This window comes from Nomascus leucogenys, chromosome 16 (genome assembly GCF_006542625.1).
Source record: "Nomascus leucogenys isolate Asia chromosome 16, Asia_NLE_v1, whole genome shotgun sequence".
NCBI lineage: Eukaryota > Metazoa > Chordata > Mammalia > Primates > Hylobatidae > Nomascus > Nomascus leucogenys.
Window position 1 is genome coordinate 20,231,857 of NC_044396.1, and position 144,179 is coordinate 20,376,035.

Consider the following 144,179-nt stretch of genomic DNA (forward strand, 5'->3'; position numbering starts at 1 on the left):
AAACTGCCTTTCCTTTTGTTACTAAACAGTCAGCTGCAAGATAGATGGGCACCTATCTTTCAGGGGCCTCCCTTACCCTAACAATGAAAATTAACAGTTTATCTTCACAAGTACAGGACAAAAACAAGACTGGAAATTATCATTTTGCCCCCCACCCCAGACAAATGCAGATTGACTGAGTAAGAGATGAATGAGTAATTGACTGTTCTCCTACCACCGCCTTTCACACGTAACATATGGATTCAATGATTGCTAATGAAAGCATGACAGGAATGTGATCACTTATCTCACTACCTTCCCTCCTTTTTTTCCCCTTTCCCCTCCTGGCCTGCGTTTTTCCCCATTTAAATACTGAAGCCCTCAAAATCCTTTCTGGAAAAAGTATGGGACACAGATCTTGTACCTGAACTCAGGTCCAGCTGCTCACTGATCAAAAAGCTGAATACACAGGAGATGAGGTATGGTAGAAGGAAAGCAGCTTTATTCAAATACCAGCAGTTGAGGAGATGGTTAGGCTCATGCATCCAAAAACCATCTCAAATGACTGAGGGGGTTTAAAAAGGGAAACTTGGTATGGGAAACATGTGGGCGTGGTGCAGGGTGCAGGTCTGCATGTTTTGTTTTGAGGGCTATCTTGAGTTATTGTCCACCTGGAGTGCAGGCTGGTGCCATCTTGGTTGTGGCCAGGTTGTAGATTAATGATCTTGAGGTAATCTCCAGGTTGGGGAGAGTTCTGCAGCTTGGTATCCATGGCTGATTTATCTCAAGATTAGCCTCTGACATTGTTTTTTTTTTTTTCTTTTTTTTTTTTTTTTTTTTGAGACAGAGTCTTGCTCTGTCACCCAGGCTGGAGTGCAATGGCACAATCTCAGCTCACTGCGACCTCCACCTCCCGGGTTCAGGCGATTCTCCTGCCTCAGCCTTCCAAGTAGCTGGGACTACAGGCACATGCCACCATGCCCAGCTAATTTTTTGTATTTTTAATAGAGACAGCGTTTTACCGTGTTGGCCAGGATGGTCCCAATCTCCTGACCTCGTGATTTGCCCACCTTGGCCTCCCAAAGTGCTAGGATTACAGGCATGAGCCACCGCACCTGGCCCTTAGTCTCTGAAAATTTTAAGTAAGCGTAGAATTAGATAAGCATGCATGGTGTAAGGGAGTGTCTGGTAAGAAAGTGAAGGAAACAGAGTATTTCAAAGTATATTTCAAGATTATATTCTAAGACTAGAAAAAAAGGGTTAAAATGCATTTTCAAACTAAAATACTTGATTACAACCCTACTATGACTTGCGTCTCCTTTTCCAGGTATATTCTCAACCTTGACAAAAAGCAAAACAAAACAACAAAACAAAAGCAAAAACAAAAACCTCTAAGTTGATTGAGAACTCTTTCAGATACTCTTTTTAGTTTACAATAGAGATAGGGTGTTGCTGAAAGGAAGGGTGGAAGAGGCTGTTTTGTATAGGTTGGCCCAGAAAGATTTCTGAGGAGATGATGAATTCTAAAGATATTTTAAAAATTGAATGGGCACAGGAAATTTCACCACAAAATGTGGCTCTCTGATATAATGAGAATTTTGAATTAAAAATCCTTAGAGATCAACATGAGCTGGAAGAGACTCTTCATCTGTCTACATAAAGGTAGGACTCTGACCCACCAAGGAGAACAATTGTCCTTGTTCCCCTCCCTGTTATCTTACTACCCTTTACTGGAAAGAAGACCAAGAATGTAACCACACCAGAATGGGCCTGATACGGTTTGGCTGTGTTCCCACCCAAATCTCATCTTGAATTGTAGCTTCTACAATTTCCGCATGTCATGGGAGGGACCCAGTGGGAGGTAATTGAATCATAGGCATGGATCTTTCCCATGCTGTTCTCATGATAGTGAATAAGTCTCACAAGATCTGATGGTTTTATAAAGAGGAGTTCCTCTGCACAAGCTTGCTCTTCCCTGCTGCCATGTAAGATGCGACTTCCTCCTCCTTGCCTTCCGCCATGATTGTGAGGCCTCCCCAGCCACATGGAACTGTGAGTCCATTAAACCTCTTTTTCCTTAGAAATTACCTAATCTCCAGTATGTCTTTATTAGCAGTATGAAAACAGACTACTGCAGGCCTATTTTTACAAAATGTGGACTGTCTCCAAGGATCATTTAAATTCCAAAGAGAACTATTAATAAGTTAATTTCTGTTCCCCAATCCAATCATTCTCCCTAGTAATCATTTATTGCCCCCCAATAGAATTCCTCTTCTCCTGGTCCTATAACCTGTTTTGCCAGAATCCAAGCCCTCAGTCTTTCTGTGACCTCAATATGGTCTATAAGCTTTTGGACGCTATTGGGATATGGAGCAATCACTGTGATTCTCCTTGTGCACACAGTTAAATAAATTTGTATTTCTTTTCTTATTAATCTGCCTCATTGTGAGCTGATATTTCAGCAAAACTTCAGATGGCCAAGGGCCTTGCCCCCCACAAAAAGACTTCAGAATTAAAAAAGAAATATTTGATGACTAGATTTTAGGGGTGAAGAAGAATTAGAGTGACATGTAGGTTTCTGGCTTAAGTAATTGGGTAGAGGGTTGAGTAATATATTAGGAAACGTATGAAGCAAAGTAGATTTAAAAGAAAAAGATATTAAGTTGGGTTACGGACACAGAATTTGAAAAGTCCTATACCTAACATTTGCTGAGCGTGTGGCAAGAGTATAAATGGAAACTCACATGCTACATTTCTAAATATCTAAAAGTCAGATGTTAAGCTAAAAAAAAAAAAAAAAACCTGTTTAAAAAGTCCCATAATGCTATCTTAAAAATTATGTCTTATTCAGAGAAAATTTCTATTTCTCGGCTTTTTAATCTTTTTCCTTTCCTGGGCTATACTTTTGTACTTGTTGGTTACTGTCGCAATGTTGAACGGTACTCGCTGAATTATGTAAATGATTGAAAATAAAATATAATTATCTTCAAAGTGTGTGCAATTTGAATGTACCTTCATAAAAAATGTAAATTAACATGAATTAATGGAAAAAATATTAAAAATATACATTTTTAAAGTTAATTTTCCAAAATAATTAAAATTACATATAAAGTACATTAAATAAATATACAGTGTTGAAATAAAATTACAAAATAAAATTTTAAGAAATGTAATTAGATATTATTATTTTTACAAAAACCAAACTTTTGCATTTATATGACACTTCATCTAATTGTCAGTAAAAGTTTGTATGTTTCATGCAAATTGTTTTTATCTACATATTGATAATTCCTTAAGTGTTGTAAATACTATGCTAATTCCTCAGAACCTTCAGAAAGATATTTAAAAAAAGAAAAAAGATACTTGGTAATACTGGGATATGCTACTCTTTTAGATATTCTGAGGTGGGATTTTACAAGAAAATTACATCTTTTTTTTTTTTTCTTATCTAACTGCTTTTACAGCTCAAATCCTTTTGTCTGAAGCAGTGTCTGTCTCTCACTCTAATGGAAGAATGTTCCTACACAGTTGCTTTTTGTTTTGAAGATACAGGGCAGGATAAGGGGAGATTAAATTACCTGGGAACTTTACAGTGTTAGGAGTACAGATGTTTAAGGTTATAGGTTGTGCTATACAGCACTAAGCAGCCAATCTCAAATGACAGAGGCACTCTTGTGTTTTTTGGTACTCTGTGTGTGTGAGAGAGAGAGAGAGAGAGAGAAAGAGAGAAAGACGAGGGAGTAGGAGAGATGTGGGATGTTTTAAAGTGCAAGGCCCAGGAAAAAGGCTTTTCTGGTCTGGATGTAAATACTGTATTAAATTTTAAATATCTGTGGAATATCTGGCTAGAAGTTTCTAGAAGGAATTAGCCCTTAGAGATCTAGATTAAGAACACATATTTAGGAGCCACCAATGTATAGGCAGCAATTGAGGGGTTATGTAAAAATGAAATCACTGAGAACTTATAGACTAAGAATAGAAGGACAGAAGGGTATGAAGAAACATAAGGGAACACCAAAATTTCAGTGGGCCAGAGAAGTAAGGAAAGACAAAAGAGGCTGGGCGCGGTGGCTCACGCTTGTAATCCCAGCACTTTGGGAGGCTGAGGCGGGTGGATCACGAGGTCAGGAGATCGAGACCACAGTGAAACCCTGTCTCTACTAAAAATACAAAAAATTAGCCGGTGTGGTGGTGGGTGCCTGTAGTCCCAGCTACTTGGAGAGGCTGAGGCAGGAGAATGGCGTGAACCTGGGAGGCAGAGCTTGCAGTGAGCCGAGATTGCGCCACTGCACTCCAGCTTGGGTGACAGAGCGAGACTCTGCCTCAAAAAAAAAAAAAAAAAAAAAAAAAAATAGAAAAGACAAAAGAGTAATGAAAGACTCAATAGAGAGATATCAGCAAAATCTACAGAAACGCTGATGAGGATGAGAGCTGCAAGAAGACAACAATTAGAATGCATCTGTTATTTAAATCTTATATCTATGAGTTAACCCTTTGATACTAGGGTACAAACTTTTAAATAACTTTAGGCCTGGGGAAGTCTGTTGTAAGAGTCAGGCAAGAAAGAATAAATTATTAATCAAAAAGATTTCTGCACCCATTAACTCGTCATTTAGCATTAGGTATATCTCCTAATGCTATCCCTCCCCCCTCCCCCCACCCCACAACAGGCCCCGGTCTGTGATGTTTCCTTCCTGTGTCCATGTGTTCTCATTGTTCAATTCCCACCTATGAGTGAGAATATGTGGTGTTTGGTTTTTTGTCCTTGCGATAGTTTGCTGAGAATGATGGTTTCCAGCTTCATTCATGTCCCTACAAAGGACATGAACTCATCGTTTTTTATGGCTGCATAGTATTCCATGGTGTATATGTGCCACATTTTCTTAATCCAGTCTTTCATTTTTGGACATTTGGGTTGGTTCCAAGTCTTTGCTATTGTGAATAGTGCTGCAATAAACATACATGTGCATGTGTCTTTATAGCAGCATGATTTATAGTCCTTTGGGTATATACCCAGTAATGGGATGGCTGGGTCAAATGGTATTTCTAGTTCTAGATCCCTGATGTATACATATGTAACAAACCTGCACGTTGTACACATGTACCCTAAAACTTAGAGTATAATAATAATAATAATAATAAAACTTGAAATGTAGTGTAATTCTATATCATTCAGAAGAGCAATTTAATATAGCAGAAATCTATACTTGTAAAAAAAAGATTTCTGATGAATGTGTCAAGATAAGTGGAAGAAGATAAAAACGTCCTTATTTTTTCCTTATTTCAATCAAAAAATCTAGTAACATAAAGAAACAATTAGACCTGATGACATAAAGGATATACAACCACGTTATAGCAATCTAGTGCATCCCAAGAAGAGAAACACTTATTCCCATTAAGTGAAAACAAGATGACAGTGTTAACTTGCAGCCAGTTAGGCACCTCATGCTATCAAAATATTGTTAACTGGAGAATGACAAGGTTTATACATTTGGAAAGGAGAGCTTTAGTTCTTATAAAGTGTTGCAGCCTGCTGTGTGGCCATTCAGACCAGGCTGGGAATAGCATAGCCTCCAGCCAGAAGATGAAAACAGATACTTTGAGGGAACAGCAAAGGGAACAGGAATTTATGCTGAGTGGGGTAGCCAAATATGCATATTTAATAAGCCACAAGAGTGTTGTGGGAAGCCAGGGACCCCGAACGAACGGAGGGACCGGCTGCAGCCAAGGCAGAAGAACATAAATTGTGAAGATTTCATGGACATTTATCAGTTCCCTATATATACAAAATTGGTAAAAAAAATCCACACTCCTTTGGCAGGAGACTTTCCCACAAAATGACATTTTCTGTTCGTGTTTTAGCTAAAAATAGAGAAAGAAGAATTATCTTAGTAGTTTTATAAAAGAGTTTTTTTCTAATACTATCACAGAAATCAAGTGTGAATTAAAAAAACAAAAATGACAAAATCCATGTTCCTATCTTGCTGCATTTGAAGTTTTCAACATTTATCTCTTAACCATCATTTCCACTTTCATTTCTTAAACACGCCTATAACTTTTCATCATTAAGTTTATTTCTAATAGCCGCAAGTGCTGATTGCTTACCTTGTCAACTTCCAGTTTTAATAATATGTTTAAAATATGTAAGATTCCACTTGAAATATATTAGTCTTTCAATAAATAATAGTTTTAATTATCAATAGTCCCATTTGTTAGGAATCCCTCTCTCCTTATTCCCACCCCCCCTCCCCCCGGCAACTTTTGTTTATGTAAACATTTCTTTATGTATTCAGAGTATGTTAATTAAATAGAACATATGTTTAATACACAAATTGGAGAAAAATTAACTCATGAGTATAAAAATGATCCCCAAAGGATTGAAAGTACCTTTGCAATATCAGAATCTTTATGGAGAGGTCAATGACAGAAGTCTAAATCTTTAATCCACATTTGTTTGCTCAGTTATTCATTCAATAAACAGAAAACCTACATCTATGATCTCAAGCAGGTATACAATACTAAAGGTGAAATTGTTTGAAGGATGAGGAATACTTGCCAAAGGCATCTTTGTGTCAAATTCGGATAATGCAAACATAGTTGGCTGTGGAGGTGTCCAAGAATCAGATACATATAATCTTTTTTTTTTTTTTTAATGAAAATACAGGAGTCAAAGTAGAATTTCAGGCTTGTCTATGTCAAAAAAGGAATGTGCTTTTATCAGTGAAATTTTAACATTTTAAAACACTTGATCTCTCCAAATAATTAGACTTGTAATAACAAAGAAACCGTATGTCTCTTTATTGTAAGACAAAACAAAATTACAGAAAGACTGGCTTATTCTAATTTAATTAAATTTACATGTTAATATTGGCCTAAATCCTTATTTTTCTAGGACAATTCATGAGTTCTCTATTTCAACTTATTTAATTTCACCAAGAAGGTAGTGTCACAAGCCCTTAAAATTATTTTGACTGAAATGTTTCTTATTTGACTATATTTTAGATGAAATATTTGTTAGAAAATTGAGAATTTATTTTTTATTTTACATTAAGTAAAAGACTGAATAATGGAAATGTAACACTCTATACAAAATAAAATGGATGTATAAAGAATTTGAACCTATAAAAGTGATAGTATAGTTATTAAAACATATCATAATTTCAAAAAAGATAATGAGAATAGGCCTGGAGGTGGCAGTTGTTGAGAGGTGTCTACAAATTCTGTAAGCCAAAATGTTTATAAAGCAATTCCATCATTGGGTATACCCAAAGACAATGAAATCACTATGCTGAAGAAATATCTTCACTCCCATGTTTATACATTACATCATGCTATACAGGGTAAATATATACAATTTGTATTTGTCAATTAAAATTAATGAGTTATTTGTTTTTGTAAAAAAACTTATTGCCAAATGGCATCTGAATTAGCATATGAAGTGAGAGGAAACCTAAATGCAAAACACTAAGGGGCATGTAAGTTCACCTCTGTAGATTCACTCTAAACTTCAGAAATTGAAGTTCAGAAGAAACTCTGAAGATCTGAATTGAGAGTGAAGATCAGAATTTGGGAGTAAATTAGTGATAGCTACATAGTAAATTTAGTAAGCAAAGAAAAATAGTTAGACAATAAACTCCATCCAGTAAAAAAGTAAAAGAAATAAAATATAGTCATTTGGTTTATTTTAAAAATTATAACTGGTTAATATCCATGTGGATGCTGATTACAGATTCAACTCAAAATTGTAATATAGTTCTTTTGGGAGGAGAGAAGGAAGGGAGTATGTTTGACTTTGTTTAGGCTTAGTGATAAAGAATGAAATATAAATAAACAGCAGCAGTCAAAACGAGTTATTTTAAAATATAAAAGTAGACTTCTAGTACGAATGTGACTGAGTGAATCAACAACAGTCTGTCTTCCTCCTCCTGGAAGTTATTCAAAACCAAAAACGATCACAACTCTATAGTCAGCAAAATGAGGAGACACTATAATCCTCAGGTTTTGTATTAGAGGTAAAGGCTGCCAACAGAGCTGAAATTAGGCAGAAGCTGTGCAGTAGGAAATGGAGCTGAGAAGCTATGGAGAGAAATCATAGCATTGAGAGGGACCAGAAACAGTGCATCCCAGAAGCAGTACTAGCACAAAGAAAGCATGTGGAAAACGAAGGACTCTCTGGGAGGTACAAAATCTATACTCTGTTTTCTAACATAAAGATGAAAACTGGGGTGAACTGAGCTGGCACCAGATGTTTCTCAGGAAACACAATTTTGAGAGCTTGAGGATGTGAGTATAATAAAATCATCCTGTGAAACTATTGTTTGGCAAATGTAAGGAAAAGAAAAATAAATGAAGAAACAGGAAGAAGCATTGGGAGAACAGATACTGTATGAACCCCAAGAAGGAATATAAAGCGGGGAAATAAGGTACTTGGACAAATAAAATAGCATGTGGAAAGTATTACAATTTTTATGAAGAAAATAATAGCTAAAAAGAAATTCACCAGATTTATAATCCCACTTTTTCAGAATGGATTGGTTCTGGTAGAGATAGCTCTGTTTTGGATCATCAATTGTTTATTTTAAAACATGAGGCCGGGCGCGGTGGCTCAAGCCTGTAATCCCAGCACTTTGGGAGGCCGAGGCAGGCGGATCATGAGGTCAGGAGATCGCGACCATCCTAGCTAACACGGTGAAACCCCATCTCTACTAAAAATACAAAAAATTAGCCGGGCGTAGTGGCGGGCGCCTGTAGTCCCAGCTACTCAGGAGGCTAAGGCAGGAGAATGGCGTGAACCCCGGAGGCGAAGCGTGCAGTGAGCGGAGATCGCGCCACTGCACTGCAGCCTGGGCGACAGAGCGAGACTCCGTCTGGAAAAAAAGAAAACAAAAACATGAACCAAGTCTCCTCATCTAAACCATAAGGTTTTTGAGGACATGAATTGTTTTTCATAAATCACCCTAGTGGTCTGATATAGAATTATGTATGTAAGTATGTATATGTATGTACATATATGTATATATATGCATTGTGTACATATGTATGCATATACACACGTGTGTGCATATAGATCTACACACAGAGAGACACACACACATATATATAAATGCAAATATCTCAGGGAAGCCTCATATTAATTCACAAATTGAGTTCATAGACCAAAAGATAAATCAGAATCCTGAATTGATAGTTGTTTTTTCCCTTTAAGCAGTTTAAAGATGGTATTCCACTGTCTTTAGCCTCCATAGTTTTTGATACACAGTTAGTATGCCGTTGTGTGTTTTTGAGCCAGTAAAATAAGCTCCTTGGTTTCATGTTTCTCCTTTGCCAACATGAAGGCTGGTAAAATAGCATACTTGTCAAAGAGCTAAGGTCTTAATAAATGTAAATTTAAAATGATTCACAGATTGTTTTTAAGTTTTTAGAAGAATAATTTAAGAAATGTTAGTGTTAACAATAGTGACTATAATAGTTATTCCTCATATGTAACACTTTTCTCAGGCCGCTTTCAGTAATTTCTCTTTAGCTTGCATTGTACACAGTTTGACTGCAATGTACCTGAACATGGGATTCTTCATCACATCTTTCTGTAAATTCTGTGAGTTTCTGTCATTTATCAAATTTGATAAGTTCTTATATATTTAGAAAAGTATTGTTCTACTATATTCTCTTTTCTCCTTCTGGAAGATCAATTATATGTATTGTAGATATTTTGATAGGCTGATTTAAAAAAATTGTTTGTTCTTCCTGGTTTTCAGATTCGATCATTTATATGGATCTATCTTCATTTTCACTGTCTCTTTCTCAGTCGTCTCCATTCTGCTATTGAGCTTGTCCAGTGAATTTTTTTGTCTTAAATGTTATATATGTTCTAAGATTTTCATTGGGTTTTAAAAATTTCTACCTCTCTGCTCTGATTTTTATATTTTTATTTATTTTATGTCTTTGAATATATTTATAATAGCTGCTTTAAATCCTTATGTGCTCATTTCAATGTCTAGGTTATCATGAGATTGATCCTCATTTATTGTCTCTTCTCTTGACAATTGAACATATATTTTTGTTTCTCCATATATCAGGTAATTTTGCATTATCACAATGTGGAGACTGCTTACTCTGTTTTATTATTGTAAAGAGTGTTGTTGCTGTTGTGGCTGCGGTAATTATTGTCTCTTAACAAGTTACTTGGGCTCAAATGCAAACGTTTTCTGTGGCGGATTGTGTTTCAGTGCAATCTCTGGTTACTTAATATGTAGTTGGAGAAGCTCAATGTTAATCATTAACTTATATCAAAAGTTAAAACACTGAAAGCTATCCAGGAAAATTAGCTTTCTTAACGAGTTTATTTAAAAATGATTAGTGTATTTTAGCCACATTTTGATTTTGAAAAAATAAAGACATATTTGAGAACATATATGCAAGGAAAGTTTTTTACTCAAAGACTGGGTTTTGAATTACTCTACCGTATAACTTGTTTTGCTCCTCACTGAAGAACTTCAGTATCATTGATAAAAATGTTTTTCATTCATTTTCAAAACTCAATTAATGTTGGATGAATATATATGTGTTCTCTGAGTTTAATAGATAGCAATCCTTTTTCTTCCCTTGTTCTTGAGTCCAGTTGCTAGCAAAATCAATTTAAGAAATTTCAGTAACAGTTTTATGCACAATGATGTAGAAATTCTTTTCACTTGTGAGTCAACTGGTGACATTTAAATGAGCCAAAGCAGTTAAATTACACCTCTTTGATTTATCTATGAGTCAGGGGTCTTGCTCTGTCATCCAGGCTGGAGTGTAGTGGAGCAATCATAGCTCACTGCAGTCTTGAACTCACGGTCTCAATGACCTCCAAATAGCTAGAACTACAGGTGTGAGCCACTGCACTCAGTTTTGAGTATTATTTAGACATAAATTTCTTGGGAAAAAAAATTGACTGAATTTAGAATATGTAGGATTAGCTAGGTAGATAACCTATTGTTTCACTTTTGATTATATTAAACCACCAAAAAAGTACATCAAAATACTCAACATGCCAGACATAATATGGATTTGAAAATATAACCAAAGTAACAAAAGTGTTATTAACTTAACAATTATGTCTGATTCTGAAGGAATGGAATAGTATTAAAACAAAATTGCCAATAGAATTTTTTAAACCAATCATATTTCTACAACTAGACCTAGTATAGTTTTGACAGATGAGAAGCTTCAATTTTCTTTAGGTTTTGATTATGCTTTCATGAACATGAACCTTAATTAAGCAGAGTTCAAGTTTTTCCTAAACAATTAACATCCAGAATGCTCCCTAGAATAAGAGAGAAGAGTTGGAAAGCAATTTCAAGATTCTGGCAAATAAATGTGATACAGGACTCAGTCAGGGAGGCAGCAGTACAAATGGAAAGTGGGTTGGCAATACGTTACTTCCCTGCCTTCAGAGTTGTGATTGTCTATATCTGGGTAGTCATATATTTGTGTGTGTGTGTGTGTGTGTGTGTGTGTGTATGTTATTTGTAGATACATATGTATATATGTAGATGCACACATATATAGATAACATATATACACATGCACATATATATACTCACACATGCACATATTCTTAACAGTGTTTCCTTTTTACAGAGTATTAAAAAATCAAAAGTTATTGTAATTTTAAATTGCTTATGGTTATCTTTTGCCTGTTCACTTTTTTCTCCTACCCTTTGCCTACTGTTTCATTCTTATTTAATATCAGAAAAAGTTACTAGTTAATAGAGAAAAAATAATTTAAAAAAACATGTTACAACCAAAGTCAGAAACCATAAAGCATCAAAAGTAAATAGAATAATAAAGATTCTAAAAACAAAAGCTAAAAATGAGATAAAACAACTGAGGAGCCTAGTGTTTATGACAATATAATTTTATTACCACAAAGAAAAATAGCAAAAGCCAATACAATTCTTTAAACTGGTAAATTATAAACTCCAAAGATGAATACTAAAGCTAGCAAAGCAATAAACTCATAACTACTGAAGGTATTCATAAACCTATGAAAGCAATATAAAATTAAGAATGAAAGTAAATTTAATGAAACAGTCAAATGGTCTCCAAAATTAAGAATAGGGGAAGCTTGTATATGCATGAGCTAAAACTGCTTAACAATGCTAAATGTTAATGCTCAAAGTTGAATTTGCAGTTAGCAGGGTTGTCAAGAAGCTGGGCCGGTAAGAGGGCTGAATTTTTCATCTGAGTGTGTGGCAAGAATACTGCCAATGTTGATATATGAGGCCAAACAAATTACGCCAATGTAAACTGTCAAATTTTTCAATCTGAACCATAGACAATCAAAGGCAAATAGAATAGATATATTTTAGTAGGTGTAAACTCTATAAGAGTCAATCTATTACTTTTCCTTCTGCTAAATCACTACAAAAAAATGTTTAGGATTTCTAGAGCAAAAACGTTTATTTAAATTAATAGATCATGATATTTTTCCTTCATGATCTCCAATTCTTTAGGAGGCCATGAATTAACTTCCCTAATATTTCTCAGTTAATATTACATCTGCAGCATGTAATAGTCTTAAAATCAGCTGGGAGTAGTCAGCAGGCCATAGGACAAATGCTCACCAGTCCATTAGTGAGCCCCCTGTTTTGTCCATTGAGACCCTGAGCCCTAGTTATATTATACAGTTTTTCATTGCATAGTGTTTTTCTTGTTCTTTGGAAACTGCCTACCTTTTAAAATTTCAGCTAGTTCACTGGCTTGTTGTGACTACTAAGTAAAATTATCCAAATTCTTCTTAGAAACATTCTAAACATGTTTATAAATATATATATATATTTATTATACTTTAAGTTTTAGGGTACATGTGCACAATGTGCAGGTTTGTTACATATGTATACATGTGCCATGTTGTTTTGCTGCAGCCATTAACTCGTCATTTACATTAGGTATATCTCCTAATGCTGTCCCTCCCCCCTCCCCCCACCCCACAACAGGCCCCAGTGTGTGATGTTCCCCTTCCTGTGTCCAAGTGTTCTCATTGTTCAATTCCCACCTATGAGTGAGAACATGCGGTGTTTGGTTTTTTGTCCTTGCGATAGTTTGCCGAGAATGATGGTTTCCAGCTTCATCCATGTCCCTACAAAGGACATGAACTCATCATTTTTTATGGCTGCATAGTATTCCATGGTGTATATGTGCCACATTTTCTTAATCCGGTCTATCATTGTTGGACATTTGGGTTGGTTCCAAGTCTTTGCTATTGTGAATAGTGCCGCAATAAACATACGTGTGCATGTGTCTTTATAGCAGCATGACTTATATTCCTTTGGGTATATCTAAACATGTTTATCTTTTTCTCAAAAAAGATGTTAAATCACAGTCCCAAGTTTACAATAGTTATGAAATCCTGCTGCTACTTCTGGGTCTTCTGTAATGGATTATGCCTGATGTAATCCTTAGACTGTAACTTCCATGAGTGGAAGCAACAAGGCTGCGTGGCTTGCCACTGCATTCTTAGCACTAAGCATAGTTCCTGGCACATAGTAGATACTTAAATTTATCTGAGGAACTAATGAATAAGTAATTAGAAAAAGGCCACGTTTAAAAATCTTAACATATTAGTTAATGATGATTGAAAGTCAATATTTTACATAATACTTTTGCTAGTAATGTTATATATTTTAAAAATATTTTAAAAGTATAATAGCATTTTCATTTAAAAATATTATGTTTTTGTTATTCCTATAAAAACTATTATACTGAAGATATTACTTCTTAATGCTTTTATCCTTGGGCTAAGAGCACTTGTTCTTTTTAATCCAATTCCCTACTATTAACACGCATGCAGGGCAGGGGGACTGATACCAAGATTGGTTTGAATGTCCTTCCTTCTATGATACAGTATGTTGATCTTGGGAGGAAGAATTCAGTATCTTTATATTTGGAGTTTAAAATAACTAACAGCCTTTGGGTTGAGCGAGCAACCTTGGAAAATACGGCACGTGGAATGTAGAACAGAGGCCTAATCTGTCAAATAGGAACATTGGATCCATGATCTAATATGTGGTTGTGTGTTTTTGAGCCAGTAAGATAAGCTCTTTAGTTTCGTGTTTCTGCTTTGCCACTATGAAGGCTGGTAAAAGAACATACTTGTCAAAGTGCTAAAGTCTTAATAAATGTTAATTCCAAATGATTGGCAGATTCTTCTGAAGTTTTAAAAAGAATAAATACAAGAAATATTAATATTAACAATAGTGACTATAAGGTGAGTCCTTTGCTTGGCAGGACAAGTTCCTTAATCAAAATACCCAAGCATATCAGCTCTGTGGGAAAAATGGAAGGACTTAGAAAACTAGGTGTGAGAAAAAGAACTAGCTAATGAATTGTTAAACAGGTTTTATATATGATTTATAAAAATCTGTTCTAAATTTTTTTATATACATCATTAGGCTGTATTTTTCCTTCTCTTTCTCACTTTTTGCACCTGACAAGGTTCTGTCAAAACTTTTCAGAAGTACATAATGTGTTCCCTTTCAATTTTATTTTCCTCACATGTTTAAATATTTCATAGTGAAAATCCTTCTGTTTTCTCATATCCATGAGTCTTAATAAAATAATATTTACCATGGTATAATGTTAAACCAACCTACTTTTCTTTCTCTTTTCACTTACTAATGCTTTAATCCTTGATAAACATGTGCCAAACACTTGTGTGTCTGCACATTATTTTATAATATTTGGTAATGTTTCTTCCTTTGCTGAGTAAACAAGTTCCTTTAGACTTTTAAAAGGGATTTGGAGGCTCCCCATGATTCCTATCCTTAGGTGGATGTCCATTTTGTTTAAGAAACAAACACAGGATAAATTATGTTTATAAATATTTTGAGTTTCAGCAGCTACCTCTGCTGGCAACAGGGGTTGTGGGATAAGTTAGAGGACTTTGGCGTGTTTCACAAGGTTTTTGACCCCGGGTTCCCTAAATAACAGATTGAGACAATGCTTACTTATTAATACTTTATTGTGAGTTATAATTCTGGGATTTAAGAGAGGTGGGAAAGAACAAATGAGAAAAAAGAGAAAGCCAATTTAGAGTTATGTAGTTCTGAACAGGGCACATGCTCACAAAAACACCCAGCTAGTTAATTGGTCACATGATTCAAGTTCAGGGTGAATAAATGGAATCCTTGTTGTCAGGATGGGGAAGAATGAGTAGCTGGTATGTAGATTCCTTCCTGTCTCATTTCTCTCTAGTCAAAATTTTCCCTATAGACTGTTAAATTCCACCACTTCCAGATTCTGTTACTTTGGTTCTTTTAGGAAGTCTCTGAGGATGGTAGAGCTATCATAACTCTGTCTGTAAGACCTGTATATTGGAGCTGAGGTGGGTTTAATGGAGGTATTGCTGAAGGTTAGTCCATGTCCTTGGGAAAGGCTAAGATAATTCATGTTAAAAGATGAAGTGAAATGTATCCCAGGATTTAAAGTATAATTAAAAAAAAAAAGATGAGGCGAAAGCAGTGGTGGCCAGGGATTATGACTTGACATTACATCTCTCCTGTTGGATAGATCTGAAGGGGAAGCCAAGATCCAGGAAGCAAGTTGCCCTGAGTGGATCTGGTGATACTTGGAAACTGGATCTGGTACAGTGTACACCCTGAACCTTTCAGATAAGCTTATACCCTCTTATGATAACTGTATCACAAGTGAAAACTGAATCTTCTGTCTCTAAGAAGGGCAATACAAGCCCAATTCTTCAGAATGGCAGCCATTTAAATGACCTAAAAAAGACTTTAAAGAAGTTAGTTGGCAAATGAACAGAGATGCAATCCCCACTGCTGCATCTGGTCTTTGAATGTCTTTTTATTCACAGTTGGCCTGCACTTCAGGCTGTCTGGTAACATGGCCTGAACCTATACTTAAGTCTTTCGGCCTGTAAGTTCCTTGTCCTTATCAGGTTATGGTTACTTTGGTCATCCAATCATAGTTATTACTAGGCATGGAAACAGCAAGTCATGCCAATTGAGCCCTCATTATTCTAGACACACTTCTCCCTATAGCAGTTCCATGATAACAAGGTCATTTATTCTCATCACTCTAGTTACATAGTCTAGTCATTCTATTGTTTTCTTGTGGGAACACTGGAACGTGAATCCAACATAGCCAGGTGGTAGTCAAATGTTCGGTTCAGCGAAGCTCTTATTGTGTCACCTCAATGATTTTTATCCTAAGTATCAGAGTCTCTAATCTAGAAGATGCTAAGGATGAATGGATTGGAAGAATAAATTCTGCAAGTGAGTCTCTAAGAGTAATGGTGAGAGGGGCCAATCCTGCTTTTAGCCTTGGTGACAAAGTTCTGGTATTTCAACTATTGGAGACACATGACCATATACCAGCCTTTGGTTCACAACAGTGACCACATTCTGACAGGGTGCTCCAGCTCCTTAAAGTTTTGTCCCTGAGTTGACATCTTAGTTGACCCTGCAATATGCCATTCCACTATTCAATTGGTAGAATAGGCCAGCTACTTCTGGGTTGTAAAACATGGTAATACAAGTGGATTTCATGTTTATGATCCCATTAACACACTCCTTTTGCCATAAAATGGCAAGGCATGTGTGTATGCATGCACGTGCATAAAAGGAAAAAAGAGAGAGTTGTATTTTGAAAATGCCATTTCTGAATGCAGTCTGGATATGGAGGTAAATTTGAGAAATACTTAGGGAGTAAAAGTAAAGTCACCACGATCTTGAGATGAATTGGAAAAGGAGCTGAGATAGAAGCTGATGTTGGGGAGGACTCAAAGTACTGGTCTTGAGATATGAGATGGATGGTTGATCTATTCACTTAGATTCAAAAAAAGACTACTCTGGGTGGCAGTACATATAAAGTTATGTTTTGATGATTCTATATGTGAATAGGTTGAGTTTGAAATAGAAAAGGAGATGTCAAAGTAGCAATTGTGCATATGTGTTTGGAGCTCAGAGAAGCATGTGCACTAGAAATGTCAAATTCTGTATCATTCGCATGGAGGTAAGCCTCAGCATGCATAGACAAGCAAAAATGTACCTGGTGAGAAGAAAGCCTTTCACTGAAGCCAGTGAAATTGCAACAATTGGTTTCTTCTTAGAAGAATATGAGCCTGCAGAAAATACAGTGGTAATAAAAATGATCAGAGGCAGAAAGAAAATCGGGTTATAAAGGGAAAAAGAATAAAAAGGCAGAAGATCCCTCAAGAAGGAAGGACTGGTTATGTTGAATGCTGAGATGTTAGGTAAGATTGAAACCTTTCCATTGGATTGAAAATAAAAGTCATTAAAAAGCTTAGAGAATTGTTCAGAGTAGAAATCAAATTGTAGTAAGTCAAAGAATGAATGTTCCTGGCACACACTAAGTGTTCAGTACATGATTATTTCCTCTCAGTTTTTTTAAATAAAAGATTACTTGACAATATTTTTGTTGCAAGTATTTTACATTTAAATCATTTGATTTTAATATTTAACTCCTGTGGGGCCTAGGATCCCATAATGACAGTGCAGATGATGAGACATTTTTAATGGCAGAAATGGATGTTAAATTTTAAAAATTAGTCCGTGATATGATTTCCCATTTAGACATTCTGGGAGAACATTCAACAGAATTTACTTAATATTTAGTAAATACTATTAGTATTACTAATAATATTAATATTACTGATAATTATATTAGTGATACTAAATACTAAATATTTACTGTGTTCTAAGCATGGAGACAGAGCCTCTCCAAGTTCACCTTTAATAACTCAACAGGAAAGTAGAAATTTAAAATGCTAGCCAGTCATTAATCAATAGTAATTGATTGTTGGTCGCTGCTATCACAGAGTTCAAGTTAAATGGGAAAGGCACATTTTAGGCAATTATGATGAATAAGTAAATAATTGCAACTATATAAAAGATAAAGTAAGAGCTGTGGGCATATACTGTAGGATCTATCTACTTTTAAGGATCACAGAAGTGAGTTACAATAGAAAATACAAAATTCTGTTAGAGAAAAGCAGTGGAAAAATTGCTAGCCCCAAGGTCTAAAACAGGGATGCTGATCTTGCCTGGGTCAGGATGTATGACATTACTTACAGGCTGAGAAGAGTGTGCACAGTTTTGATTTTTGAGTTCAGTGTTCGTTTCAGTTAAATCAGAAGGCAATGGGAGCTTCACTTCATGGTTACTTTCACCTCCTGTGGAAAAGTTTTCAGAGGAAGAAAGCGTATCTAACATTCAACTCTCAGGCTTTGTAATTAGCAGTAATCATTGTATGAAAGAATGTGTCAAGTTTTGATGTCATATGGCCACCTCCAGTGAAAACAATAGCAAACAAAGTGAAAAAAAGAAGGCTACCACTTACTCTGTTGTATGTGCCATGTTGCTTACAGATGTAATTATCTTTGGGATATTATTGCATTATGCTTCCTATTACAAAGTTTATATTACAGTTCACAGCCATGTCATATATCTCAAAAAATAAATGGATCATGTACCTTGAAGTTCATTGAACTATTAGATACTGAAATCAAATTATGTTTAGGCCGATTTTATGAATAGATAAATGTTATGACAGTGGAATGGGAAAAACTTAAAAATAGTTTTTAAGGTTCTTAGTCATGAATTGTGACAGTTTTATTTAAATTATCATTATTATTATTATTTTGAGACGGAGTGTCGCTCTGTTGCCCAGGTTGGAGTACAGTGGCACGATCTTGGCTCACTGCAAGCTCCGCCTCCTGGGTTCATGCCATTCTCCTGCCTCAGCCTCCCGAGTAGCTGGGAATACAGGCGTCCACCACTGTGCCCGGCTAATTTTTTTGTGTTTGTAGTAGAGACGGGGTTTCACAGTGTTAGCCAGGATGGTCTCGATCTCCTGACCTTGTGATCTGCCTGCCTCAGCCTCCCAAAGTGCTGGGATTACAGGCTTGAGCCACCGCGCCCGGCCAGTTTTATTTAAAATTTAAACATTTATATTTAAAAGTAAACAAACTGGCAATAGTTGTTTTTGCCCTAGGTACCCACGAGGATAGATACTTTTTTTGTTACTAACATTCAAATAATATTTTGAAACCTTCATTAATCTTTTCCACTCATTAAATTCAATTCTGGAGAATATGTAAGTCAATATAACAAAAGCAACTTCCTTACTTTCGCATCTTTTGTGAACATGGTTTCGGTGCTCTCATTAATAAGTTTACAACTTAGTATTTCTTCATGAAGAAGATATGGGCAATGATTAAATATTGGTATTATATATTTCATATTGTATTAGGTAACTCTAATATAATAAGTCTCATGAAAGGCTGAATTCGCTCAGAAAATTCCAGTGCAAATATTACACAATGTTAATATGAAAAAAACTTCTTTTCTACTGTTACCTTATGATATGTATAACATATATTTTAAAGTTTAAAGAATAAGTAGTAATATTTGACGTTAATTATTTTTATCTAAGAGTCAATGAAATTTGACAGTATTTTGTTTCTTGCTTTATGGTCTTATTTTGTTATACTATGTTATAAAAAGTTTCTTTGAAAGATAAATCTTCCTGTATGTGAGAAGTAAATCTTGCTATGTCAAATGGTATTATTTAGTTCTCCTGATTTATATTATAGAAGAGTACGACAATGCCTTGTTAAGTTATACAAAATAAGGCAGTCTCATTAGATGTGATGTGCACGGTTAAAACTTTTACTTTATGGTGTCTCATTAACTGTATGTATTAATTTCATCAACAAAATGATTCAATAGAAATTCTACACTACTTTGTTGGTTAATTTCCAGCATTTGCTTATGAACAGTTTATTACCAAGATTCTGTTTCCATGTAAAAAATGAATTGGAAAATATTATATAAATATTTTTGATTATTTTGTCTACCTTTTTATTTTTAGAATCAAGTGTAGTTATAGCACATACTAGGATTTCAATTAATTTTTGTTAAATGGTCAGTGTCTGGATAATTGAAGTAAAACATGTTTCCTTTTTGGTTTACTTGAATATTTGCCTAAGAACATATATTCATGTCATGGGAGGAACTAAATGCAATGGAGTAAGAAACAAAGCAGTCACTCCAAGTTGAGGCATTTGCAAAGCTGTCTCAGTGAAGGAGCTTACATTAGAAATTACTATAATAAAAATAATTAGCAAGCATTAAGCTTTCACTATGTGTTAGGCAGTCTTGTAAAGACCTGTATATACATGTGTGATCTGATTTAATACTTACAATAGCTTTATGACTTGAACATTATTTATAATCTCCATTTTGTAAATAAAAAATAAGGTGGAGTTTCAGTACAGTAATGACAGAATTACTTATGTCAATATCTGTCCTGTAGATAGCAGTGTTAAATTCTGAACAAAATTTAAAAAGAATTGCTGAAGAATCCCTAATTCCTAACTAGCCAAAAACTAGAGGAAGTTTGACTCTTGAAGGGAGGAATTTGAATATTACTGGGTGAGATTCATGTTCATCAAGATTTTGGCCTGAGAGCACTCTGCAGTTCATACCATGAGGGGTAGCTGGCACTCAAATAGAGAACTGCATCCTCCTTCCCTTGATGTATAAGAGGATGGAGTTCAGGACTGGCAGTGAATAGAAATTGAGGAAATAAAAAAAGGAGCCACAGGAGAAGTATCCTATCATCTGCTTAGACTCCTTCCAAATTCTTGCCTAACTTCTAAAAAACACGTGAACAGACGCCAAGGATCCTAACAGAAAGCAATAGCTTGAAAAACAAAAGAACTAAGGGACATTTTCAGTTTGCTGTCCTCAAGGAGAGACAGTATTTTGAGTTACAAGACCTGCTAAGTCAGAAGGGGTTGGTAAATACTTCAAGCTCTACCAAACATTCAAGAAAGCATGAAACAGGCTGGGCGTGGTGGCTCATGCCTGTAATCCCAGCACTTTGGGAAGCCGAGGTGGGAAGATCATCTGAGTTCAGGAGTTCAAGACCAGCCTGGGCAACATGGCAAAACGCTGTCTCTACAAAAAATAAAAAAAATAAAAAAATAAAAAAAAATAGCCAGGCACAGTGGCATGCATCTGTGGTCCCAGCTATTTGGGAGCAGGAAGCTGAGGTGCAAGAATTGCTTGAACCCGGGAGGCAGAGGTTGCAGTGAGCCAAGATTGTACCACTGTACTCCAGCCCAGGTGACAGGAGTGAAACCCTGTCTCAAAAAAAAAAAAAAAAAAAAAGGCATAAAACAAAGCCCTACTCAAGGTAATCATGAAGTGATTTAACTGTGTGCCAGCAAATAAGTAAACACAGAAACCAGAATTCCTGCTATCTATCATCTGCATGTCCAGTTTACAAACAAAGTTTACTAGATATATGCTGGTTTGGTTTCCACTTAGATTATACATAGCTTCATGAGTACACTACTATGCCCCAACAGAGAAAAAATACAGATAATCTACAAAATCATCATTTTTTCAATCTATTAGATTAGATCTCACATGAAGTTAATTCCATAGAGTAGCAACCATCTCTGAGGAGCATCCATAAAAGCAGATAACAATAAAATAAGTGACATTTTAATAAATTCTTGCCATGATTTGAATATGTCCGCACAAAAGCATGTGTTGCAATTATAATTCCTAATGCAACAGTGCTGGGACATGGAGCCTAATGAGAGGTGTTCAGATCATGAGGGCTCCTCCCTCCTGAATGGATTAATGCTGATCATAAAAGAGCTTGAGGCTGCAAGTTCAATCTCTAGTTCTCTCTCACCCTTCTTGTCCTTCTGCCATGGATGACTCAGCAAGAATGTCCTCATCAGAAGAGGTTCTTCAGTCTTGGAGTTCCCAGCCTCCGCAACTATAAGTCAAATAAATTTCTGTTTATTATAAATTACTCAGCCTGGTCTATTTTCTTATAGAGGCCAAAACAGACTAAGAAAATTCTTAAATATGAATTATGGATTAGTGTGACAATTTAGAGTCCTTGGGAACTGTAGGCACAATGGCTTTCTGCCTCCTTGGCCTGCTCACTAGAAAGATTGAGGAAAAGGAGTATGCTAGTGAGAGTACCCTTTGGTGTTGTACAGGCATGAAACCTTGCTCACTTCCTAGATTTTTCCTCCATAGGAAGCAAAAATCATTGGGCAGCTTGTGGGGAAAGGGTGGGGAAGCAACTACAAGGCTTCGTAGTTGCTTCTCATTACTTACACAGAGATCCCTCAGCTATACATGCCCTAGAATATGCAGATTTGATCCAGCAGTTTGCTTAATCAAAGAATGTATGTGAATAAAAGGAGGGTGCAATGACTCATTCTCGTAATCTCAGCACTTTGGGAGGCTGATGCTGGAGGATTGCTTTAGCTCAGAAGTTCAAGACCAACCAGGGCAACATAAAAAGACCCCACCTCTACCAAAAAATAATAATAATAAAAATTTGCTGGGTGTCATGTCAAATGCCTGTAGTTTTATCTAGTCTGGAGGCTGAGACTGGAGAACTGCTTGAGCCCAGGAGTGCGAGACTGTGGTAAGCTCCAGTGGCCACTGCACTCCAGCCTGGGTAACAAAGCAAAACTCTGTCTCTGAAGAAAAAAAAAAAAGGAATAAAAAATGAACAACAGCAAACATAAATGTAAACCCTAAACTGGTACATATATCCTATAACAATTTTACATTTCCTATTGCAAAGTTTATTTCTATTTGGCCATAGCTCTGCTAAAATATTTTCTTCTTCAATTGTAGCTATAAAAGTCTACAAATGAGAAAAAAGGATGGTTTTCATTTATAAATTCAAAATTTAATAAGAAATAATCAAATGTCACCTAATACTTTGTTTTTTGGATGGTTCACATTTTATGTGTCAATGTGTTATATAATATATACCTGCCATGAAAAAATGGGATTTATATACATATGGTCATTGCATTCCTATAGTCCTATAGAAATATGCTTATTTTTCTATTGTTACTATAATACAAATTTAGACCTTCTTTCAATGCACATACAACATGCATTTATTATATTTAAATCAATGTTTTTGCTGTTTTCTTTTGTAAAGAAAAATAGTGTTTCACTAGAGAAGAAAATGTATAATGTATGCCATGGGATAGTATAAAACTTAAGTAATTATTGAACCTAGAATAGGAGAGTGAAATTTCAGTGGGTTGACTTTTCCTAGATTATTAAATTTGCTAATATGCAGCTTACACATACTGCCTAGCTTCACGAGTGTTCAGAGCTTGTTGTTCTGAATTGTACTTACTTAGATGCAACATAAAAGAATTATAAGATACACTTTATTTATATTTTGAAAAGACACTCAAAATCTCTCCCTCTCCCTCCACAAAGTATTCTTTTGATAAGTCAATCACTTGAATTAATACTTTGACATGAGCTTGCAAAATATATTATTTTGCAAGGGATAAATGTGCAGTGTAATATACATGAGCATAGTAAGTATGACTCCTCATTTAAATAATCAGCAGATATAATTCTCTGACTGTAAAACATCTTATAATTTAGGGATGGTTTAAACATGTTTTTTCCCAAATTGATGAGAACAGCCACAGGCCAATTAGGGATGTTATGATTTATTTGAGTAATATCTGAAAGTCTCTCGTTGTCATTAATAATGTGTCCTGCAGGTGTTTTAGAATATGAATATGCTAAAAGGATTCTATAAAATTATTTCTCTGGCATCTACTTCATCAGAAATCTTAGTCATTCTCAATAGAAATTGGCTTTATGGACTTCCTGGGGCAATGGGTTTAATACATTTTTGCCATATATCTAAAGGCATGGTTGGTGATAGTCTGAGTATATTGACTCTGTTCACGCTTGAATGAATATACAGCATTTATGCCTTTTTGCATCTTATATTCTAAGCCTATATATTTAGCATCCGTATAATGTGACATGAAATATGAAAAAATTAACTTCACTTGAAAACATTGTTTATATACTAAAAGCATTTGTCTTAACAATGTATTGGAAAAGATTGAAAATAATGATAATGATCACCATTTTGTATAAAATAGAATAATTCTGTTGAAATTTCTTTCAGTTTTTACTAGATTCAATAAGGTATTTTGATAAATTACAACAAAACATTGCTCCTTGGGGATTAAAGAATTTACTTTTTAGTGATACATTTAAAACTTGAGTTGAAATTTTAGTAAGTCTTTATTATTCTTAAAAAATATACTTTTACTAATTGTGTAGTCTAAGATAAATTGTTATACTCATTAATTTATTCATTAAATAAATGTATTTTCTGCATACAGTCTACATCGAGAACTAGACATATATATGAATGAATAGACATCTGTTGACATTTGTTTCTGGTAGTGTAGCAAACACAACAGAGAGAAAAGTGAAATGATTAAAAAAATCAAAAAGATGCAAGAAAGAAGACTCAAAGAATCACAAAAATGTAGGACAAATTGAAAGCACAAACTATAGTGACATATGTAAATGCAAAGATAAGCATTTACAACAGAGATAAATGGACTAAATGAGGTGTATAAAAGACTGTCATAGTATATTAAAGATAAAAGTCTGCCACATGCTTTTTATAAGAGAAAACTTATAAACTTAAGAAAAAAGTAAAAGTTGAAAGGAAACAAATGAATACATATACCATGTAAATACTAAGCAAAGCAAGCTAGAGGAACTATACTAATCTTGGTTAAGATTGCCTTTAAGGTATAAAGCACTACTAGATCTGACCAGTATCTTTATAATGATAAAATACACAGTTCATCAAAATGACCTAACAGTTTGAATGCATTTTCTAACATGACCTCAGTGGCCTCAAATGCCCAAAGGAATGGGGGGTGGGAAAGAGAGAACTACAAGAAACAATATATCAAGCAATAATCATATTGGAAAAATTTGGCACAACCCCCTGAACTTGAATAGCATGATTAATAAATTTGTCCTAATGAACACATGTGGAACACATTACACAAATTCTCCAAAATACATATTTTTTCTAAGCACACTTATGTTTTTTTAAAATTGATCTTATATTGGTCCATAAATACAAATGCCTACATCTCTGATAACAATATCATTAACCTCTAAAGAAATGATAGACTAAAACTATTAGAAATCATAGATTTATAAATTAATGATCATTGAATAAACAAGAAAAGAAAATACAACATAGTAAAACTTGTGGGACACAGGTAATGTGATTCAGAGATAAATTAATTGTTCAAAATGTATATATTGGGGGGAAATGTTGAAAATAAATGAGCTAAGCACTTATTTAGCAACAAAAAGAATAATCTCAAAGAAAGGAAAGGAAATAGTAGACAGTTGAAATTAATGAAATAGAACTTAAATGTCAGAAAAAACTCAAATTATAGAATCTACATACTGTAAAAAGTAATTAGATGACCTAATGAATTGTTAAAGTTTGAAGATGTATATGAGGTGAACCAATTCCTAGATAACAAATGACTTTATGAAAATTGACACAAAAACAGAACACACAAATAAAGACTATGATTTAAAATTTTTCCATGAAGAAAACTCCAGGTTCTGGTGGCTTCACCAGTAAAATATTTCAGATATTCAAGGAAAAATAATATAGTCTTACACTAAATCTTCCTGAAAGAAGCAAAAGAATCAATATTCTCCACCTTATTGTAGGTGGCTTACATAACCTGATTACCAAACCTGGCAAGAACAGGGAAGCTACAAAGAAATTTCTTTCCTGTACATAGCTACGAAAGTTCAGATAAGAATTTGAATTTCAAGTCCACATGATGTAAAACGGATAAAGTATAATGACCAATTTCAATGTATTCCCAGAATTATTTACATTATAAAATTCATTAATATAGCACAGTATCACGAAAAGGATACACTGAACTTGCATCACAATCACCTGGTGGGCTTGTTAAAATACAGATTACTTGCCTCCAACCCAGACTTTCTGATTCAATAAGTGGGGTGAGGAATAATAATTCACATTTCTAATAAGTTATCAGATGATGTTGATACTGCTGGCCTTGGGAAATCATCTTGAGAATTGTTAGAATAATCAAAGACAATAACCTCAATAGGGGCAGTTAAGATAGTTAATAAAAATTCACTATCCATTTATTATATTAACTATTAAATAAAACACCTTGTTACCCAAAGAGGAATGAAATAAAAACTATTTCCCTGATTAAGGGAATGTAATATATTAATGTATCATTATATTTAATAGAGCACCATATTGAGAACATTTATTTGAGGCCAGGAACAAGACAAGAGTGCTTATTTTTACCACTTATATTTATCTGGGCAATTTATGAAAGGGCCCAGCCAATGAGACGGGACATTTTTTTTAGTGGTATAAAGAATAAAAGAAGAAATACTCTGAAGATGGTTTGATTATGTGGGTAGGAAATTTAAAAAAATAAATTCTGGAATTAACAAGACAGTTAAGCAAGATTCCTGGATATCAAATCAATATGCAGGAACCAATTATAGCTCTAAACACTTTCAGCAAACAGCAAAGTTCAACAACATAAGATTGGTAACAATCATGTTGAATTCAAGCTTCCTGCCCTTTATTGCGTCTCGCTGCCCCCCTGTAAACATCTACTGAGTTATGATTTCAAAGGTATCTTTATTTTTTAATGAACTTTAATTATAGAATTGTTTTAGATTTACAGAAAAAATCAAAGATGGTACAGAGTTCTCATATACTTTACAGTTGTTTCCCCTATTATTAACATTTTATATTCATGTGGTACATTTGTTACCATTAACAAAAAAAGTTGTTTTTTTTTTTTATTCACAGTTTATTCACATTTGCCTAGTTTTTAGTTGGTGTCCTTTTTCTGTTCTAGGACCCCATCCTGGATACCATGTTAAGTCAAGTTTTCATGTCTTCTTAAGCTCTTCTTGACTATGACAGTATTTTATACTTTCCTTGTTCTTAATGACCTCAAGCATTTTGAGAACTTCTTGTCAGTTATTTTGTAGAATGTCTTTCCATTTGTACTTGCCTGGTGTTTCTCTGATTAGACTGGGGTTATGGGGTTTTAGTAGTGCCATTCTCGTCATATCCTATCAAGGGTGAATACTATCAACACGACTTATCTTTGCTGATGTCATCCTGAATCACCCAGCTAAGGTGGTGTTGATCAGGTTTCTCCACTACAAAGTACTTTTTCCTTCCTTTCTGTATTATACTCTTTGAAAGAAAGTCACTATGTGCAGTTATGGCCCACTTCCTTGAGGCTGGAGTATCTGATTTTTCTGCACAGAGGTGAGTTGTCTATTCTACCCCACTTATTTATTTATTAAATCATTTATTTGTATCAATATGAGCTTAAGAATCTTTTAATTATGTATTTTAGGTTATAATCCAATGCGGCTTTTTCTTTCCCTCAAATTCCAGTGTTGGCCAGTGGCAACTTTTCCAGTTGGCTTCTGTGTCCTTTTCATAAGCCTCCTTATCATGTGTGTGTGTGTTTCTGTGTGTGCATGTGTGCAGGTATTTGTGTGATCTAACCACCACCTTACTTTTTTTTTAAATTTTATTTATTTATTTATTTTTTATTATTATACTTTAGGTTTTAGGGTACATGTGCACAATGTGCAGGTTCGTTACATATGTATCCATGTGCCGTGTTGGTTTGCTGCACCCAATAACTCGTCATATAGCATTAGGTATATCTCCTAATGCTGTCCCTCCCCCCTCCCCCCAACCCACAACAGTCCCCGGAGTGTGATGTTCCCCTTCCTGTGTCCATGAGTTCTCATTGTTCAATTCCCACCTATGAGTGAGAACATGCGGTGTTTGGTTTTTTGTCCTCGCCATAGTTTACTGAGAATGATGTTTTCCAGTTTCATCCATGTCCCTACAAAGGACATGAACTCATCATTTTTTATGGCTGCATAGTATTCCATGGTGTAATATGTGCCACATTTTCTTAATCCAGTCTATCATTGTTGGACATTTGGGTTGGTTCCAAGTCTTCGCTGTTGTGAATAGTGCCGCAACAAACATACGTGTGCATGTGTCTTTATAGCAGCATGATTTATAGTCCTTTGGGTATATACCCAGTAATGGGATGGCTGGGTCAAATGGTATTTCTAGTTCTAGATCCCTGAGGAATCACCACACTGACTTCCACAATGGTTGAACTAGTTTATAGTCCCACCAACAGTGTAAAAGTGTTCCTATTTCTCCACATCCTCTCCAGCACCTGTTGTTTCCTGACTTTTAAATGATTGCCATTCTAACTGGTGTAAGATGGTATCTCATTGTGGTTTTGATTTGCATTTCTCTGATGGCCAGTGATGATGAGCATTTTTTCATGTGTTTTTTGGCTGCATAAATGTCTTCTTTTGAGAAGTGTCTGTTCATGTCCTTTGCCCACTTTTTGATGGGGTTGTTTGTTTTTTTCTTGTAAATTTGTTTGAGTTCATTGTAGATTCTGGATATTAGCCCTTTGTCAGATGAGTAGGTTGCAAAAATCTTCTCCCATTCTGTAGGTTGCCTGTTCACTCTGATGGTAGTTTCTTTTGCTGTGCAGAAGCTCTTTAGTTTAATTAGATCCCATTTGTCAATTTTGGCTTTTGTTGCCATTGCTTTTGGTGTTTTAGACATGAAGTCCTTGCCCACGCCTATGTCCTGAATGGTATTGCCTAGGCTTTCTTCTAGGGTTTTTATGGTTTTAGGTCTAACATGTAAGTCTTTAATCCATCTTGAACTAATTTTTATATAAGGTGTAAGGAAGGGATCCAGTTTCATCTTTCTACATATGGCTAGCCAGTTTTCCCAGCACCATTTATTAAATAGGGAATCCTTTCCCCATTGCTTGTTTTTGTCAGGTTTGTCAAAGATCAGATAGTTGCAGATATGCAGCATTATTTCTGAGGGCTCTGTTCTGTTCCATTGATTTATGTCTCTGTTGTGGTACCAGTACCATGCTGTTTTGGTTACTGTAGCCTTGTAGTATAGTTTGAAGTCAGGTAGCGTGATGCCTCTAGCTTTGTTCTTTTGGCTTAGGATTGACTTGGCGATGTGGGCCACCACCTTACTTTTAAGAAGTAAGGAAGATACTCCAGTATCATCTTGTTATAATTTCTGCCATAACCATAGAATCAGTATTTCTCCGAAATCCCTAGTTCTTTTCATTGGAGTAATATAAACCAAAATTTGAGCCTGAAATGAGCTTGTTGCTACTGGAGTGCCTTTGCTTGTAATAACTCTCAGCAGAAGAAGCTAGGAAAAACATATATGTATGCTAATGCATATGAATATATATACACATGTCAATAAATACTTCTGTTTATAACCGTTTGTGCCTATTCACGTTTCCAACTGAAATACATTATCACACAGATACTTCTAGCCTATTCCCTTTGCTTATCTGTAAACTTCCACTCTAGCAGTGAGAAACCTGACATCCATCATCTACATTCCACTTAATTATTCAATTTCAGTATATGTGTATCATTTTTTAAATAAGTTGTTAATCTGCTTGGTAAGTGTTTTTAAAGTTGCATCTGTGTGACTAAAATGTCAGTATCATTTTGGGTTTTCTTCTCAATGGGAAAGGAACAAAGAGACACTGGTAGTGTGAATAAATATTTTATGCTGTGTAGAGAAAATTTTTCTTCTCACATAAGAGTTCTTCCTTCGTGTAAGATTCTTTTGCATTTTGTGAACTATGTAGCTTCCAAAGACAGCATGATTTGGGTCTTGAGTTAGGTATAGCTCTAGAAAAAGATAGGACTGAAATAAGGGATAGGGAGATACACAGACCATAGCTTCAGATGCAATTACTCTTTCCAGGATTGTCTAAGGGAAAATTTCTTTTAGGAAATGGCTTCTATGATAGCCACTGATTCTTGGGGAGTGATAATGAAAATTATTCAAGAAGGGAAAGATTAAGCAGATCGTGAACTATATATCTTCATTAAAATATTTAATATACTTCAATATAGGCTATATTTAAAGTGCCACATGACTCCACATGTTTGATATATCACAGAATTTATAGAAACCAACTAAAAGAATTATTTGATGTTCTAATCTCATTTCCAGCGCAATCTCATTTTTATGATGCAAATTGTAAGTCTTGATAGAAATGTGCAATTTGTAGCTGTCTGTCTTATTTTTGATCAGATTTTCATCTTGCCCTATATCTCAGTGAAATGTTATCTCTATTGTAGCAAGTTGCTTATTTGCTACACTTCTAAGTGGCTGGAGAGGCCCTAGGATAAATTATGTGGTAAATTGTTGGCCTTCAGTATCAAACATTTCTTTCAGTAAGCATTTATTAAGTATTTCTATGCTTCAGGCAATATGGCTGGCACTTATACTCAAGCAGCTTACAGGTTAGAGGAAGAAATATGTGACTAGATTATTACGATAACATAATAAGCACTACTCTAGAAGTATGGACAACATCCTATAAACAGCGAGAGCTCATAACCCAGAGTGTGTGTTAGAGAAGGTTTCCTGGCTGTGTTAAGATAAGACCTAAAGTTTTCTTACTTATTTTTATACCTACGTCGAGACCTTAGTACATAGAGGGTTTACAATAAGTATTTGTTGAATGAACTGATGAATGAAGTAATATTGAAGTATCTCTTTTGGTTGTAGTGATCTACAAACTTCGGACAAACAGGTCTCATCTATTCTCTTATTCGTTAGTAACTTTATAGAACGTGGTCCGCTATATTTTACTCTTATCCCCATCCTTGATTATTTCAGTATCCATATAATTGATCCATTTAATACTTTATCCCTTCAGTTTCTTGACTCATTACCCATTCACATGCCCGTAACCTAAAACTGGCTGTTACTTTTGAACATATTCTCAGTATCTCAGTTTCAAATTCTCACTCTCTTATCATCACCATCTATATTTCCAGTTCTTTTCCCCACTAACGATGATAAACCCTGTAATCTCCATCCCATTGGATCCCATTGACTGTCCAGACTTTTCCAGCACACCCGTATGGTTTTACTACTCTCCTTTCTGGGCTTAAATTCCATTGTTCATCATGAAAATTATGCTCATTAATACAACTTTAATACTCTTTTCTTCTTTCTCGCCATTGACTTACCCTAAAACGCCATAACCTTGGTAAAATTACTTTTCCATTTGATATAGGCCTGTGTAGCCACAGAGGAAAGTGGCTGTATACACAAAAGCAAACATGCTTACATGTCCCAATGAGGCTCTCAAACTCCTGGTTATTCTATTACATTTCCTTATTTCATTCATTTTTCTACTCTCTAAAATTTTTATTTTGTGTCTTTTCATCTCAAATAAAACTTCATCCTACACTTCCCTTTCCCGTATCTTAGTAAATGATTTTTATCTCATTGCACTAGAAAAAAATGGAAGAAATGAAGAAATGTTGTCCTATTGTTAAATTCACTGAATTGCACGTACACAATACACACTTCTTCCCCTTCTACTAAAACGAATGAATTATCTGCACCCTGTTCCTATGAAAAACAAATCTCCCATTTTTATACTATCTTATCTTCTCTCACCAATGCAGGTATTTCAGACTCTCCTATATCAGTTCCTTTGCCTACAGAAGTATTTCATCATCCCATAGTGTATCTCCCATCTTAAAAAGCAGCTCTTTGTCTCACATCCCTTTCCAAATGTAATTATACGTGATAGTATTTGGAAGTTATGTATTCCTGAGGTGAGTTTGATTTAAAAAAAAAAACTTAGGTAAATATTTAGATATATTGTCTACATTAAAGCTAAATATGCATAAATTTGTCAGAACTTTTCATTTTTCAACTGGATGTTTATTTCATATTTGATGTCATATTGTCAGAATCAGAAAATATTCAAAATGTGGGTAGATATTTAGGAAGAAAAACTACCAATAGGATTTTAAAAGTTTCGATTAGAACTGGATCTAAATTAATTGCCTTTTCTCTTTCCTTCTTTTATCACAAAAATATCTCTTCTCTACAAAATGAAACTCACAAAACATGCAATTCAGTTCCCTGAAGCTCACTTTATCCTTTCCAAATGAAAAATGATACTGATCACTTTTCTTTCCTTACAGAACATTCTAAAGAATTGATTATTTTGTTTCTGAACTTTAAGCTGTTGCACTTTATCTGGAAACCTATCAGAAACTTTTTACTGAATTCCCAAGTAGTTAGATAATTACTATTACTTAATCTTCTGAAATACCCCTAGCTATTTTTCTTTTCATAATAAATAGCCAGCAATTTACCTGAACATAAATCTTTGATTACAAGTATAGACTTAAGCTGGACCCAATAATTCACTGCTGAACTTTTGAAAAACCATATAGGTTTTTGTCTGTGTGGCAAAGCAATTTATTAGCATATTGTATATGCTGAAGATTAAAGTACTCATTAATGCTGACTAAATGGATTGAATGTGAGTGTGAAAAATGTTCAAATAACAGATCATATTCACATTAAAGCAATTCAAGCTATTGGAGGCAGTTTTTAAATCAAGCCATGGGGCTCATATTAAGTCTTTTTAAAAAAACACAAACACATAGAGAAACCTGGTTCAGTGTCCTTCCATAATCTAGACAGTTTTTATATCTAAGTTCTGCAAAATGTACACAAATGTTAAAATACAGAATTAAAACTATAGTAGTTACAATAATTCTGGGCCATAACCCAAAACAATAGAAAAGAAATTTGTTTCCTAGAGCTAACTAGTTCAGGAAAGTGTGTCTTTATGTGGAACAGGGTGTTATAAAGGCATGATCTTTAATTTAGAACCAGACAGGCCAGAATTTGGATCTAGGGTACTATTACAGACTACCTGAAGGCAAATCATTTAGTCTCTACTCTTCATCTAAAAGAAAAGACGGCTGGGTGTGATGGCTCAAGCCTGTAATCCCAGCACTTTGGGAGGTCAAGGTGGGTGTATCACCTGAGGTAAGGATTTTGAGACCAGTCTGGCCACCATGGTGAAACCCCCGTCTCTACTAAAAATACAAAAATTAGCTGGGTGCAGTGGTGGGTGCCTGTAGTCTCAGCTACTAGGGAGGCTGAGAAAGGAGAATTACTCGAACCTGGAAGGCAGAGGTTGCAATGAGCTTGAGATCGTGCCACTGCACTCCAGCCTGGGCAACAGAGTAAGACCCTGTCTCAAAAATAAAAATAAAAAATACAAATAAATGAAAGAAAAGAAATTAGAGGATAATTATAAAGCATAAATGGACTGTTGTAAAAAAAAAGTGATATAATCACTTTTTCCTAATTAAGAGATATTTGTTTTGATATTCTTCAAACCACCAAACTTTCCTCCAAATTTATATAAAATTCACTGTGGAATTAAAAATGCAACATTTTGAACAAACATGTTACTTATATTTAGTTCTTATAGCTGCAGATCTAGTTACTCAACAGATGATAAAGTCCAAATTCATAACTATTGCTTGATTTATTGTATCCAGAAACACATTCATTTCAGTCATTTATTAGTTGAGGCTCAGAGATTAGTCATCTCCAGAACCACCCTGAGGTGCACAGATTGTATTTTCCTTTATTACAGAGATGAGAATGAATAGCTAAATCTTCACCTGGTCACACCTGATCAAAATGTTTCTCAATGTCTGGCACATGTAGCCCCTTGTCAAAGTCACTGGGTTATTGTGATTCATATCAAAAATACAGACTCCGCTGCCCTATTCCAGACCTACTGAAATAGAATCTCTGGGACTGGTGCAGATAATTTGAATTGATTAAGAGGTTCCCTGGGTTTAGTGGACACTAAAATTAGATACCCTTAAGAAAAGTAGAAAAATACCCTAAGCACAATATAGGTTAATGCAGTCAATAATGTTAAAAGATAAGGTTTACTGGAGTCATATATATTTATATATTGTAAACATATGCTTTAGGTCCACTGGATCCCTAACTCCAGTTGCCATGATGGGAGAGTTTAGTGTCTATACAGATGCTAGCTGTTTAGCATACCAGCCCCATAACTAATTTTCCGTTGTACTTCAGAGTAACTGTCATTACATTTTTTGGAACCTTCTCTAAACATCATACCCTGAGTCTTGATATCTCTCAGAACTGAAACACCTGAAAAATCTTAGACTTCAAGACACTAATTCCTCACTACAGCTCCTTGTACGTATCAGTCTCATTCTCATCTTCATACCACATCTGCTTCTCAAGCTCATTTACAGCTTAGCCCATTGCTTGTTTTCTTCTACTCCTTAAGCCCTGTGTGGCTTTATCCCCTTCTCTAGCCTCAAAAGCCCCCAGTACATAAATTAAATTGTTCTGCTTTTCCACCTCTACAATTCCCTTTTTTCCCTTAGATTTGCACCTCATTTGATTAGAACACTCCTAATCCTGGACAGCCCAAAATGCTATTAATTTCCTCTTAATGTATGTATTATTTTAGATTGGTGCAAAAGTAATTCCTGTTTTTGCCATTGCTTTCCTTTGTTGTTTTGTTTTTTGTTTTTTGTCTTTGAGACGGAGTTTCGCCCTTGTTGCCCAGGCTGGAGTGCAATGGTGCGATCTCGTCTCACCGCAACCTCTGCCTCCCGGGTTAAAATGATTTTCCTACCTCAGGCTCCCAAGTAATTGGGATTACAGGCATGCGCCACCACGCCCGGCTAATTTTGTATTTTTAGTAGAGACAGGGTTTCTCCTTGTTGGTCAGGCTGGTTTTGAACTCCCGACCTCAGGTGATCCGCCTGCCTTGGCCTCCCAAAGTGCTGGCGTTACAGGTGTAAGCCACCATACCTGGCCTGTTTCTGCCATTACTTTCAATGACAAAACAGCAATTATTTTGCACCAACTCAGTTTATTTTCACACTGCTAGAAAGAACTTCCCTGAGACTGGGTAATTTACAAATGAAAGAAGTTTAATTGATTCACAGTTCCACATAGCAAGGGAGGCCTCAAGAAACTTACAATAATGACAGAAGGGGAAGCAGACACCTTCTTCACAAGGTAGCAGGAGAGAGAAGAATAATGAAGGAGGAACTTCCAAACAATTATAACACCATCAGATCTCATGAGAACTCATTTACTATCATGAGAACAACATGGGGAAACCACCCCCATGATCCAATCACCTTCCTCCCTCAACATGTGGGGATTACAATTCCAGATGAGATTTGGGTGGGGACACACAGCCAAACCATGTCAACATATTTATTGAAAAGTTATGCACTAGACACTATAGTAAGGATTTTTCTAATCTATACCACTGTTTTATAAAATAGATTTTATTTATATAATTTTACAGAGGAGGAAATTAAGCCTTTAAGAATTCAAATAATTTGCTTTTTGCAACATAGCTGCAAATGAGTCAGAAATCCAAACCCAGGATTGTTTCTTTCCAAAATTGCTCCTTCCACTCCATGAAAATGCTGCTTTCTAGAACCTCACTGTTCTTGAGTGCTGACAAAGGAAAAATTGCTTAATTCTATATTGGAACTTTAATTTGTAATTTAGTGCTTTTGTTTTTTAAAAAAATGATCATTTATAAGCTTACTGGCATAATTTATATCAAATTCCTTGCAGCAGATATGCCACGCCTCTTCCTTGTTCATGTTCCTAACCCAATAGATGTTTATTAATAAATTTATTTAATTTAAATATCTAGAAGACTTTTGACTAAACAAAGCATTCATCTCTGCTACCTCAGTAGCCTCTCTAAAATTTGAGTGAAAGTATAAACACGACATAACCACACAGATAAAAAGAACAGAGGAGGTGACGATGAATGAAATATGACATCAAAAAGTTGTAAGGTAGAATGTAGAAGTGAGAGTAGTCATTGACTGAGTCGACAGGCAACAGCTGTGTGACAAATTGAAGAAGAAAGAAGGGGAACCAAGAATAAACACAAAAGCAAGTATTTACAAGCAAATTCACATAGCAGAAACCCAGTATTCAGAAGTAGAATCACAAAGGAGGGATTTGAGCATGGCTGAAATAGGAAGGGTAGATGACAGTCTGTGCAAGGAGCAGTTGAGCTCATACACACAGTTCCTCCACATAACTAGGTAACCACCCTCACTTCCCTTACTCTGGCAGGAAGTGGACATTTACATTCTGGAAAGGTAGAATGAGGAGACTGAACCTGTGGTCACCAGACTCATGGAATGTTATGACCATAATGAAATCAGAATAATTGTCTCCCTCTCACACAATACCAATGATCCCTTCCCCCACCCTGAGACTTCTCTACCCAGTTGGGTCCCAGAATGCTGACAACCAGCCCTATCTATGCCTACTGGGGAGTAGGGATAGAAATTGCAGAAACAGCTTTCTGGGGAAACTGACCATCTGAAAGACAGCATTTACAGATGCTGATAGTTGGTATCTCCCAAGAAAAGGGCCAAGCATTTGATCAGGAATCCTGCTAGTAAGGCTCACCAATTTATCATCCATACCTCCACACAACAAGCTTCTAATGTATTTTGCAATGCTTCTGCATTAATATGCAAGAACATCCAGTGATCACCAGACATTTGAGAAAAATCACCAGATAATAAGGAAAATATAGATAAGTTTAAAAAAATCAATAAATAGTAAGACAAAGACTTCTTTAGATATATAAAGATAATAATCAGAAGTAACATCTAAAAGATTTGAAAATTGATGCTTCTGAGGAGAAAGATTTAGGGTTGGGGAATGGTGTGTCCGGACCCTGCACTGCTGTTTCTTATTATATAGGACATAGAATAGGATATGGTTTGGTTTTTGTGTCCCTGCCTAAATCTCATGTCAAATTGGAGGAGGGGCCTGGTGGGAGGTGATTGGATCATGGGGGCAGGTTTTCCGCTTGCTGTTCTCCTGATAGTGAGTGAGTTCTCATGAGACCTGATAGTTTAAAAGTGTGTAGCACCTCCCCTTTCACTCTCTCTCTCTCCTGCCACCATGTGAAGAAGGTCCTTGCTTCCCTTTCACCTTCCACCATGATTGTAAGTTTCCTGAAGCCTCCCAGTCATGCTTCCTGTTAAACCTGTGAAACTGTGAGTCAAGTAAACCTTTTTTCTTCTTAAATCACTCAGTCTCAGGTAGTTCTTTATAACAGTGTGAAAATGGACTACTAAAAATTGTATGTATGGCCAGGTGCGGTGGCTTACACCTGTAATCCCAACACTTTGGTAGGCCTAGGCAGGAGGATTGCTAGAGGCCAGGAGTTCAAGACCAACCTGAGGTACATAGTGAGCCCTCATCTCTACAAAAATAAAAATAAAAAAGTTAGCCAGGCATGGTGGTACATGCCTATAGTCCCAGCTATTTGAGAGACTGAGGTGGGAGGATAGCTTGAGCCTGGGAGATCAAGGCTGCAGTGAGCTGTGATTGTGCCACTGCACTCCAGCCTGGGCAACAGAGTGAGACCTTGTCTCAAAAGACATACATATACTATTACTTTGGTAAAAATTTGTACTTCCTTCTCCTCTTCCTTCACCTGCTCACTGGCATTCACATCTAGACCAGTCTTTTTATTTCTTTTTTTCACACAGAGAAAGTAATTAGTGGTTCTCAAACAAACACTGCTGCACATTATACTCATCAGGGTGGATTGTAAAAATCACCCACAGCAATGAAATCAGAATTTCTTTGGGAAGGCTGGGTGCGGTGGCTTACGTCTGTAATCCCACCACTTTGGGAGGCTGAGAGGAGCGGACCATCTGAGGTCAGGAGTTTGAGACCAGGCTGTGAAATATGGTGAAAGCCCATCTCTACTAAAAATACAAAAATTAGCCAGGCACAGTGGTGTATGCCTGTAGTTCTGCTACATGGGAAGCTGACACAGGAGAATCACTTGAGCCTTGGGGGAAGAGGTTTCAGTGAGCCAAGATTGTGCCATTGCTCCATTACACTCCAGCCTGGGCAACAGAGTGAGACCTTGTCTCAAAAAAAAAAAAAAGAAAAGAAAAGAAAAGAAAAAATTTCTGTAGGAAGAACCCAGGGATTTTTACAGTTATGTTTGAGAACCAGTGGTCTAGTGTCTTGCTAATCTGTGATCTGTGGAACAGCAGCATCAGCACCACTTGGGAGTTTGTGAGAAATAGGGCATCTCAGGTTGCATTCCAGACCTATGGGATACATTTTAACAAGTCTACAGCTATGTTCATCTAAGTTACAATTTAAAGAGTTTACTCTAGATCTCTTTCATTTCCTTCTCTTCTGGGTCTCTCATTCATCACCTCCCCCACTGAAGCTATCAATTCTTCAACTTCCCTTTCTCCTCTGATTCCTTCCCCAAACACATTAAATTCTTTTCTATGTTAAAAACAAAAAACACTACCAAAGACCTGGAATCAATCTATATTTCACTTGGTGAAAGGGACTGCCTAGGCTATATGGAACTGAAATGCATGAACTGCTGAGGAAAGCAAAGAAGAAAACAACAGGCTTAAAGTAGTGAGTGTTATAGGATTTCTATTATGGACAAGGTGAGAAAACCTACCACATGACTATGCTTCATGAGACATTGCAGAGGACATTACATTTACCAAAACAATACAATGAAAGCGGTACTACTTTCTTTTGTTAGATTTCTTTTGCCTAGGATTTGTTCTAGGTGATCCTGCTATAGATCTGTACTTAACTAACAGCAATGAGGATTATAGGATCCCAAAGCAGGAGGCCATGTGATGGGCCTCAAATATTATAAGCCAGGTAGCCATAATTGTTTTTAGTGAGTATCAATATTAGAATGAATCAACCAATTGATATCAGGACTCTTCCTTAAAAGTCACTTAAGTATTGGTGCAACATTTTTTTTTCCGTTCCAATTCTTATTTTAGGTTCAGAGGATACATGCGCAGGTTTGTTACATGGGTACATTTTGTGTCATGGGAGTTTGGTGTACAGACAATTTAGTCATCCAGGTAATAAGCATAGTATCTGATAGATGGTTTTTTGATCCTCACCCTCCTTCCACCCTCCACCCCCTAGGAGGCCCCGATGTCTATTGTTCTCTTCTTTGTGTTATTGATACAGCTCTTCAGTAGAGTAGTCACAGTGGTTGGGATGGATGCTCTATATGGGACCAGCAACACAGACTCTCACTCATTAATACTGATCTAGCTACTGCTGGTGCTTCATATTATACTTGTTAACATCAGAAACAAATGCCAGAGTCCCTGATGTAGGATCATCCCTGAAGGAGAACAATAAACTACTTGGTGGCAAGTTGACTACCTTGGACTTTTTTCATACTGGGAGTGCAATGATTCATTTTGTTGGAAATTGATACTTCTCACTGCAGGTTTCCCCTCCTTGGTCACGGAGTCTCAAATAGCACCACTGTCCAAGATCCTGTAGAATTTTTGATTCACTGGCATGGCATCCTACATAAAATGACCTTGAACTGAAAGACCCACTTTACAGCAAAAAACAAACAAAAAAATACAGTCGTAGACACAAGACCATGGGATCCATTATCTTGTATAACACTTAATAGAAGCTGAGAGTCTGATAGAATTGTAGGATTTCTGCTGAAGGGCCACCTATCTATATCTTCTTTTTTTTTTTTTTTTTTTTTGAGATGGAGTCTCACTCTGTCACCAGGCTGGAGTGCAGTGGTGAAATTGTGGCTCACTGCAACCTTGGCCTCTCAGGTTCAAGCAATTCTCCTGCCTCAGCCTCCTGAGTAGCTGGGACTACAGGCGTGTACTACCATGCCCAGCTAATTTTTGTATTTTTAGTAGAGATGGGGTTTCACCATGTTGGCCAGGATGGTCTCAATCTCTTGACCTCGTGATCCACCTGCCTCAGCCTCCCAAAGTGCTGGGATTACAGGCATGAGCCACTGTGTCCGGCCCACCTGTCTGTATCTTAAGGATGATATTTTAAAGTATGAGGCACCATCTCCCAGGATGCAGTTTGCATTCTAAGTCTATGACATTATATGGTGCTTTTCCCAGAATTCACTGGAAGCAGGTGGATCTAGGTAGCACACCAGGTAGACTGCAGTGACTGCTGTGCCTGCTGTGCCTTGCCGCTCAGATTCATCCTTCAAGACTGAAGAATTTATGCTTCCAGCTCTTTAGTATTCACTCCTCTTTGGGAATTGTTTTAGCTAAAAGGAGCTGCCTTTTCCAAAGACAAGACTGTCTTCTGGATGAGTCTCACCTGATGAATGGTTTCCCTGGGAGTATAAAAGCCCAGCCCCATCACAGCAAAAGGATGTGACTCTAAACAGCCATCCTAGCTTCAGAGCTCCCCGTGGGGTCAGCAGAAGTTCATTTTCTCCCTCTAGCCAATCCTTTTCCTTTTATTCCTACAACAGGTTTTGATCCAAAGAAGACTAGAATACTTCTTATGTATTATTTTTTAGCTTAGAATTTGCTTTCTGGGAAACCCAAACTGAAACACTCAAGCCTTCAGTTTTATATACTTATTCAAATATATGCTTTTCCAAGTATAGGAGGACTGCATCTAAGAATGATTTGTTTTATTTTTATCTGAACTGCTAAAATACAACATGAGTCACAAATAGTTTTTCCATCCTCACAGCATTATCATCTTAAAGTCAGTAACTTTTACAAATCCAATGATAATTCATAAGACAGTCATTTTAAAGTGAAGATTTGTAAACCAGTTTTCACTCATGAGTTACTTTGTTGACTGCTAAGTATAAACAAATATCAATGATGAAAAGAAATCCTTACTTTTCAGGATTTGATTTTAAGATAGAATATTTGTGAACCAATACATTGATGAGTAAATAGCTTTATTTCTGAGAAGATGCTCAAAAACTCCATGAGGATACAGAGAAAGAAAATATTCAGTTTATATTTTCAAACTTTATGCATTTACATGGTATTCATATTATGTGGTAGTTTATATATTACTTGTGTCTTCTCTTCTTTGTTAAAAAAAAAAAAGGAGCAGATACATTTTGTATGTCCAAAGGCCACATGGGTCATAAGAAACATTGTAAGCTTGGGAGTCATGTATATTTGCCACTTACTAGATGGGAAACTTTTGACACATTATCAAGGCTGAACTTGTTTCCTCATCTGTAAAATGAGAAATGTTGGGATTGTTTGGAAGACTTCAAAAGAGATTTGTCTCTTACAATCATGGCAGAAGGCAAGAGAGAAGCAAAGGCATGTCTTACATGGCACCAGGTGAAGGGGGAAGAGCCCCTTATAAAACCATTAGATCTCTAGAGAACTCACTCACCATCACGAGAGCAGCATGGGGGAACCATGCTCATGATCCAGTCACCTCCCACTAGGTCCTGCCGTCCCCTCTGGGGATTATGGGGATTACAATTCAAGATGAGATTTGGGTGGGGACACTGAGCCAAACCATATTACCTCCACAGTGTAGATCAAATAGAGGAAGTTGAACTTTGTGGCTGAGCCAGCGATAGCATCAGTGAAAAGAGCCCCATACCTTTGCTAAAACTTTCAAACTGACATTGAAATGGTGAGAGAGATTATGAAACATATGCAGTACAGATTATATATGCTCAACCTAAAAACATATTTTTTCTCAAGTGAGAAATCTGAACTTGGAATGGAAGCAATGTCATGACATGATCCAAAATTATTTAAAACAAAACAAAATCAAGACTTCTTAAGCATGAGTAATAATATAAAATCAGCATAACTAATAGAAATAAATCGATGTCCTAGAAAAAAAGTTACTCATAATCACACCATCCAAAGGTAGCAAGAATGAATATTTGCATTATTTTCTATCAGATTTATTATGCATGTATGGAGAATAGAGAAGAGGCCTGAATCCTATGTTTTCAGATTTTAATGCTTATGCTTATTTGTTCTGATTCATAATATAAAAGCTTATGGCAATCATGCAGTTGATGTGGAAACAATTATAATGTTATTTGAATATTGTAAATGTTTTTCTATTTGTCTTCCTATCTCCAGGCCCTTCCTTTGCCCTGGAAGGTTGACCATTGCTGACTATGTAATTTAAGCTCCTGTATTTTCTAGATTCTAGCTGACTTTGGCCAATAACAGGAGATCAGAGGGCAGGATGTTTATCTTCTGCCCCTGTGCACTCCTGACTTCCTTGTTATGCTCTTTCTATATAAATGGCTGTTACTGCCGAGTGTTAAACCTGCCAATTGAAAATGTCAATGGGGTGTCCAATCATCACTCTCCAGGCAGGGACCAATGAGTCCCCTAATGGCAGATTGATGAGAGGCAGAAAATTGTCCTTATAAGAATACATGCATATTTCAAAGTAAAGCTTCCATCTCTGCCTGCATTGCTTCTACCAGCATGACCATTTATGGGCTTGCCTTGTCTATTTTCACTGTAGAGGAAATACATCCTATTTGGTTGTTTGTTTTCCTGACAAATATGACCCATGCTTGAAAATATTATATTTAAACCAATATACAGTGTTATTTTTCTGAAGACCAAAATATGAGGTTCTGAAAATCAAGGGGAGAAGGTGTGAGTGAGCCTCCATTATTATATAAAACAACTCATTAGTACAATTTTTACTTCCCATCTCCTTGGCCAAAAGCCATATACATTTGAATGCCATGGTGTCGAGGAAAGTACACTTCTGCTAGTGAACAGAATAAGATTTTCATTTAATTAGAAATTGAGCTTACTTTTGACTCCGTTGGATTCTTCCTACCAAAGAGCCAACAGGAAAATACAAGGAACTATACTGGAAAGTGACTGATTCAAGCTTGTTTGAAGAAATCAGGTTGCTGTTACTCAATGGGGAACACAAAGATTTTACTGGATTGTTTCTTAATACTTCCACTTTCAGTAGTAATAGTCAATTGGAATCTACAGCAATATGATAAAGAGTGGACAACAAGTCTTGGATGATTCTACGGGAATAAAGATTTGATTCACCCATCAGTTTAAACAACAATGAAAAAACACCTAGCTGAAAATATGGAATCTACGGTAGAAAAAAGATACCGTGATCTCAATTATCCCTCATGATCATCTACAGATGTTGAAACTGTAACAACTGTGTTTTATGTTATTTCATTGTGTTACATAGTAGAAATCTACTGGTAATAGCTAACATTACAGTTTCTGTTCCAGGCAAGAACATGGCTGAATTGAGATTACACTGCCATGATACATTGTCTGACAGCACTTCACATTTTCCCTGAGTTGGGGACAGAAATCGCACTGCCCAAATACATTATCTGATGGCTCCTCATGTTTTCCAAAAGTTAGGAAAGGAGGTTCTATATACATATATGCACAAGTGCATACACACACACACACACACACAGTGCTAGATGAGATGTTGAATGACATAAAGAAATGAAAGTTCTATCTCTCTATTCCCTACCCCCTGCATCTGTTCCTCCATATTTTTCTGCCCTCACTGTGTTCTGAGCCCTTCAGAAATTCTTCTCTACAATCTTGCCTCTCACCTTTGGTTTCGGCCAATGAAAGGCACTTACAAAGAGTCCAAGGTAAGAGGAGAGTGAAGGCAATTATTTATTCCTCCTGCTAGCTTTCTGCCTGGCTCAGGTGAAGGCAATGGCTGAAATTCTTTCTGGTTTGAGAAGGTTCTGTAATACCAATTGTTCTTTAGGACTAAGAGTGGTGGCAATTTCCTTCATTGGCTAGTCCCTGGAGACTTCACCAGCTTTGGTTTCCTTATTCCTGCTCACTGCCTTTTAAATAAGTTTCTTTTATTATTTTTCTTCAGATAGGCCCATTTGAGTATGTCATCCAGCTAATAAAATTATAAAATGATATCTTGACCCAGTTTAGTATTATTTTTCTATTGCACTCTTTTTACTGACAATATATTCAATGCTATCTTTTTTCTAATGTTTATTTTAACATAAAATATGAAAACAAACAAAACAAATGAAAACATTATGTATTAGTTATTTTAATTGTGTTCCTTCAAAGCAATAAATATTTAGATAATTGCATTTAGCCTGCAAAAGTATTTCTTTAAAGAATAATTTAAACCATTTACATTTGTTTGTCTCCCAACTATTTTCAAAGAAGCCATCTCTTTATGCTTTAGCTTATTTTTGTATTTATCTGTGTTTTTTTTGACAAACTTTCACTAAATGCCTCTTTTTAAACCTCTCCTTTTCCAAGTTATGTTTACTTTAATCTTCTCCCATGCTTTGAACAGAAAACACAACCTGGTTTAAATATGAATACATTTATTCTTTCAAACATTGTCTGTATTAGCTATTATTAAAGTTAAAAATTTAATTGTCCCTCTTGATTTCAATTTGGCAAATATTTATATTTCTTCTCTCTATTTCTTAGTGTTTTAAAAATAATTTGAGATGTTAACATAGGTTTGCTTTTAATTTTAACTTTTTAATTATGTATTTTCCCCTTTGAGAATAACTTTAAATATTTATGTATAGTTTTGAATCTCAATATCCAAAAATGACTTAAATTTGAGATCTATTGATTTCCTCTAGGCTTTTTTTTTTTTTTTGAGATAGAGTTTTGCTCTTGTCACCTAGGCTGGAGTGCAATGGCGATCTTGGCTTGCTGCAACCTCTGCCTCCTGTGTTCAAGCGCTTCTTCTGCCTCAGCCTCCCGAGTAGATGGGATTACAGGCATGCGCCACCACGCCCAGCTAATTTTTTTGTAGTTTTAGTGGAGACGGGATTTCTCCACGTTGGTCAGGCTGGTCTTAAACTCCTGACCTCAGGTGATCCTCCCACCTCAGCCTCCCAAAGTGCTGTGATTACAGGCGTGAGCCACCGCGCCTGGCCAATTTCCTCTAGGCTTTCTATGCCATGACTTCTCTACCCTTATTAGGGAGGTAAAATTTGTGGGGTTTTTTCCTACATGAATCTATTTTGAGATAAATTGTTTACTATAGAAACTGATGCTACAGAAGAAATATTAAAACCAAACAAAAAACTTCTGGGCCAAAATTCTTGATGCTGATACAATAACTGTCACACAATTAGTTAATATACAAAGTAACAAAGTTGTATGGGTGAGAAATAGTTGTCTTGAGCAGGGGATATGGTAGATGTCTTCAATTATTTAAATGGCTGCCATGTATAAATGATTTCCACATTATATTGGTTTATGTATCAAGTTTCAAATCTATCACAAACTATTAAGTAAGAGTGTGTAGAGCAGCAGTCCCCAAACTTTTGGCACCAGGGACTGGTTTCATCAAAGACAGTTTTTCCATGGCTGGGGGTTGGCAGGGGGTGGTTTTGGGATGATTCAAGTGCATTACATTTATTGTGCACTTTATTTCTATTATTATTACATTACATTTCATTATATATTACATTGTAATATATAATGAAATAATTATACAACTCACTATAATGTAGAATCAGTGGGAGTCCTCAGCTTCTTTTCCTGCAACTAGATGGTCCCATCTGGGGGTGATGAGAGACAATGACCCCATCACTGCCATTAGGTTCTCATAAGGTACATGCAACCTAGACCCCTCACATGTACAGTTCATAATAGTGTTCGAGCTCCTATAAGAATCTAATGTTGCTGCTTATCTGACAGGAGGCTGAGCTCAGGTGGTAATGCCAGTGATGGGAAGTGTCTGTAAATACAGATGAAGCTGCACTTGCTTACCACTTACCTCCTGCTCTGTGGCCTGGTTCCTAACAGGCCAAGGATGGGTACTGGTCTGTGGCCTGGGAGTTGGAGACCCCTGATGTGGAGGAAGGCTTTTGTTCAACAAAGGAGAACTTTCTTTTACTTCTGATCTAAGGTCAAAAAGTGCTCTTGGATGCTCAATTTTTCTGATGAGGAAATTGAGCAATGTCTTTATAGAAATCTAGAGCAAACATCAGATGGTTATATTAGATGTTGTACTCTACACATTTCAGCTCAGGTAGTTTTGATTGATCAATGATGTCATAATTTCAAAGGTAAAATTTAAGATTAAAGTCTGTAACAACTGACCGATTCTGGAAATTTACATCAAAATATACACTTCTGGTAATTGCTTATTACTTAGTAACTATCTTTTTATTGTGATAAGAGGCAGAACTTTCATTTTTGTCCTGTAATAGAGGCTTTCATTAGTCATACTGAGGAAAGTGCTTATTAGGCAATACAGGGTCAGGGAGGGGCGACCCAGTATTTCTGTAATCCTTTCCCTCAATTTTGGAATCTCTGTAATGTACTGGAATGACTGTGAGTTTATATCTGCAATTTTACCTTTTGTTCTTACAAATTCTCAAAGAGCTTAGCCAGTTTATACTGTTCTGTTGAGGCAACGATCAACTCTTCCAGTCCATTTATATTAGCAATTTTCCTTAGAAGTTGGCTTGCATAGTTTGGATCCTTCAGAGTGAAGCGAATTTTCTCCTGCTAATTACTGATTATTTTCCTTCGTGTATGTTATGCTAAAAGAATCCCCTTCCATAAGGATTCAGGGCTGGAGGAGAGAAAATGGCTGAGCGTGTAATACTTCTCCATTTTGTAAATATTGCCTTGTACATAGTAAAAACATCTCATTTTTCAATGTGATTAATTCTAAATTTAGGAACCATTGTGAAATGAGTCATTAATAATCAAATATAAAATAGAATTTGACAAGCATGGAGACCTGAATATATCCAAACATCTTTCACAATAATTCTTAAAATTCACAGAGAAATAATACAATTTAAAAAGTTATTCAAAGTACCTCTAAAGTCAGCATAATATGATACAATGTTTTCATTGTATTACTATTATGTGTTAATCAAATGCCAATTTCTCCAGACTTAGACAAATCAAAGCCATATCACCCAGAACCAAGCAGTAATGTCTTATGCATGAGAAGATAAGAGTTAGTCTGAGGAAGCAATGATGTATCTCCAGTCACTTTGAACCAACATTACAATCTCCTTTGATCTCTATCCAGCAGAGGTTTGTAAGAATGTGCATGATTGCAGAGTTCCATTGTAGACACAGAATACAATGCTCATAGCAGGATCAGCTAAATTCTAATCTCAAAGCTAGCCAAATATGCCTTTAGCTCATCCCTCTTCCTGTTCTGTTTCCCCTTATTAATCACATTCCTCTGCTCCCAGGTGTCCAAATTTAATCTTAAATCACTGTGTTATTAAATCCCAAACCTCAACTTCCGTTTATATACCACCAACTGTCTTAACATGTCTTTAGATTAGATCTTTCTTCTGGTTTTCTGACCCATCTAACTTCTCCCATGGATGTCCTTAAGAAACTTAGACTTGACATACGGTGTGACAACCTGATTATCCTTCAGTCCAACCTGTTCCTGTTTCTGTTTTCTGTTTCCTTATATTGGGGGATATACTTATCATTCATGACCTGCTCTGTGACTTTTCTGTCACCTATTGTCACTGCTTCCTTCTTACTCACTGTGCTCCAGTCAAACTGCTCCATTGGGTGTATCTAGAAAGGCACTTTTCTCCCATGGCCAAAAGCTCATGCAAGCTGTTGTCTTTGGAATGTCTTATTGGTACTTACCCCTCAACACACTCAATCATTTGTGATTCAGATGAAGTGTCACTAGCTTCACACTCTGCGGCTTTCTAAGTGCTGTTATTATTACCCTGTGTGCTAACCGTTGTCATAACACTTACTACATTACTTTGGGATTTTTGGTTTCTCCATTGACTGTCTCTACCCAAACTGGAGATTTGACTCTTATCATTGAATCCCTAACAACTAGCATAGTATCTAGTATATGAAATGTACACAACAATTATTTTATATGTAAGCCAATTAGTAAAAAAATTGCAAATATGATATCAGGAAAGCACCTATAAAACTTACAACGTTGAGTAAAATAGAAAGGAAAACTAACTCCAAATTTGTAACTTTGGGTAAATTATTTAGGAGAAGCTTCAGTGGCCACATATACAATGATGGCATTAATGATAATTTTTAATACTGGGGAAATTATTTTAAATTATAGAATACTAAAGCAATATCAAATAATACAATTATGCTTAGTATATGAATGACTATATTATTACACCCAGAACAATTTGCTCAATATTTTTGATAAAATTTTTTAAATGAAACGTTTAAACAAGTAGGAAAAGTAAGGTAATAAAAAGCAATGTAGCAGTCAGGCAGTTCAACAAAAATCAATCCAAGACCAGTCTTTTTTTCTTTTTAAATTTTTATTGATGTATAATATTTTTACATATTTATGGTACACATGTGATATTTTGATATAAGCATACAATGTGCAATGATCAAATCTGTGTACATGGGATATCCATCCCCTTAAACATTTATTGTTTCCTTGTGGTAAGAAAATTCCAATTCTACTCCTGTAGTTATTTTAAAATATACAATAAATTATTATTATTATTTATTTTCGTAGATACATGGTAGGTATATATATTTATGGGGTACATGATATATTTTGATACAGGCATTCAGTGCATAATCATATCAGGTAAATGGGATATCCATCACCCCAAGCATTTGTCCTTTCTTTGTGTTTCAAACAATCCGGTTATACTCTTATTTTGAAATGTACAATAAATTATTGTTGACTGTAGTCACCTTGTTGTGCTGTCAACTACTAGGTCTTATTCATTCTGTCTAACTATAGTATCGCACCCATTAGCCAACCCCACCTCCCCACTCGCAATTCCCTTCCCAACCTCCACTACCATCGTTATATTCTCTATCTCTGTGAGTTTAATTGCTTTAATTTTTAGCTTCCACAAATAAGTGAGAAAATGTGAAGTTTGTTTTTCTGTACCTGGCTTATTTCACCTAACACAATGAATTCTAGTTCCATCCATGTTGTTGCAAATGACAGTATCTCATTGTTTTTTAATGTCTGAAAAGAAATCTATTGTGTATATGTACCACATTTTCCTTATCCATTCATTCTGTTGATGGACACTTTATATACTTCCAAACCTTGATTATTGTGAATAGTGCTTCAATAAACATGGAAGTACAGATATCTGCTCGATATCCTGATTTCTTTTCTTTTGGATATATAGCTAAGAGTGGGATTGCTAGATCATATGGTAGCTCAAATTTTAGTTTTTTTGGGGAATCTCCAAACTGTTTGCCATAGTGGTCATACTAATTTATATTCCCACCAACAGTGTATGAGGGTTCTCTTCTCTATATCCTCACCAGCCTTCGTTATTGTCTGTCTTTTGGATAAAAGCCATTTTAACTTTATGGGGTTGTATGATCTCTCACTGTGGTCTCAATTTGCATTTCTCTGATGGCCAGTGAGTTGGGAATCTTTTCATATACCTGTTTGCCTTTTGTATATTTTCTTTTGAGAAATGTCTAGTCATATCTTTTGCCTGTTTTAAAATCAGATTATTAGATATTTTTCTATAGAGTTGTTTCAGCACCTTATATATTCTGGTTAATTAGTTTGCAAAAATATTCTCCTATTCTGTGGTTTGTCTTTTCATTTTGTTGATTATTTCCTTTGCTGTGCAGGAGGCTTTTAACTTGATGTGATCCCATTTGTCCATTTCTGCTTTGGCTTCCTGTGCTTATGGGGTATTACTTAAGACCTATTTGCCCAGTCCAATGTCCTAGAAAGTTTCCCCAATGTTTTCTTTTATTAGCCTCACAGTCTGAAGTATTGGATTTAAGTCTTTGATCCATTTCGGTTTGATTTTTGCACATAATGAGAGAGAGGGGTCTAGTTTCATTCTTCTGCATGTGGATGTCCAGTTTTCCCAGTACTGTTTATTGAAGAGATTGTGCTTTCCCCAGTGTATCATCTTTGCAACTTTGTCAACAATTAGTTTACAGTATGTTGCGGGAAGTCAGGAACCCCGAACGGAGGGACCGGCTGAAGCCATGGCAGAAGAACATAAATTGTGAATATTTCATGGAAATTTATTAGTTCCCAAATTAATACTTTTATAATTTCTTATGCCTGTCTTTACTGCAATCTCTGAAGATAAATTGTGAAGATTTCATGGACACTTATCACTTCCCCAATCAATACCCTTGTGATTTCCTATGCCTGTCTTTACTTTAATCTCTTAATCCTGTCATCTCATAAGCTGAGGAGGGTGTATGTCGCCTCAGGACCCTGTGATGATTGCGTTAACTGCACAAATTGTAGAGCATGTGTATTTGAACAATATGAAATCTGGGCACCTTGAAAAAAGAACAGGATAACAGCAATGTTCACGGAACATTGACTAGACAAGTAAGTGTACTTACTATCACCAGTGAATTTTCCACCTTCAGATGATTTCTTGTTCCAATTAAAGTCCTTTTCTTTCAGATTGGAGAACTACTTTTAGCATTTCATGTTAGACAGGTCTGGTGTTGATGAAATCCCCCAGCTTATGTTAGTGGGGAAAGTCTTTATTTCTTCTTCATGTTTGAAGGATATTTTTGCTGGATATACTATTGTAGAATAAAAGTTTTTTCCTTCGATACTTTAAATATCTCAGGTCACTCTCTTCTGGCCATAAGGTTTCCACTGAAAAGTCTGCTGCCAGACATATTGGATCTCCATTGTATACTAAGTTGTTTGTTTTGTTTTTTCTCTAGCACTTTTAGGATCCTTTCTTTATCCTGAATCTTTGGGTGTTTGACTATTGATATAGTCAGGCTTTGAGTCCCTACCCAAATCTCATCTTGAATTATAATCCCCATAACCCCCATAATCCCCACATGTCAAGAGAGAGACCAGGGGAGGTAAATGAATCATGGGGGCAGTTTTCCCCATGCTGTCCTTGTGATAGTGAATGAGTTCTCATGAGATCTGATGGTTTTTGTTGTTGTTGTTGTTTTTTTTTTTGAGACAGAGTCTCACTCTGTCACCCAGGCTGGAGTGCACTGGCACTATCTTGGCTCACTGCAACCTCTACCTCCTGGGTTCAAGTGATTCTCATGCCTCAGCCTCCCAAGTAGCTGGGACTACAGGTGCCTACCACCACGCCCAGCTAATTTTTGTATATTTAGTAGATATGGGGTTTTACCATATTGGCCAGGCTGGTCTTGAACTCCTGACATTGTGATCCGTCTGCCTCGGCCTCCCAAAGTGCTGGGATTACAGGCATGAGCCACCACGCCTGGCTAATCTGATGAGTTTATAAGGGGCTTTTCCCCCTTCACTCAACACTTTTCCTTCGGTTCACCTTGTGATGAAGGTGCCTTGCTTTCACTTCACCTTCCATCATGATTTTAAGATTCCTGAGGCATCCCCAGCCATGCTGAACTGTAAGTCAATTAAAACTCTTTCCTTTATAAATTACCCAGCCTTTCTCAGTTCTTTATGGCACTATGAAAATGGACCAATACAGTAAATTGGTACCACAGAGAGTGAGATGCTGCTCTAAAAATACCCAAAAATGTGAAAGCTACTTTGGAACTGGGGAACAGGCAGAGGTTGGAACAGTTTGGAGGGCTCAGAAGAAGAAAGGAAGATGTGGGGAAGTTTGCATCTTCCTAGAGACTTGTTGAATGGCTTTGACCAAAATGCTGATAGTGATATGGACAATGAAGTCCAGGCTGAGGTGGTCTCACACAGAGATGGGAAACTTGTTGGGATCTGGAATAAAGGTGATTCTTGCTATGCTTTAGCAAAGAGACTGGTCGCATTTTGTCCCTTCCCTTTAGATCTGTGAAACTTTGAACTTGAGAGAGATGATTTAGGGTATCTGTAGAAAGAAATGTTTAAGCAGAAAAGCTTCCAAGAGGTGACCTGGGTGCTCTTAAAATCAGTTTCATACATTCACAAATACATGGTTTGGAATTGGAACTTCCATTTAAAAGGAAAGGAGAGCATAAAAGTCTGAATAATTTGCAGTCTGATGATGTGACTGAAAAGAAAAACCCATTTTCTGAGGAGAAATTCAAGCTGGCTGCAGAAATTTGCATAAGTAATAAGAAGCCAAACATTCATCGCCAAAACAATGGGGAAAATATCTCCAGGGCATGTCAGAAATCTTCACAGCAGTCCCTCCCATCACAGGCCTGGAGGCCTAGGCAGAAAAAATGTTTTCGTGGGCTGGGGCCAGGGCCTTGCTGCATTGTGCATTCTTGGGACTTGGTGTCCTGCATCCCAGCTGTGGCTAAAAGTGGCCAACGTAGAGCTGATGCTGTTGCTTCAGAGGGTGCAAACCCCAAGCCTTGGAAGCTTCCACATGGAGTAGGGCCTGTGGGTACTCAGAAGTCAAGAATTGGTGTTTGGGAACCTCTGCCTAGATTTTAGAGACCATATGGAAAGCCTGGATGTCCAGGCAGAAGTTTGATGCAGGGGTGGAGCCTTCATTGAGAACCTCTGCTAGGGCAGCACAGAAAGGAGATGTGGAGTTGGAGGCCACACACTTGGAGGCACTGCCTAGTAGAGCTGTGAGAAGAGGACCATCGTCCTCCAGACACCAGAATGGTAGATCCACTGACAGGTTGTATTGTGCACCTGGAAAAGCTGCAGACCCTTGGCACCAGCCTGTGAAAGCAGCTGGAAGTGAAGCTGTACCCTGCAAAACCACAGGAATGGAGCTGCCCAAGACCATGGGAACCCACCTCTTGCATCAGCATGACCTGGGTGTAAGACATGAAGTCAAAAGAACTCATTTCAGATCTTTAAGTTTTGATGGCCCTGCTGGATTTCAGACTTGCATGGGGCTTGTAACCCCTTCATTTTGGCCAATTTCTCCTATTTGGAACTGGTGTATATACCCAATGCCTGTACCCCCACTATATCTAGAAAGTAACTAACTTGCTTTTGATTTTACAGTTTCATAGGCAGAAGGGACTTACCTTGCCTCAGGTAAGACATTGAACTTGGAATTTTGGTTTGATGGTGGAATGAATTAAGACTGGTTTTGAAAGGTGAAAGGGACATGAGGGTTGGGAGGGGCCAGGGTCAGAAAGATATGGTTAGGTTTTGTATCCCCACTCAAATCTCATCTTGCATTGTAATTCCTATAATCCCTATCATCCCCACATGTCAAGGGAGAGACCAAGTGGAAGTAATTGAATCAGGGGAGAGGTTTCCCCCATGCTGTTCTCATGAAAGTGAGTGACTTCTCATGAAATCTGATGGTTTTATAAGGGGCTCTTCCCTCTTCACTTAGCACTTCTCCTTGCCATCTTGTGAAGAAGGTGCCTTGCTTCCCCTTTGCCATTCACTGTGATTGTAAGTTTCCTGAGCCCTCCCCAGCCATGCTAAACTGTGAGTCAATTAAACATCTTCCTTTAATAAATTACCCAGTCTTGGGCAGTTTTTTATAGCAGTATGAAAATGGGCTAATACAAGTATTAAATGTCTCAAGGTGATCTTCTTTGGGTTAAATCTGCCTTGTGTTTTATAATCTTCTTGTGCTTGAGTATTGTATCTTTCCCTATCTAGGTTTGGGAATTTTTCTGTTATTATTCCTTTGAATAAACCTTCTACCCCTATCTCCCTCTCTACCTCCTCCTTAAGGCTAAACATTCTCAGGTATACCCTTTTGAGGCTATGTTCTAGATATTATATGCATGCTTCACTCTTTAAATTCTTTTTTCATTTGTCTCCTTTGACTATGCAGTTTCAAGTAGCCTGTTTTTGAGCTCACTAATTTTTTTCTGCTTGAACAGTCTGCTATTAAGAGACTCTGAATGCGTTCTTCTGTATCTCAATTATATTTTTCAGTTCTAGAATTTTAGCTTGATGCTTGAAAATTATTTCAATATTTCCATTAATTTATCTGATAAGATTTTGAATTCCTTATTTGTGTTATCTTAAATTCGGTTGAGTTTTCTCAAAACAATTATTTTGGGTTCTCTGTCTAAAAGGTCACATATCTCTGTTTCTCCAAGACTGGTCTCTAGTGCCTTATTTAGTTTATTTCGTGTTGTCATGTTTTCTTTTTTTTTTTTTTTTGAGACAGAGTCTCACTCTGTTGCCCAGGCTGGAGTGCAGTGGCACAATCTCGGCTCACTGCAAGCTCCGCCTCCCAGGTTCACGCCATTCTCCTGCCTCAGCCTCCTGAGTAGCTGGGACTACAGGTGCCCGCCACCGTGCCTGGCTAATTTTTTTGTATTTTTAGTAGAGACGAGGTTTCACCGTGGTCTCGATCTCCTGACCTCATGATCTGCCCGCCTCGGCCTCCCAAAGTGCTGGGATTACAGGCTTGAGCCACCGCGCCTGGCTGTCATGTTTTCTTGATTAGTCTTCATGCTTGTGAATATCCACCAGTGTCTGCATGTTGAAGACTCCAGTATTGATTGTAGTCTTCACAGTCTGAGTTTGTACCCATGCTCCTTGGGAAGGTTTTTCAGCTATTCAGGGGAACTTCAGTGCTGTAAATTAATTTTAGGTCACTGTAGCCATATCTGAATTAGAGGGTACCTCCAGCCCAATAATGCTGTGGCTTTTGCAGACTCAAAAAGGTACCACTTTGATCTTCTTGAAAAAGACCTGGAAGAATTCCCTTGACTACCAGGCAAAGACTCTTGTTCTTTTCCCTTACTCTCTCCCAAATAAACAGAGTTTCTCTCTGTGAGGAGCTGCCTGGGGCTGCAGGGGATGACACAAGCACTCCCATGGCCACCACCACTTGTATTGTGCTGGATCAGACCTGAAACCAGCACAGCATTTTATTTTGCCCAAGTCCCATGGTAACCACTTTCTGGCTACCACCTATGTTCACTCAAGGGCCTAGGTCTCTACAATCAGCAGGTGGCAAAGCCAGCCAGGCTTATGTCCTTCCTTTTGGGACAGTAAGTACCCCCCTGCCCTGGGCCCAGAAATGCCATCTGGGAGCAAATGAAAGTTACCTTGGAAATGTTAGGAATCTACTTGCTGCTCTATTCTACTGCAGCTGAGCTGGCACCCAATCCACAAGACAAAGCCCTTCCCACTCTTCCCTCATCTTTCCACAAGCCGAGTAGTCTTTTTCCATGGCCACTACTGCACCAGGACCATGGTGAGTACTATCAGGCTACCACTGATGTTCACTCAAGGCCCAAGGGCTCTTCAGTCAGCTTGTGGTAAATGTTGCCTGGCCTGGTACTCTCCCTGCAGGGCAATGGGCTTCTTTCTGGCCAAAAACAGGTCCAGAAATGCCATGCAAGAACCAAAGCCTAATACTGGAGACCCTAAGAGCCTGCTTGGTGCTCTACTCAACTGTGGCCGAGCTGGTACCTAAGCTGCAAGACAAAGTTCCCTTATTCTTCCCTCTCCTTTTCTCAAATAGAAGTGTTCTCTCTCAATAGCCAGCATAGCTGGGAATGTGCTGTGTTGCACCTGAAGCCAGCACATCTCTGAGTCTCCCCCAAGGCCCACAGAGAGTACTGCCTGACTATCACGGCTGACTATTCAGGGCCCAAGGGCTCTTTAGTCAGCAAATGATGAATCCTGCAGACTTGGTCTTTTCCTTCCAGGCAGCAAGTTCCCTTCTGACCCAGGATGTGGCATTTGGGAGCTAGGACCAGGAATGGGACCTCAGTACTCTACCCAGTACACCATACTACTGTGGCTGAGCTGTATTCAAGTTGTAAGACAACGTCCTCTTTACTCTTTTTGCCCTCTTCTCAAGTGGAAGGAAAGAGTCTCTTTCAAAGCTGCAAATTTTTCTGCCTTGGTTTGGGGACAGGTGATGTACACACTTCCTTGGTTTCCCGGGCTGGCATCTCACTGGGTTGTGTGACCACCAAGTCCGTGGTTCTGAGCTCAGCACTGCACCAGGACTTGCCGAGAAATTGCAGTACTTGTGGCCTATACTGCCTTTCAGATTTATTCAGAACACCAGAGCACTTCTGCCCACAGTGGCAATGCTTGCCAGAACTCAGGTTCCAACCACTGGGACGGGTGATTCCCCTCTGACTAGGGCTTGTCTAAATGCTCCTTCTGTGGGTGCTGGCTGAGTTCTGCCTTGTGTTGCTTTCTGCTGTGACAGGATAGCACTGAGTTCCAACACAAAGCTCCACAATTTCTGCACTCTCCCATCCCTAAGGGCAAAGATTCTCTCTTCCTGCCACAAAGGCACTTCCCAGAGGATGGGCGTTGGGTGGCATCAATGATTCAAGACTAACTTTCCTATGCTCTCCAGGGCCTCTTTCCAAGATATGAAGTTAAACCAGGTATTGTAATCATTCATCTGATATTTTTGTTTTATGAAGGTGCTTTTTTTGTGTGGATAGTTGTTCATTATTGTGTTCCTGCAGAGAGGACAATCAGCGGAGGCTTCTTCTCAGTCATCTTGCTCTGTCTCCCAAATTATTGTTAACTATAGTCACCCTATTGTGCTATTGAACACCAGATTGTATTCTTTCTCTCTAACTGTATAATTGTACCCACTAATCAAACCTTCCTTACTACCTTTCCCTGCTTCTGGTAACCATAATTTTACTTTATTTTCATGAGATCAATATTTTTAGTTCCCACATATGTGTGAGAACAGGTGACATTTGTCTTTCTATGCATGGCTTATTTCACTTAACATAATCACTTCTGCTTGTTGTTCATGTTGTTGCAAATGACAGAATCTCATTTTTTATGGCTGAATAATATTCCATTGTGTATGTGCTCAAGAGCGTTAATGATAAGAAACTGCAAATCAAAACCACAATGAGATATCATCTCACCCCAGTTAAAATGGCTGTTATCAAAAAGACAAAAAAGAATGCATACTGATGAGGATGTAGAGAAAAAGGAATGTTTGTACACTGTTGGTAGGAATGTGAATCAGTACATCCACTATGGAAAACAAAAAACTATGCAGATTCTTCAAAAAACTAAAAATAGAACTACCATATGAACTAGCAATTTCACTGCTGGATATTTATCCAAAAGAAAGCAAATCAGTATGTTGAAAAGATGTCTGCACCCCCATGTTCATTCCAGTACTATTCATAATAGCCAAGACATGGAATCACCCTAAGTGTCTAACAACAGATGAATGGACAAAGAAGACTAATCATTTTTATTTATATTCTACCTACTTCCCTAACCCATATTAATTTGAAGTGAATTTTAGACATGAGATCATTGCATCTCTTTTGTCAGTATATATCTCTAAAAAATAAGGCCTCTTTTTCTTTTACAAATAACCACAATGAAATTATCACCTCTTTAAAAATTAGCAATATTTCCTTAATATTCTTAACTATCAAGTCAGTGTTGAAATTTCTAAATGCCTTATACTTTGTACTTAATTAAATTAATTAATTTATTGCAGTTTGTTTGAATCAGAATCCAAATGAGATCTACACATTACAACTTGTAACTGTGTCTTTTTGTATTGTTTTGTTTTTTGAGACAGAGTCTTGCTCTGTTGCCCAGGCTGGGGTGCAGTGGCATGATGATCTCGGCTCACCGCAACCTCTGCCTCACAGATTCAAGTGATTGTCCTACCTCATACTCCCAAGTAGCTGGGACTACCAGCATGCACCATCATGCCCAGCTAATTTTTCATATTTTTAGTAGAGATGGGATTTCGCCATGTTGGCCAGGCTGGTCTTGAACTCCTGGCTTCAAGTGATTCTCCTGCCTTGGCCTTCCAAAATGCTGGAATTACAGCCATGAGCCAACATGCCTGGCCTGTATTTTTTTATCCTATGTATTTACTGACTTTCTCTTTTCTCCTAATACATTTGTTAAATAAAATGTATTATTTATTCTGTAAATTTCCCCCCAGTTTGGGATTGCTGATTTTATCCCCATTTAACATACCCTTATTGTTCTGTATTTCCTATATTGAATATTGAGATTCTTACTTTAGGTTTGACATTTTGGTAAGACTGCATTACAGATGATATATTCTTCCAACCAGAGGACTGTAAGTGTCTGGCTGCTTCTCTTTTAGTGATATGCAATGTTTAAATCCATTCACTGCTTATAATCATTTGCTTAAATCCAATATGGCAAAATGATTATACTTGATCAGCCCTTCATTTATTAACTATTATACTTCTGTGAAACTTTCCATTTTTTTTTTTTGCTCAATAATGCAGTTAAGATAAAAAGGCATATTAGCTGCTTGTTTTCTTCCCCTTCATTTACCAGTGTTAAAACCAAATGTTAGTTTATTGACATCCACTGTTCCCCCGTCTGAACATCATGTGAATGTAAATTTCTTCTTACTCCTCTGTATTCAATCCATCGAGTTTCTACTGTGTCGCAACCACTGTCTTTAGAAGATCTGCTCATTGTAAAATTATAAATATATAATTCTGGAAAACTAAATCCAGAAAGAATCATCCTTGACATTGTTTGTTTCGGTGGGTTTGAGAAACAGGAATATTTTTAGTGTTCTGAAACCATATCTGTTTAATTTTTAGCCAATATTTAAGAATAATACAGAGATATTTAGCATGAAAATTTGACTAGCCTAGATTATTTAAAGTTACTGTATAAGTCCTACTAACACAAATTGTGGGGGTCTGTCGTGCAGACCCTGACCCAGTGATGGATGAATAATCTACACTGACACAGATATTATGCTTGTCAGTCCAGCTGAGAGTTCGGGCCACTTACAGACTCCTAGGAGAGTGCTGTAACAAGCCTGGACTGGCTGGCTCTCCTGGCATTTATTCAGCACACATTAAATGACAAAGGCTTTGAGTCAACACCATTAGAGGGTAATCAACCTGGTAGCCTTCCCCTGCTCCTCCCCTTCCCCCCAAAGATAGCAATCATGCACCCACATGGGCAAAGGTTAGTCTTAGAACCACTTAGTAAACAAGCTATTTAGATAGACTCCTCTACATTCCTATGTTAATTACCCTTGCTATAGCTCGAAGAGGAGTAGGCTGCCTTCATCCATAACTCTATACTGAGGCTTTTGCAAAAAACTTTTGGCCTTCCAAGAAGGTTTGTGTTTTATTTTATAATTTTCCCCACCATCCTGACTGAACTCCTACAACAAATCTTAGGTTAAATAAGTTAAAAAATTAACACTACATTTGGATCAAATTATATTTTAACCATTCTTTCATACAATAACAATAGGCCTGAAAATAGTTTTTATAGCTTCACAGATTAGTAATGGGAAGAAGTCTTGCATTTCGGAATTTTAAGCAACTTGTGGACCCTTGGAGATGATATAGTTATTCTATGTTAAGCAGAAACTCTCGAGGAATAACCAAGGGTAAATGCTATGTTGACATTGTGATTGATCCTCCATTTATAAACATGTCGGTGGGTGGAAAAGGGGAGTGGATGGGTAGTGTTAATTAAAACTAGCTCTAGATGCTTTCTTTCCTGGCACAAGAACAGGATTCTAGCTGGGGAGAAGGGGGTCTGAAAAGGGGAGGGGAAGCAATAAGTTGGTATAATTCTTAACATGACTGAAAAAATAATTTGGGCAATGATTGATAGGGGTGTTTTATACATCTCAAATACCACTAAAGAAACTTCCTTATTTACATTTGCAAAGTACTTTAGAATTTCATGTTGACCAAACTTACCATGTAGGAAACTACCTTCCCTGTGATGTTGTTATTTTGTTTTCAGCCCTAAACAAACAAAAACAAAAACAGAAAAGAAACCCTTCAGCTTTGTGGTTGCTATGAAACTATTATGGAACAACAGTGTGGTCCTTTCCCTTATCTTTCCCATCCTTCTTTTCCTCCTCCCTTCCTCCTCCATCATTTTGTAGGCAGCATGTGCCTGCAAGTAAGATAAAGTGAAGAAGCAAAAGGAAGAAATAGAACTCAAAATATCCCACTGATATTGATCAATAGCACTTTCAAGACGTTATATAGAGTTTTCTTGTTATCTAATGAGACTTAATCTTAGGCCAGTAATACAGAATAGTACAAATCCGTGACATTTTCACAACACTTTGGTTTAAAAATTTGAATACTCTTTAGTCATTTCTTGTTACATAAGATGGATCTGATTTGAGTTCCTCAGATTCTTTTTTTTTTCTAGAGGAAAAGGCCTGATGTGTCATGTGTAAGTCAGGTGGTATCTTCTTACAATTAAATTTCCTTCCTCCCTGTTGACATATGTGTCGCCTGAAAGTCTCTTGATTAGATGAGACCTCATGGAGACCACAGATGCTGTGGCATTAAATCAGGAACCTACCTTGTCATGTGGATAATTGTAAGATATAATGAGTCTTAAAAAAATAGATCAAGGAGCTCTTATATCAAAACACCTTACAGCATTTGGTGGCCTGTTTAATATTTTTATTGCAGGTCACTTGGGTTATTGGGTTAATATTGCTCTTTCAGATTTGTAGCAAATACTGTAAATGATACACAGTACTATGAGTCAATGGTCTCTAATCTTAACCTCACAGTACAATCTCCTGAGGCACTTTTTAAGTATGCCAATGCCCACCCTAGACCAATTGAGTCTGAATCTCTGAGGGTAAGGCTTGGAAATTGTTACTTAATAAAATTTCCAGGTGATTCTAACATGTAATTAAAATTAGAAGGTATTGCCTTAAGGAAAAAAGACCAGAAATAAGTATAATCCATGAAAGCACAAACCAATGTTGGTAGGTCTAGAAATTTCTGTTTTCTTTAATAGCATTATTTTCCATTCTATTCTGTTTATAGCCTCTTTGTGGATAGTTCTTTATTTCTTTCTGTAGTAAAAAACAATTGGATTTTCAATGTCTTTCAGAATTCTGTTTTTAAATAGATCCAATAACTTAAGTAAACTATTTGAATAATAAAAAGTGGCTTTTGTTCCTTGAAGTGCATCAGTACAGAATTGGAAGTAACATAAACTTCCAATAATGGCTTGGCTTTTCCCATTACATAGTCAGCCTGGTAAATCTAAATTTATGGAACATTTGTATCTAGTAGGTGACAAAATTGCTTTACGAATGATTGCTTTTTTTGTTGTTGAAAAAGCAATGGATACAAATTGTGCAACCCTAGGTGGCTTGAATCTCATTTATATTTTAGAGTTAGTATGTGCCTCAACATACCTACAGAATTGGATCCCTATGAAATTGATGCAATAACCCCTAAAACTTAAAAAGTTCATTTCCTTTTTTAAAAGCTCACTCTTGATATACAGAATCTATGGAGAGTTTTTCTGAAGGCTTTTTGAGTATGCATTTTCATTAGATAAGAGCATCTTAAAAAATTAATGTTTGTGGGTACACAGTAGATGATATTAGCATTTTAAAATAGGGTATTAATGCTATAGAAAATTCCAGTTGTAAAGATATTATGAACAACAGTTCAACCAATGGTGTTGATTTCTGGATCCCCTGATAGTAATTGATTGACTAAGAGCATCAATGATGGCCATATATTGGTATTACTGGCCAAAATTAAGTTTTAACACACTTTTCCTCTCTGATAACCCTGGCTGACTTTGGTTCTGGATAATGGCTGCTGCTGGAGATACTTCTCTTATATTTTCTACAATCCCTTATTTACCAGAGTTCCAGATTCCTGGTGGAGTATAATTATTACAGCTAATAAAGTATCTGTAACACATTTGAGAAGCAGTGTTTCATTGCATTCTCCTATAGTTTTTATTTTAAACAAAAGTTAAAATTTCATTGTATATGATTAATGTGGTGATCAGGTTCAGAAATTTATTTTTCCCCATAAGCAATCAGTTATATTTAGTATTAAGAATTAATTTATTCCTAGTTAACTTTTGCAGAAAAGTAACATAGTATTTTTCAGAATACACACTAGGTAGGACTGTTTAATCACTAAAAAACTAATGACGGCCATCTGACAAGGATTTCCTCAACATTTACCCCCTCTAAGTTGACATTTAGATATTGTAGCATAGGTCTTTGTGGTACTTTCTTAAATAATCTTAGTAGCAGTTCACTCTGTTAAAGATATAGATAGCATTTACATTTGAAGTTGCAAATACACAGATGGGCCATTAACAATAGCAAGTTTTATTGACTCATAAGCATCTTTGCAGTGTTAAGGTAGTTTGTTTAATGTTACAGTAGAGCCATAGGGTCATTACTGTTGTTAGAAATCTTAAAAGTCTTTTATTAAAAATTTTACTAAAATATATTAATTATACAACTTTTCTCAAACTCCTAACTAGTGAAAATCTGAAATGGCTACTGAACTCAGTTTTTGTGACTCAGGTCTCTGTACTCTTGGCTATACTTTCAAAACCCTGGGACACATTTTAGAAGGTATGCATAGAAGGTATGCATACCTGTGTCACAGGTTCAACCAATTGAAATGGAATCATAGGAGTGTAGTTCAGGAATATATATTTTCTTAAAAATTTCCCCAGTTGATTCTAATGCATGGTGGTGATTAAGACCTATGTGTTATTCACATTTCACACCAGATTGTCTCTTCAATATAAGACCAATATCTCACCTGAATGGTGTTTCTATTTTCTATATTTGACTCTGTAAGCTGGCCAATCTCTACGTTGACTAACGCCATCAATAACAGTCTTAAATGAAATTGAAGCCTACGTGGTAACGAAATGGATGATCACATTTGTTTGCATCCCACAGATGGCTAGAAGCTCAACATATTTCTTTGTGGAGTCTTCTATTTGGTTTGCTTCAACAGAGTGAAAGCATTTTAGCAAATGAATCTCACAGGAAACGGAAAGAGTGGCTTCAAATTTGTCAATATGCTGCAAAACGTCATTTTAATGTTAGGGTCTATTTTTTTCCAGGATATAGAATGTGTCAGTTGCTTAGTCATTTGCTTTGTGAGAGCTGTTGAAAAGCTTTCTCTTTTTTTCAACAATGTCACTTATCCATTGCCAGAGGATGTTGGAGATTTGTAGAACTTTCTAATGCAGTACTTTTATTGCTTCAGAATCTATGATTTGATACTGCCAACATAAATCACTGAAGCATGTAGTTACAGGAATGAAGAGAGAAGAAAAGACAGGAGCACAAAGGGAAAACCAACACAAACATTGCATCATGTTGAATCACAGCATCTCAGAATGCATGGAGTAAACATTTTTATTCTGTGCAGAAATTGCTCCTCATCTCTATATTTCCATTAGATACTTTTTTCCCAAGCAGGATTAACTAATTATAACCTCTGAGAATTTAGATACTATAAATATGACATGTCTGACATCTTATTTCTTCATATTTTAAGAAGACCTTAAAAGGCTGTCTTAAGAAAAGTATTGCCTGTTTCTTAATTATGAAAAATTAAAATTAGGTATTAGTTTTATAAATGATGACCAATAATATAAGTTAATGAGTACTCTATGATTTAAAGCATTTAAAAATGCTTTAAAGCTTATTTTGCCCATTAAAATTCCTTACTAGAATCATCATTTATCTAGAAATCATTCCAAATATTCAAAAATGATTTCTAGATTCTAAAGTTAATGATATTTTCATTTCTGATACATTTTAAAATAAATTATTGCCTCTAATACCATTGAAATACTAAGTTCAGAGAATATTTATTGAACATCTACTAAGTATAAAACATTATGATAATTTCTAGAAGGCACGTGAGCGTACCTTTGGAAGCTCCCCATCTAGTGGTGATAATGGACATATGCAGAGCAACATGCAATATAATACAAACCACAGTAAGCACTGGAATAGAGGTCGTCATGAAATACTATGGGATGTGGATGTCCTTTGAGGGCAGTATATTAGATCCCAATATGTAAGATACTAGCTCTTGACAGATTGGAAAATGATCAGTAATTGCATCAAAAATATTTGCATGTTTATTTATTTATTCATATTATTGATTCATTTAACAAACATTTGTGTCAGCATTGTGTTAAAGATATCAAGATTGTGTTATAGAGATATATAAGATGTTCTGTTCTGAAATAGCTCAGAGTTTTCTGTGTGCTGCAGACAGTATGAAGATGCCTATTATGTGATATTAACATTATTGGCAGTCACAGAATTAGATGCGAAAGGTGGGGAAAAGAAGAGTTAAGTGTTGTAACCATATGAGACAAAGTACCCTTCTTGGTTCTTGTGTAATTGAACAGCATGTTCACATTGTTAAAAAGTATATACAAACATCTTCATAAAAATAAATCGTCATGATTCACTTACATGTGGTGAAAAAGTGTGTTGAATATGAGACTACATTTTAATGTCTAAATGTGGTCTTATTTCCCAATCTTCACAACTTTAGTTCCTTTGTGAATATTTGCAGCCTTTAAATGTTGACTAAACAGAATGTGGTTAGGTAAAATAGCAAGGGCTAACTAATGCCATCTTCTATTTTATCCTCCGGTTCTTTCAAACACCATTCTCTCTCTCTCTCTCACACACACACACACACACACACAGACACACACACACACAGACACACACGCACACACACACACATCAGAAAAAAAAAATCAAAGACCTATCAGAGGGTCATGGAAATCTAGGAGTTCCAGAACATTGTCCTGTGTTCTGGACAGGACAAATAAACTCAGAGAGGAGGGAGTGTTAAAGGAAAGCAGTAACTTTTTTTTTCTGTCTCTGGTGTTTTCACTTTTTGGGCTCTACCATGTTGCAGCTTATGAGCCTCAATTATATAGGCATTTTCAATGTGTTGCAATATATACTTTCCTTAAAACTTTGTATGCTACAAAATTACATACTAAAAATCATAAAACTTGAGGGAAAAAAAAGTTAAAAACAGACAACTCAGAACCTTTGGAGTGTTGTAACCAGAGCCCCAATGAACATAATACTAACCCCAATAAAAATACTGGCACAGTTAAGAAGACATTTTTAATTTCTTAAAAATAAATAATTATAACAATAAGGCAGGACTATGTCTTGAAAAAAAAGTGACAGTAGCTCATTGGAACGAAGAGTAAGGAAGAGTTGAAGCTGCTGAGTTATAGAAACAGAGAAAAAAAATCTTCCAAATTGAACACCATACAATAAAAATTCCCTGGACAGAGCACCTGACTGAATTGAACCAAGAAGATTGGAGGTGAATGGGCATCTGGGGACATATTGTACATTCATGACTTGTTATGTTCAGCTCGATTTAAGCATTTTCTGTTCAATTGCTGTTACTTATGGGACAAAACACTAACTGGAAAAATAATACATTTGAACCAATGCAACTTCAGCCTTAATTAAGATTAATTTGACTATTCATCTCAGATTGATGAGGGCATGTGAGCTGATTTGCAATCAAAAACTGTTGTACCAGAAAGTCTACTATTACATTATTTCTCTTGCGTGGACATATAGGTTACACAGACCCTTTTCACGTTGCTTTTTACGGGTCTTGATAGATCTTCAATATTTCCTGGCAATTTGATCCTGCCACTTCTTGTCCACTTCCTTTTTGGAGATATTGACCTTTGTAAGTGAGATTGTGGTCTGTGTTTAAATCAGATGAACTCTTTAGAAACTGGGTTGCAAGACCTTTCTTAAGGCTGGTAATTCTATTTCACTTAAGTCAAAAAATGAAAGATGCTGGTGGCTGTGGAGAAAAACGAACAATTATTCATTCTTGTTGGGAATGTAAATTAGTTCAGCCATTGTGAAAGACAGTGTGATAATTCCTCAGAGACCTAAAGGCAGAGATACCATTTCACCCAGCAATCCCATTACTGGGTATATACCCAAAGGAATATAAATCATTCTATCATAAAGACACATGCATGTGTATTTTCATTATAGCATTCACAATAGCAAAGACAGGAATCAGCCTAAATGCCCATCAATAATAGACTGGATAGAACAAATATGGTACATACAGACCATGGAATACTATGCAGTCATAAAAAAGAACAAGATCATGTCCTTTGCGGGAACATGGGTGGAGCTGGAGGCCATTATCCATAGCAAACTAACATAGAAACAGAAAACCAAATACGGTATGTTCTCACTTATAAGTGGGAGCTAAATGATGAGAACACATGAACACATAGAAGGGAACAACACACGCTGGTACCTACCTGAGGGTGGAGTGTGGGAGGAGGGAGAGAATCAGGAAAGATAACTAACGGGTACTAGGCTTAATAACTGGGTGATGAAATGATCTGTACAACAAACTTCCATGACACAAGTTTACTTATGTAACAAACCTGCACTTGTACTTCTGAACTTAATAAAAGTAAAAAATAAAAGCAAGGGGAGATTTCTTTCCCCTTCCTCCCCATGTAATAAAAATTAGTATGTTTAACATTTTTCATAGCATAAAAAAATCAGAGTATTAACAAGCCTACAGAGTCATCGAAATTATACAGTCTCCTGATTTTAGGTTGCGATTTGTCAGGTAAACTTTCTGATTTTGGAATCAATATTTGCCATTAAGTAAACACAGTATGTTTTGGTTCTGGTATACCCATGGTCCTGTGCCTAATTTTGTGTCAGGAACTTTTATAGTCAAAAGGTCAGGAAATTGAGTTATGGAGGAATAATTTTGGAGAATATTAAGGACCATGGCAATTATTAACCAAATGATTGCAAGAGATAAATAAATGCAGTTTAACTCAATGACGTAGGTATTTTTGGAGATAATGAAGTGTTTGGGGTTTTGAAGTACTGAAATATTTTCCTTCGTGATCTTCTTCAATTTGCAAATATTAAGAAGGTATTGTCAGCATTCTGTGTTGCCATGCTTACAGGTGTTCATAGAAAACAGAGCTGCATAATGATCAAATTGTTGAGTACACTTAATCGGAGGTAATCTATATTATCATTGTAAATCCTTGCAGCTCCACAATGCTTCAGTCTTGGGAATAACTCTGATTGATTATTTTTTTTTTCTTCCTTGGCCTTGATAACCACAGACAAGTATTGTTTTACTAATCCAAGATACTCTAAAAGTTCTCCAGGCTAACTTGTTTCTACTATTATCTTGATTATTACAATGGTAGATTTTACTTGTTTAATATTTTAATTATATCTTTGAAAATATAAAGCAATTTGGATTTAAAATAAAAATCCTGATTCCCTTTCACCCTCCACTCTGCTAAAATGATGCTTTGTCAAAGAAAGAGCCCATATGGCACTTAATGGTCTTTCCACTTACACAGCTAATGTTTAAAAGCTGTAAACTCTGTAGTCAAAAAGCTTAAATCATTTTCACTGTGTTCACAGTTAAGGATTTTATTGGTTTCTTCAGTGGCCTGTTCCACACACTAATTGTCTGCCACCTGAGGAAAGTTTTTCTTATTTCCCAAGCTCTTACTCTTACCTTAGTCAATAGTAACATTTTCATATTTCACTATCCAATTTTGTGACATTCATTTTTGTGAATTTTCAAATACTCTCATCATCTACATTTCTTTTAAGGCAATAGACATTAAATTAACCTCACCTTTCTGAAATGGTTGTAATCTTTTATTAGCTTAGAGGCTCTTTATAAGATTTGATTTTTAAAGAATTAATCAAGCAATGTTTAGAGTACCAAGTGTACCCATAAGTCTTCTCATTCCATCACATCTCTTCAGTTATAAAATGTTACAAAATATCACATGAATTAATACTTGGCCAGGATGTAATGAAGACTCTTGTTAAACACCAAGAACATTCACTAAGGGACATCTAAAATTTTTATTCTCCAAAATCTTTTTTTTCAAATGTCTGAATTAATTTGTTTCAGAAGTCTACTATTTAGAAACCGAAAAGAGTAACTCACCTTGGTCTCTTGCCGCAGCAGTTTCTCCATATATCAGATCATTCTCATCAGCATAAAATTCTTCCTTAACATTGTTCATCTTTAAAATTTCAGAACACTAAACCTTCCCTTGACCTTACATTTTATTATAATTACTGCTCCATTTCTCTGTTCCCCTTCAGAGAAACTCCTTGAAGGAATTGCCTTTACGCACTTCTTCACATCTCATTTTTTCTCGACCTATTTAAATCAGGCTGTCCTTCCCTCCTCTTCCACTGAAAGTTCTCACAAATGACCCGCATCTTGCCAAAAGGAATTGCCAATCACTTGTCCTCTTCTTACTTGGCCTTTCTGTAGTTTTGACAGTTTGACCATCCTTTACTTCTTGAAATGTTTAATTTCATTTCTTGGCTCACCTGGTCTGCTTTCTACTTTGCTAGTGCATTCACTGGCTACTTTTCTATCTGAACTTTAAATTTTGGTATTTCCCAGGCTTTATTCCTGGTCCTCTTATTTTCTGTATTTATGTTACCTCCTTAGGTGATTCACTGAGTTTTATGACATCAAATAGTATCCATCTGCCAATGTACCTCATATTTGTATCTTATGCTTGAGTATTGGCCTTTTTATCTCAACTTCTTGGTTTGGATGTTGAACTGAATCTCAAATATATTTCCAAAATGGAACACATGATTTCTAACACCCAAATCTGCTTTCTCCCATGTAACCTCTTTTCCATATTCCATCCTGTTCCTCAGATAAAAAGGTATATATTTAGGAATTCATCTACCTTCCTGACTCTTCCTTATAGCTCATATCCAGTTCATCAGGCAAGCCCTTTTAGATTCTGTTATCAATATGCAGCTCAAATGTGACCGCATGTCTTAATATCCATCGTTACAGTGCAAAGACAAGCACCGTTATCTGTGACGTAGGCTATTGCAATAGCCACCTACGCGGGACCCTGCCTCCACCCTTAATTTCTAATATCTCTTCTCAGTTCAGCAGCCAAAGTGATATTTCTAGAATATAAATCACTGTCTACTTGAAACACTTTACTAGTATCCTGATATTCTTTGAATAAAATCCAAATATTCTGCCCTAACCTAAAATACTCAAAGTGATATATATTTGTAGAACTCTGAATAGAATGTTCCAAGGTGCCTTTTATCCTGTTGTCTTGTTTCTCTGGAACATCCTTTCTTCCTTTTCTTAACTCTAGCATAATAATATACAGATATCAAATCACGTGTACATTTTTGTCCAGGTGGTACACTTTTACCTCTCTTGTCTGCTTTGCTTCTTCCACTCCATGTACACACCCCATTCAAGAAACGCTTCTTCCACTCCATATACACACCCCATTCAAGAAACCAGGATATTCTGTATTCAGTGGTGAAGGGGAATAATAGGAATAAGCAGAAATGAAAGAAACCCCTACACCCACCAGCCTAGAAAATATTCCTCTGTGAAGAATGGGGAGGGTAGATGAGAAAATGGGTGATCATATATGCATGGAGATTAGTGGGACTTGTATGGGAAGACTCGGATGGCAGTCACTATTTCATTTGGTCATAAATGAGTGCTTTGTCCCTTGACTAACCTAAGACTTTCATCAGTCCCTGCCTTTCTTACTTCATATACACAATGTCTTCTGCAAAGACAAGGGAATGGGCCCTGAATAACAAGCATGCTGGTGGTGGTGGTAGAGGCGGGTGGTGAAGACCATCTATAGCACTTGCACTTGGGGGGGAGCCACATAAATCAAACACTAAATCTCCCTTAGGATATGATATATGCTCACCTCTGTAATACATGGATACTTGTCCAGAATGCTGTTAACTTGTAAATGTGAGTACAACCTAAGCACCATTAGTTGACATAGTAACCCATCCGTACTAGAGTTAGGAATATTTCTTTACAACTTAGTACCATTCAAGAATGCCAACAAATTTCTAGAAAACAAAGGAACAAAATACTGTCAAGTCAATAGAGATTGAACCATCCCATATGGTACGGGTGGGAGAAATACCTGCCAGCAGCAGACTGACTCATACACAATCTATGTAAGTCAGCCAAGGAATTGACCCAAATAGGATTTCTCAAACAAAGAGGAGGGATCATGGAAAGTATGCTACAACCTAATACTCCTTTCCATAGATTTAAATTTTTCCAAAAATGCCCTTATAACTTGACGGATAACTCCTGGGCTTGGCTTACCTTACATTTTTTTGTGGAAGGGAAGGGTGACTGTTCAATGTCTTCCAAAGAGTGGCCCCTAGTACTACTATTTTATCTTGGAAAAATTAGCTTTGCATCACTAGGGCATACCCACAGGGCAAGTATGTATCCTATACCAGAATTAACATTAAGTACTTCCCTGGCATCAGGTAAAAGACTTTTGAAGCACAGCTAGGTTATACAGCTAATATGATGCAAATATCAGTCTGAGAAAAGTTGAATGTTGAGAGAAAGTTTGAAATGTCAACTGTTTGAAGCATTTGTAAATTTCAAGGATGCTAGGAAATCTGAGAGAAAGAGGACAAGGTGAGGTACCCAAATGTGCCTGGATCATGTCTTAGCTTGAGCTGCCATTACAAAATACCACAGATTGAGTGGCTTAAACAACCAGGGTGCTGACACTGTAGTCTCAGCTGGAAGTCTGCTCTAAGTCTGGAAGCTGGTTTCTAAAGAGAGTTCTCTCCTTGAATGGCACATGGCCACCTTCTTGCTGTACTCACATGACCTCTTCTTTCTGCAAGCATGGAGAGAGCAAGACAGAGACAGACAGGCAGACAGAGAGAGAAAGAGGGAGAGAGAGAGTATTCAAGTATTCTATTCTTAAAAGAGTACTAATCCCATCATGAGTGCCTCATCCTCATGATGTCATCAAACTCCAATTACCTCACAAGGTTCCACCTCCAAATGCCATCACCTTGGGGGTTACGACTTCAACATATGACTTTTGGGAAGACATAAACATTTATCCATAACAGATGACTAGTTGGATCATGAGAGTAGGAACAGGGAAGGGCAGTGGGGCGTAGGGTGATGGAACCAATTCGGGAGGACACACATGCTGATGCACACTTGCCTGGAGAGTTTCAGTGCATGATTTAAGACAGGGGTCCCCAACCCCTGGGCTGTGGACTGGTACTGGTCTGTGACCTGTTAGGGACTGGGCTGCACAACAGGAGGTGAGCAGTGGGTGAGTGAACATTACGGCTTGAGCTCTGCCTCCTGTCAGTTCAGCTGAGGCATTAGATTCTCAAAGGAGCATGTACCCTATTGTGAACTATGCATGCAAGGGATGTAGGTTGCATGCTCCTTATGAGAATCTAACTAATGCTTAATATTCTGAGGTGGAACAGTTTCATCCCCAGACCATCCCCCAACCCCCATCTGTGGAAAAGGTTAGGGACTGCTGACTTAGGAGAACATATAATATGTTCTGAAGGGCTCCTATAGAGCTTTAAGCACATCTCAATATTGGCCCTTGCTCTAGTATGTGGGAGTTTGTGCATTTGTTACCACTACTACCTATAAAATGCCTTTAGGCAGAGATAATATCTATTTATCCTTTTGCCTCCCCTAAACCCTGTCCCCTGAATATATTAGTCAAATATTAGTTGAACTAAATTGAAAGGGCTGTATATGGTCAGGACTCCACCAAGCTGTACTAGGTTACTGTTGGCCCTGTATTTGGGATGCTTTCTTAGTTTTATATTACATTCTGTTTCCCTTTTTACTGCTCTTCATCCTGAACTATATTTGTAAGGGACAAGTAGATATGGAAAACCTCAAATCAAGAATACAATTTCAAATCCACAGGTGAATATAGTTAGAAACATTTTGATAGATCAAGAGGAATATCACATGATAATTATTCTTGGTCTATAGCAAAAGTATATATAAAAAATAGATCTTTTGCCAGCATTTTTCACTAAAATTACTATAATTCAGAAGTTTTCTTTGATACACTATATTCTCAGTGAATTAAATTATAATTAGTGGATTTTGACTTGAAATATTTCATCTTTTTGAAACATGATTCTAAATTATCAATAATTTTATATACTGAATGACAATTTCACACTCAACATTTGCATTATGATGTTTTTCTACATTAAGATCATACATATTGACATGTTCACACACATATTTGCATTACACTTATTCATAGAAACATACCTCTTAAGAAGCTGGTGCCAATGTAGACATGTAAATAAATTTTTAACAACCTTATCTATCTTTCAGTTTTTGGCAAGTGTTTTGATGTTAACAGGAGTACAAACATTCCTGACACTGGCATCTAGGATGGTATTTTCCTTTTGCTTTTAAAAAGAATTTTTTATGTACCCTTTATAAGATACAAAGTGGCTGTTGGACCAAGTAGATTGTATTCCATTTCAGTGTGTAACGTCAGCTCCCTCACTGGTGATGAGCCATACTCAGAGTCAGGAATTCCTAATGTCCCACCAGCAATCTATTCCCAACTGGGTTCTGAGGACAACACATGAACAACCCTCCAGGAAAATTGTACACTGTTAAAAATCGAGTTTTGGCAGCATGTCTCTGTGAGGACTTCTGCCTGATGAGATAAGCTGGTCTGTGTGTGTGCAGTGAAGATACCTTTTGTCTCTTCCATGTCTGACTGAAATTAGAGGGAGGGCTCAATCTAATGCTTCTTGTCTCCTAATTTAGTGTTGCCTTCAGGACTTTAATCTTCTAATTGTGAAAGGCAAAAGCAGTAGCTGGTGCGAAATTCAGTTTATAAACTCAATCACGAAGAAATCATAAATTTATTTTACTATACCTAAACTTACATTTGATCTTGTGCTCCTGTTTTCCTGGATGTTGAAAACCCAATCTTACTGACAATGTTGTATCACCTAGGTTATCGGGGGAACCCACCCCCAGTATTTCAATGTAGGTTCTTTCTATTTTCCGTAAGTGTCAGCCGGCTGAGAAATAAAGAGAAAGAGTACAAAGAGAGGAATTTTACAGCTGGGCTGCTGGCAGTGACATCACATGTCAGTAGGGCCGTGATGCCCACCTGAGCCTCAAACCAGCAAGTTTTTTATTAAGGGTTTCAAAAGGGGAGGGAGTGTAAGAACAGGGAGTAGATCACAAGCTTCAAAGGGCAAAAAGGAGAACTACTGATAAGGGTCCAACAAAGATCACAAAGCAAAGGGCAAAAGCAGCACTACTGATAAGGGTCTATGTTCAGCAGTACACGTATTGTCTTGGTAAACACCTTAAACAACAGAAAACAGGGTTCCAGAGCAGAGAACTGGTCTGACCACAAATTTACCAGGGTGGAGTTTTTCCCCACTCTAATAAGCTGAGGGTAATGCAGGAGACCAGGGCGTATCTTAGTCCTTATCTCAACCACGTCAGACAGACCTCCCCCCAGGAAGGCATTCTTCTCCCTTGGTATTAATATTTTCCTTTCTAGGAAAAGAATTTAGTGATATCTTCCCTACTCACACATCTGTTTATAGGCTCTCTGCAGGAAGAAAAATATGGCTCTTTTTGCCAGATCCCGCAGGCAGTCAGACATTATGGTTGTCTTCCCTTGTTCCCTAAAAATTGCTGTTATGCTGTTCTTTTTCAAGGTGCACTGATTTCATATTGTTCAAACACACATTTTACAATCAATTTGTACAGTTAACACAATTATCACAGTGGTCCTGAGGTGACATACATCCTCAGCTTACGAAGATAACAGGATTAAGAGATAAAAGTAAAGACAGGCGTAAGAAATTATAAAAGTATTATTTGGGAACTGGTAAATGTCCATATTAAAATGAAATCTTCACAATTTATGTTCCTCTGCTGTGGCTCCAGCCAGTCCCTCCATTTGGGGTCTCTAACTTCCCGCAACACTAGGTGGCATCTAAAGTTCCAAAGAATCTGATAAATACACGCATCCTCCCCTTTCCCCCTCTGCTAACTAAAAGTAGAACTACCATTTGATACAGCAGTCCCACTACTGGGTATCTACCAAGAAAAAAAGAAGTCATTATACGAAAAAGATACTTGCACATGCATGTTTATAGCAGCACAATTCGCAATTGCAAAATGTGGAACCAACCCAAATGCCCATCAGTCAATGAATGAGTGAAGAAACTGTGCTCTCTCTCCCTCTCTCTATATATATGTGTGTGTGTGTGTGTGTGTGTATATATACACACACTACACAGTCATAAAAAGGAATGAATTAGTGGCACCTGGATGAGACTGGAGACTATTATTCTAAGTGAAGTAACTCAGGAATGGGAAACCAAACATTGTATGTTCTCACTTATAAGTGGGAGCTAAGCTATGAAGATGCAAAGGCATAAGAATGACACAATGGACTTTGTGGATGCAGAGAAAGAGTGCAAAGGGGGCAAGGGGTAAAAGACTACAAATAGGGTATAGTAAATACTGCTTGGGTAATGGGTGCACCAAAATCTCACAAATTACCACTGAAGAATTTACTAATGTAAGTTACCAAACATCACCTGTTCCCCAATAACCTATGGAAAATAAAACAAAATAAAATAAAATAAAATAAAAAAAATAAAATAAACAATGAAATTTGTTCAAAGGAAAAAAAATAAAGTTCCAAGGAACTTAGGTAATGCCAGTCCTGGAATGAGGTAATTTATCCTTAAGGTCATAATATACCTTTATAGATTGAGCCTAATATGTGGCTGATTTTCTCTGGCCATGTCTAACTGCATAGGACTTTTAGATTCATGGATTTATTCTCAGTTGCCACTTCCTGCCACTTTGGTGTAGATGGGGGATATCACTCTCTTGTTCTACTGCAGCACTTGCATGAAGGAAACTGGGTGCTAATGCCCAAAACCTCTCACCTCTTCCATGCCCCACATGTGTGTCCTTCTATTGTTTCTGCAACACAGGACACATGGGGAAGAGGGGCCACATGGGGCAGAGGAGCCCATGGGACAGAGCTGTGTCTCTGTTCTTATCTAGGTAGATGTCATGATGAGGTCATTTCTTCTTTAGATTCTTTCTTTCAGGCCCTGAACAGGTAAGAGATGTGTGTACAAGTTTGCCTCATTCTTCCTAAGCTTTTTAGGGTTTTATTTTTGTCTGCTCCTTACCCCCAGGATTTCATACTTTGAAGAAGACAGAGCACAGGGCTTCTTGTCAAAGATCCTTCAGTAGGAAGCAGGTTTTCTGCTTTTCATCCCCAAATTCTGCCCACTATTTTGAAGTATAGCTTTTTGAAATTCAACATGATAGTTATTGATTCATTTCTCCTTTGCATTGTATGTTACTTGAAGCAGTGAGCACTGAATGTCTTCATCATGTTGCAGAAGGTCAAAGGTAATATGTGAGAAACTTTAGTTAATACTACAAAACATGATAAGATACAATAAAATGAACAAAACAAAGATAGCACAGGATAAGAAAGCTTAAAGAAAAATAGTTAAAATATCTCACACTCAGCCTCCCTTCCTCTGCACAGCAGAACTAGTTCTACTTGTGGTATAACTTGCTCTAACTTCACCAGACACAATGGCAGAAAAAGAACACACTTCAAAGAAAGATTCACGAAGGACAAAGAGAACACACCACCACAGAGGAGACAACTGTTAAAGATCCATTCCATTTGTAGTCCCCTTCTTTATTTCCATTAAAATTCCTTTTCCAATTAGCATAGTCCTGTAGCAAAAAAATCTTTGCCTTAAAGGTAGAGGAATAGTGGAACTAGAAAGAAAGATTCAATTTTCCCCTAGAGCTTACAGTGTATTGTCCAACAAGTATGTTCAAAGAGTACCTTCTGACAGTTTTATAAGAACTAAAATATCTAGGTTTACTGAATTCTGATTTTTATTTATTTATTTTTTTTGAGACAGAGTCTCATTCTGTCACCAGGCTGGAGTGCAGTGGCACAATCTCGGCTCACTGCAACCTCCACCTCCAAGTTCAAGCAATTCTTCTCCCTCAGCCTCCCGAGTAGCTGGGACTTCAGGCATGCACCACCACACCTGGCTAATTTTTTGTATTCTAGTAGAGCCAGGGTTTCAACATGTTGGCCAGGATGGTCTCGATCTCTTGACCTCATGATCCGCCTGTCTAGGCCTCCCAAAATACTGGGATTACAGGCATGAGCCACCACACCCAGCCATTCTGATGGTTTTATCCATCTCTTGCCTTACATACTTAAAGGACTGCAAAGTAAATGAAACAGTAGTTAGTGTTGTGCTCTTCATTGCGTAATATACCATACAAAAATTAGTTACTTTGATTCATATAACCTTCTAAACCAGACATAACATATTAAACTTATTTAAAAAAATAGTTTACTCTAAACGACCCTAATGAATTGTTGAAGGGTGGGAGAGCTTGCATAATCTACCTCTGAGCTTGAATTCTCTGATTTATACAATTAAGAAAATATCGATGGAAATTACATTAACAACCAAATTAATGTTGGCCATTTTTAATTTTATTACTTGTACTTATATCTCTGAAAATTCTTCCTAGTTTTCTTTCTTTTTTTTTTATTATTACACTTTAGGTTTTAGGGTACATGTGCAAAGTGTGCAGGTTTGTTACATATGTATCCATGTGCCATGTTGTTTTGCTGCACCCATTAACTCGTCATTTAGCATTAGGTATATCTCCTAATGCTGTCCCTCCCCCGTCCCCCCCCCACAACAGTCCCCGGAGTGTGATGTTCCCCTTCCTGTGTCCATGAGTTCTCATTGTTCAATTCCCACCTATGAGTGAGAACATGTCGTGTTTGGTTTTTGTCCTCGCCATAGTTTACTGAGAATGATGTTTTCCAGTTTCATCCATGTCCCTACAAAGGACATGAACTCATCATTTTTTATGGCTGCATAGTATTCCATGGTGTATATGTGCCACATTTTCTTAATCCAGTCTATCGTTGTTGGACATTTGGGTTGGTTCCAACTCTTTGCTATTGTGAATACTGCCACAATAAACATACGTGTGCATGTGTCTTTATAGCAGCGTGATTTATAGTCCTTTGGGTATATACCCAGTAATGGGATGGCTGGGTCAAATGGTATTTCTAGTTATAGATCCCTGAGGAATCGCCACACTGACTTCCACAATGGTTGAACTAGTTTACAGTCCCACCAACAGTGTAAAAGTGTTCCTATTTCTCCACATCCTCTCCAGCACTTGTTGTTTCCTGACTTTTTAATGATGGCCATTCTAACTGGTGTGAGATGGTATCTCACTGTGGTTTTGATTTGCATTTCTCTGATGGCCAGTGATGATGAGCATTTCTTCATGTGTTTTTTTGGCTGCAAAAATGTCTTCTTTTGAGAAGTGTCTGTTCATGTCCTTTGCCCACTTTTTGATGGGGTTGTTTGTTTTTTTCTTGTAAATTTGTTTGAGTCCATTGTAGATTCTGGATATTAGCCCTTTGTCAGATGAGTAGGTTGCAAAAATTTTCTCCCATTTTGTAGGTTGCCTGTTCACTCTGATAGTAGTTTCTTTTGCTGTGCAGAAGCTCTTTATTTTAATGAGATCCCATTTGTCAATTTTGGCTTTTGTTGCCATTGCTTTTGGTGTTTTAGACATGAAGTCCTTGCCCACGCCTATGTCCTGAGTGGTATTGCCTAGGTTTTCTTGTAGGATTTTAATGGTTTTAGGTCTAACATTTAAGTCTTTAATCCATATTGAATTAATTTTTGTATAAGGTGTAAGGAAGGGATCCAGTTTCATCTTTCTACATATGGCTAGCCAGTTTTCCAGCACCATTTATTAAATAGGGAATCCTTTCCCCATTTCTTGTTCTTGTCTGGTTTGTCAAAGATCAGATAGTTGTAGATATGCGGCATCATTTCTGAGGGCTCTGTTCTGTTCCATTGATCTATGTCTCTGTTGTAGTAACAGTACCATGCTGTTTTGGTTACTGTAGCCTTGTAGTATAGTTTGAAGTCAGGTAGCGTGATGCCTCTAGCTTTGTTCTTTTGGGTTAGGATTGACTTGGCGATGCGGGCTCTTTTTTGGTTCCATATGAACTTTAAAGTAGTTTTTTCCAATTCTGTGAAGAAAGTCATTGGTAGCTTGATGGGGATGGCATTGAATCTATAAATTACCTTGGGCAGTATGGCCATTATCACGATATTGATTCTTCCAACCCATGAGCATGGAATGTTCTTCCATTTGTTTGTATCCTCTTTTATTTCATTGAGCAGTGGTTTGTAGTTCTCCTTGAAGAGGTCCTTCACATCCCTTGTAAGTTGGATTCCTAGGTATTTTATTCTCTTTGAAGCAATTGTGAATGGTAGTTCACTCATGATTTGGCTCTCTGTTTTTCTGTGATTGGTGTACAAAAATGCTTGTGATTTTTGTACATTGATTTTATATCCTGAGACTTTGCTGAAGTTGCTAATCAGCTTAAGGAGATTTTGGGCTGAGACGATGGGGTTTTCTAGTTATACAATCATGTCATCTGCAAACAGGGACAATTTGACTTCCTCTTTTCCTAACTGCATTCCCTTTATTTCCTTCTCCTGCCTGATTGCCCTGGCCAGAACTTCCAGCACTATGTTGAATAGGAGTGGTGAGAGAGGGCATCCCTGTCTTGTGCCAGTTTTCAAAGGGAATGCTTCCAGTTTTTGCCCATTCAGTATGATATTGGCTGTGGGTTTGTCATAGATAGCTCTTATTATTTTGAGATACATCCCATCAATACCTAATTTATTGAGAGTTTTTAGCATGAAGTGTTGTTGGATTTTGTCAAAGGCCTTTTCTGCATCTATTGAGATAATCATGTGGTTTTTGTCTTTGGTTCTGTTTATATGCTGGATTGCATTTATTGATTTGCATATGTTGAACCAGCCTTACATCCCAGGGATGAAGCACACTTGATCATGGTGGATAAGCTTTTTGATGTGCTGCTGGATTCGGTTTGCCAGTATTTTATTGAGGATTTTTGCATCAATGTTCATCAAGGATATTGGTCTGAAATTCTCTTTTTTGGTTATGTCTCTGCCAGGCTTTGGTATCAGGACGATGCTGGCCTCATAAAATGTGTTAGGGAGGATTCCCTCTTTTTCTGTCGATTGGAATAGTTTCAGAAGGAATGGTACCAGTTCCTCCTTGTACCTCTGGTAGAATTCGGCTGTGAATCCATCAGGTCCTGGACTCTTTTTGGTTGGTAAGCTATTGATTATTGTCACAATTTCACAGCCTGTTATTGGTCTATTCAGAGATTCATCTTCTTCCTGGTTTAGTCTTGGGAGGGTGTATTTGTCGAGGAATTTATTCATTTCTTCTAGATTTTCTAGTTTATTTGCATAGAGGTGTTTGTAGTATTCTCTGATGGTAGATTGTATTTCTGTGGGATCGGTGGTGATATCCCCTTTTTCATTTTTTATTGCATGTATTTGATTCTTCTCTCTTTTCCTCTTTACTAGTCTTGCTAGTAGTCTATCAATTTTGTTGATCTTTTCAAAAAACCAGCTCGTGGATTCATTAATTTTTTGAAGGGTTTTTTGTGTCTCTATTTCCTTCAGTTCTGCTCTGATTTTAGTTATTTCTAGCCTTCTGCTAGCTTTTGAATGTGTTTGCCCTTGCTTTTCTAGTTCTTTTAATTGTGATGTTAGGGTGTCAATTTTGGATCTTTCCTGCTTTCTCTTGTGGGCATTTAGTGCTATAAATTTCCCTCTACACACTGCTTTGAATGTGTCCCAGAGATTCTGGTATGTTGTGTCTTTGTTCTCGTTGGTTTCAAAGAACATCTTTATTTCTGCCTTCATTTCATTATGTACCCAGTAGTCATTCAGGAGCAGGTTGTTCAGTTTCCATGTAGTTGAGCGGTTTTGAGTGAGTTTCTTAATCCTGAGTTCTAGTTTGATTGCACTGTGGTCTGAGAGACAGTTTGTTATAATTTCTGTTCTTTTACATTTGCTGAGGAGAGCTTTACTTCCAACTATGTGGTCAATTTTGGAATAGGTGTTGTGTGGTGCTGAAAAAAATGTATATTCTGTTGATTTGGGGTGGAGAGTTCTGTAGATGTCTATTAGGTTCACTTTGTGCAGAGCTGAGTTCAATTCCTGGATATCCTTGTTAACTTTCTGTCTCATTGATCTGTCTAATGTTGACAGTGGGGTGTTAAAATCTCCCATTATTATTGTGTGGGAGTTTAAGTCCCTTTGTAGGTCACTCAGGACTTGCTTTATGAATCTGGGTGCTCCTGTGTTGGGTACATATATATTTAGGATAGTTAGCTCTTCTTGTTGAATTGATCCCTTTACCATTATGTAATGGCCTTCTTTGTCTCTTTTGATCTTTGTTGGTTTAAAGTCTATTTTATCAGAGACTAGGATTGCAACCCCTGCCTTTTTTTGTTTTCCATTTGCTTGATAGATCTTCCTCCATCCCTTTATTTTGAGTCTATGACTGTTATTACCAGCAGAGAACTTAGCTAAAATAAACCAAAGAAGTAAGAGTGGATAAAATGTGTAAACAAATTTTTGAATAATAGTGCTACAGGTCCTCTTTCCTCTGGAAATCATAGTATGAAAATGTAAGTGTTTTGTTCAATTTTTTTTTTGAAAAATTAATGCTTAAACTAGAAGAAAAGTGGGCAACATAGGGAGACACTGTCTCTACAAAAACATTTAAAAATTAGCTGGGCATGGTGGATGTGCACCTGTAGTCCCAGTGCCTCAGGAGCCTGAGGTGGGGAGATCACTTGAGCCTGCACTGAGCTGTGATCGCACCACGGCACTCCAGCCTGAGTGATAATGTGAGATCCTGTCTTGAAACAAACAAACAAAAAACTACAACAGAATAACATGACATGTCTTGCTGATTTAAAAGATGATTTCGTTTAAAGATTTGGTCATTTTATCCCACCTCTTTGATTCTATGCTGTTATTTATAACATGGATATATCCTTCTGCATCTCCCACATAACTCAACAGTAACAGATCTTTATTCTCTGGGACCTTTTTTTCTTACTGAGAGCTGTTTTCAGTATGTGAATGTAATAGCTGGATAAGTTTCTCAGGAATGTACAAAGATGCAAATGAAATATGACAGTGAGATAACCAGCCAGAGTGGATAAAGATCATGCTCTTCTTACGTTTTCCAAAATTTGTTCTGTAGAACACAGATTTTAGAAATGTTTAAAAGGTGTTAGATAGATGTAATTATATCTGTGGTCAAATATATTTGGGAGTGTCTTGATTATATCAAACTTAACAAATTGCTGCAGGACTTTCCAGAACAATGGCTGTATTCCTCTGCATTATGAATTGTCAAGAAAAAGTATATAGAAAGTAGCTCTATAATTTTGTTTTATGACAGTGAAACATATTTTTCACAGAATAGTCTGCAGGAACACATTTAAGCACATTCTATGTATATTCCAACTGGTAAATTTTGAGAGTGAACAAGGGCTTTAAAAATATTAAATACTACTGTTTTGAAATATTAGCTAACCAACAAATTGTTCTTTATTGGTAAGCCTATTAAATCACTCTATTTAAATTGATTTTAAAAAATAGAGTTATTAATAAAAATTTAAAAGATTGCATATTCATGTTCATTATAGCTCAAATCCTTTATCTTTGCTGATTTTTGAACTTTAAAAATTAACACATTTATCTTTACTGATTTTTGAACTTAAAAAAATACTTATCTTTCATACATATTCATATTATTTGATCAACTGCTTGGTTGTATTTTTCTCTAATTTCCTTGGTTTTTATAATAAATGTAGTTTTTTCAATTTGGCCTCATGATTTTTTAATATTTTCATAAAATTGCCAAAATGATAAATATATTTGAAATTGTTGAATTTTCAATTGATCCTACCTTGTAAACTATAATATTTCTAATTGAGAAAATAATTCTTCACAGGTATCTTGTCAACTCAACAAATTCTGCCTAATATAACATATCACAATTATAATTTTGTTTTATATTGAATATGTTGAATATTAGATCAAATGTTTTTCTAGATACTCTTTTTGTCACCATTTTCAAAACTTGCTCTTGACCTGTTTAAAAAACATTTCATTATATATGCTTTCTCTATATGTGACTCTCTTGAATGTTTTGTCAAAAGTATATGCTGAAAAATTACAGATTTTGTCAATTTTACTCATTTTTAGTATAGACGATCTGTTGAGGGAAGTCAGGGACCCACAATGGAGGGACCGGCTGAAGCCATGGCAGAAGACCATAAATTGTGAAGATTTCATGGACATTTATTAGTTCCCCAAATTAATACTTTTATAATTTCTTACACCTGTCTTTACTGCAGTCTCTGAACATAAATTGTGAAGATTTCATGGACATTTATCACTTCCCCAATCAATACTCTTGTGATTTCCTTTGCTTGTCTTTAATCTCTTAATCCTGTCATCTTCCTAAGCTGAGGACGTACGTCGACTCAGGACCCTGTGATGATTGCGTTAACTGCACAAATTGTTCCTAAAGCATGTGTGTTTAAACAATATGAAATCTGGGCACCTTGAAAAAAGAACAGGATAACAGCGATGTTCAGGGAACAAGGGAGATAACCGTTAGGTCTGACTGCCTGAGAGCCAGGGGGAACAGAGCCATATTTCTCTTCTTACAAAGCGAATAGGAGAAATATCGCTGAATTATTTCTCTCAGCAAGGAACAGCCCTGAGAAAGAGAATGCATTCCTAGGAGGAGGTCTCTAAAATGGCCACTCTGGGAATGTCTGTCTTATACAGTTGCCGACAAGGGATGAAATAAGCCCCGGTCTCCTGTAGTGCTCCCAGGCCTATTAGGATGAGGAAATTCCCACCTAGTAAATTTTAGTCAGACCAGTTGTCTGCTCTCAAACCCTGTCTTCTGATAAGATGTTATCAATGACAATGTGTGCCGAAACTTCATTAGCAATTTTAATTTTGCCCCAGTCCTGTGATCTTGCTCTGTGCCCATTTGCCTTGTGAAGGAGGTGATCTCTGTGACCCACACCCTATTCGTATACTCCTCCCCTTTGAAAATCACTAATAAAAACTTGCTGGTTTTGCAGCTTGGGGCTCATCATGGAACCTGCCAACATATGATGTCTCCCCTGGACACCCAGCTTTAAAATTTCTGTTTTGTACTCTTTCCCTTTATTTCTCAGACCGGCTGACACTTAGGGAAAATAGAAAAGAACCTACATGAAATATTGGGGGTGGTTCCCCGATAATGATCAATTTATACATTTAAAAATAGATGTTCCCTCAAATTTTCTTCCTAAGAATCAAACTATTCCAAAGTGATTATAGAATTTCATGATTAATTTATACTATTTCAGAACTTATTTAATTTATTCAATTTCTTGCTTCTTGATAAATCTAAAATTTTAATATTTTTGAAAAAGTTTTCTAAAAGTCTATTTTCTAATCTGTTTTCAAGGAAGTTTGCTCAAAGCTTCAAAAATGGAGTGTTTTAAAATTTTTGCCACCCTCTTTGCAGATAGTTTCATTACAAATTTCCAACTTAATTTGAACAAATGCAACTAAAATTTAGAAGACTCATAAAAAATTTAATAATTCATAGGGCACTTTTGACCTACAAAATAACATCTCAGAGGCTCAGCTATGTGTATTTTCTCATTGTTGACAAAACAGCAGAGAGAACATTCTAGCAGAATACTCTTTCTGAAATTTTTTTTGCATTCAGTATCAGCTTCATTTATTATTATTATTATACTTTAAGTTTTAGGGTACATGTGCACAATGTGCAGGTTTCTTACATATGTATCCATTTGCCACGTTGGTGTGCTGCACCCATCAACTCGTCATTTAGCATTAGGTATATCTCCTAATGCTGTCCCTCCCCCCTCCCCCCACCACACAACAGTCCCCGGAGTGTGATGTTCCCCTTCCTGTGTCCATGTGTTCTCATTGTTCAATTCCCACCTATGAGTGAGAACATGCGGTGTTTGGTTTTTTGTCCTTGCGATAGTTTACTGAGAATGATGGTTTCCAGTTTCATCCATGTCCCTACAAAGGACATGAACTCATCATTTTTTTATGGCTGCATAGTATTCCATGGTGTATATGTGCCACATTTTCTTAATCCAGTCTATCGTTGTTGGACATTTGGGTTGGTTCCAACTCTTTGCTATTGTGAATAGTGCTGCAATAAACATACGTGTGCATGTGTCTTTATAGCAGCATGACTTATAGTCCTTTGGGTATATACCCAGTAATGGGATGGCTGGGTCAAATGGTATTTCTAATTCTAGATCCCTGAGGAATCGCCACACTGACTTCCACAATGGTTGAACTAGTTTACAGTCCCACCAACTGTGTAAAAGTGTTCCTATTTCTCCACATCCTCTCCAGCACCTGTTGTTTCCTGACTTTTTAATGATTGCCATTCTAACTGGTGTGAGATGGTATCTCACTGTGGTTTTGATTTGCATTTCTCTGATGGCCAGTGACGATGTGCATTTTTTCATGTGTTTTTTGGCTGCATAAATGTCTTTTGAGAAGTGTCTGTTCATGTCCTTCGCCCACTTTTTGATGGGGTTGTTTGTTTTTTTCTTGTAAATTTGTTTGAGTTCATTGTAGATTCTGGATATTAGCCCTTTGTCAGATGAGTAGGTTGCAAAAATTTTCTCCCATTTTGTAGGTTGCCTGTTCACTCTGATGGTAGTTTCTTTTGCTGTGGAGAAGCTCTTTAGTTTAATTAGATCCCATTTGTCAATTTTGGCTTTTGTTGCCATTGCTTTTGGTGTTTTAGACATGAAGTCCTTGCCCATGCCTATGTCCTGAATGGTATTGCCTAGGTTTTCTTCTAGGGTTTTTATGGTTTTAGGTCTAAAATGTAAGTCTTTAATCCATCTTGAATTAATTTTTGTATAAGGTGTAAGGAAGGGATCCAGTTTCATCTTTCTACATATGGCTAGCCAGTTTTCCCAGCACCATTTATTAAATAGGGAATCCTTTTCCCATTGCTTGTTTCTGCAAAACAGCAGAGAGAAAATTCTAGCAGAATATTCTGTCTGAAAATTTTTTTTGCATTCAGTATCAGCTTCCGCTTCATTTTGTAGTTTAGTTCTGTAGTTTAGTTACTATGAGTATATAGATAAATAATATGTACAATTTTGACACCATGGTTTCTATTTATATTGGTTGAATATTACAGATTTTTAACATGTAATTAGGACCTTCATGTACATTTCATTTATTAATAATATCTTTATGCATGAAGCTGAATTTACCAAGTTTTGTGTTTATATTATCATTGAAAAACAATTTTATCTTCAATGATAAACTTTGTAACTATTACCGAAACATATTTACAATAATATTAGACATTTACTCTAAATGAAATGAAATTCTAAAAGGTTTATTTGATCTAATTAATTGAAAGAAAAAATGGCAATTTTTGGAGTTAAATAAATTTTCTATTTGAAACATCTAATGAAAGTAATATAAAATTTGTATCAACTAAATGTTTATGCTTATTTTTTTGCTAATGAAGCCATCACATTAATAGCAATTGCTTTATAATTTGTATATGCATAAGTAAATGAGCAAAATTAATTCAAAAAGCTATCATTTGATCTAAATGAAAGTTCTGCTTCACAGAGTATTATTAAATATGAATTCTTCAGCAGTACTTAAATTCTCACTTTAAAAGATAATCTCAAAATAGTCACTAACTTTTCAATTAGACATTAATGCTTCTTCAGTTAATCTTGTCTTCATGTGTTCTGTGATGTCACTATGTCCTGCCACTCCAACCCCCTATATCTTAGTGCATGTTAAATGTATTAAATGATGACAAAAAATTGGGGCAAATTACCTATCAATTTTCTTCAGAATTAAAAAGCTTGTATTTGTTAAAAATTAAATATATACTTTTTAGGCTCCTATTGGTATCAAAAACTAATTGCAAAATAAATGTTAGTGAAAAATAAAATAAATTTTAGATTGTAACCATGGAATATATGACCAAACATCTACAGCAAGATGTACAGTTTGTGTTGTATACAATTTAAAGTAGGTCTGCTCAGCATTTATTCCTTATGAACGTGACACGTTTCCCACTGACACCACAAACAAGACATATGGCAGTTTTGTGCGCATCAGAGACTTGGCATGGGTCACAGCACAAGTACACCAAATAGCTAGAAGGTGTAGCAGCATTGAACCCTTTTCCACCCCCACTGAAGACCAGAAGGTTTTAGCTTTTCCTAGTCTTTTCGGTTGCAGAGCACTTCATCAGCCATTCTTGAAAGAGAAATATTAGTAATGCTAAACCTAGAAAACATCAAGAAAAGAGAGCCCAGTTATTTCTTTTGCAGCCTTTCCTATTTAACATAGTGTTAAACTGAGAGCTCTGTTACCACGCACACATCTCACAGGTCATTAGACAAGACTCTGGAAGAACCTGGATATAAAAAATGGAAGCCCATCAAGGACATCTTGGAAGTAAATGGTTAATATTTTGGTCTGCAATCTATATTTTCTCTTACGCAGGGCGGGCATGCCCAAGAGAGAAAGAGGTTGACCCTGAAATATTTCCTTGTAAACATGGTAATGCAGCCCTACTGACAAACAAAATAATGTTTTTTGCTGGAAAGTCCTTATCTTTGGAATGCTTTTAGCAGGATGTGTCTTATCTATCTAGAATTGCTTATGGTAAGCAAACCTGGAAACTATTGATTTATGGGATATGGCTTCCTGAGAAATGTTACAGAAGTTATGTAATTATATAAGGATGAATGGAATGTGTTTCCTGACCTAAATGGTTCCTTCTGCGTGATATGACCTCACACATCACTTAGAGACTGCATATTTGACCCCAGAGTGCATTTTGCTATATAGCAAGAAAGGACCTGGGAAGCTGCCTTGGAGGACCTGGACCATTTCTGCTGTGCCAGTGATTTGCAATTGCTTGTATCCTTAAAATTGTGAGTATCCGTATGCTATATAAAAATCTCAGATTGATGTGAGTCTTATTGGAGAATCCTATTCTTTGTATTATCATGTCGTCCCAGACCACTCTATTGCAACTATTAATAATAACCTAAAATGCCTACTAATTATAAATATTTAAAATGAAAAATATGGAACAAGGCCTAAACTGGATAGAACTTTGGGAGAGCAGGCATAAACTGGAACTATCCCTTACTTATAGCTGGAAGAATGCAGACTTCTAAGACAGTCTGGTCTTTAGGACAGAAATGTGCCACTGGTAGCCACAGACATTCTGACATGCTATTGAGTGCCATTATTCAGAAGGAAGCTTTCCTGTTTCTGGAATAACAGCTGTCTATCTGCATGGAAAGAACTGGATTGGTTGCTGCTTAGCAATATGTGTTAAGCAAGGGTCTGGTACTGGTCTCGCTTTTCATTCACTTTAAAATGCCTGTTGTGACCAATGAGTAGATCTTGAATCCAATTTGGTAATTCTCAACAAGCATTATATTTTACATAAAACAGAAGGGAAAGAAGAAGAATAAAATAGATAAAACAGAAAAGAAAAAATATCAGGGAACATTTGCCTATGATAACTTTAGGTATCATTTCCTTATAAATTTATTTTGGTTATTTGTCAGTGTGTTGTATGTGTGTGCATGCGTGTGTGTGTGTGTTTTTGATGGAGACATAAGATATACAAGATGTGTTTAAGACTGGTCAAGGTAAAAAAAAATTGGAGTACCATGGCTGTTATTATAACATAATATGCTAGTATCATAAGCAACCTGTGTTGAGTATATTCTTTAATAACTTGGGTCCAATAATCTTGATTGGTTTGGAATCTGATATTATGTAGTATAAATGTTTTAAATAGGTAGAGAGTGAGGGAGGAAATTTGAAAGGTTGATGTCAAACATTGGGATTTGACATTTACATCTGAAATTGAACCTTGAGGATTCAGATTAATTTCTGGCTAACAAAAGAAACAACTTATTTAAAATAAAAGTCACCATAAAATTAAAGAAAGTTTTTGAATATGAAAACTGTACCAAATGACAATTTAGTTGAGTACAAATGAGTCATTTACATGTGAAATAAATTTTCTACAGCATATACTTGGGTGTTTAATTAAAAGAAAAATACTTTATAAAATGCTAATGTAAATTTTGTAGAACCTCAAATATTTGGGGGAAAACCAATTTTATATGCTTGGATGATGCAACACTTGAAAAGGCTTATCTCTCAATATTCACAGTAGCACAAAGGAAAATAAAAACATTACATGGGCATAGTGGGGAAGAAGAGAATGAAGTTATCCATTTAAAGTTTTGACTCTGACCAAAAGTTCCATCTTGTGTAGTCTTTATTTTCTATAAATTCCATTATTATTTCAACTCAACAAAACAAGTTACTGAAACATTGACCCATAATTATGGCCAATATATTAAAATCATAATATGTAATATTTAAGAGAGATTTATTCCGTCAGTTCATCAAGACAAGGCTTTCCCAAAACCAAGAGGGAAAAGAATTTTCAAAGATGGTCATGGAAACCACTCAACCTTCTGCTATTTTGGCATGAGAGCTGAAAGCAGTGTGCATATACCATTATTCAAATCAAGCATATTACAATGCTGATATTGAATGCTAATTTTTACAGATGCTAATATTTACAGATTACATTCTGTAGCTGGGACTCTGTGAAGTGCTTTATGTAGATTATCTCATGTAATGCATGTTACCACCATCTAAGATATTACTAATTATGATTACCATCATACAGGTAAGTAAACTGGGAAAAATATAGCTTGCTCTAGGCTATAGAAAAAAAAATGAATATATCAGAATCAACTTAAACCTGTATGGATTAGAAACTGCACACTTTCCCTTATACCATGTTGCCTCAGCAACTCTCCCCTACCCTCCACCCCCTGTCACCCTGTCTTTTTCTCTTTCTTGTACCTGAAGTTTTAGATTCAATGCTGTCTTATTCAGAGGGCTTAAACTATCTGTTTCTTTCCCTTAACATGTTCTCCACATAGGGAAGTCACGATTCTCTACCTCTACTGTATAATAACACCTGTCAGCATCTAAGTCAATGCTGGAGGAATAGCATTTAAAAATCGAAGATTTCCACAATTGCTTTAAATTACCTTAAAGAATATTTTGGTGAGCTACTCATTTAATACTTAAATATTTGTTAGTCAAATGGTCAGCTATGCTAATATTTAAATCTTACTACAACAGACAGCTTAGCTCTAACTTTGAACATGCCTATTAAAAAACCTCCATGTTAAAATGAAATGTCATCTTATGGCTTTATTCATTTATTAAACAAATATTTATTGTTTATGATATGCCAATCACTGCTTTAGGTATTGAGGATAAGTCAGTGATCAAAACAAAGATCCCAGAATTTGTGAGATCCTTTACTTTTTACTCAATTAGACAGTAATTAATATATTTACATTCTTTTTGTCATGCGTTCATCTTTCAGATGTTAAAAGATATGTTTTATGTACATCTTTGGTCTTTTTTCCCCCTAAGTCAAGTGTTCTCTGTTAGTTAAAGGAATATTTGTGAAACGTATTTTAAAACCTTGCTACAGTATTTAACACCCTCTGGAAGCTAAATATTCCTCAGAGTAGCACAAAAGGGATGTATCAGAATGGCAAAGTAAAATAGAATATTGATATGCTTAATCCAGAAAAATCCGTAAACAAAGTGAACTGTTGGGTTTTAAATTACCTCTTAGACAAATAAGTCAGCCTTTAAGCATTGCTGAATTTGGTGGTTTCTGGGATCCCAAATAATTCCCTAGCTAGGACATGTTTCTTTTATTAATTAATTTATTTTATTAATATACTCCTGGCTGGGTGGAGTTTATTCATAATTACTTTCCATTCTCCTTATCCTTCTGCCTATAAGTTATTTCCCCCAGAATTATTCAACTATATTAGGTAAAAGTCCTATCAAGCCTTAGTTGATTTCTTCAAATATATTTGTGGGTAGTCTTGATACTTTATGAAAGGGAGTCAATATATTTGAGGAATACATACACTCAATTGTGTCGGGAACAACTTTTCTGCCAATGACTTCATTTTCTTCTGAAGTCACTGCTTATCTAAACTTAACCTGAGCCCTTCAGACGGCTGGATTGAAATGTGAGAGGTGTAGGTATGCAGCAACTACACAGACTGAAGTCACCTTGAAATGACAGCTAATGAAATAACTTGCATTTCTGGTCAGAAATATGGAAACACGTTTGATTAAGGGTTTAATTAAAGTCTGAGATCAAAGCATTTTTGTAAAAGTATAAGAAGGCATTGTGAAGATTTAATTTTTTCATTTCTTTTTTTTTGGGAATTATCAATTCTCCACAAAGACTAAATTATGTTAATGACAGTTCACTGCTCTTGCTGGGCCCTCAGTGAATACTAACTGCACTGAGGTGGACTTCATTAAAAGTGCTGTCAACCTTTTTTCCCTAATCTTAATAGTAATACAGAGTTCAGGAAAATGCAGTTAAGTGACACTAAGCCATATTCTAGCAGCTTGGAATTTCATTGTCAAAAATTCAAGAACATCTCAGTGAAATAATTTTGAAATTAAGATAACAGCCACAACCAGCAAATCTGGAAACTGTCAATATTAAATTGAAAAAAATAAACAAAAACAAAGAGGAGAGAAAATGGTTGTAAAGCTTACTTACTACTATCCTTTCATCTTGCTTTGTATATTTCACTTGCCCATCTTATCGTCTTTACGTATCATAGAATCTCAGCTGAATATTTGAAAGGTGAAATCTACTTCACTAGGCTTATGAAAGACCTAATATAGTTCTACTTCTATAATGTCAATTTCAGTTATTCAGCCCTACATGCTAGAGACTCTTTTAGGAATTTCATCTTGTGTTTGAATTGACTCCATAACTGGAAGCTCACTGTTTCATGAGGTGCTCCATTATCATTGTAGACAACAAGGGTTGTGTGTACAAGAGTTGCAAATGTAACTAGTTAAAATGAGGTCATACTGGATTAGGATGGGTCCTAAATACAGTGATTCATGCCCTTATAAGAAGGCCATATGAAGACACAGAGGAGAATGCCATATGGCAACAGAGGCAGAGATCAGAGAGATGCAACTGCAAGCCAATGAATGCCAAAGATTTCTGGCAACTACAAAAAACTAGGAAGAGTCAAGGAAGCATTCTTCCCGAGAGCCTTCAGAGGGAGCATGGCTTGCTCACACCTCACTTTTGGACTTACAACCTCCAGAACAGTAACAGAATAAATTTCTGTTGCTTTAAGCCATCCAGCTTGTGATAATTTGTTATGGCAGCCCTAGGAGACTAATATACAAGCATACAAACACCTTCTTTATCTTGTACTCTGAAGCATCACAGTACAAGTTTATTCCCTTTTACTTATGACGGCCTATCTAATACCGATATTACTGTTTTAGTCTGGCCTTCCCAAGCTAAAATAAACAGTTCCTTCAAACGTTTTTTGATGTAGCACCATTACACCCTGGTTTCTATACCTCAAAGATTTGTAGTTTGTCAACTCCTTATTAAAATATCACATCCAAGACTGAATATACTACAGATGTGGGACTTGCAAGGCAAAGTAAAATATGTCTGAATTTAATCATTGAACAGAAAAAGTATATTATTTCTATCTAACATTATGTGAGGCTTTTAAACAGCATCTTTACAGCATTAAAACATATTACAATTATAACCTACTAAAATTTCTAAATCTTTGTTCTATAAACTTTATCAGTGTCTGACCATGTCCAGCGTATGCTTGTGCCAGGGATTTATTGGACCAATAAATAGATTAATATATGTTCCAGTGAAATTGATCTCAGTTTGAGGCTATACTTTTAGCTACAGTAATCTTTTCTAATTTGGATTTTGAATACCAGGGCATAAGATCTTTCCTGTAATTTTGTGTTGCTTGAGAATATGATAAGCCTGCTATCTATATTTTCATTTATGTTGCTGATAGAAATGCCAAACAGGAAAGATAAAGTTCATAAAAACAAAATCATGGCAGAGTTCAGTGGCATATAAATATAGTATTTCCTTTAAGTAAATATCAACAAATTATCAATATTCTTTAGGAAACTATTTTACCAGACAGGAATCCATAAAATAACATTAATACCAGTCAATATTTTATCATATAATTCACCAGAAGATCATAAACTGCCCAGAATAGCTTGTGTTCAACAAAACTTTAGCAATGCCTATATTATATTCATCTGCCAATAAAATAATAATTTAAAAATAAAATCAAGTTATTTTGTCATGATTAATAAGTGGCAGAATTTTAATGTTTTTAATGTTTACAAACCACCTATTTGATATATTACAGATTTTTCTCTCAACAGATTGCTTACAAATTTATCATTTCTAAAATGAAACTTTGTCTCTTCTTCAACATTTACTGACAAAAGTTTTGATTTATCAGCAATTTTGACTGTGGTAACAATAATTAATAGATTTAGTAAATATATTCTCACCTGTCCTTATATTCCAATTTTCTATCTGTGGTGTTTGTTCTAAACTTCTTGGTATAATGACCACTCTCTTTGAAGGAAAAGGCTAAAGCACAACAGACATTGATTAGATTTTCCTGATGTATTAACTTTAGTCTGTTTTCCTGGAGCAAGAATCTCATTTCATCCTTGTTTATTTTTCTGTAAATAGAGCAGACAGTAGCCTTCTTTCAATGGCTTCAAAGAGACTGTATCCTTAAGGATCCCTTTTAACACTCGCCTTTGTGGCACTTACATTCACAGCATTTACATAAATAATCTTCCTGTGTTAAGACTTTCTGTTTTCAGGCTGGGTACAGTGGTTTATGCCTGCAATCCCAGCCCAGGCGGCAGGATCACTTGAGGTGCTATTGCACTCTAGCCTGGGCAACAGAGTGAGACCATGTCTCGAAAAAACAAAGACTTCTATTTTCAGAAGTCTTCTGAGAAATGCAAATTTTATATTTTTTGTAACTTGTGTCCCATAAGAAAATTTCCTAAAGTTGTGCAGTGTAGGTTATTAGTGTTTTAAAAGATATTAAATTTATTTTAGAAGAAAATTAAGTCTTCTGCATATAAATATATTTGGGGAATGTCCACTGTAGCTTTTCTTTTGGTGTCTCACTGTATAGTAGCTAATATGCTAAAATTAACAAAGATAACTCCTGTAGCAAAGGAACCCCGTTAACTTTGTGTGAGACAGTGTTTCATAAAACCTTGGGCACAAAATATTTTTTCCTCAGAATACCTCCTAACATCTATTCAAAGGAATAAATTTGAGAAAGCACTGAATTAAATTATTAACACTCAGGACTGTGGTATGATCTACTTGATCATATGAGGCAGAATGATGCAGAGATGCTCCGGCTAGACCCACCCTCAAAGAAGAATTTCTGCCCAGCTGTGGGAAATACAGTCAGCACATTGCTTCCAGCTGACGGTTCTGAGAGCAGCTGTCTCAGAGTTCACAACGCCTAGGGGAGCCATCATGTGGCAACTGAGCAACAGGGGGTATAAGGATCTAGTCATTTAGGTCCAATGTAGTACAGCTCTAATAAACAGGATTTGCTTCAGAGTTTCCTGCTAGATTGGCCAAGGGTTTTTCAGGCCTTTTTTTGCAATTCAACTTCTTTTTCTGCCTAATCCTACTTCCTCTCCCTTCTTTTCTTAAGGGCTAATCCCACATCTTCCACATCAAACTACATCCCAGCATCTGTTTTTTGAGAACTGTGATAGATGGAAAGCAGGAATTTAAAAAAATGCATTAAAGCAATTTTCTTTGGAAAAATATATTTTTGTGAGAGGTGGGAGGAGAAGACAAGCTCAGGGCAGAGGCAGTGTTCGAGTGGCAGCATGGGGAGGTGCACCCCACGTGGATTTGACACATGGACAGGCAGACCATAACTAGGATTTGTCAAGGCAGAGACAGTAAGAAAGGCAGAGAAGGAAAGAAAATAAATGATACCAAGGACAAATATAGTTGCTACATTATTTTGGTTGGCCTAATGATAGGTCTAAACATGCCATGTTTCTCTGGTCTCAGGGCCAAGGACAAAGCTAGCCTTAATTTTAAACAAGACTATAAATTAGAGTCTGGGCCAGATTGTCAGTCCATTTCATTATCTTGCCTAATTTCAAACCTCTGCTGAAATTGGCATCATGGCTAGAGGCAGGAAGTGGTGATGCTTATTCAGCAAAAATATTTTTGAACTGAGATTTATATCCAGACAAATGAACTAGTCAATTCAAGAGAATATAAAATAGGCTTAAACCAGTTTTTGGGATAAATTGAATTAATTCATTGGGCCACTTAAGCAAGAATGCAACTCCAAAATCTAGCCAAATTGAGCAAGTATTCTGTGAAATTATTTTCAAAATAGACATATACAAAATTATATCTAAAACAGATATAAAATGCTACTTTGGTTAGTACATGTAGAAGTAATCACTTAATTTAGTTCTCAGTACATGATGCCCTTGTTTTTTATAATTGCATCCTATTGGCCAATAGAGTCTCTCCTTGACCCCTTCACAGAAAGCTCTCTCAAAGAGGCATGTGTTATTCTGAGATATTCGAGAAGACTACATTTTCAATCAAGCTCTTATTTTGAGAGGAGGGCATGTTTTATTTCCTTTTTGGTGTGGACATACAGACACAATGTAATTTGTAAATTCAGAAAATAAATAAATATGACTTACTTTAAAATACTTCTTCCACTTCAAATCTACGTTCTCTGCCATATTCTATTCTCCAAGGATTTCTGTGTTTTTTGAGTATGAGAAATGATTTATGAAGATTTGTGAAAATGTAAGATATCATAATGCATTGTAATTATTTGCTGTTATAGTTGAACCTAGGTTCATCTCCAGGAAAGACCCTTTCTTTCTTTTGATAGTGCAGTTTGAATGCTTTGATTGTTGTTCTAGGAAACAGTTTGAGACCAGTACTTCTTGGGGAGATGTTAAAACCCCGGGAACCTACACGGGCTTCTCAGAGAATTACTTGGAAGAAGAAAAATGTTATTCTATTTACGATGATGGATGAGGTATTCTGTTAGCATGACACCAACATAGAATGAAGAAAAAATTAATATGTTACTACAGTCTTCAAGATTCTCTTCTGGGTGTGTTACATATGTTGATTCAGTATACTTGTCCATTGTAATCAGTTAGATAGTTGTTAAACTAATTTTTTTTTTAGGTAAGAAATTTAAGTTGCATAACATTCCCAAGACCTCTATTTTCTAACTTGTAGAGATTTAACTTGAACTTTAAGTTGTGAGGTCTATGTTTTTTTCTACTTCACTAAAATGCCTCCCTCAATAATGTGCCTTCCATCAATATTTAGTTTGTGTAGCATTTTACATTTTAGAACCAGTTTTTATATTTACATTCATGTAGAATTATTTTCAGATTAAACAAAGAGAAAAAATATGGTAGAATTTTAGAGTTGTTGAAATAAGATTCTGAAGAGAAGGCATATTTTATATTAGTACTTTCTTTTTTTTTTTTTTTTTGAGATGGAGTCTCGCTCTGTCGCCCAGACTGGAGTGCAGTGGTGCAATCTTGGCTCACTGCAAGCTCCGCCTCCCGGGTTCACGCCGTTCTCCTGCCTCAGCCTCTCCAAGTAGCTGGGACTACAGGGGCCCGCCACCACGCCCGGCTAATTTTTTGTATTTTTTTTAGTAGAGATGGGGTTTCACCGTGGTCTCGATCTCCTGACCTCGTGATCCGCCCGCCTCGGCCTCCCAAAGTGCTGGGATTACAAGCATGAGCCACCGCGCCTGGCCTATATTAGTACTTTCAAAACAGTGTTTTGTGATTTCATTGGTAGTCCATGAACAATATAAGGGTTTGAATGAGCATACTTATAAGTTCATTTTTTGATTCACAGAGATTTCATGAATACTTAGGCTTATTTCACTGATAGTTTGGCTACGTTGAAACTGGAATATAAACTGGCTTGGTATACCCTTTCATCCTTAGTGCCAGCTAGGCCAAACCAAAATTGAACATGGTTGTTCTAGTCAGTGGGTGGACCTCAACTGTTCTTACAGCTCTGGCCAGTGCCCTTCTTGAAGAACCTTATTACATTTGTAATGACATTTGAACTCTTGCCAATGGCCTCACTGTTTGGTCTGCCACTTGGAAAATGAAAGACTAGCAGATTAAAGATACTTTTCTTTGGTCTGCAAACTGTGGGAACAAATAGTGGAAACTAATCAAACCATTTGAATCATGCATTTAGATGCCCACAGTAATGGCTCATTCTCTGATGAGCCCAACTAAAGTTAAGTTGCTCAATGAGCCTGCATCACTAAGATTGCCACCATTGCTTCCTGATTTGTCATCATCTTGCACTTGGCAACACATGCTCCATCATAGGCTGGGAAGACCTTCTTCAATAAAAGACTCAATGTGTTTGAGGTAGAGGAGACCACTGCATGCCAGACTTGTATCTCCTGACAGAAGCTGAGCATTTGTTCAGGGAAACCACATTGCATGGCTCATGGTCTCTGCCCACTCCTGATGTATTGACCACCTGAGATCTTTGACACCTCCTCAATGCTATTGATGATAACTTTCCACTGTCAACTTTCAGGTTATAATTTACCATTCCAGTCATATAAGCCAACTCCTAAACCACACTGTGGCCTTTGAAACTAATCTATGTCATGTTTTTGGCTTTCTAAATTATTTGTATTCTGACAGTAATGTGCTATTTATTGCAAAAGATACTCTACAATAAGCTGATAGTCAAAGTATTTGATTGACCTTTCATGCCTCCTACAATCCATAGGCAGTGGGCTTCATCTAGTGTTGAAAAAGTTTATTCAAAAATAAAAGAGGATAAAAGATAAAATTTAAGTCTATTTTCCTGACCTCTTTCTGGTCCACATACTTTAGTAAGGCACTTTTAATTTTTCATTGAATACAACTGTCCTCAGAAGCAGGTGAAGGGTTTTATAGGCCTATTTAAAATTTTTGAGATTGTAGGTCAAATTTCTGGGGGTAATATTTTTTTCCCCAAATGGCAGCTCTAGGCCAGTCTGATTACTAGACTGAGTACAGCCAAAGCAAACCTAGGGTATTCATAGTAATTCTGGTTCGGCTACCTGGATTCTCTTTTTAAACTGACATGGTTCTAGATCATGAAAATGATCAGTTGGCTGAGTACACTGTGCACCAAGTCTCTCAATAGTGATTTGTGCAGGCCAAAGTGGTGGGCATAATGTGTCTCTGTAAGTTTTATATATACTTTGTCCTTTTTGTACATGACCCTTCTGAACAAAATTCTGGGTTCAAGTAAGAGAATTTTGAAGAAAACATTAAGTTATAGATGCTGGAATGAGACATAACAATTTTGGGGGGGAGATAGAAGGAGAAAAACATCATGATGGTACCTGAGGAGGAAGAACCTTAGACCCCAGAAGGTACGATGATGGGAGGGACATTAATGATCCTTGTCTCTCAGAAATACCCCTGAAGACTTTCTCATTAAGGAAAACACTCTGATGTGGCTCCCCTAAACCACAGCATCAAGTACCATAATTTAGATGACTGCTCTCATCTGTCAGACAGCTCTGATAGTAATTTGATTATCACTCTCCCTAATCTCACCTAAAGGGCTATCAGAAACTGAAGAGTATGGCCTCTTCTATCTTCCATGTAATAACAGCTGTCAGTATCTTCAGATATCTTTCCAAACCCCATTCCCGTAACAATTGCTTATTCATTCCTTGGGTGAACAAATGCTTCCTGGATGGTGGCATGGATAACAACAAAAAAGGTAGACTGGTTCTGCCTAGGAAATCCCATCCAAAACAAGGTTTAGTCATAATTATTTGAACATAAATGGAACTCTAAGATCTACCAGCTGACTGGGAGGTCATAATAAAGGTACTGTTAACCTGAGCCCCCTATTGACATAGGTCATACTTGGGGTTCTAATAATTGTAAAAGTACTTTTATTTCTATGGACATCATGTACAGCCCTAATACTGCACTTCTTATGCAGAAGTCAGACATTGACTTGACTTCCTTCCCAAATCATGGTGATGTATACATTAGTGAGGTTACAAAAGACTTTAATGTGTTAAAGAAACATCAGTAGATTATGGAACCTTCAGATGACTACAGAGGTCTCTCCAAAATGAAGCTACACTTGATTACTCACAGGAGCTTTCAGGGGGATAACTAACTTGATATCTATTAGAGAAGCCTATAATGGCCGTCATCCAATTAGAAATGATGGTATAAAATTTGTCTTTGACTTTAGTTGAGGTGATACCACCTTGGCCATGAAAGACCTTCAAGTCAGTGTCAACTTACTATCCTAGAATGTTTTATGGATGATAAAATTTCCCTAGGCATTCTTGCATGCCAAGGCAGAGTCAGTGTAATTACTAATACAAACTGCTGTACTTGGATTAATGCCTCAGGAAAAGTGAAAAGGTAAATATAGCAACTTTAGGAGAAAGCAATCTGGCTTCCTAAAATAGGCCCTGACGGCTTATGAAATTTGCTCACCTGGTTGAGTATGGAATGCTAGGGACATACTTAATGTCACTGCTTCAGGTTGACCTCATCCTGTTGCTTGGAGTCCTATTGATCATATCTTTAATTAAATGTTATATGAAAAAGTTGCACAAATTTGATCTTAAACCCTATCAGTCGTATTAATTAGAGTGCCTAATGGAGTAGAAAGCTAGGATGGTATATAGAAGATGATGTAAAAATGAGAGGTGGATATTTTTGGGAAATGGATATTTTACACAAATCTTTCACATTTTTGCTTATGTTGTGAGCAGAGGCACTGACACCTGTTATTCCTGACTATCTTTCTAAGGATGTTTTTATAGTGAACAGCATTGGAAGATAAGGTAGTGCTTCCTTCTGGAGCAAAGAGGTGATTTGCTGACAGCCTTAGAAGGTACAGAGAATCTCCCTCTGAAACCAAGAATAACTTGCTTACTGAGTGCTATAAAATGTTGAGATACCCTAAGATCAGGGTTCTTCTCCTTTAACATGTGTCACTTTGCCCTCGCTAGGTGACCATGTAGAAATTGTGGCTTGAGAAACTGGCATGAGAAGATACGGATACTCTTGCTACTTCCATTGCTCCTTGAGCTAACCTTTTTTGTCAATGACCCAAGAACCTTGTGTCTTTTGTTAGCACCCATACATCAGAATATATCACATATATCTAGAGAGAGAGAGAATTTTTTTTTTTTTTTTTGAGATGGAGTTTTGCTCTTGTTGCCCAGGCTGGAGTGAAATGGCACAATCTTGGCTCACCATGACCTCTGCCTCCCGGGTTTAAGAGATTATCTTGCCTCAGCCTCCTGAGTACCTGGGATTACAGGCATGCACCACCATGCCCAGCTAGTTTTGTATTTTTAGTAGATACGGGGTTTCTCCATATTGTCAGGCTGGTCTTGAACTCCCGACCTCAGGTGATCGCCCACCTCAGCCTCTCAAAGTGCTGGGATTACAGGCATGAGCCACTGCGCCTGGCCGAGAGAGAGAATTTATTAGGGAAATTAGCTCATACAATTATGGAGGCTGAGGAGCTCCATGACAGGCCATCTATAAACTGGAGAATTTGGGAGGCTGGTGACTGCCTCACTCCAAGTCTAAAAGGCCAAAAGCCAATGGTATAACTCTTAGTTCAAGGCTGAAAGCCTGAGAACCCAATTGGGGGTTGGGGGCATTGGTGTAAGTTCCAGAACCCCAAGGCTAGAGAAGCTGAAGTTCTGATTTCCAAGGGTTGGAAAAACAGGATGTCTCTGCTCCAGCAGGAGGGAGGGAGGGAGGGAGAGAGAGAGAGAGAGAGAGAGAGAGAGAACACTAATTCGCTTTTCCTTTGCCTTTTTGTTCTATTTGGGTCCCCATCTGATTGGATGGAGCCCACCTACATTGAGTGTGTACCTTCCTTTCTCAGTGCAGGGACTCATACACCAGCCTCCTCTGGAAACTAGAGAGATACTCCACCAGCTTCCTATTCTTACTACTAAGTAAGAATGGTTAGTAGAGATACTATCAGCAGGGCAATATGCTGAGGAACAGAAGAATGCCTAAGTCAACTAACAAAAGTTGTCACCAGATTAAGTAATAAAGCAGGTTGCCACCATTTTGATGAATGAATTTCGGGGAAGTAAACTTTTAATCAGGTCACTGTTAAGACAAACTGAGCATTCAAAGGTTATTATCTGTAAATAAAAATAAGAACCCTAAAACAAAGAAACAACTTTCCATTGAAGACTGCCATAAAAGATTGTGGGACCCAATCAAGATTAACAACTAGTCTAGAACAATCTAGGGCATGAGAAGTCCCAACTCGAATTTCTACAGGAATAATTCCGTTAATCATACTAATTGATGGTTATCTTCAATACAGAGAGAAAAGGAACTGAAAATTATAAACATTGAAAAATATATTTGAGTCATATATAGTTTTGCTTGTTATTTGTATTTTTTACCAAAGAAGTTAGATTTAGTCATTTTCTGCAAATTGGCTTGTTATCTTCATAAAGATGAGAATTAAAGAGCTCCTCCATTTATTGCCATGCATAGGCATCTTATGACCAGAATGGGCACAATCAGATAAGCAAAATGGTGTCTCACACTAACTCATTGCTGGCTTCTTAATCAACTCAAATGATTACTTGATGTCAGCCAACTGAAATATGCAAGTTGTGAAAAATAATTAAATGCCACACTGTCACCAATTTTGGGTCTACTGTGCTTTAACATTGGCTATCTATATCCACTGCACTTTTTTTCTGGCTTAACAGTGATGATGAGAAACTTGAATTAAGGGATTTATTATTAATTATGAGATTTATGATTGGCATGCTGCTTTCCTGAAGCATTTTTGTAATATTTTGGTAGTATCATCCGACTAAATATATTATAGGTTTACATTTGTTTTGGGGCCATATGCTTAAATTACATTTGCATTTTTTAGCATATTTCCCTGTATCTCCTTAATGATCATTTTGAAGTCATTTTTCACAGTATTTTTTCTCACATAAAAATGCTGTGCTTATCTTTCTTCTTCCATTTGCATATATATAAAAATGCCAATAGAGGAAAAAAATGACTTGTAGTATTGTGGAAATATCACTGAATTAACTGTAAAAAAAAAAAAAAAAAAAGAGAGAGAGTGAGAGTTAGGAGTTTCTGCCACTTACCAGGTAACCAATTTTAAAATTGTACTTGACTGCTTTGAGGTAATATTAGCCTCTTTTGATTGCCTCACAGGGTCATTGTAGAGATCAAATTATATAACATATGTAAAAGCATTCTCTATTTAATGTGCTGTATAAATATGTAAGAGTATTATGACATATAAGAAATAAGAGAACTTCTTTTTGGCCTCAGAGCTGATTGGGGGGAAATTTTCAAAAAATCCCCTCGCCTTCTCTTTAGTTCGGAATTCTTTCCTTAATTAGATTTTATAAAGATTATTTTCACCTAAATTTTTCTATATTATTATATTGGTGTTGACAGTGTTAAGCACTAGTCTTTTCCATCAATAAGGGGTTATCAGATTTTCGGAAAAGAATTACTGAAGTGAAAAATAATATTACCCATTTCAAATTACAAAATAAAAATAAAAAATACCCAATTGCTCTGTTATCTTCAAGGACAATGTCATCTATCCTAATGTTCAGAAGTTTAGAATTCTTTTAATACGTGAATATTTGCCATCATGTTCAAAGAAGTATTTTAAAGCATTTGCAACTGAAAGTGGAACAAATTATTCATTGTAGATGTAAAAAAATCATTTAAGCTTCCATTTTACCAATTTAAAATGAAATACGAGTATAGAATGCTTAGACAAAATTTCTGCTGACTCTAAATTAAGCTTCAGTGAACAAACCTTTGTGTTTTTGCAAATGTGTAGTATGAATAATTGCAAGTTAAACATATTGATTTAAATTACCTCAATTGGTTTTCTTCAGGCTACTCAGCATTGATCACTTGTTTTTCCTGGATAATCAGAAAACTGATGAAATTGCAATAATTGCATAATCTAGAGAAAACGTCTTTGTGGGATAAAAGAAATGGAAATCTTTATCTTTAATACTAATCAACCATGATGGTTATAAAGAAATAAATCCAAGGAGAAAATATATTTTAAAACAATAATTTGTTTAAAAAATTATGACATCTTGTTTATTTTTGGTAACATAAACACTTGAAATATTCTTATTCTATATATAAGATGATTCTGTTTCACCCAGCTCTGCTCTAATATGATCATCATTATCAAAATCATACCAAAATTAACATCTATAGCCCACAGCAGAAACAGCTGCAAATACCTTGCATGACTGGTCTATAATCACCTCAAGAGTTAATATTTTTTTGTTATGTTATTACAATAACTTTGGCAGAGAGATATGATCCTCATTTAATAGAAATAAACCAGATGACATGACTCATTAAAGGTTTCTCAGCTAAGACTTTATATATCTCTAACCTGGAAGTCAAAGATTCAAATTTAGGTTGGCCTTGCTTCATACTCTACGATTCTTTTTATTATAGCATGCAACCTCTTGTGTGTAAAGCCATTTTTCTTCCCATCCACTGTCAGATATTTGCTACAAATTAAATTCTCACTATACACTGCATGAATGAAGGCAATCTTAAAAGCATATAATTTATCATCTTAGTCATAATCATAAGCATTGGAATGAAATGGATTCTCTTTGTTATGCTCTGGCTATTGACAGCATATCTTAGTTACCAAAAAGAGATAGGTAAGTATCCAAAGTGGAAAAAATAGAGTATTGTATGGAGTTTCCAGGGTCCTTGCTTTTTCTTTCTCTCATATCTGTTATCTATTGTGACAACCCCCTGATCAATGGTTCACTTTCTCTTGATAGAAATGGCATTACAACCAAATTTATCCATTAATTAATTAATTCATTTAGTCATTAGCCACATACAATTCTTGATTTTAGAGAATTAATTAATGAGAATTAATTATGGATGATTATCTCTGTGGGAGAAAATAGACATTAAGTATTTGAGAAAATAGACATAATGCTTTGAGATCATGTGAGAACATGTAATGGGGTAATAAAACTATTATATTTTCAAATATAGGTATTTGAATACCTATACCTAAATACCTAAATATAGGTATTTGAATACCTAGTTCAAATAAATATATTTGAAAATATAACCCTGAGGTTTGAACTAGATCTAAAAGAAGAAGTTGCTCTTTCAAAAGAGTTAGTGGTGAGAGAAAAAATTCCCAGGAAGAGGACACATCATGTACAATGTCCCCGTGGCAGGGAGTTACTGATGTTCAGAAAGTAAAGGGCTGTGTGATAGACGCCAGAGAGTGCATGAGAGAGTATGGTGTGAGATGTGAAACATACTGGGTTTCAGCTAAAAACAATGACAAACTATTCTAATATTTTGAAGGTAAAAAGAGTGAAGAGATCGAAGTTGTTCACATTTGTGTTTCAAAATGATTAATTTGGAAGGTGAAGGGTAGCAGAGGTAGACATTAAGAGATTAATCAGAGATGCTTGTATTGAAGCTGGAACATTTGGGGGAGAGAAGAAGTTTGCCTTTCTAATTATATTCTGCTTAGATATTTCGAAGATATTTGTAGCGTCAGGGTATAGACACAGAGTACAAGTCTGGATTTAATTCATTTAGTTTTACTGAGAAAGTAATTCCCTAGAAATCAACAGTTATGGAATATTAGATACACTGATATATTTTTAAGAAGTTCTGCAATTTTGTTTTTACTTTATCTTATTTTAAGTGATGTATTTGATGTGAAAAATATTTCAGCCCAATAACTGACAAGCAATCTGGTAAAAGAAGTGGTACTTTAGTAACAGGACTATGGATAACGTAGGTCACAGTGTTAATGAGAAAAAGAACTCATTCGACATGTGGGACACCATATTTAGATTCTGGAGAATAGACACTGAGAAGAAGAAGTCCGGTTGGATAAAGAGTTTGACATAAAGTGGGAAACCTATAAATGAACAGGATGAGCTTTAGGTTGTTTTATCACAAATACACTAAGATCAGTAGAAAAAAATGTATTCAGTGGTACTATTATTTTCTACCTGAATGGTGATAAATAACACATTTATCAGGATTGATTTTTCATATCCTACAGACATAGACTCTGGCAACAAAAAAGGTAAAAATCAGCCAATCAGAACTAGTTAAAAATGTAGAAAGCACTGAAGTATACGGCATTAAAAGTACTTTAAGTTAGATTTTAATGACAATGGAGAGCCAAAGGAATTCCTGGAAGAAAAGATGATTTGCCAATACTGTCAGGCATAAAACAAAACTATTTCATTAAAGAATTAAATTAAATAATCTGTCAAAGAATTTTCACTGGTAAGTGAGAACAATTGGTTTTCATTGATCAGTCAATTAATAGCTTCTAAAAGTTAATTAGGTGTAATGAGAAATTGTTTAAAAGTCCATTTAAGGAAATTTATTATTTTATTCATCCTAATTCTTTTTAGTCTAAAGTTGATAATGTCTTGATGATAATTTTCACTTTGTTGACTTGTGGGTTGTATCAGTACTCTAGGCAATAGCATTAATATGTAAAGAAGAGGTCAGGTATCTTTTTTTTTTTGACTTAATAGCAGCTTTATTAGTAAAAGCCACAAAATGGAAATAATTCCAATAACCACCAACAGATGAGTGGATAAACACATTGTCATACAGCCATACAATGGGGAAAAAGCAATGAAAAGAAATGAACTATCAATACATGTAACAAATCTCAAAATATTTATGCTCAGTGAAAGAATTAAGATGCAAACTTTAGTACATACAGTACAATCCCATTTATATTAAACTCCAGAAAATGTAAAGTAATCTATAGTCACAGAAAACAGATCAGTGGTTGCGTGGAGATGAAAAGAGGGACAGGGAAAGGCAGGAAGGAGGTATTACCATGGCACAGGAAACTTTGGGACATAATGAATATGTTCATTATCTTCATTATAGTGATAGGTTCACAGGTATGTATCTATTGCAAAGCATATCAAATTGTACGCTTTAAATGTTTGCAGTTTATTATATGTCAAAAATATATAAGCTTTTCTTAAAACTTTCCATAACAAGTCTTTTCAGGCTTAGGTTACAGCCTGTTAGAAACACCACCCACCCTAGGTTTCCTATAACATTACATGCAAATCTATTAATAATAAATGAAAAGCAATAGGAAGTAATCTTTAGGAATTTCAGCAATGAGCATAATATAATACCTACCAAGAAAGAATGTATCTGAAAATCAACTCAGATTAAAAAAAAGATAAAGGTAAGAAAGATAATGACTGGACATGTAACAGATTCCTAACAGAAATTATGCAGCACAATCATTAGTTACTTTAAGCTACATAAATCCAAAACAATCTTCTAAAGCACTGAGGTCTCAGAGTGTAGAACTTGTCTAGACATAAACCTAGATCTATGACATGCATTATAGTGAACATTAGGTATCCTTTTCTAAGGATTCTAGAAGACCGAGTTCATGTGTATTTTATCACGTACTCATTTCTGTGGCTTTCACTACTTACCTACTTTTGAGTGTGTTTGAAAAGGTGGATATTTGGAATCAAATAGACCTGGGGTCAAATATGTCATTACTAACTGTATGATTTGGGGGAAAATAAGGCACTTCTATAAACTGTAGTGCTGGGAATAGCATAGGCAAGTCTTGTCAGACCAGATGGAATGAGATGGCTAAACAACTGAGAGGTGGCCTTGGTGCACAGAGAACAAGGGAATTGGAATGAGAATTAGTGTTGGAGAATATAGTAATGGTCAAATTAGGCAGAAGTTTGTAGCATTTTTGACAATCTCAAAATGATGCAGTACCTGAAGCAGAGGAATGGCAAAATCAGGTTTGTGGTAGCACATATTTATTTCTCAATAAATGTTAGTATTTTTATCCATTTCTATGTAGCAAAAATTTCTATAAGACATGCGACATGTTTATCAGCACCAAGAAATGCACATTTTGTGATAGGTAATGGAGTATGACATGACAAAGAATGCATTAATCAGTGCAGAACCATCGCATTCACTATGCTGACCAAAGAACCTTCACGGTATGTAATCCTGCATTCCCGGACATCTCCAACATTCAAAGAATGCTGTTTCAGCAGTAACGCTGAGGGTGTCATTAGCAGCTTTGTTCTGTCATGAACCACTTTTCTAGGCTCTTCTTTGCTTGTACCTTGAGTTTATTTTCTTTTGTGGAAAATAAGAATCTACTCAAGTGCTTAATAAGAATTATATATAAAAAAGGCTTTCGCGGTGACTGATGAATGGGAATGGGAAGGGTAAAAATACAACAGGTTTATGTTTTCACATAAATTTAGGGTTAGTATAAATTAGTGAAATATTTCCTATAGAAAAGCAGAAATCAGAATTTAAAGGCACAGTCATAAAAGTGTATTAACTTTCTCTTTTTGAATATAGAAATGTGGCAGGAAAAGTGTTTGAACCTATATAAAGGTAGACATTATAGAATGTGATAGTATAGGAAGACATGACATTTCAGAAAATAAATTCAAAAGATAATAGAACAAGCTTAAATTTCTAAGTTCGAATAAGAGAAAAGTGTAGGTCAAATAGAAAAAAACACTATATTTACATGACTAATTGGAATTTAGAAAAGGTTATCAGTGCATAGTACTTTCTTATTTATTTTTCATAGTAATGTTCAGAAAAAATTATTAAGAAAGATGTTACAGGTTTTATGCAAAATTGCTACTGGCCAAATGAAACAATTTAAGAAGTCACTCAGAAGTTTCTTCTACCAATGATAATTCTTTAATATAGTCTATTCAGTTCTATATTTTATAAATAGCCTTTTTGCTAAGGCAAATACAAAATGGAACCACAAAACACAAAGAGGAAAGTAAACTGTCTAAACTCCTTGAGTAGAGAATTACCTATAGATAGGAGCCTAGGCCAAAATGTATTCTAAAGACCTGTGTGGTCTTATCAGTTTGTAAGTCTGTGGAGCACCATATTCAGCTCTAAGTGGCTCTCCAATCTCAAGTGAATTATCCCTGAAAACAGCAGCTAAAAATTATTGTGATCAACTTGTACTTTTGTTCTTGACCTTGCAAATGGATAAAAATTACCAGCATTGGCCTCAAGTGAGTTCTTGCCCGCTCCCAGATAGAGTTTAGATTAAATACATGCATCACACTTCATTGTTCTCACAGGAAAAGAACTGGAAAACATTTATCGTCATTGTCTTTTACCTGCATTATTGTGGCACTCTAAAATTATCTGCCTATATCCATCCTTGACCTATTTCAATTTATTTTCAATACCAACAGCAAGAAGTCATTACAATGGCTTCAAGGTCTACGCAATTTATTTTTCTCCCATTGCCTCTTTGACCTTACCCATTCTCTCATGGTCTCCTATCCTTCCTTAGTCATGCAAGGTAAAGCCTTCTCTCACAGTTGCACTTATTTTTCCTTCTAGCTGGAATGTTCTTCTCCTAGAGGGATTAAACATGGCTCTGTTTTTCAACTCTTTTATGTCTCTACTCAAATATAATCTTACTGAAGTCTTCTCCCTGGCTACCTTACCTACAAATTCAATCATTCCTTCCCAGTATATTCTGTATCTGACAACCCAGCTTTATTTTTCTCCATTGCATGTAGCAAAGGAGAAAATCTACTATGTCTTTACTTACTGAGCTTGTTTGTACATTTCCCCCATGAGAATAAAGGCTACATGAGACTTGGGTACTTTCCTAGCATCTAGAAAGTGTTTGGTACCTATTAGACACTGGATTTTTTTCTTTTTTTTTTTAATATACTTTAAGTTTTAGGGTACATGTGCACAACATGCAGGTTTGTTACATATGTATACATGTGCCATGTTGGTGTGCTGCACCCACTAACTCGTCATTTAGCATTAGTTATATCTCCTAATGCTATCCCCACCCGACAACAGGCCCCAGTGTGTGATGTTCCCCTTCCTGTGTCCATGGGTTCTCACTGTTCAATTCCCACCTGTGAGAGAACATGCGGTGTTTGGTTTTTTGTCCTTGCGATAGTTTACTGAGAATGATGGTTTCCAGTTTCCTCCATGTCCCTACAAAGGACATGAACTCATCATTTTTGATGGCTGCATAGTATTCCATGGTGTATATGTGCCACATTTTCTTAATCCAGTCTATCATTGTTGGACATTTGGGTTGGTTCCAAGTCTTTGCTATTGTGAATAGTGCTGCAATAAACATACATGTGCATGTGTCTTTATAGCAGCATGATTTATAATCATTTGGGTATGTACCCAGTAATGGGATGGCTGGGTCAAATGGTATTTCTAGTTCTAGATCCCTGAGGAATCACCACACTGACTTCCACAATGGTTGAACTAGTTTACAGTCCCACCAACAGTGTAAAAGTGTTCCTATTTCTCCACATCCTCTCCAGCACCTGTTGTTTCCTGACTTTTTAATGATTGCCATTCTAACTGTTGTGGGATGGTATCTCATTGTGGTTTTGATTTGCATTTCTCTGATGGCCAGTGATGATGAGCATGTTTGCCTGTGTCTTTTGGCTGCATAAATGTCTTCTTTTGAGAAGTGTCTGTTCATATCCTGTGCCCACTTTTTGATGGGGTTGTTTTTTTCTTGTAAATTTGTTTGAATTCATTGAGATTCTGGATATTAGCCCTTTGTCAGATGAGTAGATTGCAAAAATTTTCTCCCATTCTGTAGGTTGCCTGTTCACTCTGATGGTAGTTTCTTTTGCTGTGCAGAAGCTCTTTAGTTTAATTAGATCCCATTTGTCAATTTTGGCTTTTGTTGCCATTGCTTTTGGTGTTTTAGACATGAAGTCCTTGCCCATGCCTCTGTCCTGAATGCTATTGCCTAGGTTTTCTTCAAGGGTTTTTATGGTTTTAGGTCTAACATTTAAGTCTTTAATCCATCTTGAATTAATTTTTGTATAAGGTGTAAGGAAGGGATCCAGTTTCAGCTTTCTACATATGGCTAGCCAGTTTTCCCAGGACCATTTATTAAATAGGGAATCCTTTCCCCATTGCTTGTTTTTGTCAGGTTGTCAAAGACCAGATAGTTGTAGATATGCAGCATTATTTCTGAGGGCTCTGTTCTGTTCCATTGGTCTATATCTCTGTTTTGGTACCAGCACCATGCTGTTTTGGTTACTGTAGCCTTGTAGTATAGTTTGAAGTCAGGTAGCGTGATGCGTCCAGCTTTGTTCTTTTTTCTTAGGATTGACTTGGCAATGCGGGCTCTTTTTTGGTTCCATATGAACTTTAAAGTAGTTTTTTCCAATTCTGTGAAGAAAGTCATTGGTAGCTTGATGGGGATGGCATTGAATCTATGAATTACCTTGGGCAGTATGGCCATTTTCACGATATTGATTCTTCCTACCCATGAGCATGGAATGTTCTTCCATTTGTTTGTATCATCTTTTATTGCATTGAGCAGTGGTTTGTAGTTCTCCTTGTAGAGGTCCTTCATGTCCCTTGTAAGTTGGATTCCTAGGTATTTTATTCTCTTTGAAGCAATTGTGAATGGGAGTTCACTCATGATTTGGCTCTCTGTCTGTTATTGGTGTATAAGAATGCTTGTGATTTTTGGCCGGGCGTGGTGGCTCAGGCTTGTAATCCCAGCACTTTGGGAGGCCGAGGCGGGCGGATCACGAGGTCAGGAGATCGAGACCACGGTGAAACCCTGTCTCTACTAAAAATACAAAAAATTAGCCGGGCGTGGTGGCGGGCGCCTGTAGTCCCAGCTACTCAGAGAGGCTGAGGCAGGAGAATGGCGTGAACCCGGGAGGCGGAGCTTGCAGTGAGCTGAGATTGCGCCACTGCACTCCAGCCTGGGCGACAGAGCAAGACTCCATCTCAAAAAAAAAAAAAAAAAAAAGAATGCTTGTAATTTTTGTACATTGATTTTGTATCCTGAGACTTTGCTGAAGTTGCTTATCAGCTTAAGGAGATTTTGGGCTGAGACGATGGGGTTTTCTAGATATACAATAATGTCATCTGCAAACAGGGACAATTTGACTTCCTCTTTTCCTAATTGAATACCCTTTATTTCCTTCTCCTGCCTGATTGCCTTGGCCAGAACTTCCAACACTATGTTGAATAGGAGTGGTGAGAGAGGGCATCCCTGTCTTGTGCCAGTTTTCAAAGGGAATGCTTCCAGTTTTTGCCCATTCAGTATGATATTGGCTGTGGGTTTGTCATAGATACCTCTTATTATTTTGAGATATGTCCCATCAATACCTAATTTATTGAGAGTTTTTAGCATGAAGGATTGTTGAATTTCGTCAAAGGCCTTTCCTGCATCTATTGAGATAATCATGTGGTTTTTGTCTTTGTTTCTGTTTATATGCTAGATTACATTTATTGATTTGTGTATGTTGAACCAGCCTTGCATCCCAGGGATGAAGCCCACTTGATCATGGCGGATAAGCTTTTGATGTGCTGCTGGATTTGGTTTGCCAGTATTTTACTGAGGATTTTTGCATTGATATTCAGCAGGGATATTGGTCTAAAATTCTCTTTTTTTGTTGTGTCTCTGCCAGGCTTTGGTATGAGGATGATGCTGGCCTCATAAAATGAGTTAGGGAGGATTCCCTCTTTTTCTATTGATTGGAATAGTTTCAGAAGGAATGGTACCAGCTCCTCCTTATACCTCTGGTAGAATTTGGCTGTGAATCCATCTGGTCCTGGACTTTTTTTGATTGGTAAGCTATTAATTATTGCCTCAATTTCAGAGCCTGTTATTGGTCTATTCAGAGATTCAACTTTTTCCTGGTTTGGTCTTGGGAGGGTGTATGTGTCCAGGAATTTATCCATTTCTTCTAGATTTTCCAGTTTATTTGAGTAGAGGTGTTTATAGTATTCTCTGATGGTAGTTTGCATTTCTGTGGGATTGGTGGTGATATCCCCTTTGTCGTATTTTATGGCGTCTATTTGATTCTTCTCTCTTTTCTTCTTTATTAGTCTTGCTAGCAGTCTACCATTTTTGTTGATCTTTTCAAAAAACCGGCTCTGGGATTCATTGATTTTTTTGAAGAGTTTTTCATTTCTCTATTTCCTTCAGTTATGCTCTGATCTTAGTTATTTCTAGCCTTCTGTTAGCTTTTGAATGTGTTTGCTCTTGCTTCTCTAGTTCTTTTAATTGTGATGTTAGGGTGTCAATTTTAGATCTTTCCTGCTTTCTCTTGTGGGCATTTAGTGCTATAAATTTCCCTCTACACACTGCTTGGAATGGGACCCAGAGATTCTGGTATGTTGTGTCTTTGTTCTTATTGGTTTCAAAGAACATCTTTATTTCTGCCTTCATTTCGTTATGTACCCAGTAGTCATTCAGGAGCAGGTTGTTCAGTTTCCATGTAGTTGAGTGGTTTTGAGTGAGTTTCTTAATCCTGAGTTCTAGTTTGATTTCACTGTGGTCTGAGAGACAGTTTGTTATAATTTCTGTTCTTTTACATTTGCTGAGGAGAGCTTTACTTCCAACTATGTGGTCAGTTTTGGAATAGGTGTGGTATGGTGCTGAAAAGAATGTATATTCTGTTGATTTGGGGTGGAGAGTTCTGTAGATGTCTATTAGGTCTGCTTGGTGCAGAGCTGAGTTCAATTCCTGGATATCCTTGTTAACTTTCTGTCTGTTGATTGATGTTGACATTGGGGTGTTAAATTCTCCCATTATTATTGTATGGGAGTCTATGTCTCTTTGTAGGTCTCTAAGGACTTGCTTTATGAATCTGGGTGCTCCTGTATTGGGTGCATATATATTTAGGATAGTTAGCTCTTCTTGTTGTATTCATCCCTTTACTATTATGTAATGGCCTTCTTTGTCTCTTTTGATCTTTGTTGGTTTAAAGTCTATTTTATCAGAGACTAGGATTGCAACCCTTGTCTTTTTTTGTTTTCCATTTGCTTGGTAGTTCTTCCTCCATCCCTTTATTTTGAGCCTATGTGTGTCTCTGCATGTGAGATGGGTTTCCTGAATACAGCACAATGATGGGTCTTGACTCTTTATCCAATTTGCCAGTCTGTGTCTTTTAATTGGAGCATTTAGCCCATTTACATTTAAGGCTAATATTATTATGTGTGAATTTGATCCTGTCATTTTGATGTTAGTTGGTTATTTTGCTCATTAGTTGATGCACTTTCTTCCTAGCCTCGATGGTCTTTACAATTTGGCATATTTTTGCAGTGGCTGGTACCGGTTGTTCCTTTCCATGTTTAGTGCTTCCTTCAGGAGCTCTTTTAGGGCAGGCCTGGTGGTGACAAAATCTCTCAGCATTTGCTTGTCTGTATAGGATTTTGTTTCTCCTTCACTTATGAAGCTTAGTTTGGCTGGATATGAAATTCTGGGTTGAAAATTCTTTTCTTTAAGAATGTTGAATATCGGCCCCCACTCTCTTCTGGCTTGTAGAGTTTCTGCCTTGAGATCAGCTGTTAGTCTGATGGGCTTCCGTTTGTGCATAATCCAACCTTTCTCTCTGGCTGCCCTTAACATTTTTTCCTTCATTTCAACTTTGGTGAATGTGACAATCATGTGTCTTGGAGTTGCTCTTCTCAATGAGTATCTTTGTGGCGTTCTCTGTATTTCCTGAATTTGAATGTTGGCCTGCCTTGCTAGATTGGGGAAGTTCTCCTGGATAATATCCTGCACAGTGTTTTCCAACTCGGTTCCATTCTCCCTGTCACTTTCAGGTACACCAATCAGACGTAGATTTGGTCTTTTCACATAGTCCCATATTTCTTGGAGGCTTTGTTTGTTTCTTTTTATTCTTTTTTCTCTAAACTTCTCTTGTTGCTTCATTTCATTCATTTGATCTTCCATCACTGATACCCTTTCGTCTAGTTGATTGAATCTGCTACTGAGGCTTGTGCATTCGTCACATAGTTCTCGTGCTGTGGTTTTCAGCTCCATCAGGTCCTTTAAGGACTTCTCTGCATTGGTTATTCTAGTTATCCATTTGTCTAATTTTTTTTCAAGGTTTTTAACTTCTTTGCCATGGGTTAGAACTTCCTCCTTTAGCTCGCGGTAGTTTGATCATCTGAAGCCTTCTTCTCTCAACTCGTCAAAGTCATTCTCGTCCAGCTTTGTTCCATTGCTGATAAGGAGCTGCGTGCCTTTGGAGGAGGAGAGGCACTCTGATTTTTAGAGTTTCCAGTTTTTTCTGCTCTGTTTTTTCCCCATCTTTGTGGTTTTATCTACCTTTGGTCTTTGATGATGGTGACATACAGATGGGGTTTTGGTGTGGATGTCCTTTCTGTTTCTTAGTTTTCCTTCTAACAGTCAGGACCCTCAGCTGCAGGTTTGTTGGAGTTTGCTGGAGGTCCATTACAGACCTGTTTGCCTGGGTATCAGCAGCTGAGGCTGCGGAACAGCAGATATTGGTGAACAGCAGATGTTGCTGCTTGATCATTCCTCTGGAAGTTTTGTCTCAGAGGAGTACCCAGCCGTGTGAGGTGTCAGTCTGCCCCTACTGGGGGGTGCCTCCCAGTTAGGCTACTTGGGGGTCAGGGACCCACTTGAGGAGGCAGTCTGTCTGTTCTCAGATCTCCAGCTGCGTGCTGGGAGAACCACTTCTCTCTTCAAAGCTGTCAGACAGGGACATTTAAGACACTGGATTTTTTTCTGAAAGTATTTGCTTGACAATGAAATAGGGAAATTGTCACCTACTGGAGATTTCTTTCAACTTCTTCCAGGCAAACACAGGGCCTTTTTATTTCTGTCCAGGAGGTCTGTATGTCGGAAGAACAGAACTGAGTAGGATTCAGATCAGACTCCGCCTTCCCTTGTCTATATCTCACCTCTCTACTTGCTGATTAATAAAACTGAAGCATTTAGGCCTTGGGATTTTATGTTAATCATGTTTATTTGTTGTAGTCTTCTTGATATTTAAAGTACACTGTTTTGCTAGTTGCTTTTTTTTTTTTTAAACTCTGCTTCCTAGTCCCTTTATTAGGTTACTTTGTAGTTTTCTTAGTTAGTGTTTACAGAAGAGCTTATAGTCTTTTCCTTTGTTAAGTGGCTGAAAGGCTAATTTATATGTACATGGTACCTGAATAGAGGTAACCATTGCTATTAACGATTAAGTCTCTGCAGGAAATGGGAAAGTAGCTACAAAATGAAGTTTTAATGTTTAAAAAATAACAGAATCATATAATACACACAACTATAATTAATTTTATTTTTCCAAGAACATATTTCATTTTATCAAATACCAATAGAAATATCTTTAGGACCCTGTGTTTATACACAAAAATACTTTTGTATTATTAATGTAGATACCCATTTTAAAAACTAATATATTCACCAAATGGTGGTGGATTGGTGATGAATAAATTATTATGTTAGTACACATTGACATAGATACAAAAACAACTAAAAGTGGGATTATAGTCTTGTACTAATTTGCTAGAGTTACTGTAACAAAACAGCACAAACCGTATGGCTTAAACAACAGAATATATTGTCTTACATTCTAGAGGCTAGAAGTTTAAGATCAAGGTGTTGGCAGAGTTAGTCCCTTTTGAGGGTTATGAGAGAAAATACGTTCTAGGCCTCCTGCCTAGTTTCTGGTAGTTTTCTGGCAATCTTTAATCTTCCATGCAGAGGTATCATTCCAATCTCTATCTTCATTTCACATGACATTCTACCTGTGTGTGTCTATCTTCAAATTATATTGTATTAGGGCCCATACTAATGACCTTATTTTAACCTGTTGGCCTCTTTGCTGACTTTGTCTCCAAATAAGTTCAAAATCTGAGGTAACAAAAGTTAGGATTTCAATGTACTTTTATTTTTTGAAGGGGGACACAGTTTAACCCATAACAATCTTGTAATGGAGTTATGAATGAAATTCTTGGGAATCTTTGCCTAGGGATAGTAAGAAAACCTTTCTAGTAGACATGATAGTTGAATTGGACTAGAGAATAAATGCAGATAGACTGTGTGAAAACAATTGTTCCAGGCAGACGTATTGATAAATATGATAAATACATGGTATGGCTATACTGTTGGGATATAGATGAAGTGATGGGGTTGAGATTTTTGAGATAACTAGGAGGTAGATTGTGAAGGAACTTGAAAATCATACTAAGGACTTACTTAGAAATTTATCTTTTGGATAATAAGACACTCTCGAAGACTTGTAAACAGTTGATTACATTTTTTTTTCTTTAAATTGCTTGATACTGTGGCTACAGTATGAATGATGGATAACAGAACAAGAGACTGGGAACACGGAGGCCAAGGAGGAAACTCCTCAGGAGCTGCAAGTGACACACAAAAGAAATTTTAAGCAAGGCAGTGGAAATGAGGTATCATTCAGAAATATTCACTGGTGGATCAGATATAACTTTCTGTCTGATTATTGTGGGACATAGATGCAGAGTTTCACTGCAAGTGACTGAAGCCTGCAATGAAAGGAGATAATACTTTCTAGGATGACATATTCTCTTGTCCTTGTTAGCACTGTTACTTTCTTCTCAGTCTTCTTTACTAGTTTCTTCTCACCTCTCAAGTTTAATGAGTACTTGAGTCCTTCAGATTACTCCTTCTTCCTCTTTTCTTGTCTACCTACACTCACAATCTTGATAACTTTTTTTGGTCTTCTGGCTTTAAATAACATTCTTATGCTATAACTCCCAAATTCAGATTAGATATGTTTCCCAAACTTTTTATTTAATATTTGAGTACTTAATTTCTTCACTTGGATGTCTATTTTAAACAACATGTCAAAAACTGAGAGAAATCCTGGTTTCTACATCCAAACCCAAACCTACTATACGCTTATCCTTTTCATTCATTTGGAAACTATATCCTTCCAGTCCCTCATTCAAAGAAATTTGGAATCAGCTTTGCCTTCTCTATTGCTCTAACGTGCAATATCCAGTTCATTAGGAGATCATCATCTCTTTACCTTCAAAATATATCCGGAATCTATCAATCAGTCAGTGTTCTGTAACATTTTCATTTTTGTTCTAAAAAATGCATATTGTAAACCATAGAATGACTACTAAGATAATTAAGTATAATTAATAAACCAATAGTGGTATTAAATGAAGCACTTATAATAAAAACAAAAAAAATTTCAAATTTCCTTCTAAAAGAAGGAAAGAAAAATAGAAAAAATATAGAAATAATATATGGAAAAATAAATTCCAGGTATATTTTAACTAAATCTTGTCAAATTTTCATTAAATGTAAGTGGTCCAAAAACACCAATCGGAAGGCTAATCTTGGCAGACTAAATCTTTAAAAGTGAGATCCAGCTATATGGTGTCACAAGAAACTCACTTATGTATAAATGCACAGATGGATTCAAAATAAAAGATGAATAAAAAGTGTATCATGCAAACACTAAGAATACTAAAGCTGTAATGACTACATAAATATAAGATTAAAAGAAATATTACCAGCATATATAGGGATACTTTCAAAAGCTAGGTTGCATTTATTAAGAAGATATAAATATGGATGCAAGTAACAATAGAGCTTAAAATACATTAAGTAAAATGAACAGAACTAACAGGAGAAATTGATGTTTACAATTATAATTGGAGATTTAGATACTCATCTCTCAGTTATTGATAAATAAGTAATCAGAATATAATATACCCACTCAACAAGAGCAGACTATGTCATTTTTTAAAGTGATCTAGAATTATGGCCAATGCAAACTGGGATATGCTGTTAATAATTTAATAGAGTTAAAATCATATAGAGTATGTTCTTTTATCACAACTACAAGTCAATAACAGGGTTAACTGAAAAAAAATCACAAATTTTTGGAAATTAAACAGTACAATTCAAAATAATCCATGGAGGGAAAAAAACAACACAAGCATTTCAAAGTATTTTGAAACTAGTGAAAAATGAAACAACTACACATGAAAAAATGTATAGTGCAACTTAAACAGCAGTTAGAAAGAAATTTATAATTTAATGCTTATTTTAAAAATCAGGAAATGTCTAAAGCAAATGACTTAAATTTACACCACAGAAGCTAGTTAATGAAGACTAAATTAAGTCCAAAATTAGTAGAAAAAAAGGAAATTATAATAACAAAGACAGAAAGCAATGCAAGAAAAATAATTAAAAAACATCTTTGAAGGCAAAACTTAGTTATTTGTAAATATCTCAATCTGACTGATTAAGTAAAACAGAGGAGACAAATTACCAATATCAGGATGAGAGGGAGCTGTTGCTATAAATTCTATAGATGTTAATGACAATAAGGAATCATATGAATGACTTTACATCAATAAATCTAATACTGAGATAAAATAAATAGAGAAGTTTTTTTCAAAGATACAATTTACCAAAATTGAATCAAGAAGAAGTAAAATTTAAAAATCCTTACATCTGTTTTAAAAAATGTAATCTTCATTAAAAGCCTATTATTAAAGAAAACTCCAGGCCAACTGGTCTCCACTGGTGAATGCTATAAAATAGTTAATGAAAAATAATAGCAAAATTAACATAAAATCTTTCAAAAAATAGAAGAGATTAAAATACCTCCTTACTCATTGTATGAAGCAAGAATAATCTTGATCTTTAAACCAGACAGAAACAGTATAAGAAAACAAAATCCTTCATGAACATAGCTGTAAAAACCATTAAAATAATCATAAATCAAATACAGCAATATATAAGATATCATGAACAAATGTGTTCACTCCCCTGCCCCCACACTGCCACCTCGGCCCCATTGAATGAAATATTGGATTAACATTTAGGAGTAAATCATTATACTTTACCATTTAGTCAAAATAAAAGAGAACAAAATCTTATGGTCAACTAAAATAAGTCAAAAATTCGACACTTATGATAAAATCACTCAGCCAAGTAGGAATGGAAGGAAAGTTACTCATTCCTTTAACCATCATGTAAGTAAAGCTTATAGCTGAAGTCATACTTAATGCTAAAATACTGAGCTCTTTTCCTCTAAGATTGCAAACAAGACAAGAATACTTACTCTAAACATTTTCATTGTACAGCAGAACCTAGACACTAATATATAACAAGAGAAATAAAAGCATGTGGATTAGAAAGAAAACAGAAACACATTATTCATAGATGACATGATTGTATACATAAAAAATAAACAAATATACAAATAGCTACTAAATAGGGGAAGGGTGTTACTAAGTTCATTGAATACAAAGACAATAAAGATTTTTAGCATTTCCAAAACACTAAAACCAAATGACTGAATATTGAAATTAATAAACCAATAACATTTATAATAACTGTGGAATACTAGAAATAAATTCAACACTGAAATCTGCAAAACTTTGCAGTTAAAGACCTTAATAAATGACACTACATATTGTCTTTGATCAGAAAATCTAATATTGTTAAAACATTAATTTTCTCCAAATTGGTTTACAATTTCAATAAAATTAAATTTCAAATGATAGTTGGCTCTTTTGTAAATATTAATAAGCTGATTCTAACATTTATATGGTAATACAAGGACCTCCAACAAGATAAGTAATTTGAAAAGTAAAGAAGCATGCTGTGTAACTTATATTACTTGATTTCAAGACTTATTACAAAGCTACAGTAATCAAGTGTAATATTGTAAGAATAAACCTATAAATCAATGGAAAATACCTGATTATACATAAATACATTATATAGGATGAGAACATAATAACTTCATGTATAATTCATCTAGGAATCCGTACATAAATATAGAAAAGGTCCAAGCATGAAACTCTGGGACGCTCAGACCTTTAGAATTTGGAGCTATGAGAAGGAACCAACAAAAGCGCCTGAGAAAGGGCATCCAAGGATCAGCCAGTTAAGAAAAAAAAAAAAGATAAAAAAAAGAAAAAAAAAAAACAGGAGTGACTTCACTCCAAGCAAGGTGTAATTTCAAGTTATTTCAAGGAATTGTTAATTTTCAGCTGTGTAAATACTGGTCAAATTAAAATATTAGAAGACATCACAACTACTCAATGAATTTGGTTATGTAAATGTTGTTGAGGACCTTGACAAAGGCAGTTTTGACAAAATGGTAGATAAAAAAACAAGATAAATTAAGCCCATGAGTTAATGAAAAGAGTGCAATTGGAGACCTTGCTCATAAACCCACTGCACCAATATATCCATGATTAGAAACGATGATAGGAGGGCAAGTATATTTCTGCAAAATAAAATGATCAGAAGGCAAAAGGCCCAAATTTTAGTTATAATCATCTTTTGATGATCAGATTCCAGTGTTTTGTTTTTTCAGTTTTAATTTTTTCTGTAAATGGCAAATTATCTTTAATGAATATGTATTATTTTAGATTTAGGAAAATAAATTGTTTAAAAAATAAAAAAGAATGCCAAAAGTTACTTCTAAGATAACAGTAATTTGTTAGATTGGTGTTGGAAGAATTTCAAGCTGTGGTTGATAAAAATGGGGATGTGGAAGAGACACATCTTCTAAGAAGTTTAACAACCATAAGATTAAAATGGACTATTTACCTGAGAATGAGGCAGATTCTTCGGGGGTAAATTTTCTAGACAATCTCAGACTTGACTTAAAGGAAACTTGTGAGTACAATGCAAAACACTTACTTATTTTTCTGAACTGTTTGAAAGTAGATTGTCAACCTGATGCCACATCACCTCTGAATTCCTTAGTAGGTTTTTCTTACAAACAAAAACATTCTCCTTTATAGTAACAATTTAACCATCAAACCACATAATTAATATTGACACATGATTGCCATTTAACTCCAATCCCATTTAACTTTTACAAAATGTCACAATAACCTTCAATATAGCAAAAATACTCAGTTTGAAATCATGCATTCCTTTTACTTTTCGGAAATCTTTACTTTCATTCACTCTGAAACAGTTTCTCAGTCTTTCCTTGATTTTGTTATTTTTTCTTTATTGAGGATTACAGTTAAAATATTCTGTAGTATGTCTCTCAGTTTTCCCATGGTTAGGGTCAAGTGCTACTTCTTTGGTAGAATAGACGTTATGCCATATTCTCATTCTAGTAGGTGGGCACACTTGTAATTTTTCCCATTATTTATGGTGTCCACTTTGATCACTAGATTGAAGTGGTGTTGTCTACGTCTATGATGTGGAGGTATTTTTTCTTTTTATACATAATGTTTTTGTAGGAAGATATTTTGAAGCTATATAAAACTGTATTCATCATTAAACTTGTAATTCATTGATTTATATCTATACAAATTCCTATTGTTTGATGAGTTATAATTTACTACTTCCGTTATTTATTTTGATTCTCAACTTGTTCCAGAAATGGGGAGTGAGATCCTTTTCATTCTGGCTCCTGTGCCCTTTTGCCCTCTCCTCATCATTCTTGATAATGTCTCCACTTCGTGGTGCAAGATATTGCAGACTTATTGTACTTTCCCTCCTGCTGACCTCAAAGTAGTCATCTCTTCAAAGAGTCTCAGTTGCTTTTAATGCAAAATAGTACTTATAAGCTAAAATTTGGTGCCTAGTTATGCTCAATATATGTATTTACGTGTTGTCTCTATACATGATGAAAACTATGAGTTCACTTAACATAGGTATTTCCATTGCCAACTAATCACTACAGTTTTATGGTCCTACTTTGTGTTACTCTTCTCTTGCAGTAAGATAGTAAGATATATGGCTCTTATTACCTTTTATATAGTTACTTTTTTTTAAATCAAATACCCCTAACATGTTACCAGTTTTCCATTGCTACTGCTACCCCTTCGTCTGTGTGACTATCCTCATCGCACTTGGGTTCTGATACCTCACGCTGTTTCCCCTTCCAGGAGGATGCTCTCCTTGCCTTTTTCAGATTCTACCAGCTGAACTCACATCAGGAAACTTCAGGGGGGATTTTTTTTTTTTTTTTTTTTTTTTTTGTAACTGGGACATATGAGACTTTTTCTTGGAATTAGTCTTCTCTCTCGGAGGGAAATCCCATTCTGCCATTTTTTCTGTGTCAAGAGGCCTTGATTAGCTGTAATCCTGGTCTGTCCTCTCACACTAGCCTCTCCCAAAAAATTCCAGTGGCATTTTTGGGGCTACAAATTAGCATTTGCAGATAAGATCTGTTTCCTCTTTCCTACCTCTTGAGAACTCGCTGCCCAGAGTATGCAGCTCTGGTCTGCTCAGTTTTGTCCCTCACTCTTGTAAGTTTTAAGGAAGTATCTTAACATGGATAAGCCTAGGTTTTTCCATTGTAAGCTGTACTTTGTTCATTATTCTGACAAATTCTGGAGTTTAGAATCAGAAGATAGATTATAGTCACAGACGTAAGCTTCAATTGCTAATATAAATATAAGCTTTATTAATACAGGTAATTGTTTCATGTCCATCTGCATAACTCTTGACCTACCTTTTTCGTTTTAATTTTCTTAAAAGGCTTTAATTTTTAGAATAATTTTGGATTTACAAAAAATTGAGCAGATAGTAAAGAGAGTTCCCATGTCTCGCTCCCCCCATACACACAGTTTAACCTATTATTAAGATCTTACATTTTTATGGTATATATGTTACCTATACTGAGACATTATTATTAACTAAAGACCATACTTTATTCAGATTATCTTAATTTTTGCCTAATACCCCCTTTCTGGTCCAAGATTCCATCCAGGACATCACCTTATATTTAGTCATCGTGTATCTTTAGCTACTCTTGACCGTGACAATTTTTCAGACTTTCCTTGTTTTGGATGACCTTGCCAGTTTAGGAGAGTACAGTTCCTCATAGTTTAAAATGGCATGGGCTTGGGGAAGGAAGACTAAAGAAGTAAAGTGCTATTTCACTATATCATATCAAAGTTATATACCATCAACATGATTTATGACTGTTGGTGCTGACCTTGGTCACCTAATTTAAGTAAGGTTTATCACGTTTCTCAATTGTAAAGTTACTCCCTCTTTAAGGGTGAATTTTAAATATTAATATTTTCTTTTGAATGGGGGATACTTAACATAGTTCTAGGATGATTGACAGGAACAAATGATGAAGGTGAATAAGGGAGAAATAATAAGGTTGCAAGTTCAGAGAAGAATGGAAGGGTTTCTTGGCAATGACACAAGTGGGCAAGATGACCTTGGCTTGAGATGGAGACTATAGGAAAGATGCCAGGAAATGTGTCCCTGTGGTTATATTTGAGCATATTTCAAGTATTCATTTTTTTTAATGGGATAGTTTATGTTGTTTGTTTAGTTTAGTTTGGTTTGGCTGAGTGAAAGGAAGTGGCTAAGACTAGCCACAAAAGAAAATAGAAAAGTTAAACAACTAGAAATTTGTGCAAAGACCATCAAGCAACAGTTGAGGGTCTATTTGAAGTTGGGAACTATTGGTTTTTCCAGATTACATGATTTTATTCAGATAATACAAATAGATCATTGGTTTTAACCATGGTTGGGAATTGTCAAGATCAAATATAGTGGAAGGTTGTGGGGATATGAGGTTGTAGAGAAAGTAGAGCTGAACTATCTGAAAAAAAATAAAGGAACTGAAAGCCCTGAAGGAACTGGAAGAGCATGATACTTACGAAGATTTAATAAATTGATAGATTTCCTGTATTCGAAGTGTGAATTCAGTGGAATGATTGAAATAGTGATAAAAGAAGGATGTGAAAAGAGAAATTTCATGTATCAATATGTGGGACATATTATGGGGGAAAATGCATCAAGTTTAGTTTGTGGTCATATAAAAATTATACAAAGTAGAAAGGTGGTTAAACTACAACAAACATAAATTACAGGAACTTAGCTTTAGATGATGTATGTTGGTGATAATCATGCATATTGATATACTCGTGATGGTAGAATATGAAGGTGAAAAGAAAGTGAGTCAGGTGCAATAGTCTTAAAAATAGCATCTTATGACTCTAATAGATAATTGTAACCAGGATAAGAAGGTGGTGTGCTTGGAGTTTCATGGGAGGAGTGATAGTTGGAAGACAGTGTGGAACCTGAGGAATGTTAGAACCTTCTGAACTTTATGGTGAAGGAAAAAATGAGGAAATGAGTGGCCTTCTTGTAAGAGAAAAGCAAGATGCATGAGAAATGTAAGTTTTAGCTAATAAGAGAATGGGTCAAATTAGAGGAGGTATATTTTTAATACAAATCAAAATGACAAAAATTTATAGACAATGTGGAAATTTACATTCTTTTCTTTAATTATCAATATAGATATAGTATTCTGGAATATAATTTCCTCCTCTTAGATATTGAGTAATAAAATTTGTAAAAAATGAGAGTGAAAGTTTTGATGACACTGTGATAATAAATTTTTGGGAGGTGCAGAAGAAACAATGGCAAAAGGAAGCAAAATTAGGGTGGTAGGCTGTGGCCCTAAATTCCAGAACTTACCATTCATCAAAAGGCTGCATATGTGCAAGATTGGAAAGAGAATTTATGCTCCTTATAAGTTTGAATTTGGTTTATCAGGAATAGGCCCTGAGCCTATGAAACATTTGAACTGCTTGTGTTTCCTAATGCTAAATACATTCCAGTCAATATCGTGGAATATGATTAGTATTTGTCTATCTTTCAGAGGAGGTTTCCTATGCTAATTCATTTGCATTTCATATTAGTGACATATGAATATTATTAATTTTTAGTTCTTAACTCCTACCCATCTCACTGTAACTTTATTTGGAAACCTTGTGTATTAAAAATTTCTCTCTATAAAAATCAAACAAAAGTATTCTATTTTCCATGTGTAAGAAATGTTGAATTACTATATGAGGACTTTTGGAATTCTTTACTTAATATTTCAATAATTTTAAAAGTTCCAAATGTTTGAAATTGTAGGGTTTTGTTTAAAATACACATCACCTATGAGGAAGATATTTCACTTCTGGATATACAGCCAAAGAAACTTAATTTCATGTACGATAAAAGTAATGGGCAAGAACTTTAAAAAGCAGCATTAGGTGTATTACTCCATAACTGGAAACAAGTAAAAAGCCCATTATTAGGGTTATAAATGGAAAACTATACAGCAATGCAAGGGCACAAAGATTGTTATATCCTACAGTATGAAAGATTTTCACAAAAAATTTGAGTAAAAAGAGCAGCATAAGAGTACACACTGTATTAATCCATTTACGTAAAGTTCAAAAATAGTCAATATAACTAAATAATTTGTGGTGACAGATATCAAAATAATACTTACCTTTGGGCTCAGGATATGAAGGAGGCTACTGATACGTGAATAATGGTCAGGCTCTTTTTCTGGTTATACTCATGTATACTTAACGGTTTATACACTTATCTATATGTATGTTAAAATAAAAGTTTATATATTCAAAAATCATTTGCACATAAGGCTGTATTAGCTGGCTACTGTATAAAATGGCAATTTTAATGTAAACATTGACCTCCAATCCCACCAGTAGCCCTTATAAGATAATTTTTACAAAATATATAAAACCATAATGATGAAGAGGGAAGTCTGATAGTAGCAATCCACTTTTAGAATATGGAAAACAGATCAATGAAGGATAAATAACTCATCAGATTTTAAAAGCTATAAACCAAAAACAGTTGTAGTAAACTAAAAAGCGAGTTGATACCAAAGGCTCACCAATCTGGCCGCAGTTGTATTTCCTGTGTTCCCTTACATTCTGTTCATCTGGATGGGTGGTCTCTTTCAACCTCTCCAGGAATGCAGCATGTAGGTAATTCTCAGGACATTGTCAAAGAGAAAATCTATGCATTGAAGGATAACAAGTACAATTGAGGCTAGATGTATTATGTTCAAAATAGGGACATTAAGTGACTATTTACACACTAAACACTGAAATCTTTATTTTTCTTAGTGCATCTGGTTCAAAGATTACTATCAGCCAAAATTACACCCTCCAGGCAGGAAATTGGGGAAGACATTTCTGGGATATCTGACAATCCCAAAACACAGGAACTGAAGATACTAACAATATCAGTTCCAAATTAATCTAAGTTATCTTACTCTAAAGGTGATAGCCAAAGAGGCCTTCTCACACACAAAGAGCTACTAATAATTTTGTAGTCCCTGATATAATAGGAAGGTTACTATAGATAATATCTAATAAAATACAGAGACAGAAAGCTAAAACAAAAACAAAAACCCAGCTACTTGGAGGAAGTAATATGAAAGGATAATTTAAAAAATTAAAGACTATCGTGACCAGTAAGGCAGAATTTGTTTTCATATGATAAGAAGAGGATACTTTTAAATAGATTGTTCTATTTAAAATGATAATTTATAAAGAATTTAGAAGAGCACTTGGATATGAAAACCCTGTTACTAGACACAAAAGTACTAATAGAAGTGTTGAAGTCAAATTTGAGCAAAATTAAGCAAAAGGAGAACCAAATGAAAATGAAAAAGAAAAATATGAACAGTTCAGAAGGAAATATATAGCAATATTACAGGACTGGTCCATGTGGTTCAATATCAAAATACTAGTAGTTTCAAAACAATCAAATGGAGAAAATGGAGTCAAACACATTAGTGACAAAGTGATTCAAGAATATTTCCTGGGACTGTTATAAAGTTTCAGTGTCGCAAAAGAAATGGCACTCAAATATCATGTTTTCGTTCTTTCTTCTCAGCAAGGCAATTTACTTCTCTAGAAGGGTGTGCCCTCACAGATGGAACAATGGCGAGTGCACATCTGGACAAGGGAGGGGAAGGGGTTCTTATTCTTGATGCCCATTGCCCCTGCTGCTGTGTCATTTCCCTATTGGCTAGGGTTAGACTGCACAGGCTAAACTAATTCCAACTGGCTAATTTAAAGAGTGTGATGGGGAGAGTGGTTTGGCAGGAAAAATGGTTATAGCAGAGCAGGAAATTGGAATGAGTCAGGGTGGGGCAGGTGATTGAAAAAGGTTGCTTTATGAGGAAGTTAAGTTTAAAAGTAGAAGGCAAAGAATTGAACATACTGACATATTGATACTTTGAGGAGAAATTTAGAACTCATATCTAACAGGACCAAACACCTACTGAGTTGAGTTCTCAACAAAATAGAAAATAGAAGACATTCACCAAGACACATTATCATAATACTTCCCATTGTTGGAGCAAATAAAATAAAAATTTAAACACAGTTCAGAGAGAAAAGAATCAAGAATGAAAATGGCACCAGAGTTTGTCAACCCAAGTCTGAGAAGTAAGTGGTGGCAGAGAAATGCTTTCTAGATCCTGAGGGCAGATATTTTCAATGTAGTGTTCCATATCCAGGAAAACTAACATTTGACTGTGAATGTACCTCAGAATTTGTAGACTTGCAAGGTCTAAGACATTTATATCACATCATTCTATTCTTTGGAAGTGATTGGAACAAACGCCATTAAAATAAAGAAGCAATCTAAGAAAGAGCTGTAGGATATAGAAAATTGAAAGACCAAGAAGAGAATGGGGAAGGTTAGTCTCAAGATTATGGTGAATGGAAATTAGGGGGTAACAAATTCTATGAGAAGTCTAGGATTTAACAAATTAAGTTCAGAGCAGGCCAGGAAATTCTATAGAGACTTCCTGAAGGATGAACCTGATACAATTCCTATTATGTTTGAACATAGCAAGAAGAGATCTACATATTTGACACAAAGTGTGCAGCTAAGATAATACTTAGTTCATGAAAACTGTACAAAAAGTGAGAGAAAACTAAATAAGTTTTAATCCCTGTGAAAGCAACGATTTTAATATTCATACATTTGTTTCTGGAGGATAGGGGAAATGAAAAGTGAAAGTTATAGGCAGAAGTGTGCATATATTGGTATATAAAACAGATCCAGGTGTTTCTCCTTAATAGAAGAATAGAGTGATAATTCTCTGAGTTTAGTACGCAGACCCCTGGGGAATCCCAAAGACATTCTTAGGTGGTCTATGGACTCAAAACTATTTTTAGAATAATGCTTAGTGTTATTTTCCTGTTGCATTGCACAGTGGTGTTAAAACTGCTGATCAACAGTGCATCAACACAAAGAAAGCAGTAGACACCAAGATGTCCTTGTCATTGTATACTTCAAAAAATTCGTTTAGAGTATTACTGAAGAATTTACCTGATGAGGTAAAAATATTAATTTTATTACATTGTAACCATTGGGTACACATTTTTAAAATATTCTGTGGGATGAAATGGTAAGTCCACATACAACACTTACCCCAGACACTGACTGCGATGGTTGTTTTGAAAAAGTGTACTTATGCAATTGAGTTGTGTTTACATGGAATGCTGTTTTTATTAAAGTGAAAAACTGCTATACAAATATGAGTATTCATATTTGGACATTTGATAGACATTTTCTCAAAAATAAAGTGAGCCTGTCATTTCAATAGACAGTATTTATTGTCAGTGATCAAATTTGAATTTTCAAATAAAGATGAGAATTTTTACAACAGTTTTTAATGACTTGACAGCCTCCAAATACTTAAAGACTTTTCACATGTGGTCACTGGTGGTACTAATGAACATGAATTTTTGATATTAAAAAGGAAGGGTGTCAACACTGGATGACCTGCAACATAGCCAATGTTTTCCAAATGTCCAATGTATGCATGTTATCAAATCACCTATACTTGGGTAAAAGATCCTCGAGGTACAAGAGAGACCAGTGGATTTTAATGTAAGAGTTTATTAATATAGTTTCAGATTTTACATTACAGCTAAATGTTAAGAAAGCGCTATTGTCTAGTTTTTATTTAGTATCAAAGAAAAATATCCACAATTGTTTGATAGAATTTCTCTTTTTTCAAGTATATGCATTGTGAGGCTGGATTTTCTTCATATACTTCAACTAAAGCAATGTTTTGTGACAGTACTGAAGTAGATGTGAGAATCCAGTTATTCTCTATTAAGTAGACATTAAAGATATTTGCAAAAATGTAAAGCAAGCCACTCTTCTTACTAAGGATTTTTGTTTCAGAAAATGCTGTTATTTTTCATAGAAAGATGTTATTGGTGTAATTTGCATACATTATTGTTACACCAAAATTTAATAAACAACTTGTAAAATTTCTAAGTTTTAATTTGTAGTATGGTAAATATATACCTATACATATACTTCTCTCTTCCATTCACCAAGTAGTTACAAGCAGGGTTCAGATTCTGTCTGTGCCACTTCCATGGAAACTGAGAAACCTGAGCAAGTTATTTGTCCCCTCTGAGCTCATTTCCCATTTGAAATATAGACTTGGTATTACCGGTCTTGAAGGGTTCTTGTGAGGTTTAGAGATAATATCTAATGTAAATATGATACATATGACATATGACATAATATGTCTAGCACATTGCAGATACTTAATAAACAATAGCATTTGGTATCTAGAAAAAAATCAATAGATATAACCCATTTAAAGAAAAGTTCTTTGGAGGTCCTTCTTAATTTTTAAAGTGCAAAGGGGTCCTGAGATGAAAATGTTTGAGGACATTTGGAGTATACAATGCTCAGAATTGAAAAATCAAAAGGTAGTAATGTAGCAATTTAAGCGTTATTGAAGTTATGTTTAGGGAGGATATGCTGAAAAATTATTTGACTCTTAAAGATGTTTATAATTTTAAAATTATCCCACTACATAAAATGTAACATAGATAAAAAATGTACACTTAGGGTAATTATTTGTGAATTGTGGCTTGTATAAAATTTGCAGTGAATTCATTTCCCATTAATAATAATAGTTAATAAAGGTTATGTTATTACTTTACAGATTTTGTGTCAGAAGTATAAAGTATATAAGGCCTAGTGCTTGGCACATTATGAGTCTTGCTGTTTTTAATTGTTTATAATTGTCATAATGATTGAAGAGGAAAATGGTGATCTGAGAAAATAAGATCCAAAATAGGTAGAATGTATAATTATGTGTGTTTTTTTCCTGCTGTACTATCCACGACTGTCATTTTCTACTATGCTATATGGAATGTTGGAAGTATGTTTCACAGAAGGAACTCATGGGCCCTAAGGTGATCTAATAGCATAACACCACAAACTACCTAGCCTTAGTTAGCCACTTTCTCATCGGTTTGTATAGATTATCCATGACGTTTAATATATATTTTTAAAAAACACTTTGTCGCTAAAATATTTTAAAACTACTCATCTAGTCGAATTTAGCATCTACTGAAGAACTTGCAATGTCATTGTTTTACTATAAATATCTAATGATTAAGAAAAAATGACATCATACCTTCTAAACTGATAGACTTTTGTTTTCGCTATTAAATCTTTGTTTCTTCATTTTTTAAATTAAATCTATTCCCAAGAAATTCTTTTTTTTTTTTTTTTTTTGAGACGGAGTCTCTCTCACTCTGTCACCCAGGCTGGAGTGCAGTGGCATGATCTCTGCTCACTGCAATCTCTGCCTCTTAGGTTCAAGCGATTCTCCTGCCTCAGCCTCTTGAGTAGCTGGGATTACAGGCACGCACCACTATGCCCGCCTAATTTTTTTGTATTTTTAGTAGAGACGGGGTTTCACTGTGTTGGTCAGGCTGGTCTTGAACTCCTGACCTTGTGATCCACCCACCTCAGCCTCCAAAAGTGCTGGGATTACAGGCGTGAGCCACAGTGCCCTGCCAAGAAATTCTTATCTTTCAAATATAATGATGCCATTTGTAACTGATTTGATCAAAATACATTCTCAAACTCAGAACACTGGAATGCACTCATTTGCCCATCTGCTTGTGAACTCTAGAAATCTCCATCACAATCACTTGGCTCTTTGGAATGAGTTCAGAGGATACACAACGTGAGAAAACCACAAAGCTATGTGATATCTGGGCTTGGATTTATCTTCTCTATAATCATGGATTGATGAAATATGGCTCCAAAAGAATTGCCTGACCTTTTAATATCCATCTTGGATGTACAAAGCTCATAAAATAGTACCAATTGGATGAGTTACCCTTAGAAAAAATTGTTTCTTTCCCGACATAAACAACATGTTTTCATTTACCAATCATAGCCCCCCTCTCTCTCTATGTATTCAAAACCTGTTTGGATTATAGACACTAATCAGATGGCGATTCAACAGTAAAGTTAAAATGGGCCTGGCAGGTAGCTCACGCCTGTAATCTCAGCACTTTGGGATGCCAAGGAGGAGGAAAAATCCTTTGAGCCCAGGAGTTGGAGACCAGCCTGCGCAACGTGGTGAAACCCCATCTCTATGGAATATAGAAAAATAGGCCAGGTGTGGTGGCTCACACCTGTAATCCCGGCACTTCAGAAGGCCAAGGCAGGCTGATCACTAATGGTGAAACCCTGTCTCTACTAAAAACACAAAAATTAGCTGGGCATGGTGGTATGTGTCTGTAGTCCCAGCTACTCAGGGAGCTGAGCCAGGAGAATTACTTGGAGAACCTTGGAGGTGGAGCTTGCAGTGAGCTGAGATTGGGCCACTGCACTTCAGTCTGGATGACAGAGCTAGACTCCGTCCTCCCCCCAAAAAAAGAAAGAAAAGAAAAGGAAAAAGAAATATATATATGTACACACACACACACACACACACACACACACACAAATAGCCCAGCAGTATGGTGTTGCTCCTGCAGTCCCAGCTACTCAGGAGGCTGAGGTAGGAGAATTGCTTGAGCTGGGAAGGAAGAGGTTGCAGTGAGCTGAGATCTTGTCACCGAACTCTAGCCTGGGCAACAGAGCAGGGACCCTGTCTTAAAAAAAAAAGGGGGGGGGGGGTGGAGCCAAGATGGCTGAATAGGAACAGCTCCGGTCTACAGCTCCCAGCGTGAGAGGCACAGATTTCTGCATTTCCGTTTGAGGTACTGGGTTCATCTCACTAGGGAGTGCCAAACAGTGGGTGCAGGACAGTTGGCGCAGTGCACTGTGCGTGAGCCAAAGTAGGGCGAGGCATTGCCTCATTCAGGAAGTGCAACGGGTCAGGGAGTTCCCTTTCCTAGTCAAAGAAAGGGGTAACAGACAGCACCTGGAAAATCAGGTCAGTCCCAACCTAATACTGCGCTTTTCCAACAGGCTTGGAAACAGCACACCAGGAGATTGTGTCCCGCACCTGGCTCGGAGGGTCCTATGCCCACGGAATCTCACTGATTGCTAGCACAGCAGTCTGAGATCAAACTGCAAGGTGACAGCGAGGCTGGGGGAGGGGCACCCACCACTGCCCAGGCTTGCTTAGGTAAACAAAGCAGCCAGGAAGCTCGAACTGGGTGGAGCCCACCACAGCTCAAGGAGGCCTGCCTGCCTCTGTAGGCTCCACCTCTGGGGGCAGGGGACAGACAACAAAAATTCAGCAGGAACCTCTGCAGACTTAAATGTCCCTGTCTGATAGCTTTGAAGAGAGTAGTAGTTCTCCCAGCACGCAGCTGGAGATCTGAGAACAGACAGACTGCCTCCTAAAGTGGGTCCCTGACCCCCGAGCAGCCTAACTGGGAGGCACCCCCCAGTAGGGACAGACTGACACCTCACTCGGCCAGGTACTCCTCTGAGACAAAACTTCCAGAGGAACTATCAGACAGCTGAATTTGTGGTCTCACGAAAATCCACTGTTCTGCAGCCACCGCTGCAGACACCCAGCCAATCAGGGTCTGGAGTGGACATCTAGGAAACTCCAACAGACCTGCAGCTGAGGGTCCTGCCTGGTAGAAGGAAAACTAACAAACAGAAAGAACATCCACACCAAAAACCCATCTGTACATCACCATCACCAAAGACCAAAAGTAGATAAAACCACAAAGATGGGGAAAAAACAGAGCAGAAAAACTGGAAACTCTAAAAAGCAGAGCACCTCTCCTCCTCCAAAGGAATGTAGTTGCTCACCAGCAACGGAACAAAGCTGGATGGAGGATGACTTTGACGAGTTGAGAGAAGAAGGCTTCAGACGATCAAACTACTCTGAGCTACAGGAGGAAATTCAAAACAATAGCAAAGAACTTAAAAACTTTGAAAAAAAATTAGACAAATGGATAACTAGAATAACCAATGGAGAGAAGGGTTTAAAGGAGCTGATGGAGCTGAAAGCCAAGTTTCAACAACTACACGAAGATTGCAGAAGCCTTGGGAGCCGATGCAATCAACTGGAAGAAAGGGTATCAGTGATGGAAGATGAAATGAATGAAATGAAGCGATAAGGGGAGTTTAGAGAAAAAAGAATAAAAAGAAACAAAGCCTCCAAGAAATTTGGGACTATGTGAAAAGACCAAATCTACGTCTGATTGGTGTACCTGAAAATGACGGGGAGAAGGGAACCAAGTTGGAAAACGCTCTGCAAGATATTATCCAGGAGAACTTCCCCAATCTAACAAGGCAGGCCAACATTCAGATTCAGGAAATACAGAGAATGCCACAAAGATACTCCTTGAGAAGAGCAACTCCAAGACACATAATTGTCAGATTCACCAAAGTTGAAATGAAGGAAAAAATGTTAAGGGCAGCCAGAGAGAAAGGTCGGGTTACTCACAAAGGGAAGCCCATCAGACTAACAGCTGATCTATCAATCAGCAGAAACTCTACAAGCCAGAAGAGAGTGGGGGCTGATATTCAACATTCTTCAAGAAAAGAATTTTCAACCCAGAATTTCATATCCAGGCAAACTAAGCTTCATAAGTGAAGGAGAAATAAAATACTTTACAGACAAGCAAATGCTGAGTGATTTTGTCACCACCAGGCCTGCCCTAAAAGAGCTCCTGAAGGAAGCACTAAACATGGAAAGGAACAACCGGTACCAGCCCCTGCAAAAACATGCCAAATTGTAAAGACCATCGAGGCTAGGAAGAAACTGCATCAACTAACGAGGAAAATAACCAACTAACATCATAATGACAGGATCAAATTCACACATAACAATATTAACTTTAAATGTAAATGGGCTAAATGCTCCAATTAAAAGACATAGACTGGCAAACTGGATAAGGAGTCAAGACCCATCAGTGTGCTGTATTCAGGAAACCCATCTCACATGCAGAAACACACACTGACTCAAAATAAAGGGATGGAGGAAGAACTACCAAGCAAATGGAAAACAAAAAAAGACAAGGGTTGCAATCCTAGTCTCTGATAAAATAGACTTTAAACCAACAAAGATCAAAAGAGACAAAGAAGGCCATTACATAATAGTAAAGGGATCAATTCAACAAGAAGAGCTAACTATCCTAAATATATATGCACCCAACACAGGAGCACCCGGATTCATAAAGCAAGTCCTGAGTGACCTACAAAGGGACTTAAACTCCCACACAATAATAATGGGAGATTTTAACACCCCACTGTCAACATTAGACAGATCAATGAGACAGAAAGTTAACAAGGATATCCAGGAATGGAACTCAGCTCTGCAGAAAGTGGACATAATAGACATCTACAGAACTCTCCACCCCAAATCAACAGAATATACACTTTTTTCAGCACCACACCACACCTATTCCAAAATTGACCACATACATGGAAGTAAAGCTCTCCTCAGCAAATGTAAAAGAACAGAAATTATAACAAACTGTCTCTCAGACCACAGTGCAATCAAACTAGAACTCAGGATTAAGAAACTCACTCAAAACCGCTCAACTACATGGAAACTGAACAACCTGCTCCTGAATGACTACTGGGTACATAAGGAAATGAAGGCAGAAATAAAGATGTTCTTTGAAACCAACGAGAACAAAGACACAACATACCAGAATCTCTGGGACACATTCAAAGCAGTGTGTAGAGGGAAATTTATAGCACTAAATGCCCACAAGAGAAAGCAGGAGAGATCTAAAATTGACACCCTAACACCACAATTAAAAGAACTAGAAAAGCAAGAGCAAACACATTCAAAAGCTAGCAGAAGGCTAGAAATAACTAAAATCAGAGCAGAACTGAAGGAAATAGAGACACAAAAAACCCTTCAAAAAATTAACGAATCCAGGAGCTGGTTTTTTGAAAAGATCAACAAAATTGATAGACCACTAGCAAGACTAATAAAGAAGAAAAGAGAGAAGAATCAAATAGATGCAATAAAAAATGAAAAAGGGGTTATCACCACAAATCCCACAGAAATACAATCTACCATCAGAGAATACTACAAACACCTCTACGCAAATAAACTAGAAAATCTAGAAGAAATGAATAAATTCCTCGACAAATACACCCTCCCAAGACTAAACCAGGAAGAAGTTGAATCTCTGAATAGACCAATAACAGGCTCTGAAATTGTGACAATAATCAATAGCTTACCAACCAAAAAGAGTCCAGGACCCGATGGATTCACAGCCGAATTCTACCAGGGGTACACGGAGGAACTGGTACCATTCCTTCTGAAACTATTCCAATCGATAGAAAAAGAGGGAATCCTCCCTAACACATTTTATGAGGCCAGCATCGTCCTGATACCAAAGCCTGGCAGAGACATAACCAAAAAAGAGAATTTCAGACCAATATCCTTGATGAACATTGATGCAAAAATCCTCAATAAAATACTGGCAAACCGAATCCAGCAGCACATCAAAAAGCTTATCCACCATGATCAAGTGGGCTTCATCCCTGGGATGCAAGGCTGGTTCAACATATGCAAATCAATAAATGTAATCCAGCATATAAACAGAACCAAGGACAAAAACCACATGATTATCTCAATAGATGCAGAAAAGGCCTTTGACAAAATTCAACAACCCTTCATGCTAAAAACTCTTAATAAATTAGGTATTGATGGGACATATCTCGAAATAATAAGAGCTATCTATGACAAACCCACAGCCAATATCATACTGAATGGGCAAAAACTGGAAGCATTCCCTTTGAAAACTGGCACAAGACAGGGATGCCCTCTCCCACCACTCCTATTCAACATACTGCTGGAAGTTCTGGCCAGGGCAATCAGGCAGGAGAAGGAAATAAAGGGTATTCGATTAGGAAAAGAGGAAGTCAAATTGTCCCCGTTTGCAGATGACATGATTGTATATCTAGAAAACCCCATTGTGTCAGCTCAAAATCTCCTTAAGCTGATTAGCAACTTCAGCAAAGTCTCAGGATACAAAATCAATGTACAAAAATCACAAGCATTCTTGTACACCAATCACAGACAAACAGCCAAATCATGAGTGAACTCCCATTCACAATTGCTTCCAAGAGAATAAAATACCTAGGAATCCAACTGACAAGGGATGTGAAGGACCTCTTCAAGGAGAACTACAAACCACTGCTCAATGAAATAAAAGAGGATACAAACAAATGGAAGAACAATCCATGCTCATGGGTTGGAAGAATCAATATCGTGAAAATGGCCATACTGCCCAAGGTAATTTATAGATTCAATGCCATCCCCATCAAGCTACCAATGACTTTCTTCACAGAATTGGAAAAAACTACTTTAAAGTCCATATGGAACCAAAAAAGAGCCCGCATCGCCAAGTCAATCCTAAGCCAAAAGAACAAAGCTGGAGGCATCACCCTACTTGACTTCATACTATACTACAAGGCTACAGTAATCAAAACAGCATGGTACTGGTACCACAACAGAGACATAGATCAATGGAACAGAACAGAACCCTCAGAAATAATGCTGCATATCTACAACTATCTGATCTTTGACAAACCTGACAAAAACAAGCAATAGGAAAAGGATTCTCTATTTAATAAATGGTGCTGGGAAAACTGGCTAGCCACATGTAGAAAGCTGAAACTGGATCCCTTCCTTACACCTTATACAAAAATTAATTCAAGATGGATTAAAGACTTACATGTTAGACCTAAAATCATAAAAACCCTAGAAGAAAGCCTAGGCAATACCATTCAGGACATAGGCGTGGGCAAGGACTTCATGTCTACAACACCAAAAGCAATGGCAACAAAAGCCAAAATTGACAAATGGGATCTAATTAAACTCAAGAGCTTCTGCACAGCAAAAGAAACTACCATCAGAGTGAACAGGCAACCTACAGAATGGGAGTAAATTTTTGCAACCTACTCATCTGACAAAGGGCTAAAATCCAGAATCTACAATGAACTCAAACAAATTTACAAGAAAAAAACAACCCCATCAAAAAGTGGGCGAAGGACATGAACACACACTTCTCAAAAGAAGACATTTATGCAGCCAAAAACACATGAAAAAATGCTCATCATCACTGGCCATCAGAGAAATGCAAATCAAAACCACAATGAGATACCATCTCACACCAGTTAGAATGGCCATCATTAAAAAGTCAGGAAACAACAGGTGCTGGAGAGGATGTGGAGGAATAGGAACACTTTTACACTGTTGGTGGGACTGTAAACTAGTTCAACCATTGTGGAAGTCAGTGTGGGGATTCCTCAGGGATCTAGAACTAGAAATACCATTTGACCCAGCCATCCCATTACTGGGTATATACCCAAAGGACTATAAATCATGCTGCTATAAAGACACATGCAAACGTGTGTTTATTGTGGCACTATTCACAATAGCAAAGACTTGGAACCAACCCAAATGTCCAACAACGAGAGACTGTATTAAGAAAATGTGGCACATATACACCATGGAATACTATGCAGCCATAAAAAATGATGAGTTCATGTCCTTTGTAGGGACATGGATGAAACTGGAAAACATCATTCTCAGTAAAATATCGCAAGGACAAAAAACCAAACACCGCATGTTCTCACTCATAGGTGGGAATTGAACAGTGAGAACTCATGGACACAGGAAGGGGAACATCACACTCTGTGGACTGTTGTGGGTTGGGGAGAGGGGGGAAGGACAGCATTAGGAGATACACCTAATGCTAAATGACAAGTTAATGGGTGCAGCAAACCAACACGGCACATGGATACATATGTAACAAACCGGCACATTGTGCACATGTACCCTAAAACCTAAAGTATAATAATAAAAATTTTTAAAAAAAGGAGTCAGTTAAAATGTAGTCCTATGACAAAATACTTCTCCTTGAGACTAGGCAATGAGATGTTTCCATGAAGAGATTGCATTTGCCAGACAGATGCATCCCTAGTCACCTCCAAGAGGAATGACTCCCGCACATTTATTAAGCTTCAAGAGAAGAAACAGAGATATGGCTGTTAGGACGGCTTTTTAGAAATCAGGCTCTGAACCCTGACCCAGGAATATTTCCACATGGAAACAGCAGTTAAACCTGGATTACATGCAGGCTAGGCCAAAAAGAAATGCAGAAGAGGCTAAGCTATGTGTACATATTGAAAGAATTGCATTCTTTCAATTTCTGCAAATACATGTCACGTATTGCCATGAGGAGGAGTGAATGAAGTAAAGAGAGAAGAATCTACTTCCCAAATGCTTCCTAAGATGATGGTTTTTTTTTTTTTTTGGTATTTACAAGAGAGTAAAGCTTTCCCATAAAATAATTAAGATTTCCAATCTTTAAAAGTGAGGATGCCTCTGTATATAAACAGATTATATAATTACCTACTTTCCTCAAATATTCTCTTATCCAAGTTTTCTAGTTCTAAAATCACAAATCATTTTAAAATAAATAAATGATTTTAGTGCCTATTAAGTTGCAAATACTTTCTTCTATGTTGTTTTATTGCTTAATTTTCATAACAAAGACAGAAATTCTTCAATTAAGATATTGAAAATATGCATAAATTTAAGTAATTTGTAAATATTGCCCAATAAAAATGAAAGGTAAAATCTTAACTCACATCTCTCGTATTCCATGCTCCCTCTCGTATGACACATGTAAGTTTTACCAAGATTCCTAGAGAATGACTGTGGGGAATGTGGAAAATTATCATTGAATCAATTTACTCTAACATCAATTTTCACTTAATTGCCATATATTCTCATCTGGCAGAAAGAATTGGAGACGTGTCCGTCTTAAAGCACTGGTTCCCTGGACTATGGCTGAAGTAAAATAAGAACTCAGAAAGTCAATGAAGGACTTCAGAGACAGTTTTTGTTTTTTTTTTAACTTTACCAACTGTCTTAGGGTTGGTCCTTTTCAAAATGTGAAATACATTTTACCTCTAGAATGTCAATGCTGAGGTTCTGTATACTGGAGACAACAGTGATTTGTTAACTTACACAGGGAAGAAAAAAAGAGAACTTGTTACTCACATTCACTGCTGCTTGCTGCTGTTGGTTGGCTCTGTGGTATACCAAGGACCAAATTCCAGGTTTGGCTGATGGGATCTTCAACGGCTTTCAAACAACATAACAATAACAAAAACTTCAGCCAGTTCCCTTATTATTCAAACCATGTTATTACTAAAATATAAAAAGGGAGAGTATCTTATTGAAAAAAAAGGATTGTCTAATTCTGCAAATTGTTAGACTTTTTCTGCTTAAGACAATGATACAAACTGCTGTTCTATTACTTTCATATAAAACCAACAAAAGCCATTGTCTAAAGAGTCCACACATATGGTATTTATAAGATAAGTTTGGTTTACTTCATATGATTTTATTTTACTTTGGACTTCCTGCAACTCAAATATTCTTCCTTTTCAATTACTGAAGGTAATTTAATAATGCTGTTTTGCTTAGACAAAGAACTATTCATTGTTTAAAAATCAAAGAATGACTTCGAGAAACTTCAAGGATGAATGAATTCCAATTTTAGCTTTTAGAAATTTGTCTGTCACATTTTATGATACCAGGCCTTAGCTGATAAAGTGGCCTCTGTCTTTAGTTTCAGAGACTATGAAGGAACTGGCATCATTTTAAAAATTAAATATTTCATTCTATTAAAAATCTCCACTGATAAAATATTAAAAGAAAAAACTCTGAAATCCCTTCCTAAAAATTCAAGAATATGCCCATGGGTAAAAATAAATGTAGTTGGAATATCCAGGATGTGAGACCAAGCAGAGATTTACAGAAAGAGTTGCAGTAGTTGTATAATCTGGGAATTACATTATGTAATGCACTATTTCTAGAGAGGAGCTATAACTTAACTCCACATTAACTATGGAGAAACATATTTAAACTCTTGAGGACTTAGAAATGGCAGCAGAAGGAAATATCTGTCCAGACCAGGAGAGCCACATTAACAGATGTATTATAGAACAAAAATATGTGTGAGGGTATCTCATGGCAGCATTAAGTTTGATTGTGATGTTGATCAAAGAGATGATTCACACTCATTAAGTGACAAAAATTGGACATGTAGAGGTTGTCATTCTTTCAAGGATGAATAAAATGGAGAAAAATTATTTAGGTGGCAAACACAACAAAGAGTAAGTGATTGACTTTAATATAGGTGCAGAATTAATTGTAAGTATGTAAAGGCTTTCTACAAAAACAAAACAATGTTTTAAATATATATGCATGTGTCTTCAATAAATATTACATAACAAAGAAAAACGAGATGAAAATAGAGCTATCTTCTTGAGATACAGAATAAAATTTTAAAAAGTTAACAGAGATATTGAGATTAAGAGCAACTAAAAGCACAATAGCAAATTTTGTTTTTAATTTTTTTTTTTTTTGGAGATGGAGTCTCGCTGTGTTGCCCAGGCTGGAGTGCAGTGGCATGATCCCCACTCACTGCACCTCTGCCTCCCCGGTTCAAGCAATTCTCCTGCCTCAGCCTCCCGAGTAGTTGTTATTACTGGTGTGCACCACTATGCCCGGCTAATTTTTGTATTTTTAGTAGAGACAGGGTTTCATCATGTTGGCCAGGCTGGTCTCAAACTCCTGACTTCAGGTGATCTGCCCACCTCAGCCTCCCAAAGTGCTGGGATTACAGGCATGAGCCACCAGCCAACAAAAGCAAATTAAAATGTGCTTTAGAGGTACTAAGAAGAGAAAGTATATCATTATATCATATACAATTATATCAGTGATATTGGAGAATAGAGAATCTCTTTAAGAGTAAAACTTAAAGTATAATAATAATAAAATTTTAAAAACCCAAAAAACCAAATTTAACCAATTAAAAAAAGAGTAAAAGAGAAAAAACATACAGGAGAAAATGATCAGAAAGATGGTAACTGTGGAGAGAAGAGAGATGATCCAATTTATAGATTATCAGAATTGAGAAAGAACCAGAACAAAACTGCCAAGTAATAAACAAACTTGTAGAATAAACTGATAACACCCAAATCTTTACAGAAAAACCATCCACTTTGATGCAATGGCAGATTTTTAAAGCTGCTTGCTAAAATTTTTGGTTTATGAGAATAAAAGAAGTTCTTCAAGAAAATAAGCTTGAAAATAAACCATAGTGCTATTATATGTGGGATGCATTCAATTAAAAGTAACACATTATTTTAAAACGTATGTTACCAATTGGATAATATGCAGTTTACAAGTTGGTTTCTTCCAGGAATGCAAGGGTAGCTCAACTCTAGAAAACCCCCTGAAGTAAACTGTAGTATCTCTAAGCCAGTGAAAACAAATCTCATGGCAAGAGCAGTACTTTTTGAGGCTCTTCTGATTCCAGGGCCACCTGGACTTTATAAAGGGACAGTCTGCTGGAATCAGGCTCAGCCCCTCTTGGAGCAGCACTTACCAGCAGGGTTCTTGTTTCCTGTATTGGGCCTAACAGTGGAGAGATATATGGGCAAAAGGCTGAAGTGTTGTTTGCTCAAAACTGTACAAGGAGAACGACTTCTGTAGTTTGGGGAAAGGCAATTGTCAAAAGTACAGTTTGCTGACTTAAGAGAAAAGAACAATTTTTAACTGGTTGTTCCCTTTACACTTACATAGAACCAAATGTTTTTCACCAGTCTGGGTTGAATTTTGTATTTCTAAATAAGATTGGAGTCAGTAGGACTCTGAATTTCTTCATGTCTCATCATCAAATTTTCACTGAGCAGTCTCATCGCAATTATCATTCAACACACAGAGGCAGTTTAATTACATTTCCCAATATAGCTACATTATCATTTCATATAGCTGTCATCTTGATCCTAAAATAACCATAGTCTCTTTCCTGTGAATGTTAACATATCATCAACAATAACTCCCATAAAGTGACCTTTTCTTGACACAAAGCTGAAAAGAAATAGTGGTATGTAGTTTCATGCTCAAAAAGCCCTTTTGAAAATTAGCAAACTCTTTAGAATAAAAGCTTTTGTTAGTGGCCATTGTCACAAATCACACTGTGTATTGTCCAAAAAATTGGCATAAATTTACTGCAACAGACAAGCAAACTTATATCCACAAGAAGTTACAAAATATGGCCTTGTCGCATTATTTTCACTTAGTACACAATCTATTTAAGAATTTGAATTATTAAATACCATTAGAAAACCTGAAGATTTATGAATTTGAATACCAACCCCACCTGTGCTTCCTGCAGTGATTATTTATCTGAATATTGGTGCAAAATTATAACCACATACTCTCTAGTATTTCTTTATGTCACCAGGCAAGCTAGTTTATTTTGCATAGATGACTCACTAGAATTTGCTTATTATTTTACTTTCATTTTAATAAACATATTTAGGAAGGGAAAATCTACTGCAAATGAGCCCCAACAAAGAAAGCTATAATACACCTACCTTCTAGTGCATTAAAAAATCATTTTTATCTCCCATTATTTTTTGATTATACAAGAATAAAGAGAAAAATTTTAAGATACAGAAATATTTGTTTATGACTTTTAATAATGTGGGAGTGTAATTCAATAAAGATGTTGAACATAGAATTACAGAGCATAAAAAGTGACTTTCTTTGTTGCTTCCAATATTAAAATAAAAATTTGGATCAAATAAAGTTTTCTGTTAGTTTATCATCTTCCCTTTTGTTTTAATGAGCTCTTTTATCATATTATTTCCATAAGCCTAAAAATCAGAAGAAAATGAAGACCACAGTTAGGAATTTCTTGACTCCTCTTTTTTTTTTTTTTTTTTTTTTTTTTTCCTGAGACGGAGTCTCACTCTGTCACCCAGGCTAGAGTGCAGTGGTGCGATCTTGGCTCACTGCAACTTCTGCCTCCCAGGTTCAAGCCATTCTCCTGCCTCAGCCTCCCGAGTAGCTGGGATTACAGGCGCCTGCCACCATGCCCAGCTAATTTTTGTATTTTTAGTAGTGACAGGGTTTCACCATGTTGGCCAGGCCTGCCTCGAACTCCTGACCTCATAATCCACCCACCTCGGCCTCTCAAAGTGCTGGGATTACAGGCGTGAGCCACTGTGCCCAGCCGACTCTTAGTACTCTTGATTTCTCAATATTTTATCCTTTTATTTAGTTTCTTCTTTGCCCTCACACATAGCTGTTGAGTTAACCATACATTCCAATTAATACTACATTATCATAGTTATCTGTATCAAGAAGTTTCTCTTTTTATTTTCTTCTCCTTCATTCCCATGTGATGTCATACTTCCTTTGCTTGTTGCTTCATGGGTACTACTCTATTATGTTTGCTGTGTCTTTAAATTCTCATGGGCTTTGGTGTAAAACATTGCTTTGTATTGTGTGTATATATTTTTTAATTCCATAAATGTTATCGATCTTTGTACATATAAATCATTTTTTCTCTTTTTTCACACAATACTGTTTTTATAATCGATGATGTTAGTGCGTGTATATATATTATATATACATCTACATATATATGTATAGCCTCTAATTGCTGCATAATATTCTATAATTTAGTCCACTACATTTTAATTATGTTTCACTTACAGTGAACATTTACTACAAACAAATGAGAAGCAATTATTGTATAGAATTGAATGTGCATATATCCCTAGCAGTGGAATTTCTGAGTCCAAAGTTATACACATAGTTTTACAGAGTTCTGCAAGAGCAGTTTTTAGAATGGCAATAATAACTTTAACTCTCAATAGAAGTATATTTGACCTTCAATATTTTCAAATTGTCACCAACATATGGCATTTTTCTATTTTTAGCATTCTTATTTCCAAAATTTACATCAACAAACTTCCTATAGAAGTAGAGTATCAAATATTAATCATTTGGTGATTCTCTGTTTTGAATTACACATTCCTGTCATTGCCCATAGTTTTTATTAGTTTTCCCGTATTTTTCTTGTTGACTTGTAGGAGTTCATTTTGTTTCTGTAATTGTTTATTTAGTTATTTTGGTTTTAGACATGAGGTCATCTTTTTCTAGCCTTTGGTTACAGTGAGTATCCTTTACTGATATGTGTAATAGTCAGGATAGAACAGGCTATGCTGCAGTAACAGGTGACCCATGTTTTTTGCAATTCTGGTCGGTCTCCAGAACAATCTCTTCAGAATGGAGACTTAAGGATCTAAAAGTCTTCCATCTGTTGGCTTTACCATCTAAATATGGCTTTTACTGTTTCAGAGGAAGGGAAAATAAAGAGCATGGTTTGAACTTACAATCTTACCTAAGTATCTTTGATGAGAAGTAACTCTATCATTTTTGCTTGTAGTCCACTGGCCAGAATGACATAGTTTCCCAATCTAGCTACCTGAGAGGCCAAAACATTTTTTTATAGTTATGCAGGATAGCAATCCTTATCTCTGTCAAAAAAAACTTAAATTTGACATAACTTAATCCACCACATTTTCACCTCATGGTTTTTGTTTCTGAAATTTTGATGATTTCTCTACCATGAAGGTATTACTATAGTTTCTTTCATTAAGGCATTCTCTCATATTGTTTTCTCTTACCTTTATAGTTAGGTCTGAAATCTACTGGAAGATCCATGTTTGTTAGAGTGTAATGTAAGTGTCTTCTTACGTTTATTATCCAGATTTTCACTATTGTACGTACAAGTTCTTCTTTCCTCACTGCTCTGTACTACCTGATTTGCCATGTATCAAGTTGCTATATAAAAGGCTTAATTTTAAGGTCTTTTTTCTATATTTTATTAAACCACTTTTAATTTCAGTGTTAATACTGTAATGTCTAAACAGCTTAAATTCCTTGACTTACAAATACTCATTATTTTGTTAATTAATTTATTAAACAAATATTCAGTGAAAATTTGCATATTCCAAGAATTGCATAGGCATAAGGAATACATAGTTGAACTAGGTATGACTCTTCTTTAAAAATTCATAGTTCAATAAAAGGGCAGACATATCAAGAAAATACTAGTTCATATAAATTTTCTAAGAGCACAGATTACGTATGATGATAGCACTGAGGACTGAGTGAGAACTGTATAAAGGAGTGACCAGGAAGAATACATCAGAAAGAAATCATAGCCTTAAATATATATATGAGAAAAAATGGCAGGAAGAAAATTAATGAGCCACAAATCTATATCCAGAAATTTTAAAACAAAAACGAATTAAATAAGAAGTATAAAGATAATAAAATAAGTACAAAAATGAACATTGCAGAAAACAAAGACACACTAGAAAGAATTTTAAAAAGCAAATGTTTATATTTTGAAAAGATCTTTAAAGTAGGCAAAGAGTGATCAACAAAAAAGAGAGAAGAAGGCAAAAGTAAATATTAGAAATGGAAACTGGGATTATTTTTATGTATAAACGATACTGAAATATTAAAGACAGAATAATGCATTAAAATATTTGCAATAGATTTTAAAAATTAATAGAACTGTTAAACTCCTATTAAAATGTATTTTAACAAAACAGGTTAAAACAGAAATCGAGAAATTGTTTAAACATTCTATGACCATGAAAGTAGTTGTATAGGTAAAAATCTCCCCACAAAGAAAGTGACGGGTCCAGCTGGTTTTATAAATGAATTCTACTAATGTTTTAAAGGAAAACTTATTCCAATCTTCTACAAACTCCTTTTCAGAGAATACAAAAATGGTGACTGTTCCTCAACACATCTGTGAGAGCAGCAGAATTTTACCAAAGCCAATATCAAAGTCAATAGAGGAAAGAAAAAACAAACAAACAAACAAACAAACAAACGTCAAACCAGAATTATTAAGGTTACCAAAAGAAAGAAAAAAGACATAGTGTCCAACTTGGATATATCTCAGAAGGTTAACAGTAGAGAAAAAGTAAGTGTACTACATCACAGGAACATATTAATAGGGGAAAAATATGCACTCTCCTTTGTAGATCCAGAAT